Consider the following 144,179-nt stretch of genomic DNA (forward strand, 5'->3'; position numbering starts at 1 on the left):
AGAACAGTTTACACCCTTTGGAGTGCCCCTTCTGCCACACAACGATAACCGTCATCTGCCTTCATGCGTTTCCTTTCTTTAACGCTGCGAGCCCAGAACTTTCCAGTAACGAATGGCACGCGCGTTATCAGCATAGAACAGTTTACACCCTTTGGAGTGCCCCTTCTGATAACGCGCGTGCCGTTCGGCACTGGAAAGTTCCGGGCTTGCAGCGATAAAGAAAGGAAACGCATCAAGGCAGATGACGATTATTTTTGTGTGGCAGAAGGGGCAAGCCAAAGGGTGTAAACTGTTCTTAGAGTGCATTTTTCTAAGAGTGAGGGGAAAAGTAAACATGTCCGCAATAGAGATTAGTAACAGGCTGGTAATCTACTTGGTATGAGGCGATTGGAAGATTCGTCGAAGAAAAGTACACTCTAAGAAAAGTTTGCACCCTTATGGGTGCATTCACTTTTCTTAGAGTGAATGCTGCGTCACACTGATAACGCGCATGTCGTTCGTGAATGGGAAGTACCGGGCTCGCAGCGTTAAAGAAAGGAAACGCGGGCAAGACAGATGACGATTATCGTTGTTGGACAAGATAAGCCCCAAAATGTGTAGATTTTTCTAAGAGTGTATAGAGTGTAGGTACACTCTACACTGTTAGAAAAATGTACACCCTTTGGGGTTTATCTTGTCCCACAACAATAATCGTCATCCGTCTTGTCCGCGTTTCCTTTCTCTAACGCGGCGAGCCCGGTACTTCCCAGTCACGAACGGCGCCGCGTTATCAGTGTGACGCAGCATTCTCGAAAGTAGCGAGCGCCGAGTTTTCAGGATAGGAAACGCAAGCAAGGCAGATGACGATTATTGTTGTGGGACAAATCTACACCCCAAAGGGTGCAACCGTTTTAAGAGTGTAATGAAAGTTTGCACCCTTTGGAGTGTATCTCTGCCACACAACGATAATCTTCATCTGCCTTGATGCGTTTCCTTTCTTGAAAACGCCGCGCCCGCTACTTTCCTGTCGGGAATGATATAGGTCATGCTGATAACCCGCATGCCGTTCGTCACTGGAAAGTACCGGGCTGGCAGCGTTAAAGAGAGGAAACACGTCAAGGCAGATGATTATCGTTGTGGCAGATACACACCCCAAAGGGTGCACTTTTTTGGGTGTGTAGAACATTTGGCAGTACACTCTAAGAACAGTTTACACCCTTTGGAGTGCCCCTTCTGCCACACAACGATAACCGTCATCTGCCTTCATGCGTTTCCTTTCTTTAACGCTGCGAGCCCGGAACTTTCCAGTAACGAACGGCATGCGCGTTATCAGCATGGAACAGTTTACCCCCTTTGGAGTGCCCCTTCTGATAACGCGCGTGCCGTCCGTTACTGGAAAGTTCCGGGCTCGCAGCGTTAAAGAAAGGAAACGCATCAAGGCAGATGACTATTATTGTTGTGTGGCAGAAGGGGCACGCCAAAGGGTGTAAACTGTTCTTAGAGTGTAGAGTGTGCACTCTAAGAAAAGTTTACACCCTTTGGAGTGCCCCTTCTGCCACACAATAATCGTCATCTGCCTTGATGCGTTACCTTTCTTGAAAACGCGGCGCCCGCTACTTTCCTGTCGGGAATGCTATCATGCTGATAACGCGCATGCCGTTCGTTACTGGAAAGTACCGGGCTCGCATCGTTAAAGAAAGGAAACTCACCAAGGCAGATGACGATTATCGTTGTGTGGCAGAAGGGGCACTCCAAAGGGTGTAAACTTTTCTTAGAGTGTACACTCTAAAAATGTTGATGTGCAGATTTTTCTAGTGTTCAAGTTGTCAGAGTGTCTCACCGCTTAACATTTATTGGTCTGAGCGCCTGGGCTTAAGGGCTTGCTAGCAAAATGGCAAATTCATTGGCAAAAGTGTCACTAGCTAGGTGATCGTTATTCAAATTCTCCAGTCATCACCTTCCATCACAGCATTTAGATTTCGGAAGCAAGTATGATGCCACGTAACCTTTCTGTCCAGTCTCGTGAGAAAACCCCAGATTTTCAGCATCTATTCCATTCCTGAAAAGGTAAACTTGCCAGCACTTCTATAAACTTTTATTTATACAGGATTAATGGTGGGCCTTCACTGCTGGTGCCCTCTTTGAGGGAAAGGTGAGGTCATAGATTGCAGTTTAGTCCGTTGCTGACTATTTTCTGCTTTACAAAAGTCCTTGAAACATTGATTCACTTTGAACACAAATGTAACCATTTCTGTTCTTGGGTGCCGCTCTTCAGCACACTGACGGGAATGTTTGCTCAACCATTCAGGAATTTTTTTTTTTTAGGCTGTATGCAATTTTGGGGCTAAATTCAATATTTTATGCTAAATTGAGACCAATATATTTGTTATGTTTTTAATCCTTAATTTTTTTAAATCACCCTCCACATGCTTTTTTTTTTGGTACTAAGGCACCTATGCTAAAATTCCATGTAATTTTTAAATTTAAAGTTATGCAGATCCAATGCACATGTTGTTGGTACCTACTAGAAGCAGCTAATTAAATGCTATAAGCAAAACTAAAATATGCACTGAGCGTAACTGTCTTTATTGTCATCCTACATTGCAATGTGTAATCTCATACAATGGGTATGTTTGTACGTCACATAGGACACACCTTTAATGCTATGCAATTTTTATGTTTAAGAACTATAAACTGTTCACAAGCTATGCCAAAATGCAGGCAGCAGTTCATGCAAACAAACACTGCCATACATCAATGTGGTGATGTCACAAGGATTAAGGCGATGCTTTGTTTGTCGAGGGAATAATGGTGAGGAGAGGTATTCCCAGAGAAGTATGATGTCGATCTCGTGCATAATTAAAACAAGTGACATAAAAAGCAGTTAGTACTTGACTATCATTCGCCTATTTCATTCCAGCTTCTGCGGCCAAATGTAAACTGGCATGCACACATACGCTTTTGAGTAAATATACTCTCACGTACACATGCTGCATAGCGTGATGCATGTGGCAATCATCCCAAACAGCTACTGGCGTTGGCATGAGAGAAGTATGCGTGTGGTTGTGGCCCAATGGTTAGCATTAGGCTGTTGAGCAGGAATAAAGGTAGAAGTTTGGCAATTCCATCTTCGGGCACGCATTTCCTTCACTTTCTGTGGGTGAGCTATTCGGCAGGACAGTAGCAGCAACACCCAACAGCCATTGTCGACAGAGTCTAGGAGGGTTCACCTAGAAAGCTTGAACTTCTTATTTTTTTTTGCTAGATAATTAAGCCAATTCTAGAGAATTCCGTACATGTAGGCATTGATTACTGTCACTGTAAGCGACTACAGTACATCGTTGATACGCTCCTGTTTCGTACAATTTCCCAGCACTAGCGATCGCGATAGACAAAAAATAAAAGACCCAATACAATGACGCTTTTAACAGTTAATATGCTCCCGGAAAACACAATTTTTCGGCACCAACGTTCAGTACATCGCCAAACTGCGGTCATATGCTGTGTTTTCCGGCTGCCAGGTCACAAGTGAACAAGACGCAAGGCACGTACGATCGAGAGCAGTAGGTGCCCATGCACGGAAGCTTTCCCGCAGCTGGCCAGTACTCGCTGGCTCCTGTCACTTTAAAATGCTGGCACGCACTCAGTTTCCTCTTCCGGTACTAGCAAATCTCGCGGGTTGTCGCATGCACTCTATTGTGATAAGCCTTTACATCCATCTATTTCACAACGCACAAATCCAAATGCACCATTGTTCCAGCTGCTGGAGAATGCACAAAGCGAGAGTCATGTTTCGCTCTGGCGGCATCGTATACCAGCATTGCCCACAAGCTCCATTTCGTTTTAGTTTGCCGTGGCCGTGAAGAAGCTGCTGGCTCAGGCCGAATGCAGAAAGTGCAAACGTCAGCCTGTCGAAGCCACACGCGCCAGTATCTCGCGCCGCAACATTTCATGCGACACTTCACATTTTGTAGATGTCAACTATAATATAGTCTGTAAAATCTTGGATCTCAGATTGTACGTTTTCCTGGTTAGAATGTTTTCCCAAAAACGTATGAACGAGGTTCTAGTACTGCTATTCTGAAAGTACTTCCACAGATTCCTGCAAATGAACATGGCCAGGTACACTGACCAACTTAATACCACATGCAATTGCAACATATGTGCTAAAGTTATTTGAAAGCGATGTTTGGCTAGCGAAACTCAGCTAACCATGCAGGGCTTACTGGCAATCTTCACACACTTTCCGATTGCTGCAATTCTATTAATTTTGCAGGCAAGAATGATGTTCTCTTATTGTAGATGTCACTAGGTATCCCACAAACATCTGTAATGTGCAACAAGCTTTATATTCGTTCATGCAATGTTAAGAAAATGGGATTTTAATGTTATTTTTTAATGAGCACTGAAAGGCTAACAGGTACAATGCTTACATTGTTCCTTTGCAGGTAATTTCTCCCTACTGTCAATTGCGCTGCAGACTTGCATGTAAAAAAAAATACACTGTAAACTAGGCGGACTCAGGCACCAAGCAACTTTTATTTTGTTCAGTGGACAGAGTACCAAAATGCAACACTTTACTTTGTTTACTAGGCAGAGTTAACTGCCTTGCAATGCAAGAACGAAAGTGCTTGCAAGGAAGAGACTGCTTCCATGTCAATATACAGACACATAACATTCTAGGTAAAAGTGTATTAAATAAAACTTGGACAATAGTGTGCATTCACAGGAAGTATGCGTGGAAATGATTGCTCAAAACATTTGTAACACAGAGATAAGATAGGGCAGCTTAACCCTTCTTGTAACCTAAATGAGTATCGCCAGCCATATCCAGGAATGGATGTAAAGTACATAAAAACACAAAAAAAAAAAGCTGCTAAAGGCACTCCATAGTGTATAAAGTCGTAACTAGTGTCCTGTTCAGTGGCTCAAGACATAAAACAAGTGACATAAAAAGCAGTTAGTCTACTCAACTATAACAACATAGTCTGCACCACACATTGCTGAATATACAAAAGCTCCGTAACATAACGCTTGCTACAACTTAGGCTTAGTAAAATACGCACATCCTGAAAAGTTTAGATGTTGGGTATAAAGGGTTAGCGTTACACTTGTAACGTGCACACAATTCATTCCCAATTTTAATTATGTACACAACCTTTATATAATATTTATGTATATACAGATGTACATGCCAGAGAAAATTAAATACTTCTAACAAAGGAAGACTTGTAGACCTACTACAGAACACAGTAAAAATATATATATATATATATATATGTATATATATATAAAAATAACACTCGAGAGAGGCCAGCAATTAAACTCAGCAATTTTATCTGTGCATGCAAAAACATAGGTGAAACAACAAAGTGCAGAAAGAGTTCCTTGAGACGCTGACCTATCAGGAAAAACCTCTGCACAGAACATGGCAACTCAGGTTCCTGTCGCCACCTAACAGAGCACATGAACCAATGGAGGCAGGGTTACTGTGCAGCTCTTGTAAGTGAAGGAAGCAGCTTTCACCAAATGGAATAGCACTATTCAGAATCTGCAGTAGGGGCTCTGGGCAGGAACAGGAAGGATTGGTGGGAACTACTGTGCACTTCTAAAAAAAAAAAAAAAATCCTGTGAGACTGGGCACACATCCAAACCTATGACTGTGTCAATGTGCTGATGAACCACAAGAATGCCAGCACCCCCCCCACTTCAAGCCCTTACAGCACTCCCAGGAGGTCCCACATCAAACTGTGTTAAGGCACACACTACAAGAAACCCAAGGTTATGCCTTTTTGTCATTTGGCACAAGCCATAGAGAACCAGGCACAAACAAGTGCAAGAAGAGGGGAGGGGGAGCACACATGTACACTTCCTGGTGCCTGGACATGATATTGCACTGCCACAGAAAGAAAAAAAAAAGAAAAGGAAATAAAGGGGGGAGGGGACACCCAGAGTGGGGAAACGTCCCGGGACAATGGTGCTCCAAGGAAAAAAAACGAAAGATTAATGGCCTAAAGTTGGCCATTCAATCCATCCAGTGAAGGCTTGCTAGTGCTGTCCTCATCCCACGAGTGGCGGCCCAACTCAATTGTGTGGCGGCCTAGCTCAGCCGTGTGGCGGCCCAACTCGGCTGTGTAGCGGCCACGGCCTGTGCCACCTGTGTTGTAACGGTGAGGCCGGCCTCCACCCCCATATCCACCCCGGCCACCGCCACGATCTGAACCTCCATAGCGTGCGTCATCTGGCCGGCGGCCACGGCCACCACGCGAGTAGTTGCCTGAACGAGAGCCACCAGGGGAAGAGCCAGTGTAGGTGCTGCGGTGGCTATTGGTGTACACCTTGGCAGAACGGCCATCTGAGGGACGACTATAGCCGCCAGTCCCCTGCGAGAGAGACAAGCACTTTATCAAGAGGCCCAATCATCCACACCAAAATGTTCAATTTGCTTCTACATTTAACAATGGGGCATTGCATTCTGAAGCTACACCCGAGTTAACAGACCTCTCCCAGTGCATGCAAAGAGTGCCAGTAACGCTGTGAATGACAGTGGCAAACATGCAGTAGGGCCCTGGGGCACGATCGGAGATATTTTGTTCGATACGCGTTCTGTTCGGTTACTGCAGCGTCACTAAGTGGCAGTATGCAAAATTTGTGACAATGGGGTGGAGAAGGCAGCCAATCAGGAAGCGGTGACCTCCCCGGAAGTTTACTCCCGTTGTTTGTCGTCTGCTTGCAGACAGTATACTACAAAACGAAATGTTTCTCGTCTTCCAAATGAATGAAATCTTTATCTAAAAAAAATGCATTTCTTCTTCTCAAGCCCAAACACGTTTTCAAATAGTAGTACGTGCGACTACAGCAATTCATAACCATTAGTTTCTTTGCGTTGTCCCTAGGTGGTGTCGCGCACAGCGAGAGGAAAAACGAAAGAAAACGATGGGAAGAGTGGCGCACTTTTCAAGAGGTAGTGACAACATTCCAGTGGCTCGCTGGCACCGATGATGGGGTAGATTTCACTGTACAACCAACAAATTATTTGTTTCAAGAAAATAAAACGACGCCGGAATTCACTTACTGCCATTTCTTCAAACGCGTTTCGCACCGCCACCCGCTCTCCTCCTTCCTCTAGAAACACCAGCGCAACAACCTAAGTTCCCAACGGAAGCGCCATTTTCTCGAATTAAACTATGGATTGGATTCAAACGTGCCATGCCGCAGCCGCCTGTTGGACCCAATCCAATCCACCAGACGTGTCATGCGAAGCCGTATGATCACTCTAAACTTCCCAGCTCCCGTCGCGTTCGGCGCCTAGCAGACAAAATGCTCGGTGGGAGGATGATTGACAGGAGCGTGTCGTCATTTTGATGTCACCAAAAACGTGGCTGCGCCCTGCGGATGGTGACGTCGGCGCGGAGTAGGCCAATTGCACGTGCCGGTAACCGAACGAACGCGCCGAACAACCGTCTCCGATCGCACCCTTGGTTGTAAAAACGCAGCCACCGCCAGGTCTTGGCATGGTGAAGTTGCACAGCGCAGTCCTTGGTGCTGGTGTCACCCCATGGATGCGTGCACCTTTTTTTTTTTTTTTGTGAACCTCCACGATCTCCTTGCAAAATTCTTATATAAGGTGCACCCCAACTTTACTGTGAAATTTCTTGAATTTTTGGTGCGCGTTATACACGGTGTGTCTAATGTCTACACAGTGTAAACCAAAATTTGTGCACAAGTGTTCGACATGTGCAATTTTTTCGCATGATGGCACGCGTGCGGCGTGGCTTACTGCGTGGCTTACTGCGTGGGGCGGCTCGGACGTAAATCAGCCTTTACTCATTGCCGATGGCTGATAATGGCTCGTGGTGACATTTTACCTCATGAACACAGCATTTTTTTTCGCGCCTGAAGCGACATAGAAAATGTAATTTTACGGCTCTTGTGTGGCTGACACGCAGTCGTAATGCCGAGACCATGATGTCAGAGACCTTTGCAGAATGGCAGCATGCCGCAGTAGTTTCCGAAGTTTATGCTTCCTGCCAACTAGAATGCTTCACTCTTTTGTGCAGAATACAGTCACGTCTCGCTGGCAGTAAAATATATCACAAGCTCTCTAATAAAATATAATGGCTGCGCTTGCAGTCTCGAAATGACAGATGATCGGAACTGGGTGCAGTTTTGAAAGAACTACATGACACCGTATGTATTTCATTCTTTAGATGGACGTTTTTAACGGAAGTTTGCAGCTAGGTGCGGGAATGCAGCAGGAAGAAAAATGATACTGAAAATCTAGTTTTCAGACCAAAGTGCTGCTGAATTGTTACTACTGATGCCATCTTCAATGCGGCTAATTTTTGAGCATTTTTAAGGGCGAGTGTATAACGAACTACTGATATAACAACCACTTTTCACAGAACTGTTGAGTTCGTTAGGAATGTGTTCGACTGTATATGCACAAGTAAAAATGAATGAGATGTGATAATCAATGGGCACATATATCTATGTGCCATCAGTGCTGTCTGTGCCATGTGCTGAAAAAAGTTTTCAGAAGCATAACTCCAGGATCCGTTACCTGTAATAAACAAAGATGGCTACGATATCCACCCAGGTTCACGGCAGCTCTTTCGCTTGGTGCTGTGCTAAAGTTTCTGGTCTGTGGCATAGAGTCGAGGTGTTTCGTCGAAGCCGAAAGGAGTCCTTGCTGCCGATTACCTTAGTCTGATCGGTCTTCCGTATTTCAGCGATGAAACCGCGGCAATCATTGCACTGCGCATGCAAACATCCGGCCTGTCTAGCACACCGCATCAGTCTTTTTTTAAAGACAAGGGGACAAGGAGGTGAAAGAAGGGAAGTATTTGCCTATGAAAGGTGCAAGAACTTGTTCGTGGCGTTGTTCCACTGCTACAGATACGATACTTGACCATTTTTGAGCTTCATAGGCAACTCTGAACTGTGACTCATGATGCACTATATCACATAGCGTCCCACAACATATAGGCACTAGCGTCTGCCCTGCTTTCACAAGGTAAATACAGATACTGTGCACTGATATACCAACGCTAAAAACTGTTAAGTTAGCTAGTCAGTACGTCTTCGGATAAAAACTGAGCATTCGTTTGCGAGTCGGGTTGCACCCTTCTCTTTATAGTTAGCTGATCCGTGTGATAAGGTAGTCTGCGTCTGACTGGCGCTTGTTCGTGCTCGGTGAAATGTGAGAAATAAATAACCAATTGGACCGAATCGCGTTTCTTCAAATAGGTTTCCAAAATATGGTGAGGGTTTTCGTTTGAGAAAGGTCGCTTGTATTAGTGTAAATGCACGACTTGGAAACGAATTGAACCAATTATAATCAAATTTGGTTGTGTGCACAGCGTCTGAAAGCAAACTAGCAGTGCTGCGCCCAGGCTAAATGCTCCCACTATGAAACGAGCGCTGTTTGCAGTTGCTTCTAAATTTCTCGCGAGAAAATAAGGTGACAACTCACCACATTGAAAGACAAAACAGCATTTTCTGCTTAGCATGCAATCAAAATGATATGTTGCCTCGCGGCATAACATGTGTCATGATCAACTCAGACTTTCTGAGCTAGTTATCATTACTGCTACCGGTGCCCGCAGACAAGTATGTTAGTAAGAATATTCCTGCTGCTTAAGGCATTAGTAACAGTAATGCTGGGGCAGAAAACTAAACTAGCCAAACTAAACAAGGCTTAAGTGTGCACCACTAATTTATTAAAGCACGAGCCTAAACAAAGTACACTCTGCGAGATTTGAAATGCCAGCGACCATATTTAAAATATATAAAAAGAAAGCAATGGTCAATTCACTGGGAATAAAGGAGTCATCTCGAGAGAAGTGTTTTCAAACAAACCACCTCAGCGTCAGTCACCTTTTCCCCAAATGTGCAAGTTTCTTATCCATGTTGCCCTCTGCTGAGTGTCGTTTGCTACTTTCGGGAAACAACGAAATGCTGTCCTTCCACTGCGATGACACACATAATAGTACACAGCAAAATTCTTTCAATATCTGCTTCTTTTTTTTTTTAGGCTTTTGTGTGGCTGCATCACGACGATTTGAGAACTACGAGGCAATGTTACAGCGCACGCTGCAATGCGAGAACCTACAGCTGAGCCTAGATTTGCTGGTTCTCGGTGTGCCTGCTAGGTGGCGAGCATTTAGGTGGAGTTACGAATAGGCTGATGCATGAGCTACTGGCATGTTTTTAGGTACCTGGAAGAGCAAGCGCTTTGCCACAGAGAATGTGCATGTGTTACTATAATATATTTACCAGTGCCACACAAAAGGCAATCCCCTCAAATTATCATGTTTTATCATCCATCCCACGGATCCTGAAAAAAAATGTGAACTTCCTGTTGTGTTATTGTTGATGCCCTTAACGACATCAATTCAGTGCTTTGATGATACACATTAACAAGAAATATTGCCCTTCTCAAGTTGAAAGCAGCAATGGGAGGCAGCAAACATTGGGCGCAATGACAATACCATGCAATGGATTCTGTACAAAAGCACATTTTGGTTATTTGCATGATGATGGCTGATAGTTTGACAATTTTTATCTTGTATATTGATTAAGATTACTGTGTAATGGGACACAAGGTAAATTCACGTTGATGCAATGCAAATGTTTCTCCAAAGACCGGTTATTGTTGCTTTTGCACCATGAAACTGTGCAAATCTGCTGTAAACATTCGTTTTTGAAGAGCAATAAAACTTGCTGTGTCATCTACAGACGCGACATTTTTACGAAATCACCATATGCTGGCTTAAAGGAACCATCCACATGGTAAAAACAATGCATTATTGTGCCATATTTTCTAAGCACAGTTTTCAAGTGCTGTCACTTCCGAAAATTGCCATACCAGAAATCGTGGTGGCAGGAATTGAGACAAGCACCACTCTTATGCAAGGAGATCTGGCCGGCTGAACATTTTTTGCCAGCTATAGTCTGCTCCTTTAGCGTGGCAGATGGGCAGGGCGACTGGTGACCTCATGGTGCTTGCAAACGGGGGAGGTCTATAGAGAGGGCTCAAGACAAAATTTGACAAGGTGTTCTTTAGCTACAACAAAATACCAGTGCCTATGTGCCTTGCATTTTCATCCTAATTTAAATGCAAGCTGCTATTATCGCGAATAAACCTTGCAGTCTATAGCTCAATTTAACAAAAGAAGCCCCTTAACTTTCATATCAAATAATCACATAATATACCCATAATTCAAAACAATTTCTTTTCTTTTTATAGGGCAGCAAGACATTGCCATCACATTATGCTGCTGACCAGAATACTAGATGCTTTGCTTAGCAACGGCACTTGCAATACAATGTACTTTCAAAAGGCTGTGCCTGTGAACAACTTTTGTATTTGCATGTACCAACATTGACACAGCAATGCTGTCATGCAACATGCTTTCTTCAGCAACAGCAAGCACAATGTTATGACAGCTTCAAGGCAGTATGCCACAAAATTGAGGTTTTTGCCAAACACCATGCCAACCTTTCTACTTGTCAGCTACGCACCATGCCTTCATGAAAGGAAACACACAAGTGCACAAGTCTGTGCTTCATGTCGGCGCTGCCTGCAGGTGGCTGGGAAAGGCTCTAACCTACTAGAGGCATCTTCAGACAGCCGGAAGAACTATGAATTCCAAGCCATGGCCAAGATAGAGTACAAAAAAGCTCAAAATGGTACCAGTAGTTGCCTCTAGCCCAAGTAAAACTTGTCACAGCTACCCAGAAGCGGCACCGTAAGCAGCTGCTGCAGATCACAGGACATGCACTCCCATGTCTCATTTCAAAAAGGTGGTGTGTGTACGTTGTTTGTTTGCTGCATCAAATGCTAGTTTTTTAGCATCAAGACCACTGTGTTTAGTGTTATCCTGTTCCCAGCTGTCTTGAGCTCAGACTTACCCCTATGATACCAGGGAAAACATGGGGAAGGCGGGAGATGAAAATTCAAGACGATGAGCAAAAGGAGAACATAGTGAAAGCTGGATCCAACCTTTCCACAAGTGGAGTTGTCTTTTTCAAGGCGACATATGCTTTCCTCAGCACAGCATATATAGGTACGGTTCTTCTAAAGGGGAAAGAGGGATAAGGCGGGTGAGCGAGGCAACGAACGAGTGTGTTAGCGGCGAGGGTGTAGAATTAAAAAGAGAGGTGTGCTATTCAATGTCTGTGGAGGAATATGAGGTAATGTCATGTGTCAGCCGGTTGACTTGTCGCTGTAGGTTCCCTTTTTGGTGGAAAGGGCCTAGATGATGAGAGGGGAAGGAAAGGATTATGTGCTCTGTTGGAGGTCAGATGCCCAGTGCCATACCTGCCTAATCTCCCAATTTGTCTGGGAGACTCCCAAATTCTGAACAATCCTCCAGAATGTACAGATATAGCCATAAATCTCCATCAAAACTGCCCCAACCCCACCATAAAATCATGCAGCCCAGTTGTATCATCATTGCAATTATGCACTACGTAGTAATAGCTGCAGCTAGATTTAAATCCAAGCCATTTGTGTGTAGGCACTGCAGGCGAAACTCGATTCACTTGATCAAGACATGCATTGAGGAGTGTGCATGAGGCAGAGGTCTACTATGCACTGCATAGTGGACTCACGGGAATCTTTAGCTCCGGGGCAACTCTGACACCACCTATTTAAATACATGTAAAACGCAGAAATGCTTTTATGATGCAACCTCATGACCGATTTGAGTGACACTTGTTGAATTTAAGAGAGAAAGTTCAAGAAAGTAGGATGCAGAATTTTGATTCAGGCCCTGAATTTTTTCAAATTTCAAAAAATTGGCAAGGTTAAAAAAGAAAAAGAAGCACAAGGCTCACAAATCTAACTGTACCAAAAACAGATATTGCAACTCTCTAAACTGCATCCATTAGAGCATCTTAAGCGGAATAATTTGATTTAGCAATTTATATGCTGTGTGAATTCATTGTAACGTTTACGAGGGTTTTGCAAAAGTCCTACTCGCATATTAGTGGTTTATTTGAGAGAGATGCATAATACATCAATTTTGTCTATTTTAGATGTATTATTAGATGCACTTTACAGAATCATGACAGTTCTGATTTACACAGTCGTAAACTTCATATGTTTGTTCAATAAAAATGTGAAATTTTCAACAATTTTTATAATAATAATAATATTTGGGGTTTTACGTGCCAAAACCACTTTCTGATTATGAGGCACGCCGTAGTGGAGGACTCCGGAAATTTTGACCACCTGGGGTTCTTTAACGTGCACCTAAATCTAAGCACACGGGTGTTTTCGCATTTCGCCCCCACCGAAATGCGGCCGCCGTGGCCGGGATTCAATCCCGCGACCTCGTGCTCAGCAGCCCAACACCACAGCCACTGAGCAACCACGGCGGGTAACAATTTTTATAAAAAGGTTAATGGCTTAAATCAAAATTACGAGCAACGGCCACTAGATTTAAGCTTTTCTTTTAAATGCAACAAGCCTCATCAAATTTGGTGCATTGGTTGTTGAGAAAGAAAGATTTCTCCGTTCCCATTTATTTATATTGACACCGCAGAGTTAAAGCTTCCGTTAAGTCAGCTTCGCTGCCATACAGCTACGTTATGCGGTGAGGCATATTTCTTTAATTACGACGCATATAAATACCTAAAAAAATTTTTTTTATCACAATGGGCAAAACACATCAAGAATAAGCATAATCATTGAAAAGAAAAAAAAATATATTTTGCCGAAACTTTTTCAGCATAGGGGGGGAACAGCAAACGGAAAACGAAATAGGCTTCACCCCAAGCCACCTGTGGCATTGTTTGGAATTTGTACTGACAGTTCTCATCATATGTGAACCATAAGTATACATTTATATTGCTTTACATCATGTGCATGACACCACTGCACCCAGGGATCTTGCATCAGTCTGTCTCCTCTGACCATGCTTTCAAGTCCTGTGTTCCTGCTCTACATCAACAAAGGATGATGATGATGACACTTGCTGCCTGTCATTCAGTGTTGGCCAAAGACATTTAGAAAGAAACTTCATGCTCAATACTGAAACTCAGCATGAAAAAAAAAATGTTTGTCTAGTATGTTGCCTGTAGGCAACATTCGTCAATAAAGGGTTAAAAGAAGCATATTTAAGCTGACTTAGGAGAACCGGCCATAATGAAACACATATTAGACCTTTGCCTCACGGGCATTATTCACCGCACGTCTCGACCTGAAGTGAACTCAGGCCGACATTGCCCTAAACACAAAAGGCTTGGATTTCAATCTGGCTTGGGCTAGCTAATTAGCATATAATGGCAATTACAATGTGGCTGTGCTGCATGATGCGGATGCCTTGTGTGTGTTCTTTTTCACGGTGGGGTTGGGGCAGTTTTTCAAGATATTTATGGCCATGCACATACAATCGAAAGGATTGGTTGGAATTCGGGAGTCTCCTGGTCAAATCGGGAGAGTTTGTAAGCATGCATGCGACTGCCACCGCCTCTTTCGGTGACATGAATAGTCTCCTTTTTCATGTCTGAAGCCATGCTGTGCTTGCCATGCATATTGATCAGATTAAATAAAAGACGCTGTAATAATTAATTATCCATGCCAGTTTCGAGGAATTGAGACTTTATATCACAATTACAGAGTCAACAGCTACTTAAAAAGTTAGTACTACTTGGACCACACTTCAGTTTGGGAGCAAAATAAGCTGCTGCACATGAGTTTTTATATATAAGGTTATCAAGTGAAGAAGTACAGATAAAAAAAGAAGGAAGGAAGGATGGAACAGTATTGCCATATCTTATGTCTTACTCAACATAAATAAGAAGTGCTAGAATGGATGGAAATTGCAGAAGTCTGATGAATGTCATGAAAGTCATGAAACTGAACAATCACGCCACTTCTCTCCAGAGCTCTTTAAAGGGCGCCTCACCAGGTCTGGCTATTTTGAACTGACAAGCGCAGAGCATACAATGTGTGATAACGATCGTGTCTGCAAAGTATTATATCTTTACGCACAGTGGAAAGGTCTGAAAATTCAAACCAAATACCATTTTTTTTTTTCTCGCGGACACCGCACTCCAAGCTGGAGAATGACATACACGTGCTGGTGCGCCTGCATACACGTGTTTGTGCTGTGGCCTCGCTCGTGGAGACACGCGACTTCCGAGAATTATTCAAGGCAACATCTATTATTTGTGTGATCTGTTGCTTGAGTTGATGAATTGAAGTTTGGAGAAACAATAAAACACGCAAACGGAATCTCTGCGCGCTTTTTGTTTTACTTCGCACCAAAGCAAGAGAGATGTACTTCTGCTTCGTCTGCTTGTTCCCACAGTCGTGCAGTCATGCGAGAAGGTACCGAAACTATGCCATGTTCTACCGTGTTCCAGTGTGTCATCATGCTCTGCGATCCGCTTGTTCTGCCTCACTATTCGTGTAGCACTGAATTATACCGCTAGCCATGTGTCCTTGTGCAAAGTGCACAAAACCGTGTGCTGCACGAAACGAGACAATCACAACAGCTGGCGCGCAATGCCGAAGAGAGAGAGAGAGAAGGCAGGGCCCCCCCATGACATGCCTCACGCGATCTTCAAGGTCCGGTATGGGAGAACGCAGGAAAGGAATTTCGCTTGCGGAAGCTAGACGGAGCAAGTGGAGAGAGTGTCTAATTTGTCAGTGAAGCTTGCCTCTTGAAATCATGGGCTCACGGCACTGAAATATTTCCGTCTTGGCTATTAATGAGCTGATTTGAAAAATTTTTGTGGCAGAAAGCTCCCTAGAGGACATGTAACAACTTCCAGTGTATAACCAAAGTTTGCTTGGAGTGGGGCCCTTTAACATAGCTGCTCTTTATATTTATCTTTTAATGCCACCTGGTGACTATTAATAAAACAATGCACTGCAGGAAAGGCTAATTAATTTGAAAAAAGTAATAATTAAACTGGAAGATTAGCCACACAGAGCAAGGTGTGTACATAACTCTATGCTCATTAATTTAGATGCATTTGGCACCACATTGCGGAATCTCTACAGCATATATTTCCACAAGCAAGATGACAATGGTGGTAGGAAATAAGTATAGTAAAAGCAGTGCTAGCATTTAATAAATATGAAATAGAGAAGTAGACAGGTATTCATTGATATGATCAACTGAAAAGACTGATGGCATGCCTTTTGTTAATACAGTGAACTTCAAGGGACCCAAAGAAATAGTGCACTTAACTGAAAGTTCATTAAGCTAAATAGTTACTAGAATATGGAACAGCACAGGGCACAGCAGACATCGAGTCAGAAGTGTGAAATGCAATTCATGAAGTTATGTACATCAATCTATACGAAGTGTGCAACAGCTACGTTGCTGCCTATATCATTTTGAAAAAAAAAAAAAAAAATCTAATTTTCATTTGCACAAGGTGCTCTTAAAGGGACCCTGAAACGCTTTTGACGATTTTCTACAAACGTACTGAGTCGTTAGAGTAGGTCCTTCTGATCATTAATTGACACATCTAAGTGCTCCGCGTAAAGCGTGTAATTTATTATAAGGTTTTAAAAACGCACATCGCTGCCGATCGCAGCACACTGCTCGGCAGAATTTTAAGCCAACCCTACCCATATGACGGAAATCACCCGTATGAGGTCAGTGAGGCAAGCTATCCGATTGGCTGACCAGGGCGCGTGATCGATAATTTTTCCAACTTTATGGTAAACGAATGATCTTCGTAAGTTGGAATGTTAGTTTATTTGTTCTTATAAAAAGAAAGTAACATAAAGAGAATGCACAAGAACAATTTTTCAGCACACTTAAGCACTTCCGGCACACAGCAAGTGTCGTCTGCTTGTGCTACAACATACTCCATTTTGACGAAAGCTCCGCGGTCAGTGTCGGTCTCAGTCTTTTCGCGAGCACTATGATTCGACTTTGTTGCCTTGTGGACTGCAAACATAGCGACTGGCAATATGTCAAGCTCCGACATCGTGTCCCTCTGCAAGGCAGCATATGAGCAAACTGGCTGCTGTGCACCGGACTGCCGTTATCCGATCGGCGCCAGGATTTGCGCGTTTGTGGCCGTCACTTTACACTAGAAGATTACTAACGCAATAGCGTTTCACGAGTCCGGTATTAGGGCAAACGCAAGTGCAAGGGGACGGGGTCTGGCCGCTTGACCATGCCGTAACGGGATGAGCCATGACATGAGAAGAAGGGCAAATGTGAATGGTTTGCACGGTGCAACCACCTGGTGGCACAGAGCTCAACCATACACAGTAGCAGCAACGATGTGTATTCTTCTTTGCTGCTGGTGTGTATTATTCGCAGGAGTGTAATCATCAACACGTTGTTTTTATAAATGTTTAAATGTTTTACACTTGGTTAGAGCAATATTGGCGCTTTGTTTGGATGTTTAAGCGCTGCGCCAACAAGTGTCTGGACCGTGCAGACCGATCAGGCCGCTCACGTACGCCTACGCTAAAGTTCCTTCATCAGCTTGAGTTTATGCCTCCAGTCATTTGCCGAAATGACCAGCTTGCCTGTGGTTACCGGAATACCTGTGGTTAGCGGAATACCAGACACGTTCGGCGCTACGACAGAATGCTCGCAACGCACGCTGCTTCGATAGCTCTCACTTGGGGTCGACGGCCAAGCGGCTAGCGGAGAGGTCTCACGCAGGCGGGCTCCAAAACAACCGGAAGTGGACGATGTGACATCGCATCGTGATGCAGAACCAGTGAAGGCGGAGCTTAGCTCCGCTCGCTCGGCGAATGAGTTGAGGAGGAAAAGCATGGCTAGGGAGGAGGGTAACCTCTAATCGCTTGTAGCTCCATTAATACGTAAGGCTTCACTTAAATTGTGGTGCGAATTTTCTACTTAAGCTGTACCCTACGCGTCCACAAAATTTGTCCAAACTGTTTCAGGGGCCCTTTAAAGTGCAAGAAGTAACAAAGCAGTCCAAAGAGTCCATGTTTCTGTGCACTCCCTCTGGCACAGCTTGTGTTGAGACATGAAGTCTCGCAACTTTCCAAGGCATCCTACAGCCTCAGCTAGAATTACAGGATTTGAATCTGCCTCTGCCTTGCATCTTTGTCGTCGCACTCTTCTTCTTCGGGACAAACACTGGAAACAATTTCCAGATCTAATAGTTCAGCACAGGTAACCAGCTCACAGTCACACTGCACATAGTCTTCAAACGAAGTGTTGCTGTCAATATCCAGCTATTGACAGACCTCTGTCCACATCCCGGGGTCTATCACCACATTGTGCTGTTCTGCACTCTCGCTTTCACCGCACAGGGGGAAGGCAGGATTTATGCCAGCAGTTTCTAATCGCAGCCGGTGTTACTGTTACGCCGCTGTAGGGGTAATTTGGAGGCAGTGAGCACTGGCTACGCCGGCATTGCAGAGCGCAAAACTTTGCTGAACTGATTTTAAAAATGAGCCCGGGTCCACTGATCAAGTTCGCTAACTGAAATATTCACTATTCAGAAATTTGTTTAGCTGAAAGCTTTTTCATAAAATACACAGGAAAATCGCTGGTGATTTTCTAAACGTTCATTCTTCTGAAATATTCATTAAACCGACGTTTGTACACTCAGAGTTTACTGTATTTTGTATGCATGTGGAGTAATCCATGCTGCAATCAGTTCTTTTGTTTGGCCAGTGCAAGGCCACTGATAAGAGATATACCACAGAAACTGACAACAACAAAAAGATCAAGGCCACTTTGAATTTGTCTTGCTGAGTATTGTTCAACTTGTTGACTACACTGTGAGTAATGACGTGGCCATTGCTGGACAAGTGTGCTGAAATAGCGGAGGTACACTCAATCAGAAAAAGCATTCTTGAAATGCAGAAGAGAGCATGAGAAGATGCCATAGTATAGCGCCGAACTACCTGAATGCCCCACATCAATTACATGGAGTGAGAAAAAACGGAAGCGTCAATACAGGTTTTGTGCAGGAAAAAAAAAAAAAACGCTTGTAATCTACGAAATGAAAATGAAGGTATGTTTTCACAGTAAGCATTTGTAAATAGATTTCAATGGCCTGTTGTCTTCTTTGGTATGTCAACCGAAATTTGGGCCTTTTGTTCCGTCCCATGAAATAAGTATGATCTATGAACAGCGTCTCACTGTAACTGAACCAGAACGTGATTTCAGAATATGATCCTTCCTGTCCTTCAGAAGTGTCTACCACGCTCAATATACATTTCAAATTTCAAGTATACTTTCACTGTACATAATCATAAAAGCATGCAGCTGTGCAAAATGCTGTTTTTCCACGAGAAAGAAGCTGGGCTTTTCACGACTTGGCTCAATGCAGGGCCTTGTCTAATAAAAGAATAGCACCTATTCAAAGCTGCTAAGCTATCTCAGAGTAATGCTTGTTAGTCAGCCTCAGCATCTCAGCATACTAACAGGCTGCTGATGAATAGGCGCATGTCTTGAAAATTGCCAAAAATAAGTTCTTACACAGGAATTTTCCATCCATGCCTCAACACCTTAAAAATTTTGGTACATTTTCAATTCTTAAAACAACAGCCATATTGCGCTCATTAATGACAACGGAAACAGCATTTCTGCAGGCCAGTGTCCAATTTTACTGAATGAAATTTCCTTGAAGCATTTTCCTGTAACAAAAAACTTTTCCCTCCTCAATTTACAACTTTACGGCTACACTGAAATGCTTCCAGTCTTTATAAAATATGAGGGTGTTGCGAATCTTACTAGGTCACTAATACCATCCTTGGCACCAAGTTGTGACAACATAAGTTCAAAGTTGATAAGAAGCACTGTCTGTTGCTCATCTATCATACTGACAAAGATTTTCCAACAATCACTCAATGTCTACTAATTTATGTGCCTATAAGCTAAATCACGTCCCATTACACAGTGTGCAATTCCATAAATACCTTGGCATTCACATTAGTAATAATCTAACATGGAATATCTATATATGTTGTTAACAATGCTAATGGAATATTAGGATACCTCTGCCACGGCCGTTCGATAAAAAAAAGGGTGTGGCCTGCTGAGTCAGGCAGGCTGCAATGGGAGCAAACGTGACAGCCGTAGTTGTATTCTCGGCCGCTTGACTGGGCCGAACAGGGCTAGGTGCAGGGGCTGGGACGCATCGGGCGATGGCGTTCCAAGAGAGTTTCTGACCTATTTTCTATGCCGATACGAGACAAATAGTCCCGGCTAGTGGCGCCTTGGCAGTGGATGACAGCGTTTTCTACACACGCGACCGCCCAAACTTTTTTTTTAATCCAGCAGCAGTGCCTCTGCCAAATCACCTTCTGCCGTTAAATTACAGTCAACTCCCGATAATTCGAAGCCGCTTAATTGGAATTTTCGGTTAATTAGAAGTGAAGTGCTGGTCCCGTCAGTTTTGCATGTAACCCTATAGAAGAAATCGCTCGATAATTCGAAGTCCTCATCCAGTAATATTGTTTAATTGGAAGTTAATTTTCAGCCGGGATCCTCAAGGTGACAGTCATTCTTTGGTAGAATGTGCAATTTTTCAAGTGTTGCAACAGTTCCGTGCTCCGCGTTGGTGTCATCGCCACCGCAGCCGCCCGCAACGCCATCCTTCTTGGAGCGGCGCGATTATTCATTGCTACGGCTGCCGTGGCCTCCGCGATCAACTCCGGCGGGAGGCGAAGCGGCTCCCGCCGGAGGCCACGCGCGGCTCCCGCGCGTGGCCGGAGCTGATCGCGGAGGCCACGCGGGTGCCATAGGTGCACGCAGCGCTGCATACTGGCAGTGGCGAGATTGTGCGAGATTAGTCTTGCAGCGTGCGCAGCGTATGTCGAGTGCCTTTGTGCGGGAAGCTCGTAGGCTAGGTTGTTCCACGAGTGATTCGGAATTGACTGTACCTAGTCGCGCAGTTTATAGCCATGGCAAACCGTGGCTCTTATCGCACGCTCGACCTGGCAACGAAAGTCGAGGTTTTGAAGGAAGTTGAGACGGAAGGTGCCGCCAAACAAGACATAGCGCGGAAGTACGGGACCAAGCCGAACACGCTCTCTAACTACATCAAGAACAAGCGCACAATAATGGATGCATTTGAGAACGACAAGTTCAAGACTTCTCGGAAGCGAATGCGCACCGGCGCTTACCCAGAGTTGGAGAAGGCTCTGCTGGTTTGGATTAGGGAGGCCAGGAGCAACAAACTTCCTCTCAGCGGAGACATCGTTGCGATGAAAGCCCGAACGCTTGCAGCAATGTTGGGGATCGATGACTTCGTTTCGTCAGATGGATTGCTGACACGCTTTAAAGATCGCCATGACCTGGTTTTCAAGAGCGTGTGTGGTGAAAAGGCGTCCGTTAACCAGGAAACATGCGCCACGTGGAAGGACGGAAAGCTGCGTGAATATCTCGCCGAATACAGACTGGAAGACATCTTCAATGCAGATGAGACTGCACTCTTCTATCGGCTTCTACCAGAGAAGACCCTGACATTCAAGGGCGACGACTGTGCTGGGGGCAAACGCAGCAAGGACAGAGTGTCGGTGCTGATCGCGGCAAACATGACTGGCACGGAACGATGTCGGTTACTTGTGATCGGGAAAGCCGCGAAGCCGAGATATTTTAAAGGCGTGAAGACGCTGCCTGTGGACTATGAGGCGAACAAAAAAGCGTGGATGACGGCCGAAATCTTCAAGAGCTGGATAAGCAAATTGGAACGCAAGTTTGCTGCTTCGAACCACAAGGTGTTGTTCCTTGTCGATCACTGCAGTGCTCACGTGAATGTGCCAGCCTTGAGTGCAATATGCCTCGCATTTTTGCCTACAAACACAACAGCTGTTTTGCAGCCAATGGACCAAGGCATCATCAAGAATGTTAAAGTCCTGTACAGGCGGCAGCTCCTCGAGCGCATGATTTTGTGTATGGATAGCTCCACAAAGTACGAGGTGAGCCTGCTTAGTGCCATCCACATGTTGGCGCGAGCATGGGATCGTGTGAAGCAAGAAACAATCGCAAACTGCTTCAGGCCTTGCGGTTTTGTGGCAGCTTCTTCGGAGGATGCCTCTGAAATTTCAGCGGAGGAAGCGTCAACAAGCGAACTTAAGAGGAAGCTTTAGCTCGGGCCCAACTCCGACGCGGCCTATTCAAATACATGTAAAACGCAAAAACGTTTTTCTGAAATAACCCCTAGACCGATTTTCATAAAATTTGTTGCACTTGTGAGAGAAAGTCAAATTCTAGTGACTCTTGGAAGCAGAATTTTGATTTAGGTCCTGGATTTTGTTCAAAGGATTTTCAAAAATTCTGGTGTTTGAAAAAAATAGAAGAACGAAGTTTACAAATTCATAACTCTGCATCAAAAACAGATATCGCAGTTCTGTAAACGGCATCCATTAGACCGTTGAAAGCGGACAAATTTGATTTGTCATTTTATATCTTACGTGAATTTGTTACGCTGTTTACAAAGGTTATGCAAAAGCTGTATTTACATATTACTAAATTTTTTGAGATTCATGTATAGCATATCAATTTTGTCCGCTTTAGATTTACTATTATATGCAATTCACAGAATTGTATTATTGTTTTTCGTTTCTGAGTTACAGAGTTGTAAACTTGATAGTTCCTTTTTTTGAAAATTTGCGATTTTTGCCAGTTTTTAATAAAAAATTAAAAGCCTAACTCAAAAATTGGAAACCAACAGTCACTAGATTTTAAGTTTGTCTTTTAAAGGCAACAAACCTCGTCAAATTTGGTGCAGTGGTTGCCGAGAAAAACGAATTCTCGTTTTACATGTATTTAGATGGGAGCACCCGAGCTAAAGCTTCCTCTTAACGGCACTGATTTTGGTGATGCTCTCGGGGACGTCAATTTTGAAGATTACGTCGCCGTAGACAAGGCGGTCGAAACGTGCGGTACGCTGACGGATAGCGAAATTGTAGAGATTATTCGGCCCCAGGAAGCGATCCAGGAAAGCGACGATGACGTTGAAGGCGAGCCGCAACCTAAGGCTGCCGATGTAGCTGCGGGCCTTGCTCTCGCGGAGCGCTTCTTTGCCACTGAAGGTAACGCGGAAGAAGCGTTCCGCCACATCTACAGCCTGCAGAACTTGCTTTCAGCAGCGCGATTCGGCAAGAAGAAGCAAAGCAAGATGACCGACTATTTTTCTTAGAGAAAATACTCGATTTCGCCACAAATAAAGTGCTGTTTTTTGTGTTTTGTGCTTAATTGGAAGTTCGTTTAATTCGAAGTTTTTTGCGGTCCCCGTGAACTTCGTATTAACGGGAGTCGACTGTAATCGTGTACAAAACAGTGGTTTGCACAAATCCAGAATCTGCTGCATAAGTCTGAAATTCATGTCACACTAATTTAGCACACTCTCTTGAAATGATCTAGAATATGAGGCCTGTCTCAAAAGTTCATGCAGCGAGTCAGCAAAAAAGCAGGAGAAGTTGCATTGTTGCACCTCTCTCTCTTACACGAAAGGATCCAGTTGACCTCCAGTATGAGCCAGCCCGATCGCAGCATGACAAGACAAAATTTGATGAATGCACTTTTTTTGCAACTCATTTTAAGTCTTGCTGCAGAAGCTCTATGGAAAGGAAGCTCTGAAGGAAAGAACTGTGTCCATAGGGTCAAAGTGTTATCGGAAAGGCCGTAAAGACCAGTAAAGACCCCAAGGACGATGTAAGATCAGCATGTCCCTCCACCTACATGTAGTGTAAGGATGAAAATATTGATCATGTGCATCCTCTTTTGCTCAATGACTGCCGAACGACTGACAGAATGATATCGGAAGCACTTGGTATGGGAAAGTCATCCATTCACCAGATTCTGACTGAAAATTTGGAAATGAAAAGCGTGTGTGTCAAGATGGAGCCAAAGTTTTGACGAAAAGAATGTTGCATTGACTGCAACGGTCGAGATGACAGCGATGAATTCTTGCAAAGGGTCATTACCAGCGATGAAATTGGATTTACAAATACACCATCAAGCTGAAGTAGCAGAGCAAGGAGTGGAAAAAAAAGAAAAGATTAAATGAGCCAAGGCAAAAATAAAACAGTGCAGAAGAACAAAGAAAAAGAAATCAGTCATGTTGACCGAGTTTTTTGACTGCCACAGAATTGCCAACCACGAATTGACACCTGAAGGTCAAACTGTCAATACAGCCCGCTACAGGGAAGCTATGAAGCACTCAAAAAATTGCGTGTGCCACATGCGCCCAAATTCGTCGAAAGAGGTGCAGTGGATTATGCATCACAACAATGCTCCTGCTAACTGTATTGATAGTGCACAAGTTTTTGGCACGCAATTTCATCACTGTGCTGGAACACCTTCCCTACTTGCCAGATTTAGCCCCCTGGTAATCTTTTATGTTCCCCCAAGTGCAAACTGGTGCTCCGGGGGCAGCATTCAGTATGTGGACATGATGACGATTCAAAAGGAAGCAGCGTTGCCACTTCAGCGCTTAACAGAAGACTTCAAAGGTTGCTTCCATCAATGGAAGAACGGGAACCAGTGTACTGTGTCTAATGGGGAGTATTTTGAAGGTAATGATATTGATGCATCTGAAAGCTTGCGAAATACATTTTTTTAAAATGTACTGCACAATCTTTTTGGACATGCATTTATACCTTGGCCCATCTAATCTCTAATTATAAGCAAAGCTGCAAGTATCACATTAATGAAGAGGTCTCTTGAACTACCTTCCCAAGTTTCACAAAGTAAAATTTTATCAGTAAACCACCTTGACAAAGGTTTTCATCATCCCAACGACCTGTGCGATTATCTAGCGCTTGTTACATTTCACAGGTCAGCATTACAACTTGTCGAACCAATTTATTCCCGTAGTCCAGCTTACCGCACACATCCAAAGAATGGAAGTGCCTTCACAAACTATTATGACAATTCGAGATCATAACAAATTTGTTATGTTACCATTAGCTGATACCTTTTAACACTTATTTTACTTAATTAAGGGAAAATGAGACATCCACCCAATCGTAGCGACTGTTGCAAAGGAAACCCACGTGGGTTCCTTGAAAGAAAAGCCTCGCAATTGAAGAAAAATTCGTCCGGGTCCAGAACTCGAACCCGGGACCACCGCATTTCCGGGGCAGCCGCTCCACCATCTGAGCTAACAAGGCGGCTAGCAGATGGCAGGGTGTAATTTTAGTGCAATTTATTTTGCCTGTTGTATTTACTTGTACCTAACATTCTAAAATTAGGAAAAATATTGTGGATTCTTTTTAAAACTTATTCTTTGTACTGTATAACTCACCAACGCTCCCCTCTGTAATGTCTGCTGACCCTGAGAATATATTAATTAAAAAAAAAGAAATGTGTGATACACAAAAAGAAGTAAAAAGCAAAACCCAAGATACCTCGAACTTTCTTCCTCTGTACTCCTCTTCTTTCATTGTATCGTAAGAATCTGAAAAAAAGAAAAAAAAAACAGATAAAGTAAACAGCACCATGTCTCGCCAACACACCCTTTGGTTAGGGAAGCCAGTCAGGCTACGAGGAAGACATGGAAATTACTATGGTAACAAACACAAGCGCCTGTGTACATCCTGATGAGTGGGCAGTCAAGGTTAATATTTGAAATACGTAAACACATGGAATGTTTGCTAGTGTCGTTAACCATGAGTTTCCAACAAACCTTGACTCTGATTATTGCTGTTTTGTTTCTACAAATTAAGTTGGCTTCTCTCTTGAGCAGTTTTTATAATACTTCTAGGTCATGCAGGCATACATGGAACCACTTAAATGCATTGACAATGACCAACAATGACACCACCCTTCATTAACTATCGAAATAAAAAAATGTCCATAAGTGTCGGCCGAAGAAAATGAAGTACTAGTGAAATATATATATATATATATACACACACCGCAAGTGGGATCCCCACCTGCAGCATGTTGTTTTTTCATCCACTTTCATTTCCATTAATTTATCCTTTCTTTATTTCCTTTATTAAGCAGAAGTAATTTCCCCTATGTTGTCCTTGGTGTCAATGTTTGTTGGCTTCTTACGATATGACAAATAACAATCTGGCACCTTGGTTAAAACCCCCTTTCTTCTCACTTATTCAATAATGAGGGTCTCAAATCTGGCAACATTGATGCCTTCAGGTAGCATGTGTGGGTTTATTGACCAGTTGCCTTCACCCAAAAAAGATCACATTCTCGTAACGCCTGCGGCAGAAAGGACGTTCCACGTCCACCGCCAAGGTCTGTGAGTGGTGGCGCTGGCTAACACTCCCAGGGTTCTGCTAGGAAACATAAATACCCAAGACAGTGGATGTTGAATGGTGCTGCGGTAGCTCAATTGGTAGAGCATTGTACGCGATATGCGAAGGTTGTGGGATCGTTCCCCACCTGCGGCAAGTTGTTTCTTCATCCACTTTCATTTCCATTAATTTATCGTTTCTTTATTTCACTTATTAAGCACAAGTAATTTCCCCTATGTTGTCCTTGGTGTCAGTGTTTGTTGGCTTCTTATGATATGACAAATAAAAATCTGGCCCCTTGGTTAAAACTCCCTTTCTTCTCGTTTATATATATATATGTGTATATATATATATATATATATATATATATATATATATATATATATATATATATATATATATATATATGCCAACCGTTTATTCGGACCTCACGGGGACTGCGGAAATGTCCAAATAAACAGGTGTCCGAAAAAGCAGATTAAGAAAAAAAAAAAGGAATATTTTATTTCCACGCACTTAGGTTGCAGTGATCCAACGTGGCATACGGAAACATCGCGTCAAGTGTCTAATGGCGCCGACAGTGCCCGTGCAGACTGCGCTCGGGAATGCCGGCAAGCGGGTGCCGGGAGGCCTAAGATTTGTCGGCTTCCAATGTGCTCCCTACTGACACCGAAAATGTTCTGCCGAGATCTGCGCAATGGTTGCATTGCAATTCCAGACACCGTCTCATTTGACAGTTTTACAGGTCTGACACTGCTGTACAGACATGCACAGAACTCGACGACGGCAAGATCATTCGTCAGGTTTCTGCTGCATCGCTGGACGATGACTCCGAGTCGGAAGATGACTCACCATGTGCTACGTTGCCATCGCATGCGGATCGTGTACAAGTAGTGACTGTGCTTTCAGCCGCCTATAGTAACTATATGACCCTCTCCGAGGTTCAGGCTTATCTGATTCCACGTAAACGTACCAGCGTGCAACGGCGCATTCACGATTTCTTCAAGCCTACTGCCGAGCCCGAATAAGTGCGTGGAAATAAAGGATTTCTATTTTTTTCTTAATCTGCTTTTTCGGACACCTGTTTATTCGGACATTTCAGCAGTCCTCGTGAGGTCCGAATAAATGGTCGGCGACTGTAAAGGGAAATGAAAGTGGATGAAAAAACTTGCCGTTGTTGTGCCATAACACATGCCTGTCATCGAGGCGACAGGAGCTGCCATACTACATGCACCACGTGGCTACCACGAGGCAACGGGAGCTGCCATACTATGTGCACCACGTGCATATCAGCGAGGCTATGGGAGCTCCCATTTATCCACGACGAATCAAGAATTCGACACGGGAGGCGACTTCAAGAAGCGCCCAACCATCTCCGCGACGAATCAAGAATTTGACGCGAGCGACGTCATCACTCTGCCTCGCCTGGTTCCTGCCAAACTGGTTCCTGCCAACGAGGAGTCAGTCGCCGAAGGGATTTAAGAAATAACCGGCCCATTGTGAGAAGAGAGAGTCGCTTCCAGCCGCCCAGTTGGTCTGATGCGCTCTTACTTGCTACCTGTACACTATCATCCACTATCTGTAAATATTGCATAAAGTTTTTCATTTCTTCTTCGTCTGCAGAAGGAGTCAGTCTTTCGTAGTCCACCCCAAAGTCACAACACCGCGGATGGGATATGAACCCACGTCTTCGCATTACGTTTATGATGATCTTACCAATTGAGCTATTTCATTGCTGATTTCCATCCACTTTCTGGGATATTTACATTTATCTACTAGAACTAAACCTCAGAGCGTTAGTCTGCAATACCACTCATGGTTTTGGTGGTGGATGTGGAACATCTTTTCTGCCCTGGCGTCACGTCCATGTGAACTTTTTTTTGGGTGAAGGCAACTGGTCAATAAACCCACATATGCTACCTCAAGGCTGGATTTGAGACCCTCGCTATGTAATGAACGGGAAGAAAGGAAACAGAGGGGCTCTATTTTTATTAGTCATATCATAAGAAGCCAACAAACAATGACACCAAGGACAGCATAGGGGAAATTACATGTACAGTAAAAGCTCGTTAAACCATACCCGCTTAAACAGTATTTTCATTTTAAATGTAGTGAAGTCAAATCCCCTACTCGGTGGCCATTGAACATAACGTGTTTTGTATCCTCATAAGCCGTATCAGCTTACTGCATGCGCATCGGTTAAAACGTAACGTTTCCACTTTTCGTCGCGCAAACACGGCGGCGCGTCGTCTCCATCGGGCGGCCCGGCAGAACAAGACTCAGAGATCAGAACAACAAACTCCAAGCGCCCTGTACGTTCGCGTGTGAAGCCACATCAACATCAACATCATTTCTGCGCCGTGCCAGAGAGCGTTGTGGCATCGTGCAAGTGAGGCCTCGTGTCATGCCGAAGCTCGGATAAGAAAGACGCCGGATGCTCAGCATAGAAGAAAAATTTGACATTGTTCGTGCTATCGAACGTGACACGAAGAAGTTGGTGCTGGCATGCGACAGGGATCTGTTGTTGACTACGGTGTGGGGCATTTGGAATGCGAAGAAATTGCTCGGCAGCGCTGCTGCGACCGCGAAGAGATGTTGGCTACGAAGTTTGACTTTTCGCCAGCGTTGCCTCTATTATTGCCAAAGTGTCGACCAGCGACAGTGATGAGGACAACACGGAGAGCAACAGCACGGGCTATTCAGGCCCGACAGTGGCAGAAGCTGCGCGTTACGTTGGCCTCGTGAATGCAATCGTCGCGACGAGAACAGCATCCGTCAATGAAAAATGCGCCCCGGGACTTCTGCAGCCTTGCCGCGCGCGTGCACGGAGAATACGTAACGCCAACGAGGAATCTGCCATGCGGGTTTTTGCCGAGAAGAGGGGGCTCGCTGAAAAGCTGCCATGCAGCTTCAGTAAGTTTGAGGCCGGTGTCTTGCAAGGCCGCCACGGCATCAAACGAAAACACTTTTTTCGTGCGAAGTGAATAACTACTGCATGTTTTATTTCCCCTTTCATCGCACTCTCTCCGAGTTCCCGTGTTCCATTTTCGACAGGTAATTGGGCGATCTCATGCTATTTCGGTTAAACAGTACTACCTCTTAGTACATACTTTTTCCGAGCTCCGGCCAACTACGATTTAACGAGGTTCCACTGTAGTTCATAATTGAATTATCGCACATGTAATGCGAACATGTGGACTCGTATCCCACCTGCGGCCAGTTCGTTTCATCCACTGTTATTTCCATTTATTTATCATTTCTTTAATTCAATAAGAACTATAAGTAATTTCCCCCATGCTGCCCTTGGTGTCATTGTTGGCTTCTTTAAAAATTCATGATACATATATACAGGATACTTGGTATGGTTGTGACCAAGATTTGGGAGCCCCTACAAGAATTTCAAATGCAACTTACAATACTGACTCCTGTAAACTGGACTGGATGTGGCTGATGGGTGGTAACCAGAATCATGGTAGCTTGAACTGGCCACAGAAGACATTGACAGTCGCCGAGATGTGTACGGATCCCTCACGTGAACCACTGCACAAGGAAGGAGAGAGAACAGTTATAGAGCACCAATGCAAATGGACATTCATTGCCTTATGGAGTAGAAGAGAAACTCACCTTGGCCAAAATCCTTGATTTCCTAAAGAAATTAATGAAAGCGGAACGAAAATGAATATTTTCACGAACTTGACCTTATAACAATGGTATCGCACTGTTCACAGCACTGGACTGAAAATTTCACATGCTCAAGTAGTCTTTCTCGCAATAACAAAGCATGCATAACCACATTGTGACCTTTAGTCTACTTGGCACGAAAAGCTCACAATTACCTGCCAAGTTATCAACCCACAATCGCAGCAGTGCACCTTAAAGGGTCCCTTTACCAGGCCCAGTCGAAAGTTTAGATTATACATGGGAAGTTATAAGGAGCCATCCAGAGTGTTCTACTGAAAGATTTTTTTTTGAAAGAACGGTTTAGTAATGGTGGAGATAGAAGGAAACAAAATGTTGCAAGACGATGGTACAATGATGCAAGCTACCTTCCCTGCATCAGAGGCTTTCCCTCATAGGCAGTGCACAAATCGCACTACCAGTGATGGCTCCCTTGGTGTAATGGAAGGAAACCTCGAAGGCCATCATGCTGTGTACTGCAAGTGCTGGAAGCAATTGTAAGGGCCAGAAACCAGGTATGTGCAAATATCAAAATTTCGATTTTGAAGCGAATCCTAGTAATAAAAACCAAGTCTTAATCGAATATTTTTTGGATATGATTACTATTGGCTTTGCAAAAATGCAATGTTTTTCAACAAACAGAGGTAAGCAAAAAAAAAAAAACCAAATTTATTGCGCAGCAAGCAATGTACACGAAAATTATGTCTTGTGGTCAACAAAATTCTGTAGTAGAACACTTTTACTTGACAGTATCACAACTGCAGTTATTTAATGATGTCATGATGGAAGGATAGCTGGTCAATATGTTCAGAGAGTAGCGACACCCTCCTGCATGTCATAATTCCTTCAGACACTGAAAAGAGCCGCGCACTCTACACACTAATGTCTGGTATTAGCAGGTAACTCTATGCAAGCACAGACAACAGTGGGCACCATGGTTTCACCACAACACACACTGATCTTCTTTATGGCCCAAAATTCATACACATATCTTTCAACCTGTGCTTGTGGCAGCGAAAAGTTCTGCTGGTTGACGAACTTATCAAGTTTTTCTACAGTACTGATGTGGAAGGAGCATCTTCAGGAGCTTGCATTGTTGAGGACATCTCTAAGTTCCTTGGTGTCGAAATTTTACTTGCTTCTACTAAAGCCATATTTTTAACCAGTTTGCAATTGAATCATCCCAGTGGTACTCAACTACTTTAGACGAAAGGTCTAAAAACATTGCTAAGCTTGTTGCTTGGTCAAATTTGTAGTTCACAAATCGTGTTTTTAGGCACTTAGCCAAATTAGTAGCAGACACAGAGGTTTCCATCTGGCGGCTGGTGGTGTTCAGATGCATGAAGAGGCAGCACATGGTGGGCACTTAAGCTGATAATGTCGGGTAGCCATAAGCCCCAGGTCTAAATTTGGTATGCTTCACTGCATGGCAAGTATGCTTCACAGAATACATTCTGTATGCTTCTCCGCATGAGAAGGCTGTACTGCTGTGAAGCTAAATATAAAAACACCATCAACAGAATTTTTAGGCTTTCGAATATTTTGAATCATAAAAGTGTCTTTCGAATCAAATCAAATACCAACAGATTCGAATCAAATAGAAGTTTCGAATAATTGCACACCACTACCGGAAACACTTCATGGCTGTCATTTTTTAGACCCCACCTATTGCCTCGACCTGCATGTGCAAGCAACATTTCTCCTTTGCCTGCGCCCATACTGAATCAAGGGTCCAAATTGACATTAATATCATGACCACGGCTCTTTTTTTTTTTCCTTTCATTTTTTCTTGCTGCATGGCACATTTCTGGTGGCGACTTTGTGTGCTCTGCATTTCACGGGAAACGAGTTCCTTGTGTTGCTAATAGCTATTTGCACGCTACAGACGGTATGCGTGTGACATCTCTACTGGCAGGTAGAGCAGCTCCTCAGAAAGAAGGATGCATAGGCTTCCATTTGAATTTGCACCTGTTTTTGCAGCATACAATGATGCAGCACTTCGCTGAAATGATTGTTAGTGCTGGTCTACACACCGTGCTTGTCTCTTTACAATGCCCAAACCTGGTGAGGGGTCCTTTAAGAGCAGGTAAGAGCCCATACAAATTTCACAATCCATGCACAAGATTGAAACATTACCTAATTTCTGCATTCCAATGCCACTGACAGACACCTTGCTTAAGTGAACAGTTGCTTGTAAGGATGCTGCAATACTGGCTACTAACTCCAACCTTAATGTGAACCTTAATAAATTGGCACAACAAAGAAAAGCAAGTGCTGTGACTGCTGTATGATAGTCAAAAGCAAAAATTATTGCCATATATGCTCTGTTTTGCATGCAGGACATTGCTTGGTCAAATTGATTTTACATAGAGTATGAAGTTTTGTAGTCATTGTACAGTGCTGTCCCACTGTTAAGGCAACACACAAGTGTAGAGCACGTGCAGATTTTACCCTCTGGGAAGTGTTCACTGTAACAGTGGACTGCGTTGTACATACCACTCCCTCCAACCAAGCTCAACATATAATTTCACTTAAGCGCATGCAGTAGGCGACCAGGTATGACATACACTGAGCTATACAGGCTGAGATAGAAGAGTTCCTGGAATACTTTCTCACCTTTTCGATCTTCTCCTTTGTGCAGACAAACCTTGCAGTTTTACCCAGCTCTTCATCATATTTACGTTCAACTACAAAATGCTGAAAGAAAATTTTCTCATGAACAGCTTGAATGCTACAATACAGCACTACCTCAGCCAAGAAACTTGCTAGAATGTGGGAAAAGCAATGCGAGCAGATTTGTGATGCATCAGCATACTGCTCAGATGACAGGATATATGTATGAACAGCATATTCAACTGCACAATGATAACACTCAGAAAATACAAAATCAACAAGTTTATTTTCTATGCAAAAAAGTGAAGAATAAACCACACTGTTCGAGCCTGCCACAATAACTGCATGATCCAGAAATTTTGGCTAGACTGAGTGCACTGCAATGCATACACTATAATAAGTATTAAAAAAATACTACAAAACGCTGCTGGAAAAATGTAAATGAAGAGAGAGGAAAGATAGCAGCAATGATGAAAAATATGCTGGAAGTAGACACTGCAATAAAAAAGAACCACATAAATAAAAAGAGCACCACTTTTTCTTAAACAACAATTGCATGTATGCATGACCATGTGTGGCTTGGCCATTACATCTGGAAAGGTTCAAGATTCAGGAAACAGAACAAGAAGCAGTCTCCTCGTGCTCATTTAAAAGTCACTAGGTGATTTCTGAGCCATCAATGAGTACATATCTTGCAACATGAAATGAGACTGACAGCATACAAAGTATTAGGAGTAATGTTTAACCCCTGCCTGACGCCCTCTACTATCTCATGTGCACCAATAGTTGCCCAAACGAGCTGCTCAGTGCCAGCAACTGCAGGCACATGAAAAATACAGCGGTACAGCAAAAATAGTAGAATTCACCTTTGCAAGTTCTTTTATGCAACTTATAGAAGATGTATTTAACAATGTGCACGTGATTTTTTCTTTTTTAATATGGGGTTTTACGTGCCAAAACCACCTTCTGATTATGAGGCACGCCATAGTGGAGGACTCCAGAAATCTGGACCACCTGGGGTTCTTTAACATGCACCTAAATCTAAGAACACGGGTGTTTTCGCATTTCGGCCGCATCGAAATGCGGCCGCCGCGGCAGGGATTCGATCCCGCAACCTTGTGCTCAGCAGCCCAACACCATAACCACTGAGCAACCATGGCGGGTTACATAATTTTTAATAGGGGTACATCAAAGATAGCTGTTATGAATGGTAGAATATTCCAAGCATCTTACGCAAAGCAGCAGGTTTTGTGCAGTGTCCAGACGCTTGCTCACTTCAGTGTAAGTGCACCTTTTAACTGGGTTTTCACTGAATAATGAAGGCTGCTTGTCGGCAACAAAGAAACAAATATATGTTTCAACTTTTGCACCTGGCCTACTGCTTATAAATTTGTTAGATACTTTCAACGTTGAGAACGATGTTGCTGATTTGGGCTGGTTCTTGCGCTTCAGGTTTTCCTGCTCGTTTTAATACAAGTGCCAACTGCAACAATCGTAAGTGCAACAGAAATAATCTGAGCGCCAGACTATTTAATCCAAGTGCCAACATATTTAAAATCTGATCACCAGCACAGATAGGCCACATAGCAGTGAATTTAATCGAAGCGCTAACATTTATTGCAGGCAAGAAAAACAACAAGATTGTGAGTCAAAACAGCAGAAATGCCGAAACACAGTTCGTGGAATCGCGGAAAACAAGAACACTATTTTTGGTCATCGCTGCTAACTTTCATCATCATCTAGGGCCGCTCGGGCCCCACCAGATCAGCTTGTGAAGAGTTTCGTGCTGCAATGATTAGTGCAACACTTCACATTACTGAAGTGTCAACTACAGATCAGTTTGCAGAATATTTTTTCGACTTCAAATCGCAACTTTTTCTGATTAGTACATTTATCCTTGTGTTCCTTTTCTTTCTTTTTTTTTTTCAACATGAGCTAGGTGCTACTGCATGAAGAATGCAATGTTTGCGTACCCCTTCCCTGTCAACTGCCTATAACAATACCCTGCCGGCTGTTTCTTTTTTCTTCCAAGGTTGGCGTCCGAAAAAGGTGCCTGTGAGCGACAAAGCAGCGGTGACAGGACGGGCAGGATGTGTTTACCGCTGCTTCCAAATTTCCCAGAAAATCTGGAGGACGTGCAAGCTTTCACTGAGGAGCAATTCATGGCCATGAGCAACAGTCAAATGGCTGGCATCTATGGGTCGTCATGTAGGCGGTAAAGTCATCACTGACGTGGCACAAGGCGAAAAAAAAAAAAAAAAAAAAAGCGGGGGGAGGGGGGGGCTTAAAAGCCGAAGGAGAGATCAAGCAATCCATTTACGTGAGATTGTATGCTCTATGCCACATGCAATGGAATAATATTTGGCTCGCATGTTCACGGCAGCATTACGCAGATATTGGGAACATTTTATTACCGGATTCAAGAAGTGTTTAAGTGATTCTAAATATGTGCACTCATGGCCGCACTTAAAATACAATTACACAATCCTATGTAGCCATTTCACAAAAAAAACTTGTCTTGCAATCATATGGTATGCCTCTTAATAGTGTGCAACTAGTTGTGCGCAGATAAGACATATATTCCAGTGTGCATACCTTAATATCATCTCGCAACTCAGTCAAGCTCTGTTCAGAGAGAGTGGAGGCAGTTTCACTGCGTGACTTCAGCTCAGCAGCTAATTTCTGGCGTTGCTGCAGCATTGAACCTGTAAAAGGTAAGGAGATATGATCACTATAATTACCGTATAAATCAGAATATGGGTTGACCCCATCTGCAATGCAGTTAACTACAAAATATACTTTATTCAGTCAATTTGCTCATTCATCATTAGAGCCAAACATAGCAAACTGACTGGTTTGAGCTATCAGGACTCTCGCCTGGGGATAGCCACTAGTCACTTTTGACAACCTGCAGCACATCGTTGCCAGTGATGTCAAAAGCACTTATTATGCAGCCCTTCTAAAAGGCATGTGAAACATCCTTCGAGGAGTGAGTGACATGCACTGAACACCCAAGGTGCAGGCGTGGTTATCACAGAAGCTGACCGAGCCGTACTGCCAGCCATGCTCGGGCTTGGAGAAAAAACAGTCTACAGATAGCATACATTGCTGTGAATATCTCAACCCAATTTTGCAGTTTTGTGCAGCACATGGAGCTTGCAAGCAGAGCATGATGCCACCCTTTTCTCCAAGACTCTCTTTTCAACAGTTGCCTGCCCCTCACTCTTTTCAAGCTGCTACATTTCATCATATAGCAGATTCTCATAAGTAGCTGCTACTGGTCAATAACTAACATCAAGTAAGAAGTGTGATTGGATCAGTGCACTTCTTCCTACTGTTATGGTGTATATTTATTGGCGCACTTTAATAAATAGGCTGAAGTAAGCAAAAATCTGTATTTTAAATTTCGATAGGAATTACATACTTCTGGATGTACGATTATCATACCATTGCCAACTATTGTCTGCTAACGCTCGGTCGTGCAGGCCCATGTAGCAATGAAACTTTGGCCACACTGCTTATCAGTGTCACAGCTGTCAAGTCTCGCTAATATCTATTAGTTTCGAAAACTCAACTAACCTCTAACCACGCAATGCTTAAGGTCAGGCTAGACGTACGCTTGTCAGCGCATGTTGACTCCTGGCTGGTTATGGCTGGACACTTTGGTTGACATCGCTTTGTAGTGAGCTATTGACAGTGCTTCACAATGCACAAGTTGGATGTAGCTACTATCTGTCGGTCAAGCTGGTGCAGGACTAAGCTGGTCCGCAGCACATAACATGGTTAGATTGAAGGATATGAGCACAAACGTGAAGTCCAGCCCTGTCGTGCACAAAGCAAATGCTGTGCATACGCACTACAATTGCATGTAGCGGCAGTCTGCTACATAGCGTAGATACCACAGCCGCGATGACGTGCCGCGACAAGCTCACTTGCTAAGTGAACTACAGCTCGCTGAGGACAACCGCACTGGGCATGTTATGGGCACCAAACTTGGAAACAGCGCCGTCTATGTGAACATCTAAAATCAAATTTGAACTGCACATCCCAGTGACATTCAGTAGGCGGAGTGTTGTGGGCACGCCCCGCTCTGCTGTCGCCCTTGCAGTGCAAGGCATTGAAGAAGGAGCGGGAGCACTGCGAAGGGGATCACAAGCAATATTTGATAGCAAATAACTCTGCTTTTGCTGAACACGTTCAAGTACTTCTTGCTGCTAAGTACTTCTGAAATACAGTCAAACCCGTTTACAACGAACAAGATAGTTTTGTGAAAAGTGGTCGTTATATCAGTAGTTCATTATATGTGGGCTCACCCTTAAACACACTAAAAAAATAACTGCACTAAAGCTTGCGTAAGCAGTTACAATTCGGCAGCGCTTTGATCCGAAAACCAGGTTTTCAGTGTCATTTTTGTTCCCGGTATGTTCTCGTGCCCATCAGCAAATTTCCGTTAGAAACTTCCACCTAAAGTATGAAATGCAGCATCGTATAGCTGTTTAGAAACAGTGCTTGGCTCCGATAACCTGCAATTTCAAAACTACAAGCACAGCCGCCATTTTTTGTTCGAGAGCATGTGATATAGTTTACTACCGGCAGTACTTGACTGTATTTCGTAAAAGAGATCGAAGCATTCTAGTTGGCCAGAACGCAAACTTGGGAAACTGCTGCGGCATGCCGCCATTCGGCGAAGGCCGCAGACACTGTATTTGCCACATTATGACTGCGCGTTACCCACATAAGGGCTGTAAAATTATGTTACAGTTGAACCTCGCAGAAACGATATCGGAGGGGAACACAAAAAATTCACTTTTGCGGGAATTTCTTTGTTGCAAAATGAGACAGCACAGATAGGTAATGCATCACAGAAAGAAACCTTACAGTCAAAATTCCATCAGACTACTTTGGCAAGCTTGCGAGTATATAGAACCGCATTGCTGACAGTACAAAGTGCGCCGCATGCGTCGATCAGTGGCAGCAATGCTGTTAGCAGTTATTCTCGATCAATTGCTTTTGGAGACACAATCACTTTTGCAAGATTTTGCGTAACACGGCTCCGGACACAGAGCAACAGCGCTCCACGCATGCAGCAGCATTTCTCCAGTACATGCTCTCACCTATAGGCGCCGATGCTTACAGTGCCGAGCGTGATCGTACCTTGTATACTCGAAAGCAGTCAATCAAGATTACAGCCTCTTCACGCAAATCTACATCCGGCGCAGAGTCCATACGCGATGCCCATTGGGTGGCACCAAAACCACTGTTCTTGAAGCAAGGAATGCATATTCCCAGACGATTGCTCAACCAAAGCCCGATGCGTGGAACTCCATGGTGCGACCGCCATCTCAGGCACCATAAACACTACCACGTTGGTGGTATGTAGATTTACTTGTTTTTGCTGCATTTTTCTCGCCAAGGAATTACGCACTGCACTAGGTTTGCAAAAACCATCGCCACATGTCGGTAGGAACATGCTACCACTTCAAATGGGCAATCAAGAAACAAGATGGCGGCCATGACATGTTTCCAGTGCGATCGCTTCCAGCGCTTGGTTGTTTTTGTAAACAAAAATGGCAGCGCACACGCAAGGGTAATGTAATGGTATTTTACACAATTTTAGTGCAACCCAATCGCACTTGAGCACATTTTTTGGAGACTGCTAGCCTTGCACAAGTAGTTAATATATGGGGCCACGTTCCGGCAAATTTCATTGATGCAGGATTGTAGTACATCAATGTTTCATTAACGAAAGGTATGAAATTGAATGCTATGGGCATTTGCCAGGGATACGAAAATATTTCGTGTCACGAGAATTTCGTAGTCGCAGGATTTCGTTATCGCGGGTTTCGACTGTGGGTTGCTTCCTGTGGAAAAAAAAAAAAGAACATTCGATGTTCGAAAGGTACACCGTTATCAGGAATTGTAACGTGTAAATGAAGCTTCGCTGAACCATGATCTCCTGATAATGGCATAGTCACCACCGATCCTTTGCCACGTTGCATGGAGGCAGTGTGCTGACTTGAGCCGCATGAATATCAACAGGAATGCTTGAGCAACCGTTCCCATGATGGAAAGACATAGCTAGTCGTTCCAAATTGCTGAAATAGGCATTATACACGTGGTACTAAACGGACAATTGTGCAAAAATGAGAGTGCACTGTCATGGCATCCGATATCACACCGGCGCAGATACCAGCGCACAGCCCGCATCACGCTGTTTATGCTCTATGCTGCCTCCTCCTCCCTGGAGGCGTGCCTAAAAGAGCGACCTTCTTCACGCCTTCTTCGCGGCTTTCGAATCTGCGTATGGTGGTGGCTTGCTCATTACATTTCATATCATCAAAGCGGTCTGAATTGAGTCGGCGCGAACCACCGTGCGGAGAGTTCGGCAACACTCCCATGCTTTGGTGCTTCGTGTGCACCCTCATTTTACCGTGGCCGGGTTCAAAGTCAGGGGTGTCTACCAAGAAGACATTTCCGAATTCCCCGAGTTTTCCAGGTTTTCCCCGAGTGCCTTTGCAAAATTCCTTGAGTGATGCAGAACTGTTTTATGTCAAGACGGGCTGAAACCATATCGCCCGACGCTGTCACTCTCTAGTAAGCATATGAAAAAAAAAAAAAAAAAAATTAGAAAACACGACTTAATTCAGTTTGAATACTAAGGAGTAGTGTTTATGTTATTCAAAATGAGAATAGAAGGGAGGGGTTAGTAAAATGCACAGCAAATAAAATGCCTTCGAAAAAAATTCAGATGGAATCGGACATTCTATTCTCAAATACGAATAAAAAGGAGATGTATACAGAACCAAATATTTTCGAATATGAGCTATTTCTATCAAATGATAGCGAGCTCAGTGGTATGAGGCCCGAAATTTGTCACAATTGAGATTCTCTCTCAGCAGCTCGTAAGTCAACCTCAACTGACCTGACATACTCTCAGCCTGCGCAAGACGCCTCAGTGTTGCGTTTCACTGCTTTAAAGAGTTTATTTTGGTTTGGATGAGGGACACCTGCATCTCGACATCAGCCAACACTGTTTTTTTGAGCTCAAGCTCCTTCAAAACGGCGGCAGCACGCTGCCTTTCCAGTTCATTTTTCAATGCGTAGGTCCTGTCTGTTCTTGTCCTTCTTTCACCACTCGTTCGCCCCACGGACCATTTGAAGTATCTTCTTGGTCAGTTGCACAGTCCACGTCCGATTTTTCGAACTCCCTAGGGGCCGCGAAAACGTCAGAAAAATCGGCCAGTTGCAAAAAATAAATGCACGTCATTTACAGCCCTTAGAGGCTCGAACCGCCACAGGCACATTCGAGAACGCTCTGAAGGCCTGTCAGTACATATATCAGGCATATCGGTGCTCGTACCGTGACAGGAAATACCGGGTGCATGCGTGTATAATTAAAGAATACATACTGTGTCCCGTTGCAATAGCCCCTTCCCATGCTTGTTATGCTTCACTGCAGCACTTTTGCACGTTTCACCAAGTAACATTTTTGTAGAGGCGAAGCTGACTTTCGGAAACCGGCATTGTGCAACGCACCGTGTTTTCCAAGCTTTTATGTCAATCGCAAGGACCACAAAGGCGGAGTCCGTTACATTGCTGAAACCCCCCCCCCCCCCCAGCAGCGAATTCTTCCAATAAAAAACACGGCACCCAATGGCAAGAAGCTTCATAGTGAACGTCGAAGCAGCTAGGCCTAGCGTTGCCGCAGCAGTGGCTACGGCTGCCAGCGCATCTGCTTGCGAGAGCACCGGTTCGAGGCGGCAAGGTAATCAAAATGGCAGCGGTGGTGGCTTTGATTAATGCCGTTTCGTACCTGCAGTCACGGCAAAAACGTCCGGAAAATCGGAGGGCGAAGAGTTCTTGCGTGCAAAATTTCAGACGTTCTGATACATTGACTCTATGGGGTACGTGGTGGTGCCGCGAAGCCGTCCAAATTATCAGGAATCCGGAAAGTCGGTCGATGACTGTACACTGGCAACTCCGCCAGCCGACGACAGGGCGTCAAAGACAATTTATTACGATTCCTGTCTGTTACTCGAGCCAGCATTACCACGGCTTTTGACCCTTTCAATAAAATTGCAGCTAATTTTCCCTGATAAAAGCACAAATTCCCTGAGTTTTCCCTGAGTTTTTCCAGACCACTCAAAATCCCTGAGAATTCCAGATTTTCCCAGTTGGTAGACACCCTGAAAGTGCTCGTAACAGTACAGCGATATAAAAAACATTCGTTATACCTGGAAGAAGTTTAATGGTTAAGGTCGGAAAATCGCAAATGCACTTAAATGTGGTCACTATAACTGACAGATTGTTATATCTGAGATTGTTATAAGTGCATTTGACTGTAGTTTAGTCTAATCTCAACTGCATTCCTCGACTTCAATAAAGAAGCACTTCAGGCCCCCTTTAAGTACTTACGAGGCCAGTCATTCACGTGATATTGCCCCTCGTCAATAGCAACTTCAGGATTTTTGCGCTATGACCATAAACTGCAGTGTATGACGAGATCTCTCTTCAGTGCTGCCATTTTGCCCCAGCCGGTATTTTTTCTCCACAATCTTATTAAAAAGTGCTAAAAGCTTATCTGTTTTTGCAGATGCAACCTCCAGCGAAAAGACAAGCATTTCCCTACTTCATGAAGTAAAGCATTTACGTGAAACTTCAACAACCTATGCAATGAACCGACTCTGCCATTACCAGGAGCACTTATGCACGGTGCTTGCAAAGATATTCCACCATGATGTCTTCAAGTTTAGTATGAACAGCATAGCCACCATGGAATGAAGTTTTCAGCGAAAGTGGACAGTTGAACTGTGTTATTTTATGTTTTTGAAAACACTAAAACGGTGCAGCGCCACCACGCTCCCTCTTGCTTCTGCATATTCTATCAAAATGTTTTCATATAAAGCACTAAAGTCGAGCTGAGACCTTCTAACTTTGAGCCCTGAAATATTAGCAAAGCATGTTTGCAACAGCAATAACAAAGAATGTGACGGTTCTCTGCGTTCTTTTTTTTTTTGTCCAATAGTGGCCAAACAATGATAGAAATTGTGCCAAAGACCGCTTAACTGATGGGGTAATTCACTAAATTTCTTAGAAAAAGAAACTCGTCCTACATTCCTGTTTTTACGGTAGGCCCCACATCCACTACTCATCAGTAAACTGGCAGAATGCAAGCTTAATAATTTTAGACCATGCCAGCGCAGGCGCATCAGGGTATCAGCAGCAGAAAAGAAGAAAAAACACAAAATCAGAAAAAACCAATGGTGTGACTCAGCTAAACATATTATCTAGGAAACGTGCCTCCCTATTGTAAAGCATGACCGGGAACATAAAAAGCACGAGAACTTCTAGAGGCATATTATATAAAAAAGAAGGGACAAGCATGCATCAGTGACACATCGGTCATGCTTTACAATAGGGAGGCACGTTTCCTAGATAATATGTTTAGCTGAGTCATACCATTGGTTTTTTCTGATTTTGTGTTTTTTAATAATTTTAGCTTTAAATTTGGTAGCCACTACGTCTATGTGCTATATGATTTTTGACCAAATTAGTTTTCTTTTTCACGTGTGTCCAGGTGCATGAGACTTGTATAAAGCTCCATCCACGCTACAGTTGTAATCATCATAACATATTTATAGGACATTAGGATATAAATTTGAACATGTTGGTTTTGTTTATCTATGTAATAGCCACAAAAACGACGACACACATACAGACATACACACACACACACAAGGTGTGTGTGTGTTGGTTTACATATGCGTCATCTCTGCAACTATTACATAGATATAACTATAGGCCGCTGTCAAAGGCGTTTTCAAAAGTATGAACATGCACAAATTGCAGTTCATTAGAGGGGTTGCACACCAAAGTATGTTACATTATGGCAACTAGATGACAGGTACCAACGAAGCTCATATTCTATAAAGAATGTCGCCTTGCAATTGTTGATACCTGCGGCTGTCAGTCTTGTTAGGACATGTTCCTCTTTAAGAATTGCGAGGAATTCTCGACACCACCTTTTGGTATTTTGGTATCTTGGCCATTACCTCACCAGCATTGCTGCCATTTAAATCTGTTGAGGAACATACTGTCATAAACTTTAGTGTCCTTCGCCATTATGTTCCCTGCAAAGCTGTGGCCCTGTGCTGTCCTTTGTCCATGTGCGGCTCTCGTACAAGGCAATGCAACAAGAATAACCGATAGTACTTTACATGCCAGAGTTATGTTGGGGCTAGGGGTGTTGCCAATAGTGGAGGGCTACAGACTATACATTGAATGCCTCAGTTTCTTCAATATGCACCTAAGCCTAAGCACAAGTGTGTTTGCATTCAGACCCATTAAACCACAGCCACAACAGCACTGTCATAGTTGCTGAGCCACTGCAGCATTTCCTACTGTTTGCTGGCTTGTACCTTGTCTATATGTGTATTAACTGATCACCGATAATGCATACCACATTTTAGGTAAGATTTGCAAGATTTGCCTGAGCAGTGAGGGCCAGTAACTGTTTATACTCCTGTAACTTTCAATAATGTTGAGCATAACCCGAGCTAAATCAGAACACACAGGAGAGCCCATCTAGAAGTACACACAATGGGCCTTTTGTGTTGTGTATTTTCAAGGACACTGCTTCTAATACATTGCAATAAAAGTGATGCCCACTGAAATTGAGTCTCTGTGCTGGCCATTTTGCTGGGCCACATTAATATACCAGGCATGCTGCTACATTTTAACTAGATCTCATACATTGTTATCACCTCGTTAGCCCCCAACCACATAAAGATCTGCCTTTATTCCAAGGGCACATGCATCCAAAAATCAGAAGTGTGATGTTTGAGTGTTTTGAGTACTAATTACAAGCAGCAACATCCCAAAGCACACGTGGAAAGCATACAAGCAGTAAAATGCTTGTTGAATTCACTGTTTTCGGCAAGAAATTTGCGGGAAGTTTCAAACCACGATGGGACAGCAAAGAAATTTGAAAAATGTTATGTCTGTGCAAAAAAGAAAAAAATAAGACTCCAAAGTACTTACGAGCATCAGTTCTCACTTTTTCCATTTCCTCTTCTAACTGAGCTTGACGGTCATTCAAGCTGCACAACATTTGCAACAAGAAACATCAGCATTTGCTACCTAAAGGCCCTAAAAATAATTCACCTTTATAATAGAGCAAAATGTATAAGTTAAGTGTGCATTACTGGCTCTTGTGATAAACACAAGCTAAATTTGTCGTTTGGCATTTGTGTCTCACTTTGTCCTCATCTGTTTAGCGCCGTAACCTTTTTTTTTTTATGACATAACAATGTGTGTGATTTTTTTCCATGAACATAGCTTCTTAGAACATGACCACGACTAGCCTAGATGTTAGTATTATTCTAATGAGTTCTCCAGAAAAAGAAAGCCCTTAAGGGTCTGTTGAAACCAATAAAAACACACAAGATGAATGTCATCGATAAATAGGGTCTTCTTGCCACTGGCACAAATACGTGAAGGAATAAGTTGCCACATCTGACACTACTCCACTGGTGAAATTATGACAACTGCTGCATTTGGTTACGTCAGGGCACAGTAGAACATTCTTGCATCCATTTAGCACTGACTGTTATGCACAAAATAATAAGTTCACCACATAGCGAACTATATTGATACATGCATATTGCGTGTTTCTTGTGGCCGATGCACGCGGGTGCCCCGACGAAGACGACAAACGCTCTCTGGCTCTCGAGCTGTCAGCTGAACTGGCCAGCGCTGCAGTTATCCTTGGTAAATATACTTTGTAAATAGTCGCCAGTTCTTAATCCTTCTTTCGCGTAACATTTTGGTAACACAAAAGAAATGAGAGAAATGCTTACAGCTATGACAATACATACAATCAATAATCATGTTTTTAGTTTATTATTATTATTATTTATTTATTTATTTATTTATTATTTATTATCAAACCCTAGCTTCAACCAAGAAAGACCCCACTCCTTGGAATAAACCCTCTCAGTAGTTATTAGGTTTTTCCTGTCTTAATGCTAGCTTCTCAATAGTGTTGCAAAAATATCTGAGGAATCTATCCATCATTCAACACAAGTGCAATCAGCATCATTTGTACAGCATCTTCATAGCCTCTAACCATGGCAGAGTTCACAGCTTCCCAATGCAAAGCAGTAAAAAAATGTTATACGTACGATATTCTTGCCATGTGGTTTGACAAGGTATGTCTCACTTAAGTTTATTACATATTGCTGATTGATACCCCTGTCCAACAGGCAAATTTAGAGCCACTTTGAGTGAGTGCACTTTGCCGCTAGTGTCATTTGCAGAGTGTCCCATGGAAATTTTAGTGACACTCTTAAATAGAGCGCACGCGACAAAGAGTGCATTCATCAAACTCACTTCACTGCGTGAAAGTGTTTAGCCTCAAGAGCAGTGCTTCAAACATAAATACAGGAATACTCAATGTTAGGTCGACACCATGTCTGAAACCCCTTTTCTTTTTTCGAACCTAAAATGTTATAAGCATCTCCGTGCCATTTGCGATGGAAACCACCAATGAAAACTGCACATGCTTTGCCACTCTCAGCTCTTCATTTCCAAATGCACTGCATGCCGCGCAGGTGTGTAGTGGAATGCTGTCTTGTATTGACTTGTGATAACTGATCATTTTGTTATTTTGGAAATACAGTCGACTATCGTTACAATGGACCTTGATAGACAAAAAAAACTTCAATTTTATCCAAAGTCTGTAATATCTGAGACACCTCACTTCATAAACTTTAGTCGCGATGTCTAATAGATTTATTGCAAAGAGTGAGTGACGAACGTCGAAAGTAAGAAGAAAAAAAGTGCAGGTTCGCCTGAAAGGCGAAGCATTGATTGCGATAGCAAATTAAGCGAAATACCGCAGCAGTAGCGTGAAAATCTCTCACTTCAACGTGAACTAAACGTCGAAAGCATAGCGCATAAGAAGCTACGGGCACTGGACGCACTATATCCACATCGCAGATCGCTTTGAAGATGAGGCCCGTGCGGGCACACCCTTTGTTCACATCGCAGATCGCTTTCAAGATATGACACCTGCGCAGGCACGTACTTTGTCCAAATCGCAAATCATTTTCAAGATACGGCGCCCGTGTGGGCAAGCACTCGCAAGTCAGTTGTCAGCCCGTGTCGACATGGCAAAAGTGTGTTTTATACGCCCGATTTTGAAAAAAAATTGCCACTAATTTCGTCCACTGTAGCAGATAGTCCGTTGTAGCGCAGTCCTTTAAAAGCAAACTTCTTTGCATTAATAAAATGGGTAGAACAAACCAATGCTGAAATATGGTCCATTATATCCGAAAGTGTGTTGTATGCGCCAAGTTTGGTCATGCTTCCGTGCAACCGTGCTTCAGAACTTCGGATGCACCCTCCTTTTACAGTAACTGGGTTTGAAGTGTTCGTTTTAAAGTACAGCGCTTTTGAAAATGTTCATTATATCTGGACGCAGTTTCAATAGGCAGGGTCGGAAAATCGTAAATGCTGTGAAATGTGGTCATTCTAACCGACAGGTCGTTACATCTGGGATTGTTATAAGTGGGTTCGACTATAATGCCTCGAATAACAAATATACAATGTGCCAGATGATTTACCCATCGACACTGCCATCAGTTCCATATGACTTTCCTTTCCTGTATACAGTCAAACCTCAATATAATGAAGTTGTACTAGCGAAAAACTTTGTTAAATCATGAATGTTGTTAATTCTAGGTTTTAAAGTTTGAGCCGTAAAAACAGCGTGAATTCCCAAAGCATTCCTGGTGATTAGTATCTTGTCAGCAAGCACTTATAAACAAATTGCAAGAAGGTCGGGCCATAACAGTGCAGCTCTGAGCACCAGAATATGCAGTGCAGATAGTGCTGACAACAATGCATAGACATGGCTCACAGCATCCAAGATCTGCGCGAGTTGCATCGCACAGCGCCGTAAATTTTGGGCACAACGGCTGACTATGCCTAGTGCACACAGCCATCATCAGATGCCACCCACAAATGGGTGTAATGATGGCATCCACGAGACTACACAAGGTAAAGTTCATCATTTTATCGGTGTCGGGCATGCTCAGGAAAACATGAAAGGTCTCATTCGACCACGTACTTGCTGTCACAATGAGAGTGAACGCTTCACACTGTGTCTCAAAAACTTGATTATGCGACCACACACACCAGACGTGTGCAGCGCAATGCGTATCAAAGCACCAACCATCTCAGCTCGCCCTTTGCACTTGCTGCAGATTACTTCCACGATACGGCATGTGGCAGTGTAAGGAGGAGACACGCGATGGGAGATAGGGCAGATAGGCACACCTTCCCCTCTTGCTAAATTTGCCCTTTTGACAGGGATATCAGATTGAAACGTTTAGTGAAATTTGGTGCAGAATGTACTTGCAGGTGAATCTGTTCGTCACTCACTTCACTGCATCAAAATGTATACCCTCGATAGCAGTGCTTGTAAAATAAAAGGCTAAATGCGGGGTCAACCCTAATTATGAAAACTTTGTTGGGTGTGTGTTTTCAAATGTCGTAATCATCCCTGTTCATAGAACTGCCATTCTTCTGACGACAAACGGTATCTTGTTTTTCAAGTGCTAATGCTTCACCAATTTCTGCACTTCCAAATGAGCAAAATATCCCTTGGGTGTTGCATGCAATGCTATCTTGTCTTCGCTTGTGACGATTGATTGCGTTAACATTATTTTGTAGATATTGTCTAGAATAACAAGTATATAATGTGCCAGCCGATTTACTTATCGACACTGCCATCAATTTGAAATGACATTTAGATGACACATTCTTTTCCTGTATAGCAGCGAACTACTAAAGTGACAATCACTGTGCACTTGGAGAGAGTCACTAAATCTGCCTGTATTTTTTTTTTGTGGTGCAGAACTAGTCATATTCACGAAGTTTAAAGTTGTGGTACATAATTAGCACATTACACAATGTGATACATTAAGCAATGAAAGAATACTTTACAATGCTCACAGGCTGCATTCGCACAGCACGGCAACAGGTTTATTTGCTTCGCCTACAATTCCTTATGCCAGAACAAGATACAGTAAAACCTCGTTAAACCGTACCCGCTTAAACAGCAGTTTCGTTTTAAAATTAGTAAAGTCAAATCCCCGTCTCAGCGGCCATTGAACATAATGTGTTTTGTATCCGCATAAACCGTACCAGCTTATTGCGTACGCATCAGTTAAAACGTAGCGTTTCCCCTTTTCGTCGCACAAACACGGCAGTGCGTCGTCTCCATCGGGCGGCCCGGCAGAACAACAAGCCTCAGAGATCGGAACAACGGCCTCCAAGCGCCCTGTGCGTTTGCGTGTGGAGCCACATCAACATCATTTCAGCGCCGTGCCAGAGAGCGTTGTGGCGTGGTGCAAGTGAGGACTCGCGTCATGCCGAAGCTCGGATAAAAAAGACGCTGGGTGCTCAGCATAGAAGAAAAATTAGACATCGTTCTTGCTGTCGAACGTGACACGAAGAAGTCGGCGCTGGCACGCGACAGGGATCTGTTGTTGACTACAGTGTGTGGCATTTGTAATGCGAAGAAGCTGCTGTGACCGCGAAGAGATGTCGGCTACAAGGTTCGACTTTTCGCCATCGTTGCTTTTGTTGTTGCCGAAGTGCCGACTAGCGACAGTGATGAGGATGACACGGAAAGCGACAGCACGGGCGATTCAGGCCTGACAGTGGCAGAAGCTGCGCATTACGTCAGCTTCATGAGTGCAATCATCGCGATGAGAACAGCACCCGGCAATGAAAAAGGCACCCCGAGACTTCTGCAGCACTAGCACGCGCATGCACGGAGAATACATAACGCCAACGAGGAATCTGCCGTGCGAGTGTTTGCCGAGAAGAGGGGCTGGCTAAAAAGCTCGTACGCAGCTTCAGTAAGTTTGAGGCTGCCGTCGTCGTGCAAGGCCGCCACAGCATAAAATGAAAAGACTTTTGTTGCGCGAAGTGAATAAATACTGCATGTTTTTTCCCCCTTTCATTGCACTCTCTCCGTGTTCCGTTTTCGACAGGTAAGTGGGCGATCTCATGCTATTTCGTTTAAACAGTACTACCATTTAGTACATACTTTTTCCAAGCTCTGGCCAACTACGATTTAAAGAGGTTTCACTGTATGGCACTTTACCATTAACTTTTAAAAATCTGCACGGTGGCATCTGCCATAACATCATTACTTCTACATGAGTGCAGGCTTAATGAAACCAGAGTTGACATGGCCCCTGAACTTGTGGGAGGGGTAGTGAAGACATTCTTTAGAGATGACCAGGCTTGTTTTGTATAAGCACAACATTCATACCAAAATAGCAAGAACAAATTCAAGCAATGCATGGGAAAAAAAAAATAAAAAGAAAACTCACTGATTTGTGGAAATTAATCGACACCGAATTCAACTGAGTGTTTTTGAGGCTCTTCAGACTTCTGTGCTTGAACAAAGCATGCAAGAAGTATGAATTCCCACAAGCAAGCTGATAGGCATCCACTACGATTGAGGTTGAAGTGGATCAAGAAGACATTGCATAACACTCATGTAGAAATATGCAGAGGGGTATAATCAAAACTAGAAGCTTACGCTTTTTGTACTTCCAAGAAAGCAACTTTGATTGCTTTTTCAGCTTTTGTGAGTTGCTCTTCCAAAAGAACTTGCACCCTCTGAAGTGCTACTGTCTGGCGAGAAAGATCCTTTAATGATTTCTCAAGGCCTGCAATAAAGAACGTAGGCAATGGCCCTAGAGTTAGATTCCCGACCCATTCCTGAATACCCAAGAGAAGCACAAGCTCAAAAGCGTCCTACCGAGTCCATCCTGGATGGCTTGTGGCAAAAGCAAAGAAAGCAGCAATTAACCAACAATATGCAACAAAGCACACATAAAAGAAGGCATTTGTTTTTTTGAGCATGTATGTAAACAAATGGTATGGTTGTTTTGCAGTTCAAGGAAAGCAGTTTCAACTTTGTGAAAACCTGCTTTCATATGAGCAGGAAAAATCACAGGAGAAAGTCTCGACCAGGATCGGAACTACAGGAGTTTCACAAAGCAATTATTTGTCTCAGAGCTCCTACAGATTCAGATGACTTTAAAATCAGTAATTAATACAAAAAGAACCCTCAAATGAACTATGTGAACTATGTCCAGTGCACATAAAGGGCTGATTAGCAAGCAAGTGCCCACTACAAAGAGCTTTTTTTTCTTCGCAGAACTCCGACGAATGCCAAGAGGACAGCTCACGTTTTCGACATTCCAATGAGAATCATTACGATGTTGTCATGATTGACAATGTGTGATCCTGATCATTTAGCAAGGTGCCAGCTGAAGAGCTCTGTCAATGCTCTGCTGCCCTTGAAACTGCAGGAAATTTACACAGGCATTTTTGTCGCCTTTTTCAGACGCCAGACAAGAGTTCATTGCTGCAGATTGTGCAAATGGAATTGGTAAGGAAAAAGTAAAGAGCTAAATATAACCTACGCAACTCTTAGAGCTCTGTCAGGTGCCAGTGATTGCTTTTCTGCACCGACTATCATTTTTACACAATAAAACGAGCACTTTTAATATCCGTCAGGCAAGTGCATAACAAGCCTAAGCATCCAATGAATCGATGCATTCTTACACTGCTATAACTGAAAAGGCATATTGACTCACCAAGTTGACAATATGTAACAAGGAGGATCAGTACAATGCAATCCACTTTGCGCTTAGCAACGTAACACCATAGCCACTAAGCAGCCACGGTGGGTTTCAATCCAATTATAACAATGACGAAAAAGCAGTAAAATCTGTTGTAACCATATATCATTACAGCCATGCTGTTTATACACACTTTCAGTATATATGTAGCAAGCAATGCCCATCATTATTACCAATTTTACAAGTGGTAGCATCACGAGTGCATTGATTATCAGAGCTACATCACATATCTATTCATAGTTTAGAAGTACACAAACAATTTAGCAGCCCCTTGAAAGAAAATATTAATTCTTTCTAAAAACAGTTAACACTCATCAGCTCATGAACCATTTATGCAAAGCATTCACCTGTAGATGAATGTTATGTTGCAAGGTATGGAAAAGGAGGAGAGAAAGCTGGACAACTTGTTCAGCATTCATGGGAGATGAGGACAGCATGAACCGCACATCACAGAAAAAAGGAAAAGACGAGCATTGACAACTACTTGTTTCTACTGTGGTCGCACTACATAAGAAAGCATCTAAAATTCACTGAGCACTGCACACACCATCATAAAATAATGTGGGGCACCTGAGTGGCAGCTGAAATGACACACACTGCACCTAGTAGAGGAGAGCTTTAGCTGTCGAGACAGATGTACTATGTGCACATCCTGTTGTGCTTGCAGCTATGCTTATATTCTCTCTTCCGCTAAACAAGTCAGTGATATCTCAGGCTAATACAGGATGCCACTCTTCCAGCTGCCATGCCACATGTGCATTTCAGTGGTGGACAAGGGATGAGAAAAGCTGTGAAATCTTGTGACAAGTCTAAGGTATTGCTGACATATTCAAAACAAGCATGAAAAAATGCATGGCTATAGACAGAAGTATCCATATGCAATAACACGGGTCTAAACAGCAAAAGTGCTCTAACAGAAAGCGAGTATGATACAGTCGACTTCAGTTAATTCAATCTTGACATGACCAATGAAACTGATCTAAAGCAGGTCAATTAAGAATAGAGACAGAAGAAATGTCCAAATACACCGCTGAATAATTTCACAGCACTTACCCGATTCTAGTACACCTTAACTATAATAGTCACAAAAGGGCGCATAATCAAAGCACGTGCCACATATCACCCAAGTCGGCAATGCAGCACGTCGGCCCGCAGCAGCTTCGACAGAGGGGGAGAGCACATATGCCACAGACAACTGATGCGATCAACGAAGACTAGAAGCTTCGACAAAGGTTACGATCTTGAGAAAGAGAGGAGAGAGAGGGCTTGCGCCAAAGCACCCTCTTAGACCTCGACACAAGGCGAGCAGAGCGAAAGGAGGAGACGGCCCGAGCGTGCGCCAACAGGTGAGTCACCACCCTCCTCGATGTTTCAGTGGCCACGGCGGAAAATGCAAGTCTAGAAGACTCCCAAGCTTTGTTCATGCTATGGGAGCACGACTCTGTCACAAAGTTCGAGACACACCGGCAAAGGCGATAAAAACACCGTGCTGGAATCAGTGAGAGATCAGACCGCGCCGGTGAAGAGACATGACGTGTAGACCAACAATCTGCAGAAGAAGGGGATTCCTTGACAAGCTAGCCGATGAGTTCCTCGGGCATCTGCATTTCCGGAAGAAATCCCTTCTTTAGGGTGTCTACTAAGTTGACATTTCCAAATTCCCTGAGTTTTCCATGTTTTCTCTGAGCACCTTTGCAGAATTCCCTGAATGAGCCATAACTTTGTTTTATGTCAAGACAGGTTGACACCATGTTGCCCGACGCTGTCACTCTCTAGTAGGCATGTTGAAACAAAAAAATGACTTAATCCAGTTTGAATAGTGAAGAGTAATATCTCCTTACTATCTTACTTAAAAAGAAAACAGAAGGAAGGTGTTAGTAAAATGCACAGCGAAAAAAATGGTAAAACCCATTGCAAATTGAGTCGAACATTTTCAAATATGAATGAAAAGGAGATGCATACATAAGTAAATATTTTTGAATATGAGCTATTTCTATCCACTGATAGCAAGCTCATCGGTATGAGGCCTAAAATTTGTCACATCTAAGATTCTCTCTCAGCAGCTGGTAAGTCGACCTCAACTGTCCCGACACATTCTCAGCCCATACACAACATCTCAGTGTTGGGTTTCACTGCTTTAGAGAGTTTATTTGGTTTGGATGAGGGACGCCTGCATCTTCGCGTCAGCCAACATTTTGTTTTCTGAGCTCAAGCTCCTTCAAAAAGGTGGCGGCATGCTTCCTTTCCTGTTAATTTCTCAGTGCGTCGGTTCTTTTCATTCTCATCCTCCTCCTGCCAGGCGTTCATCACCCCATGGATCATTTGAAGCATCCTCTTGGTCAGTTGTACAGTCAACGTCCGAATTTTCGGACTCCCTAGGGGCCGCGAAAACATCCGAAAAATCGGGGCAGTCCGAAAAAGATGAATGCATGTCTTTGACTGCCCTTAAGGGCGAAAATTGCCACACGCACGCCCGAAAAAGCTCTTAAGGCCTGCCAGTACACTTATAAGGCATATCGGTGCTCATACTGTGAAAGAAGACAGAGGTGCACGCGTGTATACTTAAGGAATACGTACTGTATTCCGTGACAATTGCCCCTTCCCACGCTTGTTATGCTTCACCGGGTAACACTGCTGTACTGAGTCGAAGCTAACGTTCGGAGACTGGCATTATGCAACGCGCTGTGCTCTGCGAACTTCGAAGCCAATCGCGAGGACTACAAAGGTGGAGTCGGTGCCATTGCTGACAGCGGCGAATTCTTTCAATGAAAAAGACGGCATCGCACGTCAAGAAGCTTAATAGCGAACGTAAAAGCAGCTAGGCCTAACGTTGCAGCTGTGGTGGCTACGGCTGCGAGCAGATCTGCGTGCGAGAGTGCTGGTTCGAGGCGGCAAGATAATCAAAATGGCGGCGGTGGTGGCTTTGATTAATGCCATTTCAGACCTGCATTCAGGGCAATATACATTGACTACATGGAGTATGTGGTGGTGCCGCAAAGCCGTGCGAATTATCGGGCATGTCTGAAAAATCGGGCGTCTGGAAAATTGGTCGTTAACCGCTCTGGCAATACCTTGTGCCGATGACATGGCATCAATGCCGATTCGTTGCAATTCCTCTGTTACGAGAGCCCAGCATTAACACGACTTTCGTTCCCTTTCAATAAAGTTAGAGCTCATTTTCCCTGATAGAAGCACAAATTCCCCGAGTTTTCCCTGAGTATTTCCAGACTATTCAAATTCCCTGAGAATTCCCGGTTTTCGCGGTTTTCCCAGTTGGCAGACACCGTGCTTCTTAGAGATTTGCCTCAATTTATGTTGAGGATGTCTGGCTCAAGACCAGCACAGATGAATACAAGTGGACACTTGATATGCCTATTCAAGTTTAAGTGCTTGTCCTTCATTATTTTCCAGAGTTTTGCTAACACCCATCTGCATTGCACTGTGATGTGCCTAGCTGAAGTCTGCATGTGTAACCGCCTTATTTGAAGAATACATTTTGTTGAGTTTTGACAACTCTGGGCTTTGGCTCGGTCTTTGGACCACAACCGGCGTTCGCTGGTGCACCAGAAGGCCTCTTATTAATTGTCCGTGCTCTTGTGCAGTTATTTTTGGAAGCTGATAACTCGACTTTGAAATTTGGCCCGGCGTTGGCGCCTCATTCACGGGGTGTGTGACACATACACACTCAGTTTTTATGGGTTCATAGGAGAAAGCAATGTGCACCCAAATATAATGTGCACCTGATTTTATATATATAGTCTATACTCCTTGATTACGTGATGCCTCTATGACTGCTGGTATCTCTACTGAATCAAGTGCCTCTTCGTAATCTATGAAATCTATACAGAGAGGCTGATTGTACTCTGCGGATTTCTCGATTACCTGATTGATGACATGGATGTGATCCATTGTAGAGTATCCCTTCCTAAACCTGCCTGTTCCCTTGGTTGACGAAAGTCCAGTGTTGCCCTTATTCTATTGAAGATTATCTTGGTGAATATTTTATATAATACTGGGAGTAAGCTAATGGGCCTATAATTTTTCAATTCTTTAATCTCTCTCTTTTTGTGGACTAGTACAATGTTTTCATCCTTCCAGTTTTCTGGGACCCTTGCAGTCGACAGATACTTCGTATAGGGAGCCGCCAGTTTTCCAAGCATTATGACTCCTCCATCTTTGGTTAAATCGATTGTTATTTCATCTTCTCCTGTCGCTCTTTGCATACTTTTGCCATAACAGTATAACTCATGTTTAGTAGAAGGGGATGTTTCCATCATCTCTCTCTACAGTAATCCAGACAGACAATCAGAAGAACCAATTTTTATAATCAAAAGGTTCAAAAGTAAGAAAATGTTCCCGTGTCATTATCACTAGTGCACATGGGGGGGGGGGGGAGGAAGCAGAGACATTGTATGCACAGCTTTGCATTTTTACAAGGCAGTCTTTGCTTTGTTTTGAGCATGACACTTAGGATGTGTTGTCTGTGGAAGCAGGGCAGAGCAAATAAATAAATAAATAAATAAATAAATAAATCAGTAATCCACACACTTGCCAAATGTCTCATAATAATAAGATGGTCAGAAAGAGACACCAGTCATGTGGTAATAGCTACAGCAAATACTGATGCACATGCTAGATTAAGTTGCTATAATGCGAATGTCAAAAAGCAACAATAAACACACAAGTGTTAATAAACATACAGGTGGTCTGGAATGCACAAGACTTCTGTGGTGTACAATTAATGGCGCTGTCTTGCAGTGCTATGTCAGGCAAACATGTTAACACAAGGCCAGTATTCTCTAGAGGCCTTATAGACACACCTGCCACACACAGCTTTAACTGCAGTTGCACGTCCCGAGTTGGAAAAGAGTGAACTGACGTACTGTCCAACCATAGAGAAATACACACAAATGTGGACATTACATATTGCTAAGTATGTGCTTCTTTCTGCTGCTTTTCTCACAATTATAGTATGTGTGCAGTGCTCAGCAAGTTTGAACTTGGGCAAAAGCAAATACATTCAGATTCTGTCGGGAGTTAATTTGAGTAGGCTGAGGCATTACTCCCGCCTTTTCCATTTCTTTTTTCTTTGTTAATATCAGTCTGAAACATATTCAAACACCAGAAATGTAACAAATGATGTTGAATTATTGATGCACATTGTGGAACCTCAGCCTACTGCATCATGAATGCCAGTAATATTGGTTTTACTTACATGTTTTCTTAGGAAGGGTGCTATTGCTGCTGCTGGAAGGAAGAGAACTTGCTTCATTACTCTCCGCGCATTTGATATCAGGGCTACTTTTAGAGCGCCCACTGCTATGTGAATGCATTGGTCTGCTGCTGAAAAAAAACCGCGCAAAAATCCTGAAGCTGCTGTTTTCAAATATGTCTGCAATCATCAAATGCATAAACCAAAAGTGAATGCATGAATTAAGGGAAAATGAGACATCCACCTCCATTACACACACTCCATTACGTGGATGTCTCATTTTTCCTTAATTCATTACTTCTCTACACCTTGCGGGTTTTTGCAGAACGATTACGTCAAAAGTGAATGCACTGCAAATAGACCTAATGTACTCAAAGAAAAATAAAGAAGAAAACGCATTTAAGGACTTGATAGACCCAGCATGTAATTTGTCAAATAAATCTATTATACACAAGAGTTCCTGCAACTATGTGGCACACATACTGTTACAGCATTTTTCTAAACCAATGCCTTCTCAGACTCCTCAACCTAATCTGATAATTACAGGTTTCTAAAGCCGAACAAACTGCACGAAAATTCGGACCTAAAACTTATACGAACTAAGAAAACAATCTTCTGCAAACAAAAACGAGGGACACCAGCAGCAAACACACCTGTTTTTGTTTTCAAACTCTGCGAATTCCTCTGGTTTATCGTCATCTTCCTGCGAGGGCTCCTCAGGAGGTGGGTCATCACCCCAGCCATAGGACACCACGGGATACTTTTCAAGTTCACTACCATTCTGCTTGTAAGAGCTCACGGGTGCATCTGGAATAAAGGAAATGTAATAATCAGGGTTTGTATGGAACAACTGACAAAAAATTCAAGAACAAGTTAAAGATGCTGAAGGCCAAAATTCAAGGAGGGGGAAACTGAATAGTCAAATCTTCCTCTCAGCTGCAATTTCACAGCTATGCAGCTGTTGAGTTGGACAGACACTCCATACTCTTTCGGTCGTTTTTCTCATTGTAATGATGTCAATCACCTTCTGGCATGATGATTATTAATGTCCGAGTCCGGCCAAAGATATTTGTCATGTTAAAGCCAAATGGCTGAAACACCCTTTTTACCTGGCATTTCTAGAGACTAGGGCTCGAAAATGGAGTTGTGATAGCTGCGATATGAACCAACTAGCAAAACAACAAAATGGTGGCACGGTTTGGTTGCTTGATCAGACTTTGTCTAGCTCGACGACTGCAACAGCTATTTAAACAAGCCTGTTGTTGGTGGTTACAGATATGCCACATTGCAATCGTTTAGCAACACTCTCAAAAGAAGATATCTAGGATTGTTTTCCAATAAAGAGTGTCCATGGCTCAGTGCTATACGAAGCTCAGTATTTTCAGTGTTCAAGAGTTGCCCCAACAACAGTTTATTTGAGGAGTACATTTGATCTCAAGGAGTTTTTAAGAGACATCGAATATATTCTTCCAAATTAAAAGGTTTTCAAAGATTTCAAGCAGTCATACAAACCATGAGTATGCCACCATTTCATGCACTAAAAGGAAGTTAAGCACAAAATCCAGTACTAACTTGTCCATTTATGCAACAACAACCATGTATTAGAAGCACCTTCAATATCTGTTCTGTGCTGTACAGAACCTGTTACTTTTTACGAAGCTCTAAAAAAGTGCTCCAAGTTTGTAAAGCTAACAAAGTTAGCCCACTAAAGGAAGAGTGAATTTTTAAAATCTTAGGTAAACAATTGTCAAAAGTGCATTTTAAGTCTAGAACATTACTGACGAATCAAGCTCGCAGCGTTAGTGGCCATCTCATCCAAGTACAGGCTAACTAGCATACCTTGACTGGGTTGTATTACTAAAAACTAATGAACAAAGAGACCTTAGAATCAAAGCCTTGTACATCTGCAAAGAATATAGAACAATGAAAGAAATGAAAACACATGCAGACTACTTTGACAGTGCACTTGATAACAATAACACACTATTCCTATTAAGCTGTTACCTTGAACAAAGTATCATTGTCAGACAATGCAGCAAGTAATAATTCACCACTTTCTCTTTTAATATACCGAGATGAACCCTTATTATAGATCGTTGATGACCGATGGACATAAATATATGCTCCATGGAGAGCCGTTATATTTTTCTAACAATGAGCTAGAATGGAGTCTCCTGGCTACTCATGAATTCCCCTCCACCCTCTAAGTTTTTAGGTCAACAATCCATTTTCGATGAGGAATTAACTTTACTACTTTATTAACATACTACTACTTCATTAGCTTAGGATCACGGCGCAACCAAACGAGTTCTGTGAAAATTGATAAGGTGTAGCATTCATAAAAGGGAAAGATGGTATCGACCTGAATGCCATCTTCCAGAAAATATTTGTATTTTATACAACCATTGCTACACTCAACAGAAGTTTCAGTTCATTAGAGCATGCAACCTCAGCTAGCTGCCTACCTGCAGGGGATGCAGAAGTAAGCTGTCCTTCCAGTTTCTCCTTGTCCTCCTCTAGTTTCCCCAAAGCCACGTCCTTACCATCGCCTCCAGCATTTGCCTCCTGGCTTTCCCCAACAGAGCTGGCAGCTGGTTCTTTCTTGGGCTTCTTCTTCCTCTTTCTGTTCTTGTTTGCCAGCTTGCAGAGAGAGAGAGAGAGAAATTCAATGTTTCAGTAGCTAGCACATGTCTACTTCTAAGATCTACACCCTACTAGACATACTCTGTATAAACATTTATTGTGCATTATACAATTTTAGCTTAATATGCGGGATGGAGCTCAATATTGATGCAGCTGAATTGCAGATACATCCAATTTAAAAGAAATTGCACAGCATTATATGACATAATGCTGATGTGCAGTGCCACTGAAAAATCCTTGTGCATCACTGATAATCTTCTGACTGCAACAGGTCGAGAGCATTACCAATACATAAATACCATGTGCAAGTGTCAGACTAGGAGGAACAAGAATGTTTGTGAATGGAAATTTTAGGAAGTTGCACTTGCTCCACTCATGCTGACCGTGCCAGTATCTGAAATCACCATATGTCAGTTTGAATACAAATCTCGGCTCACTGAAACGCACAATACATATGGCATGCAGATGCATGCACACATGTGTGCCTGCTTAAACACACTCACAAAGAAAAAGAACAATGCTTTCAGCTTCACTTTGCTCTGCTAAAAACAAAATGACAGCTGTGGTACTGCTGCCACACACAACTTGAAAAAGATATTAGTCATAGACATTTTTTCTGTTTCCATTCAGAGCCAGTGCAATAAGCCCTGGCCAATAGCAACCCCCCCCCCACCCCCCTTCATTTCTTTCTTAGAAGAGACCAAAGAAAGGGATGAGGCTAAAGGTAACATAGTGCATTACGGAAGCAAGAAAATGGGATGTCACCACACACCACATACAAGCTCAGCTTCAATTATTTGTATGAAGATTGTTGAAACTGAAAATTTGCATGAAAACTGCTGGAAGTAAATGGCTTCCAGCTGGATTAAAATGTTCTATCATATCTCGAAAGTGTCCGTTACTGCTAAAAAATGATCTAACTGGACAGAATTTCTGGTTCGATATTCTAGCTGGAACTCGAAATTGCACTGAAATTATGGCGTTATGAAAACAGTGTTCTAAAATCGAAAGAAAATGATTTTCACGATTTTGCATACTGCCCTGTACAGTGTTAAACCTAACTATACAGTCCATACAAGACTGTCCATTCAGATGTGCAGTCCATACAGACTGTATGGACTGTTCAGTCCATACAAGACTGAATTAAGTTAGTTTTTGCACCAATACATGAACATGATGCTTGAGAAAAAATATACATATAGCAGTCGCAATGTTAAATTTGGGACAGTACAAATCTTGGCAGGGCTTTCCAAACATTACACGTTGACAGACCACACAAAATCAACTTGAATTTATTACCTTGACTTTGTTTCCTGCGCAGTTCCACTCCCGCAAAGCCTCTTCAGGTCCATCTTGCAGAAAGATTCAAGATGTTAGTGCAATTTAATGTAAAATTATAAATATCTGTTTAATCTATACACTCGATGCAATGACAGGAATAAAGAATACTTCAACTGATTTGGCCTAGACTATTTCTGTGGCCTCTAGCATTTGCTTACTCATCTAGGCATTGTGTCAAGGTATCAGCTCACCCACTGCTAAAGTAGTGGTCAAAGTGCACTGCCAAATAAATGCAGCGTAAAATGTCAAGAATGCAGAATCTGTCATGCTCTGGTGTATGATTCTGATGCGTATGTGAGCACGACAGGACCTCGTGAGAAGTGTTGTGGCCATGAAAATGATGCCATGAATAAGCTGAGCAGACTTTGTAACAAGTGTGTGCAGCTTCTGCTGCGTAACACTGATGCTCTGTTGCTATCGGGCACCGCAGTGCTGCATCATCGGGAGAGCAACATGTGGATCCAGGGCAGCAAGAAGTTTGAGTGAAGAGTAACTACTGTTATTATACAGGGGAATGCCAAAAAACAAGAAAACTAGGAAAAGCCATAGACAAAGAAACAGGAAGGGTGCTGGATTAACAATTACTTTATCTTGTAGAAATGATGTTCCCCAAGACCAAACAAAGCATGCGTGACCACACTGTAAGTTGCTTTAAGGTAATCACCTTGACTGCACATGACAATGTTTGTTTATAAACTGAGGCCCTTTGCTCACTACACTTAAGTGATTTACAGGCCTGTAGTGCATGCTGCTTGGTCTTAGGGGATGTCATTTCTACGGAATAAAGCCAGCTGTTAGTGCAGCACCCTTCCTGCTCCTTTGTGTCTTCGTTATGGTTTTTCACGGTTTCCTACCTGCATGCTGGCATTTCCCTACATAACAGCACCACTGGTGGTGCTGTTCACTAAATCACAGGTGGTGCCATTAAATGGCTACCCAGTGCCTGCAGTCTGCTGTGATAGTGAAGCCATGCCCTACTCACATAGAGGTGGAAGTGCAAGCACAACATTGTCACAAATAGAAGCTTGTAATGAAGTAGCAACTATGCATTTCCATATAATGCCCATATAGATGTAATAACTGTTAACAATGCATCTATACTGACACGTGTACTTGTCTTTATCGGGCGACACGTTTCACCACCTAACAAATGTTATCGCACAGCGCAGGACGCGCCTGCATGTATCGGAAGTTTCTGGAATGTTATCGATGCTTCCATTCGCTGTCTGTGACCGAACCTTGTGTAACAATCTGATTGCATGAGTGCACGACGCGAACAATGTAGAACTTTGTGGAAGGCACGCAGGTCCCAGCGATTACTCTGCAACATTCGACGACTGATGTACAAAGGCCGATGCGCTTGACCCGCTCATCAGATGTTCAACGATCGCCGAGTGTATTCGCCGCTATCGTTCTTTGAGTGTAGGCTGCCTTTGAGGGCACAAGTTCGCCCAATAAAACGCTAGTTTCGTTAATCAAAGTTTTGCTGCCTTCTTCACCGTCACTACCGCGTGATGATATGCTGTTGACAGTTGTGAACTCTGTACGCATTCTTAACTCTCATATGCATGTGCCTTCATGGCCATTGTTCTTCCTCACTTTAGCCTCTTCAATGACCTAAGCAATTTCTCCCATTAAAGACAAGTTAATGGTAAGAAACAGAATAAAGCAGCATGTAATGTTTGCAATAGTTAAGAAGTATGCACTTTGCTGTTAATCATTCTCAGCTTTGTACAGCTTTAAACTGACTTAAAACACAATGTTGTCATGACTTGTTATTGGTGACTCCAGTGCTCATTTCTTTCTACACACTATGGCCATCGTTGAAGCCCACTTTAGTCACCTTAGATAGTCAGTGAAGTGCGCCAACCGGTGATTGCAAAAGGCCATTTGCCAGTCAATTACTGGTCAGGTACTACACTTTATCTGACTGCTAGGTTATGGTAATTTCAGAAGCACCAACTAAATTTACCAATTCACAAAACTTTTTTATGCACAACATAATCAAAAGTCATGCTGTGCATGATACGAAGTTTTCTTGACAAGTCTACACTGGCTTTCTTTTCAACGAGATCAGCCTATGATAGCAAGTAAAAACCTATATTGATGAGATACCTACTTTCTGATATTGCAGTAATAGTAGCATTGACATCATAGTCGTAAGTCCTCAGAGCCATGCATATCTGGTCCTTGCTCATGCTAGGCACCACCTCCCTGACTTTACTGAGCTGCAAGTGAAAAGATCCAGTCTTTAAACGACATTCCCTAAATTGTAGAACAAGTGCATACAAACTGTGCATTGCTGCATAGTGCAATGTGAATCAATGAGAGGTCAGTTCATTGGGTCATGCTGCACCATTTGCAAGCAATTAGTAAAATACCAAGGCACCTTCAGCGCTAACAGTCAGGATGGGCACCAGTCACCAGTCATAGCACCAGTCAAGGCAACCATCCACACAAAACAGGCAGAATACACTGTACGGCGCAGTGGCCTACATTTCATCTAAAGCATGCATCTGCTTATATAAATTTCCTATCGTTTAAAATCAGCAGTGGACATAACTACAATTAATTGCACTTGCCTTCTCTTTGAGGTCTTCGGGACCATGTTGTTCACCATCAGCCAGAGCAACATTGTTATGCGTGTCATAAATTGAGCGCACTGCAATTGCAGAGAAAAGCAAAAAAGCAATAAAGTGAAACTTACGCAGCTGCAGTCATCAAATTCCAAGGGGATGTGCCCACACAAGCAAAAATCTAACGTTAGACGACCATTTTCAACAAACAATGCAACATTTTCAAGGAACAACAAAGGTAGAGCAATATCATAAGAAGCCAACAAACACTGACACCAAGGACAACATAGGGGAAAATTACTTGTGCTAATAAATGAAGTAATGAAACGATAAATTAATGGAACTTAAAGTGGATGAAGAAACAACTTGCCGCAGGTGGGAACCGAACCCAGAACCTTCGCATTTCGCGTGCGATGCTCTACCAATTGAGCTACCGCGGCGCTGTTTTCCCATCCACTTTCTTGGGTAGTTTATAAACAAGACCCTCCTAACCCAAGGCTATGGCAAGTTCTTAGAAAGAGTTCGACCATACTCAAGTTGTTTCACTTTTCATATAAAGAAGTAATCTACACAAGCTGTCATTAACCAAGACAAGAGGTGTCAAAACATTTTTGAAGTTTCAAGCAGCTGTGACCACGAAGATTCTACAGCCGTGCAATGCACATCAGTGCCTAATGGCCTGCACAGAGACAAATTCACCGGCACATTTCTACTTCAAGGAGTAGACATGTTTGAAACTGCACCGCATATTTCTTGAATGTAAAAGGATGATGAGTAGCAAGTATGAAGGTTTCGGAAGCACTGGGAAAATATTTTGATACTAAACTGAAGTAAATTATATGAGCAGGCATTGACACAAATTCACAGTTCAGAAACAAGATCACAATGGGATGAATGTTAATGAGGGCAAGCACCGACTTCTGTGAAACTGCATCATCGATACTAAAGTTGGCCTCGAACTGCCAAACCTGGTGTCCACAACATTATCGTAATTTCATGATGCAGACCAAGATTTGCTGACATTGTGTAGCAATAAGAATAGGTATCATAACGTTGCTCATAAAAAAATTTTTAAATGTGCCTTGCATGTTTCTTCAAGCTACACTCGTGTGTGGCAGCCAGTGTGATTGCAGGAATGAAGTAAGCCACTGTTTTATGACATGACACATCCACCTAATGGGTACCAAAACCGAAACTGGTTAGTATAAACAAGTATTACAGTCAGTAAATTACTTAGCATACTCTGATGCTTCTCAGTATCTCTTTAGAGGGTTTAGAGGCATTGGATGTTCATTTAATGCAAAAAATGACAGCCACAGAGTGTCATGTTAGTACTCCTTTAAAGGAGTACTGACATGACATTCTTGACTATTCATTTCTTGCACTGAAATGCAGGTCCAGGACCTTCAGACTCTAGGAAATATAATGGCAAACCTCAAGGCAACTTTCATAATTTAATATAATAGCCATTCTAGAGCCAGTTTGGGTTTCATTTCCAGGGCGGTTACGGTGTCATGGTGCAGAAAATGGGGAAATGGAGGGAAGGCGCGAGATGGAAATTCAAGATGAGTAAAACAAGAACAAGGTGAAAGCGGGAGCCAACGTTTCGACAAGTGGACTTGTCGATGGTCACACGCGTGCAAGACATTGAAACTTTTTGTCGCTCGATCTGGCATGTTCAGCCATCTGCTATGCGTGTTACACAGGACCTTACAACGAGTGGCAGCATGGGAGGTGACTGAGCAAACCAGAAAGACTGCCAAACCTCACAATGTCCTGCTCCCATGCAACTACCTTCTGCGTCATGACATTGCGACACAGTAACCTCCTGGGAAACGAAACCAAAACAGGCTGTAGAAAAGCTATTATGTAACATTATTAAGGGTACTCTGAGGCTTGCAAGTATTTTTTTCTAGCGTTTAGAGGTGTAGCACCTTCATTTCATGCAAAAAAAAAAAGAAAGTAACATGTTAGTCCTCCTTTAAAGGACAAGGGCAAGTGCACGTAGTCACCGATTATATACAAAGCAACAAATTGCCCAACTTAGCTTTTCTCACCCTTTCAAATACTTGGAACCTCCGAAAATAAAATCTTGAAACTTCTAAGTTCTCTACGCACCCACTTAAAATCTGCAATCAAAGCACTACCTCCATAGTCAACAATAAGTAACAAACACAAAAAGCTTCATAAGTGATCATCTTCATTGCATTTAGTTCTCCATAACTGGGCATCGAGTATGTTCAGGTGTTCCATAATTTCATTAAAAAATAACACTTGCTGATCTGCAAATTTGAAAACTAAAGGTAATCCAGCACTCATTGAAGAGAAATCTTGAATGAGTGCTAGAAAAATAATTACAACAAAAATAATTTCCGAGTAATTCTTTTCATCATTCAGGCACTGGCTCAAGCAATAGTATGTTAAGTTGATTACCAGGGTTAGCTAGTCAGCAAAGAGAAACTCAAATGTCATTGTACTTCGTGCTCGAACCTGTTCATTCTATACGACAAACCTGCACGTTTTCTTTTTATATATAAAAAAAGAAGCTACAACACATTTTATCACCATTCAAGCAACTATATTACAATGCATACGCAGCTCTTTTCATTCACGTTTATGCTTTGTCCAAAAGCGCGCAAAAATACCGCCTTACTAAATTTCATTGCGCTGTGAGAACGCCCATCTATGCAGAATCCATGCTAAGCAACTAACCAGGCAATAGAAGAAAACATTTAAACAAGAAGAAAGAAAGGCACTGAACTAGCCCTGAACTAGAAAATGACAGAAGCTCACAGGTTATTATAACTAAACAATTTTCCATATATATAATGGGGGGGGGGGGACACAAATACATGCAGGCAATGCAACGTTCCCCGCGACGACAGCTTCGGCGCCCTGCGCAACTTATTTGGAGAACACCTTCATGTCAACACCAAGCATGAAGTGTAATATGCTCTCACAGAAGTTAAAATGCGCAGTGAGTGAAGAACCAAAAGACTCGACAGCAAGTTCGCTCATGCAGTTCACAATGACTTCCCCGCTTTTAAATGTTACATAAACGGACAGGCACTAGTGGATAAGGGACGCATCACACACACAGCAGGTACGCGGCTACGTGAACTAAATAATGCAGTGAATCTTTTTCTGCGTTTTCGCGCAACAAAGCAAATCCTAATTTTCCGTTAACACCTCCTCCGTTTCTAGCCTTCAGTTAAAATTCACGCGGCATGATCTCATACACAAACGTAAGGTTGCAGCTTTCCTCGGCTTTCTTGGCAAAGGGCGGTAAGCGGTCAACACCAAACCGATGCGCACGGCTATGTTAACCAAAGCGCGGAAAGCCGAGGATAAAGTGCAGAAACAGGTTGCTTAGACATCACTAAAACAAACAGTTCTAAATGATCGGCCGCCCAAAATACGATAATCGGGGTTGCAAACGCAGAAATCGCGCTAATTATTTTTATTGGTTACATCAAAAGAGTCAGAACTGCTACACTGGTGAAAGTAGACAACTGAAAGTTCCAGAGCAGTGCCAAGCGCACTCACCTTCTGTGATTGCTTCGTGTGATTGCTTCGCACATGAGGTCAACGCCCACACTACAACGTAAACTCCACGAAACCGAAACCTTGAAGTCAAACAACGCCAGGTTTATACGCTGCAACCCCACTAATGCACAGCGCGCAGAACCGCGGCCTACCTTCGCACATATCACCAGTGTGGCAAAAAAAAAGTGCACGAAATTTCCCTCGAAAAAACGTGGATCGAAGTTACTAGAATCCCTAGGCCTAGTCTTCACAATATCGGGATCAGAGTGGAATGCATGATCGAAACAGATTTTCAATTACGGAAACGGGACAGGCAATCAACGTTTCGATAACGAGCTGCAACAGCAATCTGTGATGACGGCTTCATCGACTTACCTCCTATTTTTCTCGCCATAACATGCAGAACGTTCCGCGATCGTGAACAGCGTTCCTGACAGATAGACGGAACCGGAAGAATGCGCCTGTCGCCAGTGGCCAGCCGCCTTGCGGAGACGAAGAAAATGAAACTGAAACCGTAGCGCCACTGTCCAGCGAGGCTGAACCAACGCACTTCAAAAAAAATAAAATAAAAATAAAATAAAAATAAAAATAATAATAAATAAATAAAAATTAATAAAATAAAAAGTAAGGAAAGCTTGCACTTCTTGAAGTTCATTTTGTCCCCGAACAATAATTGTCATCTGTCTTCATGCGATTCACTTTTTTTTATGTGCACCCTTTATCTTAATCATCGTCATCTGTTTTACCATAGAGGAAGAAAAAAATATAGGAGGGGGAATACCGCAACGCGATTGAAACCAAATTTGGTGGCCCAACACGTGATCGCACGTCAAAGCGCGCGGTTAATTTTAGTGTCCCTGCTGTGCAGGCCATAGAAGGAAGGAAAAAAACTTTATTTTTCAAAAAGAAAAGTAGGCGAGCGTGGTCGGGCCCTTATTTCAGGGCTCCACTGGCGCGAGCGGCTCGCTGGGCTTGGTCCAGGTCAGGTAGAGTGACCTAATCCAGGAGAGCTACTTGGCTCTCCTTTTCCTCGTCCGCAAGCCACGCTTCCCACTGCTTATCTAACACGAGTGGATGTGCATTTATGTATGGGCTAGTAAAATGTGATAGCCTTTCCAGACAGTCCAGTGTGGTATGTTGTAGTATGGGTTTGTTAGAACACCATGGACAGACGTCCAGAAATCTAGTTGGGTTTATTTTACTGAGTTGATGCAGGTTGGGGAAGCTGTTTGAATGCGTCGCCACTCCCTACTCTGATGTCTGTTAAGGGCCTTGTGCGGATGACCGTAGATTCTGCGTTCCTCGCGTTGTTGTAGAAGAATGTCACGAGTGCTTGGAAGAAGTCCCGCGCTAGGCTCGGCCGCAGCTCGGTTGTTCAATCCTAGAGCTATACGGTCTGCCGCAACGTATACCCTACCAGCTAGCCCTCGTGAGCCGGACACCAAATAATGTCTTAGTGTTCTGTCAAGGTTCGCCCCAGAATTCTGCGTACCATTTTGGGTACCGTCCCATTGAGAAACAGGCGATCATGCCGTCTGCGAGTTGGACAGTATGACTGCCGACTCGGTTCTGTGTTCCGCGTCTGCAATGTCCATGGCAGCCGCTTCGGCCGCACACGTGGACCGAGTTACGACTGTGGCTGTTATGATACGTTGTTTTTGGGTGACTGTTAGCGTGTGAGTCTCTCTACTGGCTCTGCTAGCGTCTGAGTAGTACGCGGCCGAACCATTCCCAAAACGATTCCGCAGGGTTACCAGCTCGTGCTCGTCTTCTACCGGCATGGTATGTTGGGTGCATATTCTTTAATATCGGTGCCACCCTGATATGAGATCTCGTGTCCCTGTCTAGTAACATTGTATCCTCGTCGCAGTATAGCGATCGCGGCGAATTGCACGTCCCTGGTTCGTTGAGCAGAGCTGCTCTCTTTGAGCTATGAGGACCGCGCTCGCGTATTCCTCAAAGGAGTTGTAGATGCCTAGTTTCTCAACGTTATCGTTGTTAGCACTTTCGGGATGCTAACCGCTGCCTTGAAGGCTTTCCTTATGATTGTATTAGCTTGTTTCATCTCCTGGTTTGTTAGTACTTGGTACGGGAGTGCGTATGGCACCCTGCTAATTATAAAGGCGTGGATCAACCTGATCGTTTCTGCTTCAGTTAGCCCATCTTTACTGCTGGCTATCCTTCGTATCATACGTTCCCTGTTGTTGCTCTCAACTTTTGGATAGTGTGTGTGGTGCTTCCGTTCTGTTGTACCCACATTCCCAGAATGCGCAGTGTTTCCACCTCCCTGACGGGACCCGTCCATCCATATGTATCGTTATTGGTACAATATCGTTCTTTCTCGCGTATTTAGCCCTGATTCCGATCAGCTCGATCTTCTCAGGTGAACATTTCATCCCTGCTCCGTCAGTGAAAGCCAGTATGTTGTCTACTGCTCTTTGGAGTGTGTCCTGTTTTTCCGCATACGACCCTCTTCGCGTCCAATGGGTTATGTCGTCCGCATAAATAGCGACGCCTAAATCTGGGTTCAGCTGTAGTTTAATGGCGAGCTTACGCACACCCACATTGAAGAGGATAGGAGAATGCACTGAGCTCCACCCGCGAGGCGGCGACAGTGTCGCTGGGGCAGCCGCGCCATGTTGACGGTCGGGGAGCATCGAAAGAAATGGCAGCGGTCTTACTCGCGCGAACATCTGATCCCTATCTTTCGGCCCGCCGTTAGCCTTGTTTTCGTACCCAGTCACTGATATATAAGCAGTACGTTTCAGTATCTCGTGCGCAGTGCTGTTCCACGTCTACGAACAGGTCTACGTACAATGTTTACGTATCCGGACAGACTACGCTCCGGCGTGGCCGTGCGTCAACTGAGCTTCGGTGTCGCGGTGAACTGGGCTATGTTCGGATGCAGCAGTCACACAAGAAAGAAACTCGGTGATAGGAATATGTTGTCCCGATTGGGTTCCTCTCGACACGTGCTTATTTCTCTCAACTGCAACCTTAATGTAAAAGAGCACAGCAGCTATGTGCGAGCACGCCTCTGACAGGCCTGCCTTGCAGGGGCAGTGTGACGCCAGCACCTCGCCGTTTTATTTTGCGAGAAGCCATGCGGGGGGGGGGGGGGGGGGCGAGTGGCTTTTCATCGAATGATTGTGATTGGAAAATCTGGGAGGGCAAAAAAGAAAGACTGTTTTGGCAAGACCAGAATAATTGACGTAACATAAAAATTACGAAGGCTGTGTAAAATCAGTGTTTAGTTCTCGGGGGGGGGGGGGTCTTTTTTTTTTCATTGAAGCAAGTTTAACGCTATCCTTTGACGACGCAAGTGGACAACGTGGAGTAAATTCCGTAATGAAGGCGATCATGTTACGCGAGCACTTTGACGCGCGGCTGCAGCACCCAGCCGATCGCCAGATCATTGTGGCCTTCCATCGACTTGTAGGCTTTCGATTGCTCGCGGGTCGCGGAGCTCGTTGCATTCGCAGTGTAATCCTTGATGTCTGTGACGTCCACGCGAGGCAGTAGTCCGACATCGCGCCGAAGCTGATGATCTTTGAGTTCGAGCTGGTCGACACAGTCGAACGAGCGCCCTTCGTTTTCATAACGCGATTTTTCTGGTTCACTCAACCCGCGCACGTACGTGCTTAGGCCCATCGTTGACCTAAGACGTACTACTTAATAGCCGAGTCAGAAAGGCACATTGAAAAGGTCGTTTGACGGTTCGTGCGTATCGGTGGGCCACTTGGCGACGCAGGCCTGCTCGCGTATGCAGCGTGTACTTGCGACCGCAGTTATGGCGGCCTCCGCGGATGCCGCTAGCGCTCCTAGCTACCAGATGACGTCATGTGCATACCCCCTTATTGCGGGGTGCTTCTGTTCGGGAGGTCGAAAGTGTCGGATCTAGTCGATCCCTAACCTATGGTCGCGGTTCGGTGCGTCAGGAAGGATCTAAAGTACGCGTATATGCGGCGGCCGCAGTTTATGGGCTCCAGGCCTTCAATGATCGAGTTATGGGAGGTTGAATCAAAAGTTTTCTTGATATCGAGCGCCAGTATAAATTTGCCACTCGCGCCACGTGATGCGCACGCGCCCTTTACCGCTTCCAAGATCCACCGGCGCGAAGAGGCGCGCACAAGCAGTCAAAATCGCACTGCCGATGATAAAATGATAGGGCAACGAAGCATCCTTTGGCGGCGAAACGGACGGCGGCAGTGTGGGGTATTCTGTAAAGGCTCATACACACGAGGCCAACACGACACCGATTTCGGTCTGCCGACTGTCGGCTACAGCGTTTTCCTCCTTCGTGTTGGCGCCTCTGTCACATTACCGACGCCGACAATCTACCGACGGTCGGCGGAGAGGTCGGCGTCGGTATACTGTGACAGAGGTAACAGAGGCTCCGACACGAAGGAAAAAAAACGGTGTCGCTGACAGTGGGCACACCAAAATCGGTGTCGTGTTGGCCTGGTGTGAATGAGCCTTTAGTGTCCACCTAGTGGGCATGTCAATTTCGTCTGCTGCTGAAGTGCTGATTGGCTCGGGGCGCCTGTATCCTCCCGCAAAATCCGGCTCAGCCAATCAGAATTTCTGCAGTACTGTACTTGTACTCGAGTATCGGCTCTATGCACTCACACAAAGCTTCGCTGTATATAGATTCCAGCTCGTTGGATCTGCTCTATTTTCTTTTATCCGATGAATCCGTAAACATTTATTTCACTAATCTATTTTTATCCATTTAGCAAAAAATAATCGGCTACAGTTGGGGAAAATTAACGTTAAACATCCCTATCTTTAATTTAGTGCCGAAACGTAAAGGCGGGTCTCCCTAGCGGTGGTGCATATGTCACCATGACGTCACAAATTTCAAAGCATTTTGTTCTACTTGAGCCGTATGAGCAAAGAAAAAATTACAGAAATTTGCCATTTTTTCTCGAATTAGTTGCTGTGGAATGCAGTGCGTATTATATATGCACTCTCATTCGGAATTTGTGTGCCTCAGTCACCGTCTAATATTTAACTGAATGTCTTCTCTGCTCCTTCTTACAAATAACCAAGAGTCCGGGAGGATAGGTCGGCATACTCACGCACGAACACACAATCTCATACTCGCCCCGCACTCAGTTCACAGGCGCGATATACAAGAGCGTTAGCGAGTGACGAAGCGTGGGTATGAATGGGAGTGAGTGCCGGCGAGTTTCAATGGACGTTAGTATGTATGTGAGAGAGCGAGTGATTTGGTGCGGGTAATTGCGAATGTAGGCCACTATGAACGCGAGAGAGTGTGGAGAACATGAGTAGTAGGAGCATAGAGGAAGGTAAAATCCTTCCTGCATGAGTAGGAGCGCAAGTGAGTGCCTACGAGTGGCTGCGTATGAGAATGAGTGAGTACATAGTTTACAAAAATATTGGTGAATGAGTGTAAGTGAGTATCCGCTCATTTTGTCGACCTATGCCCGAGAGTTCGCCAGGGCTTTGAAAACAGCGCTTCCTATCAATCGACTGCGCGTGTGGTAATCTCAGAGGCCGGCATGACTATACCTTTATAGCTTGCATGCGTCGGCGAGATGGCAGCACGAATATTGCGAATATGACAGTGCCCTGGGGCTGCTCTTTTGAGGCAGGGGCTGGTGGGCTTCGCCCACGCGCGCGCTCGCGTGGCTAAAGGGTGCTGTGGCTGATGTGCTGAGTCACGCGTGTGGCAAAGAGGACGCAACTATTAAGTATGTTCCTCCGTTGTGTGGAGATTGGTAGACTGGTCGTTAAAGCTGTAACCCTGGAAGCAACGCTGGGCTTTGAGAGCCTTGATATTGGCGCCGAAAGTGCAAGTAACTCCGGTGTAGACAGAGCGGTGGTCCTCGTGGGAGGCCGCTTTTCGGGCCACTTGCTCGGATGACCAGCTCTGGCTGGTGGACCGTGCTTGCCTAGAGATGTCGGCCAGGGGGCTCCCGGACGTCTAGGGGCCCAACCACATTTAAATAGATCCAACAAAGTTTTATCCACCCATCTTTCGCATTAGTCGCGTGGACGAAAAAAACGGTCTCCAATTTCGCGCTGTGAAGGTGGTTGGACAGCGAAGCTGTGACCGATAACTAGAACGATTATTCATTGCGAGGTAGCGTGAAATTACTCACAAGCCGACATTCCCATGCACTTTCCCTAATTATCAGCCGAAGACGTTCAACAACTACCTACAAAGGGTGGTCCAGAGAGGAGAGAAATACACTTAACCGCACTTTCACCGCGCCTCATATGCATGCGCGCTTATCTTCAGGAGTCCTCACTGTACGTGGCCTTCCCATAGCGCTGTCATAACACAAATCAGTTGCTAGGTGGTTTTTTTTCTTTTACATACGGAAGTGTAGTTACTTAACTCCCAGCTTCGTATGCTAATGTTGCCGCTTCCCGGCAACTGCAGATTCATCATCAGCCTATTTTTATGTCCACTGCAAGGTGAAGGCGATCTACAATCTACAAGATCTAGAAGACGAAGGCGATCTCCTTGCGATCTACAATCACCCCTGTCCTGCGCCAACTGACTGCAACTTGCGCCTGCAAATTTTCTAATTTCATCCCCCCATCTAGTTTTCTACCGTCCTCGACTGCGCTTCCCTTCTGTTGGCACCAATTCTGTAACTCTAATGGTACACTGTTTACACATCCTACGCATTACATGGCCTGCGTAGCTCTATTTTTTTTTCTTTTAATGTCAATTAGAATATCGGTTATACCGGTTTGCTCCCTGATCCACACTGCTCTATTCCTGTCTCTTAAAGCTACGCCTGACATATTTCGTTCCATCGATCTGTGCGTGATCCTTAACTTGTCCTTGAGATTCTTTGTTAACCTCCAAGTTTCTGTCCCATGCAGATATGCTAGCACTGCTAGAATGCAATGATTGTACACTTTTCTTTTCAATAATGGTGGTAAGCTCCCAGTCACGATCTGGCAATGCCTGCCGTATGCACTTCAAGCCATTTTCATTCTTCCCTGAATTTCCTTCTCATCATCAGCGACCCCTGTGAGTAATTGACCTCGATAAACGTACTCCTTTACAGACTCTAGAGGATGACTGGCGATCCTGAACTCTCGTTCCTTTGCCAGGCTATGTGCATCGGGCGGCCGTCGTAAAGCGCGCGTCAGCGACGAGCTAGTATTACACCTTTGCACATACCCCGGAGCACCTCGTACCTATTGTACCCCAAGAGCGCTCTGTGTTCCATTATGACTGCATCTCTCTTCCCCTTTACTGTTAGTGTTTTTTTCCTGTACTTCCATACATGTGCTTCTAGTGCTGGCATGAGAAGCAGAGGACGGGACGAAGGCGAGCACGGTGCTTCCAGTGACTTCGGATTGCGGGTTTTAAGGCCTGACGTACCGGGAAACGCATTTTCGTGTGTCACCAAAGGTCACCATTTGTACGAGGCGGGCGCCATTCATGGCACCAGGTAATATATAGAGTAGATAACTAGTGCAAAATGTGATACAAATGCACCCCGCCAACAGAGCTCAACGCGGTAAACTAAGACGTGGAGCTCCAGCATTTATATTGCAGATGTTATCTTGCTGTGCACGTTAACATTGTCGCGTACTTAATCATGTAAATAGGGGAAGAGCAAAAAAAAAAAAGAAAAAAAATTCACCGGCGATGTATGAAAAATGTCTAAAAGACGTACCACTGGTATGTACCCGTGGGGCCGCGCAGTGTGCGCCCCTGGGTATATGCACCAGGGGCCAGCGTGCATCTGCCGCCCTTTAATGAACAATTTTTGACGTAAATTCTTGGATCACTGCAAGTATCACAGCGGCATCACACCGACGCGGCGACAATCACGTAAGATGATTTTTCTTTCAAATGAGGGTCGGCGTCGACGTGGTTTTTTTCGGTTGTCAAAAGCCTGTTCTTGCGAAATATGACCATCAACATCGCGTTTGTGCTCTGTATGGGCTTTGAATGGGAGATATTAAGCTAAAAGGCTTTCGCTGCTAACGAAGCAGTACACAAAGTCTGTCTTGATTTTATCGCTGAACATACGAAGACGAAGTATTTCTCAATAGACTGCAAAAATCGCCAGGGCAACTGCCGTAGTTATAAGCGATAACTAGTGGGCTTGTGCGCTTACTCTTCGGCTCCATTGCGGTACGTGTCGCCACGCAGGCATAGCGCCTTTCTCCACTTGCTTGTATATACACATTTCAGCATCACTACAGACCTGTGTAAATTTTGTATATGTTATCGTCGTGGTGGAATTGTGTCGTGATTGTGACTATGTGTTCTTATCGTCTCTTGTTCAAATAAACTATTTCTAAACACAAAGGCCCTGGACGGCTTCCGGTTTGGTTCACCGAGCGTTTCTTTTTCTTCTTTTTACAAATAACCTAGTTTGGCCGCTAAATGTAGCAAGGAAAAGAAGGCATTGGAGGTGATATCGAGTACCAGGAGGGGGTTAAAATCAAAGCCCGCTGATTTTCAACACATTTCCTCTATACAAAACGAAGATTTTACAAGTCTAGGTTTGCCCTATGTATATACGAAATATTATATGTAATTGTCTTGAGGCGAAATGCGCTTGTCTTGTATCTCAAAGCGCAGTAGACTGATAAGGCCCGTGACCGGCTGTTTCTCGGGGCCGCCCTCTCGCTGCTGTTATCGCGCGAGTGAAACGGTCTATAAATACGGTTGAATCGAACCCCTGACGCGGCAGGCACAACAGCGCGACTCTTCAAACAGCACTCATGCTTCTCTCATTCCGACGCCAACAACAGTCGAGCACCTCTGAAACGAACGGCACTAGAATCGAATGACCTTTATCATAGGCGCCGACTACGGGGGAGGGGGATGTTCCGGAGCACGAGCCTCCTCCGAAGTTTTTTGAAAGGGGCAGAGCTCCCCGCCCCCTAACCCCGGCGATGCCGATGCTTACCTCGTCCCCCTCCCAGATTGTCATTACCAAAGTTCTGTAACGCACCTCATTTGATGTTTAGGTTGCCTCTACATTTTCACTGAAAATTTCATTGCGGCTAAATGTTTACTGCATCATTGTTGGCGGGGACGTGCACGGCTTTTGATTCATACTTCCGATTTATTTCTCATTTATTTCTGCAAATCCTGACAATAGAAGGACAAGCGCATTAGAAGCTGCATTAGAAGCAGCAGCGCCGGCTACCTCATGAGTATATTTTTTCAACGTATTTTTCTTAACTTTTCACTGTGACCACAATGCACAGACACGATACTTACATATGTACACTGTACAATCTTTATTAAATTTTTTTACAAAAGAAGGAGGTAGCCAACTACCAATTATATCTAACGGCATGGACAGCTTATGCCTGGAGGATGAATGTATAGCCGTATTTTCACATCGCCGCAAATTGCCTTGCGTGCTTTTCTGACCTTGAAAAAAACCTGCAGACATCAGTGACCCCTTCGGCAAAGTCCTTTATCAACGGCACGTGAAAAGCACGTGTATGATATGCCTCAGTATTGCTTCTCTTTACACTATAGGCAACGCTAAAAACTCACGAAAAAAACTTTTTCTAATAATTTACAACATTTATCAGGGATGGAATTAAACATCGCCACTTGCATGCAGAGGTGATAAATACATCTAATTCACTCACTAACCGAAATGGCGCCAAGTAGGCTTTACTCGAAATCAGAATCAATAGCAGTCATGCGCAGCAGCGCTTTACTCGAACTCACAGCAAAAAAAAAAAAAAAAAGAAGGAAGAATGCTCCAGTTTCGCCGGAAAGGCGAAGCAGGCTTAGACATAGCGAAGTATACGACAATTACACTAAAGAAAATCCTTACCGTATAACTCATGCAGACCAAGGGCCGCACGCAAAGAAGAGCAGCACCCCAAACTTGACAGACATTTTAAAAAAATGCAACCCAAAAGCAATAGAGTTCGGTGCCCTGATTTAGATCGCGCACAACAACCAATTTTCACGCGTCGCTACGAGATGAAAACAGGAGGCGATCGCGGAGGTTTACGGCGGATTTCATTCTTACGGCGGCTTTCATTGTCGCAGTTGAAAAAATTAAATGAAATGTCCCTGCCCTATTTAAGATTCGTAAAAATCCCGACATGAAAGTGCGGCCCTTACACGTGTCTATACGTTAGTTATATCGGCCATATAAATTGTAGTGCCCATTCATTTACTAATTCAAATAATAAGCATGGCGTAATGCTCGGACCATGTGAACCTTTAAATATTGCCCTGAAAGATTACGAGCGCTCGCTTTCACAACGCTGCCATTTTGAAAAATGCCGGGCAGCGGGGATTAACGGTTCGTACAGCCGCGCGATTCACCGCGTCTTCGAAAATTAGGTTCATCAACGCCATCTTCCCATTTTTATGTCCGCTATACAGGACGACCTCGGTCAGCGATCTCGAATTACCCTGTCTGCGACTACGCGATCTGAGACACTATAGGGGTGGGAAAAGAGCCCGGGAAGGAAGACACGTCGCATGAAATTAGCAGCCATACCTGCAGGGCTTTTGTAATTGCACGCACCTATGAATACGACCAATTATGTACGGCACACGGGCTGCGTAAGCGTCAGCCACTCACAGTCATTCACAGATACGGCAAGAGCTAGTAGCTACAGCAACGCAGCTTAATATGCACTAAGCACATATATCTCCCTAACGTGTTTAACTGAATCCGCTTGTCGCATGGCTCATCCGAGAGATATCAGTTTCTTGATGGTGCGGAAGCTAGAGCGCACACAAGTGCTCCAGCTCGTGCTATGTGGGACGTAACGTATACGTGCCAGTCGTGTCAAAAAAGTGTAATGTAGTCAACAGCCTTTATAACCAAGTGCTTTGGATTCAGAAATCCTTGGTTATACAGGTCACTTCATTGTAAAGGTCACGCAGCGCACAGCTCACACGAGAATGGGGAGCGACTTATTCCATAGTTATAGAGGTCACTCTGTTCTATAGTAGAGTTTTTTGTAGAGGTGCTGAAATGTAGTTGGCGTCGGCATGAGAGAAGCATGCTTGCGGTTTGAACAGTCGCGCTGCTGTGCCTGTGGTGTCAGTGGTGTCAGTGGTTCAGTGTGTTTAGAAGTTTATTTCAACAAGAGACGATACGAACACTGAGTCACAATCACGGCACAATTCCATCAGAACGATAAATATACAAATTACGAAGCATTGCATACCCGGAACGTTTTCAAAGTAGTGTCTGAGTCCTCACTTTATAACTTATGACCACACAGACCCACGGAAACGCACAGTTACACATAAACAAATAGTCACATATATAAAATGATATTCATTATATACAGGGTACACAATGGTTATGTGCAATGATGATGTCACAGAGACACTTTACATAATTTTGAAGTGATGCTATAAGATGTGTATATACAAAAATGATCATGTATACGAGAGCACGCACACGAAGAAATCATGGGTATCTACGTACATTCTATGCATATTCAATGAATACTTTTTATGGCATGGCTACAAGAACCAGGCGGGTCAGAAATTAAGCCATACGCGTTGACCAGCCACCGACAGGAAACGGCATGACCACTGTCGAAGGAACTCTTCTTCCCCGAGGGAGAGCAACTCCTCTGACAGAAGCGGCAGTAGCTCAGAGTAGAGCCTCTCCACAGGTGGAAACAGAGCACGGCGACGATGGCCCGCGGCAACTGCCTCGCACCGGTTGCGCCGTGGACAAAAAGCCCCCTCAGCAATTAAAGTGCCGCAAAGGGGCCACGTGAGCGGCGACCAGATGTAATAAAGCGGTTAACTCCACGGTCACGGAAACCAGTATGCACGGCCCTCCAACATACTCTGGCAACGACCCATTGCAGCAGCAGATGTTTATTGGATTCTTGAAGGGGGCAATTGGGTCAAAACGAAGATGGGACTACGCTCCACCGCTCTATAGCCCGTCACGAGTTGGAAGCACTTGCCACCCTAGACGGCACATGAAGTCGCGCAGGTGGTCAGGCAGAAATGACGCTGCTGTCGCATCCCACGACACATTATAGGAACGTGCGCGGCGCGCTGGGGGAACCAGAGGAAGCAGTAAGGGCGACATAGTATCTACAACACGGTTTTCGAGAACGTCTACATCAGGACATACCTGTTCTATGTGGCGATAAAATGCCACGGCTGTAGAATAAATTGAAGGTCAATTTAACACTTGTGGTCGGCGATTTAAGTGCACGCCCGGTAACATGTTGCGAATTTTTGTGCCAAGGAAATAGCAGTCCAGTTCACGCGCAGGACACTGATCACACTCTAAAAGACGAAGCAGAAAAGGCTGAGCAAGCAGCCGGCAGCGCACAGTCACGGATAGGAACGAGAACCCACCGCGAGAGCATGGTTGCCCAAGCGCCGCGCGACAGACCAGTTCTGTACTATCCGACCAGGAGGAGCAACCAAGAAGGGACTGCAAGGACCTAGTAACCCGTAATGGTGGCTGAACAACGTGACAAACATACCACACTGGGGCTAAAAATAGAGACTGTGCTGAGTACCTTATTTCTAATAGGGATAAATCATACCCTTAAGCATCTTAAATATTTCGCCCTACATTTTGAAGAACTGAGAGCCATAGAGCATCTGATATGCCATCATAGGTGTAATCTAGGCCTAAAATACGAAGAGAATCGCTCTTCTGAAGACGGAAAAGAGGTCTTAGGCGTGTCTGTGGTGAACCAATGAACAAAACGACACTTTGAAAAATTAGCGCAGCACCTGAAATATTTCCGTACTCAGTGAAAATTCGAAGGCTACGGAATAAGCTATAGAATTCATTCCTGAGATACAATGTGATGTTATCGGTGAATGCTGCCACCTTCACAACACCGCTATACCAGGCAGTAGGAGACTGCGCACGTAAGAGTCTCTCAGTACTGAGCGCAGAAATGGCTCAATGCAATGAGTACTGGCGATAGAGGGAACCCTTGACAAGCACCACCAGTAACGGGTAATGGTTCACCGTCATGACCACCAAGAAACAATGTACTTCAGATATTTAAATAGACGCTATAGTCCTAAACAGTTCAACAAAATTTGACGAAAAGCCGAACGACGTCAGTACATTAAATGTGTAGTTATGTTCAAGGCGATCGAATGCCTTTTCTTGATCTAGTAAAACTAAGGGACAACATGCTGACCTGGTCAGCGTGTATGTCATTACTTCACGCGCAACGAACGAGAGAGCTGTATCTCTCTGCAGGAACTGAGCATGTCTGATGGTGTCCTATTAAGGAAGGCATCAGGCTTCCCAAGCGTCAGGTGAGAACAGCTGTGAAGGTTTTGTAGTCAACGTTGAGAAGCGTGATTGACCTCCATTCCTCTGGACGAACTGATGATGGATCGCGCTTAGGTATCAGCACAATACGATCGTCCTCAAAATTCGACAGGAATTCGATGTTCTCAAAGCAGTGGCATGATCATTAACAGAGACGAAAGTGGCACCAATATCTTCTCACAATGTTGGATAAAACACTATGGGTCCGTCCGACTCTGGAGCGGAGTCGGACCACGCTTCATGGAAGATAACGCTGCTTTCAGCTCGCCAGCCGACGGTGGTGCACAAAGACGTTCAGCGACCTCAGGTGGAACCTGAGGCAGCTCACTAGCCATTTCGACATTACTGTGCTGGAATGTATTTCTCTGCGGCTGAAAGCACGCTCAAGCAGGGCGCGCCGAGTCATTGTGCCTGACGCATGTATGGAACCACGTGTCGCTGACGTCACGCTGGTTCTACTTAAACGGCTGTGGAAATAAAGGCGGGGCTTGTTCCGCTTGCTGCCGGGTTGGACTACAGTCGTCTCCTGTCTTTTGTCGATCACGCACTGATAGCGGCGGGCGCCGCTACGACAATTACCATGATCCATTCGCATATTCGTACGCGCCATGTTTTCGAAATGCGATACAAAGAGCAAATAATCTGGCGTGGGAGGCGACACAGGAAGTGTTCTTGGGGCAGCAGAACCGAATGCAATCGGCTGTCTAAAAAATGGGTTTCTTGAAAAGCGCAGAACATCAGAGTGTGCACACGGATTACATCTGCATCGACAAGGAGCCTCTGACAAAAACAACGCTGCGATGAAGCGTTGGAAACGCCTCCGTAGCTCACACTGCCATTACCGCATCAGCGGAGTCAGCGGAACATTTTGGTGGAGGTGCGGGGTACCCTCGCTACAAGCCGGCCCTGCATCTTCGCAGCGGCCGTCACACCGATCCGCTGTTATGGCTACTGACGCTGCCTCCGCCATTCAGACACCAGCGGAAGTAGTGCTAACCAAGCTACGCCACCCAGTAATCTTCATCGGCACTGGCAAGGTCGATGTCGAAGACTGGCTGATGTATTAAAGCGTCGGTAAGCACAACAAGTGGAATGCCACACTTTTGCTGATCAACGTGATCTTTTATTTGCGAGTAACCGTGAAGGTATGGTTCGAGATGCATGAAGCCGACATTAGAAGCTGGGACTCCTGCAAGGAAAAGCTAAGCGATTTTTTCGGAAAACTTGTAACACGTCACATGGAGGCCAAGCAAAAGCTAGCGTCTCGTGCCCAGACATCAACCGAATCGTACGACGCGTATATTCAAGACGTTCTGGCTCTCTGCCGTAAAGCGGACGCGGACACGCTGGAGGTCGATAAGGTTGGACACATCTTGAAGGGCATTGCGGACGATGCGTTCAACCTCCTGCTTTGCAGGAACTGCTCAACGGTTGACTCCATCATTAAGGAATGTCGGAATTTTGAGCAAGCGAAGAGCAAACGCATCGTACAACGCTTCGACCAGCTTCCGAATACGGCTGCCACTTCCTCCTGCAACGACCCTCCGGCGTCACATCCACCTACAACGCCAACCTTGACACAGGTCATCCGTCGCGAACTTAAGGCTGTTGCTCCAAGTTCTCACAGCCCCCATACGCATGACAACATGACCATCTCGCTCATTCAAGCTGTTGTCCGCCAATAAATTGCAAACATAGACATCAAATCTGCCGTCCGCCCACGTCCCACCCATACCGCTCCTGTCATTGCCTCTGCTGCACCTCGACAGTCGTTCCCGGATCGATATTATCGGAACTCCTGCGAGTGGCGAACACCAGATGACAGGCCGGTCACACAGGTGACAGGTCGTATGACGGGTCGGTCACACCTTTCGCCACTGCTGTAGTAGCCGCTGCTACTCCTCGCCTCGACCATATGCTGATCACCGCTTCGACCGAGACCCTGGGCCTCTCGCCTCTCTCTGAACCATATTGTTACGCGAACGACCGTCGCGTACCATGCCGGCCTTCCCTCTCGGGGACACACCACTACCCGCGCTCGCCCTCGTCCCTGTCCTACGCGGGCCGCTTCTCGGGAAACCAAGTAATGCAGCCCCCGGAGGTGAGGCTGCATTGACGACTCGGACTGCAAAACCTCTGCTGACCGCTGCTGCTCGACCGAACCTTGTTGAAATTTTTGTTGATGATGTACACGTTGTTAGGATTGGGGGCTCAATCCCATCGCACGTAATCAGTTGTCAAGATTGGAGTCAGGCATGAATTAGAAGGTAGCTGGCATATGCCGTCGTCCAACTTATCCACGCTTAGGACGTTGATGAAGGGAAGGACTGCTTCTCATCGAGAACGGGGAATATGGGTTTATTTACAGTATCTACATCAGGACGTTGTAGTTCATCAGTCTAGCATGACTGCTTGAGAAAGTGCATTAGCCTAACATGACTGCGAGAGAAAGTACACTGAGCAGCCGCACAATTAAGAGCGGTTTATAAACACACGGTCCTCCCCCGATACCCAGGTGAGGGAAACAGCCGACCAGCCATCGTAAACAAGCCGCCTCCCTGCCCGACGGCTTACACACACACACTTCCGCACAGGTTCACGGTCCGGAGCCGACGTCAGACGGACTTCGTAGAACTCGGGGCTTGTGTCAGGAAAGGTGCCTTTTATTCTCCAAGCTGACCCCCGCAGCGCGGCCGGGTGTCCATTGTCTTGCGTCTTGGACGGTGCGTGGGAAGGAGCCTCGAACTACGTTCCCGCGAGCACTCCCACGCTCGCGGCAGAGCAGGGCGGTGACGGCGGCTCAGTAACAATAGTTGGTCCGCCGATCGCATTCAGTCACAACGGCAACGAGGCTAGAGCGTAACGGTGGCGTTCCAAGAACGGTTGCCGCCGCTGTCGCAACTGGCTGGCAAAACTTGCACCTCAGCTGGGCCGTCCTTAACACCGTTCAAGCCCTCATCGATACTGTTGCTCAGGTGTCGGTTATGCGATCAGATCTTCGTAGCCGTCGCCCTAAAGTCCTGACACCTGCCGAGTCGCCTGCCGTCCGAGTACCTAATGGCAGTACAGCAGCTGTGATGGGAATGTGCGCCGCCTGGTTACCATTGCCGGCCGTCAAGTGTTAGTCCTGTTCACTGTACTGGCCGAGTGTCCCTACGAAGTGATTCGACTTTCTGACTGCCCATTCAGCACTTATTGATTGTGCGACCGGCATCCTTCGCCTTGAACTGCCCCATTACTTTGCCAACCCCGACCGACGACCACAAGTCACGACTTCGTTCTAGTGAATTTGTTCGACTGCAACCTAATGCTGCGACTTACGTAGTCATGTCGCCTTCTCCACCACTTCGATATGGTCTTTACGAGGTGTCCCCCCTTTGCGACGTCCTCCTGGCCCGTCAAATAGCACTACCAAGCTCAATTGTAACTCTTGTCAACAATCAAGCCTGGCTTCCTCTTCTGAACTTTGGTTCGTGTCTGCAAGTGCTTCCTGAGGGTTTATCTCTCGCTGTGCTGTCTCCTTTGGAAGACTGTGGAGTGGCTGCTGTTACGCCCGAACCACGATTTGACACTGCTGCAGCTTCTGCCCTTCCTACTTCACGCAACGACAAATTTACACCAATGATAGCTACTGATTTACAACCTGCTTACGCCGACGCCCTTCGCCGCATTCTGATGTCCTATATTTGACATCTTTGATTTTGGCAATCGACCGCTAGGTCGAACCCGAGTCGTCACCCTTCAAATCCACACTGGTGATGCTCCTCGTATGCACCGGCGGCCCTGCCGTGTGTCTGCGGCTGAACGCCGGGTGATCCAAACGGAGGTGGACAAAATGCTCGCGTTCCAAAGATATTATCGAGCCTTCATGCAGTCCGTGGGCGTGATCACCGCCGTTTTGGTTAACAAGAAGGACAATACCTGGAGATTTTGTATCGATTACCGTCACCTAAATAAGATTACCAAAAAAGACGGGAAGCCGCTTCCGCGTATTGCTGACGCGCTGGACTGCTTACGCGGTGCCAGTTATTTTTCGTCGATTGATTTGCGCTCTGGCTACTGGCAAATTGCAGTGAATGAACGAAATCGCGAAAAGACCGCCTTCGTCATCCCAGATTGTCTCTACCAATTTAAAGTGATGCCTTTCGGACTATGCAATGCCGCTGCTACCTTCGAGCGCATTATTGACTCTCTTCTGCGCGGATTCAAATGGACCACATGCCTCTGCTACCTTGATGACGTCATTGTTTTTTCGCCGATGTTTGAGAGCCACCTCCACATACTCTCGGCTATCCTTGCTGTTTTTCGACGAGCTGGCCTACAACTCAATTCTGCAAAATAAAGTTCGTGCCGTTGGTGAGTTTCCACTTCCGCGTTCTTCTACCGATGTCCGAAGTTTCCTAGGGCTGTGTTCCTATTTGCGGTGATTTATCCAGAACGTTGCCGAAATTGCGCTCGTCCTCTCGCAGATCGCCTCAAAAAGGACAGCGCTTTTCGTTGGGGATCCGACCAGGCTGCAGCATCTTCAACGCTTATCAGTCGCCTTATCAGTCCACCCGTGTTGGGTCATTTTGATCCGTATGCCTACACAGAAGTTCGCACTGATATACAAGCGGACATGGCATTGGCGCTATCTTGTCCCAACGACAGCGAGACACCAATCGCGTGATCGTGTATGCTAGCCGTCTTCTTTCAGCACAAGAGCGCAACTACTGCATAACAGAACGTCAATGATTGGCCCTTGTTTGGTCCATTGCTAAGTTCCGCCCTTACCTGTTCGGAAGGCATTTCACCGCCGTGACAGATCACCGTGCCTTAAGTTAGCTATCCTCACTCAGAGACCCGACAGACCGTCTTGGCCGCTGGGCATTACGCGTGCAAGAATACACCTTTTCCGTGTCCTAAAAGTCTGTGTGGCTACATAAGAACGCCGACTGCCTCGCCCGCTATCCTGTCGACCCTCCCGATGTCACCGAAACCGACACAGATACCTTGCGTTTTGTCGATCTCCGACTTCTCACGCATTGCCGAGGAGCAGCGTCGTGTCATATTTTCGCTATCCATCATCGAACGCCTTACCTCGGAGCAACAGGACGTTTCCCTCCGTATGTTCGTTCTCCAGGACGTTACCTATATACCGACGCAATATGAATCCACATGGTTCTAAAGTGCTTCTCGTCGTTCCGCAGCATCTGGGCTTGACAATTCTCTCGCAGATACACGATGTGCCCACCGCTGGTCATTTGGGTGTCTCCCGTACGTACGAACGTCTGTGCGCAGGCGATTTTTCTGGCCTGTGCTATATCGCTCTGTTCGAAGTTATGTCGCTGCCTGCGAACTTTGCCAACGCCGCAAGAAGCCTCCAATGTTTCCCGTTGGGTCCCCTCAGCCTACAGATATCCCCAGTGAGCCATTTTACCGTGTCGGCCTGCACCTCCTAGGCCCATTTCCAACTTCATCCTTGGGCAACAAGTGGGTGGCCATTGCGACGGACTAAACCACGCGTTATGCCATAACGCGGGCCCTCCCTACGAGCTGCGCAACTGATGTGGCTGATTTTCTCCTTCATGAAAGGATCGTGCATCATGATGCCCTACGCCAGCTACTCACTGATAGAGACCGCTGTTTCCTTTCTAAGGTTGTCGACTACCTTCTTCGCTCTTGCTCCACGTCCCACAAGTTCACGACGGCTTTCCACCCACAGACAAACGGACTTACAGTGCGTCTCAACCGTACAGACACGGACATGCTCTCCATTTACGTGTCTGATCATCCCCGGGATTGCAACTGCACTTTACCCTTCGTGACGTTTGCATAGAATTCGTCGCGTGACGATATTACTGGTTATTCTCCGTTCCATCTAATATATGACCGTGACCCACTCCTGCCTCTTGACTCGCTGCTACCTTCCCATGCCACCACTACCGCATTCTATGCTCACGACGCCAATGTTCGCGCGGCCACAGCACGTCGCATTGCCCGTGACCGCCTTCTGGTGTCTGAGACTATCCAAAAGCGCAGTTACGACAGTCGTCACGGGGCGTTCATTTCAGCCCACGTGTCCTGCTTTGGCTACCCTCCCGTCGCGTCGGCCTTTGCGAAAAACTGCTACCGCGATACGTCGGGCCATACCGAGTTCTTCGCCAAGTCACCAGCCTCACATATGAAATATCACCTGTGACTTCAACGTCTTCTACCCCAGTAAGAACTCATATCGTGCACCTTTCGCGACTAAAGCCCTTAGCTCGCACACTGATTCGACACCCCATAGGAAGCATCGAGAAGATGCTTCTTCCGCAAGGGCTTAGTGTCACGTACCAGTTTGTGCCGCTGTGGACAAAATGACGTTGGGAGGTGAAGAGGAGGTTGAAGTGTCTCAACGATCGGTAGATGGTGTTACCCTGACTATTGAGCGACAACCTTGTAAATGTATATATTGTAAATACATACATTTTCTCCCCGTAACAATATAATAATGCCGACTCCACTATAGAGCGTAATGTCGCGAAAGAGAAAAAGCAATCTAGGTTGAAAGTACGTTTGAAAGCAAGAACATGTCCAATGGTGAAAAAAATTGTTTCTTGCAAACACAGAATGCCACAACTTTTAGCGCGGGTCACGCTGATAGTTTCGGCTTGTTTCATAGGACTTCAGAACCCCTGGGCGTTTAATGAAATAATATTCAGGGTGTCAGCCATATTTAATTATAAGTGTCACCGAACTGACCTGGTCGGGTCGTTCAAGTGAGCGCCCCGGGAACAAGTCCAGGGGACATGGAGTACACACGTCACTTCTTTGACCTTCTCGAAGGCGCCGAGGTTTCTTTGGCCGCTGTAACTCGGGACGGCGATCCGGAGCGCCCTCCGAGCCAGAGGCTGACGCGTGGGCACGCTTTACGTCTCGTGGGACCGCCATATCTAAGTCGAGTCCATCTTGGATTGATGAGAGTTCAACGCTACTATCAACTCCAAGGCTAAAGTTATCTTGAGATGATGATGATGTTGGTAGGGGTGGGGCTGCAGAATCGGTGTCGTCGCCGCCGAGAACTTCGGCAACCGGAGGCTTATTCAGCTGAAACGGCGCAGTGGCTTTTGCAGAAGAGCCACAAATGGGATGTGGCATTTTAAGCGACACAACTGAGGCGGAGGAAGCCGCCACATATTTCATCGGTGTATAGAGCGTAGAAATTGCAGGGCCAGGTGTTTTAGCCGTGTTTCTATCTTGGATGCGATCAGGACTGATAGTATACCAGCCGAAGTGGAGGTCTTATCGGCCGCAGCATGCGTGTCCTTCGCAGCTTGGGAGGCCAGGGAATATGGCGTGTTGCGATCGGCCACGTCATCAATAGCACGGTCTTCTTTTTCGGTCGACGCGGCTGGTGAACATAGCTTGTTGTGACGGCCTCGAGCTGCATGCTTCTTCTTTGTTATTTGCCGACGCTGGTTTATGCGGTGTCAAGGCAGTCTCTTTGTTTACGGCGTCGCGCGCAGTCGCGGCCGCGGTTGACGCCGGCGGTAAGGGGGGAAAGGCTCCAGCAGTACCTTATGAGTATGAACGCCGCACAGGGCACACGACTGTCGGGTAACTATCCACGCAACGCCGACGAAGACGGTCGCATACGTCGCCTTCGTCGCCATGGATACCACAACGACCACAGAACGCTGCGGTGCACTGTGCACGGTAGTGGTCGCTTGAGCCGCACCGACGACACACGCGTTGCAAGCCACGGTAGTCAGACATCACACGATGCCCAGAGACTCGCAGGTAATTGGGGACAGTGGTTGTGGTGCTCGTTTCCATCCGAATGAAGCGGGTGCCCGTGAGCACGCGACGTCGTCCGCTCAGAAGACCGGCGTTGACAGACAGAACCATGGTGGTAGTGCATGGACGATGACTTCGTTCGGAACGAAGGACGGCAAGAAGGGGGCAAGTTACGTTGGTCACCTGCGGGCCGACGGGAACGACAGGAGAACGCTCGCCACCGATGACAAGGTAGCGAGCATCGACGATTACAGCCATGGATAACATGCTCTTGACAGTGACTTGGAAGTTGAAGCCGCCCATGTGCTGAATACACTAGACCTCAGAGAGGCCAACTGTTGAGGCCATCGCGTCGATGACGGTCTCCACGGCACTGCATAGTGTCATGGCGCGAGAGGTAGACGCCCCTGACGCGAAAGACGCAGAGCTAGACGTCAACAGAAACTCTTCTTCTTCGTCTAGCGAGAGCTTATATTTACGTACATAAATGAACCGCGAAAGCGGGTGAAAGAACTAGGAGTACAGTTCGTCCACCACCGGAGCCAAGCAATGCACGCACACGCCTATACAAGTTATCGCTCATAACCGCCGCAGTTACTCTGGCAATCTTTGTAGTCTTGTGGCAAATAGTTCGTCATTGTTTGATTATCAAGAAAATCAGAACTATTTTCTTGAACCGCTTGGGTAGCAGCGAAAGACCTTTAGCTTAATATCTCCCATGCAAAGCTCTTACAGAGCATACACAAAAGGAAAGATAAAAGGATACGCACGTCTTCCTTCTGTTTCTTAAGCTGCTTCGCCGATAACACATGTGTCTGTAAGCTGCCCATCTCTTTCCATTGTAATTATATTTATCGTTTTAATGTTTCGTCATTCTTAATGTCTTAGAAACTAGCATAATCTCCAGTCATTGTCAATTTCACAGAGCTTAGCCGTCGCTGACGGCAAGTGTGAACACGCCGGTGAGTTGGCGATCTCCGTCGATGCACAGAAGTCATGTGCCGGACGCAACCAAAGTTGGTAGGCCGAGGAAGGAAAATGTAGCCTAAAAGGAAGATCGATGCACTGATAAGACGGTAAAATGTCGATTACAAATCTGAGTGTTCACCTTCGTAGCCCAAGCTCTGGAGCCGTTAGAGCTGCGGAGGCGAACACAGGCAATTCCCATGGGACACGAAACTTTTGCGTATGAACGGCTCCTTTATTAATGTTAGAACTACTGGACCATACCAAAGCAGCGTCGGAAATGTACAGTGCACAGCGATTAAGACGCACTAGTCGGAGCACGCGGCTGCCACCTTCTTTTTCATTCGTTCATTCTTTTTTTTTTTTTCGCCACAGGTGAGCTCAAAGTGATGACCGTGGGACTAAATGCAGACACAATGCTTCACAAACGTTCTGGCTTTCACTGTATACCTCAATGCATCAGCTCGGTGTTCCAAGCGCTTCCAGTCGGTGCAATAAGCGCCGGCAACTATGCGCTTGGAGTATCGCGCTTCACTTGCTGAGCACTGTACGTACTATTGCCTCAAACCCAGGCACGTATGAAGGATGTTTTTTTTTTGGGGGGGGGGGGGGCATTACAAGGTAACTTTTCTGTGCAAATAAGGGGGGGGGGGAACTTTACTAGTGTAAATGTGAATAATACCCACCGTTCGCCACAAAAACGCCTAATCACGCAAAAGAGAACTAAAATAAGGTACAACTCTCCTTTGCTTGACAAACAAGGAACCACATCAAATGGAGTCGCGCAGGAAAGCAGCGCAGGAAGAACACTGCCAAGAACAAGTCAACAAGCGAAAGTGTAAAATAATGATTTCTAGCAGCGTTTCTTTTTAATTAGCCCTGGAAGAGATATAGAGAAATATATATTTGCGGAACAATCATAGTCCTTTTGCATCCCTCGTTTACTGCTTACCAAGTTAAGTGCCAAAATCGACTCGTATTGCTATTTGGGAAGTTGCCTAACGATGCGTGGCTGCCAGTCCCGTACAGCCGCGCAGAGAGCAGGACGCTGCGGTTATACACCTACTCCGCCCACCACGGAATGTGAGAAACACACACACATAAGCATAGCAGAGAAGTGGCTACGTCAGGCGGTTAGACTGATAACGGTAGAAGCGTCATTCAAAACACACGGAATCCTTCTCCATTTCCGGCGGCGTTTTTGCTACTTCCTTTTAAAATAAAAATAAGGTGTTGATCCATAAATAGTTTCACAAGCAACGGTTAAATTTGTTAATTTTCGTTTTTCCTTGCTGTTTAGGTGTTGCCTCGACTCTCTCCTTTAGTAGATCGCTTAATTGCTCAACTGCTTGCGACACTTGTTTCTAGTTGACAATTTTGCATGAAAAGTGCTGTACAATTAGAGGAAAACCAGACGAGGTAACGGGTGACATACATATTGCTTATGGGTTTAACGGTTATTGCAGGGTTTGATCATGGACGCTGTTTCGTACGATTTTATTTTTCACCTTATCTAACCTATATCACGGGTATTTGGTTCCGAGGATATGCCAGCGTCGCGGCGAGCCGTCACTCTAGGAAATAATGAAGCAAAAGGAGAAGTTAAACGCAACTGGCATTAGACAGTTTTAGAATAGTGTTTGTCGACTTACGTACGGTAAACGTAATCACCTTTTCGGGATGTTACGGTGCCCGTCCTTTCAAGACTTTTAGTTTACCGTACGGGAACGCAAACATAAGGAAGACGTTATAAAACAGGGCGCCGTCTGGTGCCTCGTGCCAAACGTATCCAAGCCAAGACAATCTATTAGCGATCATCCTGTCGTTAATATGCCGACGCGTCTCGGTGCGTACGGGCCCCGGAATCGCTGAACGATCTCAGAAATTGGATGCGCTATGCGCTCATAACTGACGTTTCAGCTCAGTTCAGAGAAAGCGGAAGCTCATTTCAATATTTACTGGCGATCGACGCGAGTCACAGCGCAGCCATCACGAGAATTCACGCTGAAGCGGGAGCCACGGGTACCGCTATGTTCGACAACGCTATTTCTTTGCGTACGTAAACATTCGAACGTTAAACTCGCCAAATAACGCACGTTATCATAGCGCACGTAAACTGCAGAAACCCAATAACGTTCAGAGCATGCGCAGTGATGACAACGCTATTTATTTACGTATGTAATGCGTTTGCGTTTGGCTGCAAACGCTAAACTAAAGCTGTCTGTCTCCGGCCGCAACTAGTTCCACGAGCATACGGACCAGCTGACTATGAACTGAATCCCTTTCCTGGTCACTGTATCCGTCTAGATAAAGATTGAACTAAAGAAGCACCAGCGATGCGCGTGACTGTTGCAATAGATGGTGACAACTGAACGCATCTAGAGTTAATCGCGCTGGCACCGAATCGATGAAAAAACTGGCCTTCACACCTCAAGAGATGCCGATAGCTATATCGCCATCCAAAAGGAGTGAAAAAGGCAGCAAAATGATGGCCGCCGAATAGCTGTCAAGTCTCAACAATGAGTTGGCGGCGCTTTAGGAATGTGTATGAGGAGTGGTGGCGCGTGAGGGGGGGGGGGGGGGGTAGGCGGCCCTCGCCCGCCTCGTAGGACCGCTCAGCGGCGTTCAATTGGACATTATTGATACACAACTCATAAGTGCCTTCGTGTCCTCGGTTTGTTTTAGTGTATAAGCAGGATTTTAAAAGAGTAACAACAAAAAACTATCACTCTAAGAAAAATCCCGGGGAAAACGGGAGTAACTGGGCCGTTAGTCCTAAAAAGCGCGCTTTCGTCCCTCAAAGGACTAACTGCATGAATGTGCGTGCCGTATGCAAATTTTGGAGAGTAAGTGTTTAGTCCCTGGTCGGAAAGAGAGCAACGGGAGGACGAACGACAACAGTTACTCACCATGCACTTCGCTGTTTTCGTCCGCGTCATGGAGCGATGCGGCGAAAACGGTATTGTCTACAAATCGTGAATAGTTCGAAGTTCGTGCACTGTCTATTGAACTTACATGCATAGCACCACCTTGCCTCTTCGTGAGAAAACTGCGTGAAACTTAGAAGCTGGAATGTGGAGAGCCATGCCCTTCGTGCGCACACCATAAGTGAGCGATACACAGTAAACGCGCAAGTCTTTGATAGACAGCTAGACTTTCTTGGTCAATAGTACCTAAGTTCCTTCCGTTCCAAGGACGTTGCGAACTGAAGTGATGTGTAGCTCAAACGGGACACGCTAAGTCATAGAGAAATTGGCCTTCTCTGTCGTCTTGGGTGCCCCGTATGAGCTCGCTACAGGTATACATCGCGTAATGCCTCAGTTTAAATCACCCTAAGAATACTCGGTCTGATTTCTTTTCGCAGTCGCTTATGGTTGCAAGTGCACTCAACGTTAGACTCTCCCTGCATAGCACGCACGAAATGCCAAGTCGCTTTTATATTGCCGCACTTGCGTTGCGATGCTTAACTTCGTCTAAATATGAAGTGGTTAGAGTGCCTGACTTGAGAGCGAAAGGACGTGAGTTCGAGTCCTACTTTCGGGCACGTTTCTATTATTTTTTTTCAGCTCATAAATTCTTTTGGGGGGTAGAAATGCCTAATTTCATTAATTCCATCTTTGCGGAGCATCGGAAAGAATTACCGTTGATCCCTTGAGGAGCATCGGAAAAGGGCAACTGCTAGTCCTCGAAGGAGTAAGCGCATGGGGAGTAACAGTTCATCCCATGTCAGTTAGTCCCCAAAAGGGCTAATGGTTGTGGCAAATCAGTTAGTCCCCAAAAGTACTAACCTCCCTACCTCTTTTAGTCCTTTTTTTCTTAGAGTAGTCGTTGAGCAGGATTATAATTACTGCAAATTAGTGTAAATCAAAATGCATAATTGTCTAACGAAATTTCCCTAATCAACAAACAAAATAATTTAGCTCACGTATTGTAATATACAAATAGAAGCCCGTGATCTCACAAGATACATTTACTTAGAGCGAAATTTCAAAGGAAGACAAAAAATAAATAAATTATGGGGTTTCACGCGCCAAAACCATTTTCTGATTATGAAGCACACCGTAGTGGAGGGCTCCGGAAATTTCGACCACCTGGGGTTCTTTAACGTGCACCTAAATCTTAGTACACGGGTGTTTGCGCATTTCGCCCGCATCGAAATGCGGCCGCCGTGGCCGGGATTCGATCCCGCGACCTCGTGCTCAGCAGCCCAACACCCCAGCCACTGAGCAACCACGGCTGGTAAAGGAAGACCAGTTTTTGATATAAGCGCTGCCCAAATCGCGGTAAAAATGCACTGTATCATTAACTTTTCTCAAGCCTACCTCTTGTACTTTGTTTTTGTACGTACTATATTCCGGCTCGGGCGTGGTAACCATGTCCATGCGATACTAAGGGACAATGAGCTAAGGGTTGGAATAATAATAATAATAATAATAATAATAATAATAATAATAATAATAATAATAATAATAATAATAATAATAATAATAATAATAATAATCAAACAAAAGGTAGGTACTAAAGTGCCATTTTGTTTTGGGTGCGGTAACCATGTCCGTTGTTGCGGCTAGTGTGGCGTTTAGGGCATGGAATCCACCAAGCCCATCGACTAGCTACGACGTCAACTTGTACAAAATGAAGTAAAAAGGGTTTATTAGCTTAGGTATAAGGCTCCCGTGCGGAAGCCCACTCCATGCACGAGCAAGTTAAACATCTCAGTTGCCATCAGGACCCTCTGTCCTCCCTCTCGAAAAGTATCTGCTTTTAGTCCCCTCGTCTTCCCTAGGCGAGTCGGCTAGAGAATCTGATGACTGTCCAGCAGCAAATCGCCATCGTCGACTCCGTTGCGACACCACGCCCATGCTACCCATAACCCGCAGTAACTCCGCCTAGAAGAAATTGGTTTGGAATTTGTGACAAAAAGAAATCATCCGGCGACACCTAGCTGGTTCCTTCGTCGTTGCCGGCCCCGTTCTTCGCTCAGTCGTGTAGGTTGAGGCGCGGGCTGAGGGTCTTTCGTGGAATCCTGCAACAGCCGATTTACAATCTGTCTTTCTTCGCTCAGCCTGCAAGGTGAGGCGCGGGCTGAGGTCTTTTGGCGTAGTGGCTAGACTCGTCTCATTACCTGCGCTTATCCATTCGTTGTCGTGGTTTCGTCCCGTTCATCCTTTTCTCCGGTTTCTATGGTGGGGTGAGCGCAATCTAAGCACGATGTGCTCAGATTGACCAGCAAATGTGATCTGTCAAAATATATTTGAAATAAACTGTCATTTGATTTGATTTGAGTCGTTGTCCACGTCGCGCTGACGTCTGATTAGGTTGTGGGGTGGTTTGACACGTGGCAAACACTCATTTTACACCCTTGGTGGCGTTGAGACGTAACACCATCCGATACGAAAAGACACACAAGTAAGGGTTGGGCGCATCACATCACCATCATCAAAACAAAGGGCTTACGCGGAAAAATTGACAGTGCACGGAGCAAGTATGCATCAGTGAACTCGTACTGCCTGGGCTGGCTAACGTGCGTAAAGTGAACAAAAAGATAACGAAAGACAGTAGGGAGCAGAAGAAAGTAAGGCGCGTGATTTAACCACGCGCCGCACCTGCGCAGTGGAGGAATGCAACCGCGCTGGTCGCCGTTGCTGCCGGCTGCTTCCGCTGTCGTCTGGCCTCAATACAACGACGCGTCAGCTTTAGCGGGAAAACACGGGGTCAACGGGGGTGTGTAAGAACCAGATTGTGCATTGCAGAGGTAGACCATTACAACAGCTGCAACTCCAACAAAAATGGGATATGTGGGAAGAATTACAAATTCAAGAGAATGTTTCTCTTGAAATTGGACCCAGCGTGAGCTGACTCACGCTGGGTCCGTGCCGTGAAAGCACACCGTGCAGCCGCCGCTCACCAGCCCATCGTCTCGCCACCGCTTGCCTCGCCACCATCCAAGACTCCCTGCACTAACACTCTCCGTCGTCACGCTCCCCTATACCTCGCCTCCCAGCGGAGGACTTCAAGATCGTCTTCAGACCGGGAGGAGGGCTTGACCTAGGCACAACCACTAATGGAGCCCTGCTCCAAATCCTTTGCACTCATGCCACCATCGACTACGCCACCGCACGCACCGCCGACCGTGTACGGATAAATCCGTACAACAACTCCCTTAATGTCAGCACCCCATCTGAGCCGCGCGCTCGCCTCGACCTCCGGGTCTCGGAACTCCGCCTGGGTGCCATGTCTTATCCCCTGCGTGCCTACATGGCCGCACCCGACAACGCCCTCCGCGGCATCATACACAACGCAGTGGACTCTCAAACCCAGGACGAGATCGTCCAAGACCTCCAATCAATGAACGTGAACAGCCCCTACGCCATCGCTGACGCACGCCAGATGGGGCGCTCCCAATCCATCCTAATCACCTTCGTCGGCGCTTCTACCCTCCCCTCCACCATCGTCTTCAACTGCGGGGTCTACCGCTGCAACCCATTCCGCCCGAGAGCCGAGGCCTGCACGAACTGCTGGGCTCCTGGCCACCGAGCGGATGTCTGCACCAAGGTCAAGTCCGCCCTCTGTCATCGCTGCGGCCAGGCCCACAAGCCAGTCGAGCCCCCGACCTGCGTCCCCTGCTGCATCCTGTGCAAGGGAGCCCACGTCACGGGCTCCGGTTCGACTGGAACGGCCCGTCATCGCCCCCGGCCACCTCCAAGCACCAGCCTCCCCCACCAGCGCCACCCACAGTGCCCATCCTCAAGACCTCCCGGCCTTCCCGCCGACACTCGGTCTCCCGTGGTGCTCAGTCTGCCAGCCGCCACCGCTCCGTCTCCTTCCCGCCTCTGCCTAGGTCCGATGCGTCCACCGCCCCCGCCACCACCACCACATCACCGGTAAGCTGGAAACCGTATCCTCGCACGTCGGACCCCCAAACCGCGGCCCTCGAGGCCACTATCGCTGCCCAGCAACTCCAAATTCAGGAGCTGTCGCGCCAGCTGCAGGCCGCACTAGTGCATCTGTCCTCCCCCGCTCCTCCTCCTACTTTCCCAGCTCCCTCACCTCCACAGCCGCCGGCGCTAGCTGTGGAGCCGATGAATACGGCATCCTCGGCTGCATCATCGCGCGCCTCCTCTCCCAACCGCAGCCCCCCGCTCAAACGCCGATCACCTTCCTCCGACCCCGTCGCGCCCGAGCGTGACGTGATTCGCCAAACAACTTCCTTCTTGGAGGCGTTTGAGCAGCGCGTCATGGCCCGCTTTGCGCGACATGAGGAGCGCGTCGCCAGTATGGACACCCGTGTGGCCGCCATCGAACCACACCTTACCGCCCTAGACACCAAGGTCGCGGCCTTAGAGACCCGCCAAAGCGCGACTGAGGCCACCGTCGCACACCTGTCGCTCCCTGCCCCACTCACCCCGGCACCTACCCCAACTCTGTCGGGAGACTCCGCCATCCATCATGGCCAGACACCCCACGCGCCGTAATTTCTGGCAGAGGAACTGTCGGGGGTTCCGCAGCAAGCGGAACACCCTGCAGCTCCGCCTCCATAACATCCCTCCCAACACTCTCCCCTCCGTCCTAGCACTCCAGGAACCCCTAACTCCCGTGAAACTGCGCGACTACACCTCCTTCCATCCTTCTTCTGGGGCCCACACAAACGTTGCCACACTGGTGCAGCGCAACCTTGCTGCCGTGCAGCACCAATTGGACGTTTCGGACTGTGACCATCTCCTCCTTGAAATCCTTCCTCGCCGTCGCACTGAGACAAGCCTCTTTGTTCTCAATGTGTACAGTCCTCCCAAAGCCCCTTCAGCTCCTCTCCTCCTCGTCCTCCGCAGAGCGCGCTCCTGCGCTGGCCGCAACGCCCTGGTCGTTCTTGGCGACTTCAATGCCCCACATACCAGCTGGGGCCACCCCCAGAACACTCGCAAAGGCCACTCACTCTGGACTTTTATCCACAACGAGTGCCTTTCGGTCCTTAACGACTTCGCTTGCCCCAGCAGGATCGGATCTAGTGTTCAACGAGACACCAATCCGGACCTTACCCTCGCCAAAAATGTCGCCAATCCGACCTGGACTAATACAGGGGTCTTCCTCGGTAGCGATCACTACGTCCTCTGCGCAACTTTCCCACTCCCCTCCCTTGCTCGCGCCTCTACTCGTCTGACCCAGATAGTCGACTGGGACCGCTTTCGCTCCACTCGTCTCTCTACTTCCTCCTCTGCTTCTATCACCGATCTCTCTGCCTGGACCGAGACTCTTTTGGCGGACGTCCACACTGCCACATCCACACTCCCTACAGCACCACACTCCACTACGGCAGACAGCCGTCTGCTGCACCTTTGAGAGGCCTATCACGCTGTCCACCACCGGTGGCAGGCTCAGAAATACAATCGACGCCTGCGCCTCCGTTTGGCCCGACTCGCGTTGGACATGGAGGAGCACTGCGCCTCTCTCCTTAGACAACAGTGGGGCCAGACCTGCGACCGCATGGCAGGCAACCTGGGCCTCCGCGGCACGTGGTCGCTTCTCAGGGTGCTGCTAGACCCTACACACACTAAAGCTTCCCAGCGCAAGGATATCTCCCATCTCCTTCATTCCTCCCCACTCACCGATACTGACTTCCTGGCGGCCCTCCGGGACCACTATTTCTGCACCGACCTACCTACTCCGCTTCCCACCTACTCCGGCTCCCCAAACCCTGATCTTGAGGCGGATGTCTCCGTGGGCGAGGTTCGTGCGGCACTACTCACACTCCGCACCACCCCGGCCCAGGGGGCGGACTGCATCACTAACAAGGCACTCCGCAACCTAGATACCCCCTCCCTCGAAGCCCTTACTGATCTCCTCAATACACATTGGCAGGCTGGCACTCTCCCATCCTCCTGGACCCATGCACGTGTCTCATTCATCCCCAAACCCGGCAAACCTATTGCCCTCGAACACCTCCGCCCCATCTCTCTCACTTCCTGTCTCGGCAAGCTGTTCGAGCATGTCATTCTGGCCCGCCTCCAGACCTATCTGGATTATCATGACTTATATCCGGACTGCATGTTCGGTTTTCTTCCCCAGCTGTCCACACAGGATGTCATGCTCCAACTTTCCGATGATGTCCTACACCCCTCCCATCACAAACGCACTCGAGCTATCCTGGTGCTGGACCTTACTAAAACATTCGACAATGTACGCCACACCACCATCCTGGACGTTCTCTCCTCCCTCCATGTCGGACCCCGTGTCCATGCTTACGTCACCGCGTTCCTCGTGCACCGCACAGCCGAAATCTCATACGGCTCACTTTCTTCTCCTTCCTTCTCCCTTGGCAACAAGGGTACCGCCCAAGGCTCTGTCGTGTCCCCTCTTCTGTTCAACATCACCCTCTACCCGCAGGCACGTGCTCTACGAGCTATCCCATCTCTTTCTCATGCTTTCTACGCCGATGACATCACCCTCTGGGTGACCACCGGCAATCTTGGCGATGTTTGGATCGCACCGCTGGTACGATCTGTTGGGAACTCGGCGCTGACGCCCGTGGTTGTACCTGGGTCGCAAGCCCCAAGGGTAGCGTTGGCCTGGCGGCCTGGGGTACAACTGGAAGCATCCGAAGGTCCCGGCAAAGCAAGAGTCGACTGGTAACAACGAAACAACTTGTTTATTTTAACATCGCAAAGAGTTGGCGGTCAGGTTTGACCGAAGTAGAGAGACGGGAGAGCACTTTACTCAACAGAAGAAATCGGAGCCCTCCTCCTTGGCGTCCGGGGGCAGCTGTTTTTATACTCTCGCAGTTGAGGGCAAGAAGGAACCCCTCAAAAGACGAGCACGTGAATGTACAATGGGCTAATGGTGACGCACACTGTCGTAGCGCTGCCGTAACACCATGTCGAGCACGATCTCGTAGCACCCTGTCGAGCACGATCTCGTAGCACCCTGTTGTAGCGCTGCCGGTCGGGCACAATGACTGTAATGAGGGGATGATCCCTGCTTTGGCATCGCCTGTTTCGGGCACAATGACTGGAATGAGAGGATGATCCCTGCTTTGGCATCGCCTGTTTCGGGCACAATGACTGGAATGAGAGGATGATCCCTGCTTTGGCATCGCCTGTTTCGGGCACAATGACTGGAATGAGAGGATGATCCCTGCTTTGGCATCGCCTGTTTCGGGCACAATGACTGGAATGAGAGGGTGATCCTTTGCGGTCGCATCGCCGCAGTCGCGCCTGGAAACACCTGCCGATGAGTGTTGCGGCGACGACGATCGGGCCAAAATGTCTGCCGCCCCGCCGCAGTCGCGCCGGCAAAACCACGTGTCGCAGGCGAAACGCAACAGACCGCCCCGCCGGGGGAAGGAGATCCCGATGGACAGGGGACTGCATCCGCTGGCCGGAGGGATGTCGCTCGATGATGCTCATAACCGAAGTCGGGCGTCCCTCGACGTTTCTTGAGCGCAGCGCACAGAGAAGGCCTCGTTCTCTCGTTCAGGTTCGCACGGGACACTGCAAAGTGACTTCGGGAGAGTTCACATTTTTGTTCTCGTTCCCGGCAAGCGTTAGAACTACGCTGAAACTCAACCGCTCAGTCAGCAAGCACGGCACAACCCTCACTAAGCCCTGCCAGGCTCTTTCCCCTTTTTATACCACTGCCTAGTTCCTTACAGTAGTCTAGCATCACTCAGAACGCGTCCACAAATTGAAAACTTGCACTAGAAAGCATATCATCACTTTGAAACACTAAACAAAAGCAATATGTTAAAAAAAATCCTGCCTCAGGAAGAAAAACATCAGTAACAAACAATTTTGAGGCTGATTCCTACGTTAGGGGCTTCGACTTAAGCCATCGGCGTTACCGTTGAGACTCCCCTTTTTGTAACGCACCTCAAAGGAATATTGTTGTAAAGCGAGGCTCCAGCGCAGGAGGCGGCCATTTTTGGGAGAGATGGTCTGCAGCCATTGGAGAGGGCAGTGATCCGTCTCAATGATAAACCTCGAGCCGGCTAGATAGCATGACAATTTCTGAACGGCCCACACGAGACATGCACACTCTTTCTCGGTGGCGCTATACGCCTGCTCACGACTGGTCAGCTTACGACTAGCATACAGGACGGGGTGTTCTACTTCTCCATTTTCCCGTTGGCACAGTACAACGCCCATGCCTCGCTCACTAGCATCGCACTGAACAACGAACCCTTTTGTATAGTCTGGCGATCGTAGCACAGGCTGGCTTGTTAGGGCACTCTTTAGGGCGCTAAAAGCTCTTTCCTTTGTCTCGTCCCAGACGACTGTTTGAGGCTCTGTTTTTCTTAGAGCATCCGTCAGGGGAGCCGCGATATCAGAGTACCTAGGGATGTACCTCTGATAGTAGCCGGCGACACCCAAGAACGACCGAATATCGGTCTTGGTGCGCGGTTGCGGAAAGTCTCGCACAGCGGCCACTTTTATTTCAGAGGGGCGGCGACGACCCTGACCAATCACGTGACCGAGGTAGACAACCTCGGCCTGTGCTAACTGGCACTTAGGAGCCTTGACTGTCAAGCCCGCTTCGCGCAGGCGGGTTAGCACTGCCCGCAAGTGTGTCATATGCTCAGACCAGGATGCGGAGAATATCGCTACGTCGTCTAGATACGGTAAAGCGAATTCTTGCTGTCCCCGCAACACTTTATCCATGAGGCCTGGAAAACAGTATGGCGCGTTCTTCAAACCAAAACTCAACACTTTAGGACGGAATGTTCCCATTGGTGAAATGAACGCCGCATACCTACTAGCCTCTTCTGTAAGTGGAACCTGCCAATAACCCCTGACAAGATCTAGGGTGGAAATAAACTGAGCGCTACTAACTTTCTCAAGGCGCTCCTCGATGTTAGGGATCGGATAAATTTGATCCTTAGTGATGGAATTAAGCCTGCGGTAGTCGACGCAAGGACGAGGTTCCTTGCCCGGTACCTCAACTAAAATCAAAGGGGAGGTATAATCACTCTCACCTGCCTCAATAACACCGAGCTGTAGCATTTTCTTTACCTCAGCCTCCATAATATCGCTCTGGCGGGGTGACACCCGATACGCCTTGGATCGTACTGGCTCTGTGGAGGTAAGTTCTATATCATGAGTAAGTACAGAAGTCCTACCAGGCCTCTCAGAGAACAGACCTTGAAACTCTTGTAATAGCTGGTGTAGTTCGGTTTTCTGCTCGGGCGACAGCGGTGCTTTACTGATAAGGTCACTAATGACTTGACCGGTGTCTTCCCTGTTCGTCACTGAGCCTAGTCCTGGAAGCTCGACCGGAAGCTCTTCAGGAACGTTTACCATCATGCACACCACTGCTTCCCTTTGTCTATAAGGTTTGAGCAGATTACAGTGGTAAACTTGCTGTGCTTTCCGCTTTCCTGGCAGACTTACCACGTAGTTAACGTCCGACAGTTTCTGAACAATTCGTGCTGGGCCCTTCCACTGCACGTCTAGTTTGTTGTTTAGCGATGTGCGCAATATCATGACCTCATCGCCAACCTCAAAACGACGGGCCCTGGCTGTCCGATCATAATAAACCTTGGCCCTCTGCTGGGCCTTTGTCATTGCTTCACCTGACAACTCCTGTGCCCTTCTTAAGCGTTCGAGGAGCTTAAGCACGTACTCCACCACGACTGGGTCGTCGCCCCTACCTTCCCACGATTCTCGAAGCATGCGAAGCGGAGATCGAAGCGAGCGACCGTACACCAGTTCAGCTGGCGAAAACCCCGTAGCTGCATGCGGCGCGGTCCTTAAAGCAAACATCACCCCAGGCAGACACAGCTCCCAGTCAGTTCGATGTTCAAAACACAACGCTCTCAACACGCGCTTCATGACGGAGTGGAGCTTCTCAACGGAATTCGACTGTGGGTGGTACACTGAGCTGTGTAGCAGCTTTATCCCACACCTTTCGAGAAAAGTTGTCGTCAAAGCGCTAGTAAACACTGTGCCCTGATCTGATTGGATTTCCGCAGGGAAACCAACTCGCGCAAATATGGACAGTAGTGCATTAACTATCTCAACTGAGCTGAGTTCTCTAAGCGGCACTGCTTCAGGGAACTTTGTCGCTGGGCAGATCACAGTCAAAATGTGTCTGTACCCCGTGGCTGTTACCGGCAGAGGTCCCACTGTATCAATAACGAGCCGTCTAAAAGGCTCCGTTATGATAGGTACCAATTTCAACGGCGCCCTTGATTTGTCCCCTGGTTTGCCCACCCGCTGACAAGTGTCACATGTCCTCACGAAATGGTCTGCGTCCCGAAAACACCCTGGCCAATAGTACTCTTGCAAGAGACGGTCCTTAGTTTTCTTAACTCCTAGGTGTCCGGACCACGAACCCCCGTGTGACAAGCGCAACAGATCCTGACGATAGCATTGAGGCACGACCAGCTGATCGAACTCCACTCCTCTGCGGTCTAGATACTTCCGGTACAGGACTCCACCCCTTTCCACAAAACGCGCAGTTTTCCTGGCGATACCTTCTTTGACATTGCAGCGCACGTTTTCCAGGCTGCCATCCTTTTTTTGCTCGGCTATCAAAGCCGACCGGCTGACTTTTAGCAACCTATCAAGTCCGTCTGACGTAGGCGCGATGAGCAAATCAGTAGATAGCTCTTCTAACTTTCCCGCATCGGGATTTTCCTCTCCAGTATCTGGCGCCTTTAACGTTACAGACTCAAGTTTATTCAGTTCGGGCGTGCTCGGAATATCAGCTTGCTGCGCCTCTGACCCTTTTTCGTTGTTTGATAACGTCGGCCCCGCAACTACCGCCTTTGCAGCGAGCTCCCGAACCTTCGATCTGGTTAAGGCCTGAACACTAGCTTCACCAAACAAAAGCCCCTTCTCGCGCAGGAGGTGATCGGACCTGTTTGAAAATAGGTACGGGTACTGGGGTGGCAGCATAGATGACACTGCCGCCTCCGTCTCAAGCGCTCCGAAAGGTCCTTCAATAAGCACCTTTGCTACTGGCAGACACACGCTATGAGCTTCCACGGCTTGCTTGATCCACGCGCACTCGCCCGTGAACATATGGGGTTCTACGTAAGACGGGTGAACTACATCCATCGTAGCTGCGGAATCGCGAAGCACTCGGCACTCTTTCCCGTTCACGAGGAGGTCTCGCATGTAAGGCTCGAGAAGCTTCATGTTCTCGTCAGTGCTGCCTATTGAAAAAAACACAACTTTTGGTGTTGTTTCCGGACACTGCGCCGAAAAGTGACCCGGCTTCTGGCACGTATAACAAACGCGCGCTTGCCTCATCTCGAACCGCTTTCTGCGTTCGGCTTCGGCTGCCGCCGTCTCCTTAGGTTCGGTCGCACTGCTTCCCCTCGCATCCGCACTACGCGTGTCCCCCTTTAATCTCATGGGCGTGAATTTCGGCCTCTCAAACTTCGAGCCAAATTCACCCTTTTGACCGTCCTTAGCTCCGCGAGCCCGACGCGTCACAAACTCCTCGGCTAGCTCAGCGGCTTTAGCCACCGTACAAACGTCTGGCCTATCCAAGACCCAGTATCGCACGTTCTCCGGTAACCGACTATAAAACTGTTCTAGCCCGAAACACTGCAGAACTTTATCGTGGTCAGCAAACGCTTTCTCTTCTTTGAGCCACTCCTGCATGTTCGACATAAGCCTATACGCAAACTCTGTATATGACTCACTTCTGCCTTTCTCATTTTCCCGAAACTTCCGACGGAACGCCTCCGCAGACAGCCGGTACTTTTTTAGCAGACTCGATTTTACTTTGTCGAAATCCTCTGCTTCCTCTCTATCCAAGCGAGCGACTACGTCGGCCGCCTCGCCGGGTAACAAAGTGAGCAAGCGCTGTGGCCACGTTTCCCGAGAGAACCCCTGCTTCTCGCACGTTCGCTCAAAGTTAACCAGGAACAAACCAATGTCCTCTCCAAGCTTAAACGGCCGCATCAGGTCAGTCATTTTGAACAATACTCGTTCTCCTGCACCGTGTGCCTGACTTCCATTACGAGCGCGTTCCATCTCTACCTCGAGACGCTTCATTTCCAAAGCGTGTTCGCGCTCTTCTTTTTTCTCTTGTTGCTCTCGCTCTTTCTGTTCTTTACGTTCACGCTCTTCTTTTTCTTTCTGTTCTTTAAGTTCGCGCTCCTGTCTCTCTTTTTGCTCTTTAAGTTCGCGCTCCTGTCTTTTTTCCCCTCCTCAATAGTCTCAAGGCATTCCGACAGCTCGTCATCCTCAGCCTCTAACTCAAGAATAGCCTTTAGCAGTTCAGGTTTTCTTAGTTTGTCTGAGACATCCAGACCCAACTCTCTTGCAAGCTCCAACAATTTCGGTTTGCGCAACGACTTCAAATCCATGGCTGCTCTGAATGCTGCTTTCTCTACTGCTTACTATTGTCTTGCCGCAACTAACCCGGCAGCAACGACAACCACAATTACCAGCTCTGTTTCTGACACTAACAAAAGCCTGGCAAAGCTCAGAAGAAGAAAGTCCCGCACTCACCAAACCTCGCAGCCAAGAGTCCAGCGCAGTCGTTCCGCTGCAGGCAACCAGTCATCACACAGGGCTCGTTGCACTGCTCCCGGATCGTCGATGAGCTGCTCAGCATACAGTCAACTGCATCTCTTCGCTGCTGGCCTCCGTTGTCGCGATCTCACCGCTGGCAGACAGTTGTTTGAAGTCGTAGGCGATCTCACCGCTGCCAACCAGATGTTTGGATCGCACCGCTGGTACGATCTGTTGGGAACTCGGCGCTGACGCCCGTGGTTGTACCTGGGTCGCAAGCCCCAAGGGTAGCGTTGGCCTGGCGGCCTGGGGTACAACTGGAAGCATCCGAAGGTCCCGGCAAAGCAAGAGTCGACTGGTAACAACGAAACAACTTGTTTATTTTAACATCGCAAAGAGTTGGCGGTCAGGTTTGACCGAAGTAGAGAGACGGGAGAGCACTTTACTCAACAGAAGAAATCGGAGCCCTCCTCCTTGGCGTCCGGGGGCAGCTGTTTTTATACTCTCGCAGTTGAGGGCAAGAAGGAACCCCTCAAAAGACGAGCACGTGAATGTACAATGGGCTAATGGTGACGCACACTGTCGTAGCGCTGCCGTAGCACCATGTCGAGCACGATCTCGTAGCACCCTGTCGAGCACGATCTCGTAGCACCCTGTTGTAGCGCTGCCGGTCGGGCACAATGACTGTAATGAGGGGATGATCCCTGCTTTGGCATCGCCTGTTTCGGGCACAATGACTGGAATGAGAGGATGATCCCTGCTTTGGCATCGCCTGTTTCGGGCACAATGACTGGAATGAGAGGATGATCCCTGCTTTGGCATCGCCTGTTTCGGGCACAATGACTGGAATGAGAGGATGATCCCTGCTTTGGCATCGCCTGTTTCGGGCACAATGACTGGAATGAGAGGGTGATCCTTTGCGGTCGCATCGCCGCAGTCGCGCCTGGAAACACCTGCCGATGAGTGTTGCGGCGACGACGATCGGGCCAAAATGTCTGCCGCCCCGCCGCAGTCGCGCCGGCAAAACCACGTGTCGCAGGCGAAACGCAACAGCGACATGGAGACCACTCTACAGGCAGGTGTGGACGCGGTAGCGGCTCACGCCCGGGCTATCGGGTTGAGCTGCTCCCCGACCAAATCCGAGCTTTTGCTCCTTCAGCCTTGGCGGATGGCCCCCCTTGTCGCCTTCTCCACTCACCGTCTACCTTGACGGCACACCCATTCCTCTCGTCTCTACCCTCCGCATCCTCGGACTCTTTCTTCAGTCAAATGGCAAGCACACCGCCCTCATCACTCGACTCACAAACACTGTACACCACACTGTCCGCCTCATACGCCGCATCGCAAACCGCCACCACGGCATGCGCGAACACGACCTCCGCCGCCTGGTCCAGGCCTTTGTTCTCAGCCGGTTCATTTATTCTCTTCAGTATCTCTACCTTTCTCGTACCGAGGAAGACAAAGTCAACAGCCTCATTCGCCAGGCGTATAAGTCAGCCCTTTCCCTTCCCACATCTACGTCGACGGCTCGGTTACTGCCTATGGGCGTCCACAACTCCGTTACGGAGCTGGCGGAGGCCCATCGCACGGGCCGGGGCCTCCGTCTCTCCCGCACCCGCCTGGGTCGCGCACTTCGCTCCACCCTTAACCTTGCCGCTCTTATTCCTCTTCCCACATCACTGCCCATCCCTTCCCATGTCTACCCCCTCCTAACCATTAATCCCCTCCCTAAAGATATGCATCCAGAACACCACCCCTCCCGTAGAGCAGAGCGAGCGTCCGCGCTCTTGCGTCAGTACGAACGGCAGGCCGCCGTGGCTTACGTAGATGCTGCCCCATACCGCCGCTACCCAGCACATGCCCTTGCCGTCATTGACAATTCTCTCCGACCCACTCTTACTGCCTCAGTCTACACTTCTACCTCTGTCGAGGCCGAGGAGGCAGCTATTGCCCTTGTTATCACGCAAACCTCCGCGAAGTACATCTTCAGCGACTCCAAACCTGCGGTCTACCACTACACGGTTGGACGGGTGGCACACCCGGCCATCGGAATCTTGCGTTCCGATACCGATCCCTCTCGCCCCATCCAAATCCTCTGTGTGCCCGCTCACGCGGCCCATCCTGGTAACGAGGCGGCCAATTCCATCGCTCGAGATTCGACTGACCGAGCAAGCCTGCGCCCGCGGGGAATGGATACGCGCGACGCGCTCCTCACGTACCGCGATATCACGCTGCACTATCGCCTCTCTCGTCTCACCTTCCCCCCTCCGCACCAATCTCTTTCCCAGCGCCACCAACACTTATGGCGCCACCTTCAGGCCCATACCTATCTTACTCCCGCACGTCTTGCCCTCTTCCACCCCGGGACGCACTCGCCGGCTTGCCGCTTATGCGACGGCTCCCGCGCCGATTACGCTCACGTCCTATTCTCTTGCCCGGCACACTTGCACCCTGCCTCTTGGCGCCTAAAATCCGCAGCAGTGGGAGGCTGCTTTGTCCAGCACCGAGCCGGATATCCAACTCCGGCTGGTGAACTGGGCGGAGGACGTCGCGACTAGGCATGGCCCGGACGCCACAACCGGCAGCCTGAAGGCCGCCCACAACGCTGCTTTTTAATTTGTTTTTACTTTTGGCCTTCTCATCAATAAAAGTTTTTCACCACCACCACCACCTTCGTGGATGCATGCTCGCAAAGTGGAAATAGATACAGCGGGAAAACAAAACTGAGTCTTCCAGTGATGCGAATGAAGTGGGGCAGCGGCACAATTCAGATTCGCCAGGAGGAGCGGCTCCTCCTTTGAACCAATCTTCTCGGCGGCAGTTATACCTAGCTGGCTCTTCGTGGCGGTCTGCTTGCATGGGCTGCTTGCAGATGTCGAGCGATAGCGTTTTACACGCCTTTGGTGGAAGCTTTCGTAGAAATCTTAGGAACGCCATCATTGCTGTGATCTCACAACGAGCGCCGGAAGTTAACCAGCGCTTGATAAACGCGCAGGCCTCGGAAGACTATTTTCGCAATGACGGTGCTGGCGAACCGCTTGTGTATAATGTGTCTTAACTGATCTGCAACACAGACGCGCGCCCTCTGCAGCAATGTCAGCATTTAAAATCAATTATGGGGCTTTACGTGCCAAAGCCATGATCTGATTATGAGGCACGCCGTAGGGGGGGACTCCGGATTAATAACGACCTCCTGGGCTTCTTTAACCTGTACCTAAATCGGGTGTTGTTGCGATGTGCCCCCATCGAGATGCGGCCGCCGTGGCCTGGATTTGATCTCGCGACCGCGTGCTTAGCAGCACTAAGCAACCACGGCCGGTCGTCAGTTATTCTGTGCTCACTCTGGCGCTTCAGTGGAATACCGGCATCCGCCATATGGCTAATGCGCTGAACTCACCAAAAACAGTAAGTGTTAGGCTAAAACGAATATTTATTCCGTCTCAGTTATCTGTTATTGGATTAACTCAATTTTCAATCAACGTTTATTTTGATCACCACCATTTTACTGGTTTGACTAGCGTAAATAGAGTTTTGCATGATTTGTACATTTACGATGTTACTCGGTGACAAGAATGCAGGAGAGGCTCCTCCCAAGATAGCGTGATCGCTTCCAAGACTGACTGGCGCGAAGAAGCGCGCACGAACAGTCAAAAATCGCGCTGCCGATGAGAAAAAAAATGATAGGGCAAGGATGCATTCTTTGGGGGCGAAACTGGCGGCAGTGCGGGGTATTGTGTAAGGGCTCATTCACACGAGGCCAACACGACACCAATTTTGGTGTGCCGACTGTCGGCTGCAGAGTTTTTTACCTTCGCGTCGGCGCCTCTGTCACACTGCACCGACGCCGACAATCTGCCCACAGTCGGCAGAGCGCTCGGCATCGGTACAGTGTGGCAAAGACGCCGACCCGAAGGAAACAACCTAGACATACCACTAGCTGTCCCCCTTGTGGTATGTCAATTTCGTCTGCTGCTCAAGTGCTAATTGGCTCGGGGCGCCTGTCTCCTTCTCACGAACACTACGACCCAGCCAATCAGAATTTCTGCAACACTGTACGTGTACTCGATTGTCGACTCTATGCACTCACACAAAGCTTCGCTGTGTATAGATTCCAAATCAATTGGATCTGCTGCATTTTTTGATCCGATGAATCCGTAAACATTTATTTCCTGAATCTACTTTCATCCGTTTAGCAGGAAATAATCGGCTATTGTTGGGGGAAAATTAATGGCAAACATCCCTATGTTCATTTAGCGCAGAAACCAAAGTGTGGGTCCAGCTAGCGTTGGTGCATACGACACCGCGACGAAACAAATTTCAAAGTATTTTGTACTACTTGAGCTGCATGAGCACAGAAAAAGTTATAGAAACTGGCCATTTTCAGCAGAATGAGTTTCTGTGGAATGCAGTGCGTATTCCTTCTTTCCGATAAACAGTGACTAGACCTGCGAGTAAATGCAGTCAAAATCCATGACGTCACGGCTAGTTTCTGGAGGAAGGTGAGGGCGCCGTCGCCACCCGCGTTTCGCTTTTGCATCCAGGATGGCTTAGCAAGCCTATCTATCGTGTGTCACAGCTAGCGCTAGCCCGGCTGTTCATCGGAAAAGTTTAAATAATCATGAAGCAAGGTACAATCCCAAAAGCTACGGCGTTCGGACTACCCAACGCCGTATGTGTTGAATCTTGCACCGTCACTTCTTCAGCGTTTAATGCGAAAGTATTATTTTTGCCTCACCATTCAGAATTTGTGTGCCTCAGTCACCGTCTAATATTTTACTGAATGTCTTCTCCGCTCTTTCTTACAAATAACCGAGAGTGTGAGAGCATAGGTCGGCACACTCTACTCGCCCCGCACTCAGTTCACAGGCGCTATATAGAAGAGCGTTAGCGAGTGACGAAGCGTGAGGATGTACGTGGGTATGAACGGGAGTGATAGCCGGAGAGATTGAATGGACCACAGTATGGGAGTGAGTGAGCAAGTGACCGTAATTTCGAATTTAACCCACTATGAAAGCGAGAGAGTGTGGAGAACATGAGTAGGAGGAGCATAGAGGAAGGTAAAATCCTTCCTGCATGAGTAGGAGCGCAAGTGAGTGCCTAGGAGTGATTGCGTATGAGAATGAGTGAGCACATAGTTTACAAAAATATTGGTGAATGAGTATAAGTGAGTAACCGCTCATTTTGTCGACCTATGTTCGAAAGTTCGCAAGGGCTTTGAAAATAGCGCTTTCTATCAACGGATGGCGCGTACGGTAATCTAAGATGCGGCATGACTATACCTTTATGGTTTGCATGCGTCGGCGCTATGGCAGGACCAGTATTGCGAATGTGACAGTACTTTGGCATTGCTCTTTTGAGGCAGGGGCTTGTATACACGAAACGTTTATTCGACGGTACGCCAGCCGTTTGTGCTCAGGCGCGAGGAAGAGTGGGCGTGAGAGAGAAAAACTGGGTGCTTTTGCTCCTTCAATATATGACTCTGCCTAGGCACTACGGAGAAGGTTTCTTAGCGCGTGTTGTATGCGTTTGTCCCCTAGACATGCACGGTCGAGTTTGTTTACGCTCCGCCGCCGGCTGCCCGCGCGCTGAGGCAGTGGGCACGGACGCCCCATTTGGTGATCGTTGTGTTTGCAGGGGCAAGGATCTGACTGGTGTTGTATAAGTTGCGGTTCGCGTGCGGGTCGATTGGTACACCGGTTGTTGAAGGAAAACTCTGGAAGCAGCGCTGGGCTTTGAGAGCCTTGACATTGGAGGCGAAAGTGCAAGTAACTCCGGTGCAGACAGAGCAGTGGTCGCATTAGTCGCGTGAACGAAAAAAAATGGTCTCCAATTACACGCTTTGAATGTGGTTGGACAGCGAAGCTGTAAACGACCAGTGGAACGATTACTCATGGCGACGTAGCGTGAAATTACTCACAGGCCGACATTCACATGCACTTACCTTAATTATCAGCCGAAGACGTTCAACAACTACCTACAAAGGGTGGACCAGAGAGGAGAGAAATACATGCAGTTAACCACACTTTCGCCGCGCCTCATATGCGCGCTGATCTTCAGGAGTCCTCACTCTACATGGCCTTCCCATAGCACTGACACAACACAAATCAGTTGCTATAGGAGGGTTTTTCTTTTACATACGGAAGTGTAGTTACGTCACTCCTTGCTTCGTATGCTACAATTGCCGCTTCCCGGCAACTGCAAATTCACCATCAGCCTATTTTTATGTCCACTGCAGGACGAAGGCCTCTCCTTGTGATCTACAATTACCCCTGTCCTGCGCCAACTGATTCCCACTTGCGCCTGCAAATTTCCTAATTTCATCACCCCATCTAGTTTTCTACCGTCCTCGACTGCGCTTCCCTTCTCTTGGCACCCATTATGTAATTCTAATGGTCCACTGTTTATCCATCCTACGCATTACATGGCCTGCGAAGCTCCATTTTTTCTCTTAAATTAGCATATCCGTTATCGCCGTTTGCTCCCTGATCCACACTGCTCTATTCCTGTCTCTTAGCGCTACGCCTAACATTTTTCGTTCCATCGCTCTTTGCGTGGTCCCTAACTTGTTCTTGACCTTCTTTGGTAACCTCCAAGTTTATATCCCAGATATGTTAGCACTGGTAGAATGCAATGATTGTACACCTTTATTTTCAATGATTGTGGTAAGCTCCCACTCAGGATCTGGCAATGCCTGCCGTATGCACTTCAAGCCATTTTCATTCTTCCCTGAATTTCCTTCTCATCATCAGCGACCCCTGTGAGTAATTGACCTCGATAAACGTACTCCTTCACAGACCCTAGAGGATGAGTGGCGATCCTGAACTCTCGTTCCTTTGCCAGGCTATGTGCATCGGGCGGCCGTCGTAAAGCGCGCGTCAGCGACGAGCTAGTATTACACCTTTGCACATACCCCGGAGCACCTCGTACCTATTGTATCCCAAGAGCGCTCTGTGTTCCATTATGACTGCATTTCTCTTCCCCTTTACTGTTAGTGTTTTTTCCTGTACTTCCAAATATGTGCTTATAGTGCTGGCATGAGAAGCAGAGGACGGGACGAAGGCGATCACGGTGCTTCCAGTGACTTCGGATTGCGGGTTTTAAGGCCTGACGTACCGGGAAACGCATTTTCGTGTGGCACCAAAGGTCACCATTTGTACGAGGCTGGCGCCATTCATGGCACCAGGTAATATATAGAGTAGAAAACTAGTGCAAAATGTGATAAAAATGCACCCCACCAACAGAGCTCAACGCGGTAAACTAAGACCTGGAGCTCCAGCATTTATATTGCAGATGTTATCTTGCTGTGCACGTTAACATTGTCGCGTACTTAATCATGTAAATAGGGGAAGAGCAAAAAAAAAAAAGAAAAAAAAATTCCCCGGCGATGTATGAAAAATGTCTAAAAGACGTACCACTGGTATGTACCCGTGGGGCCGCGCAGTGTGCGCCCCTGGGTATATGCACCAGGGGCCAGCGTGCATGTGCCGCCCTTTAATGAACCTTTTTTGACGTAAATTCTTGGATCACTGCAAGTATCACAGCGGCATCACACCTCCGCGGCGACATTCACGTAACGCGATTTTTCTGCAAATGAGAGTCGTCGTCGACGTGGTGGGTTTTTTTTTTCCGCCTCTCAAAAAGCGCGTTCTTGCAAAATATGACCATAAACATCGCTTCTGTGCTCTTTATGAGCTTTCAGTGAGAGCTATTAAGCTAAAAGGCTTTCGCTGCTACCGAAGCTGTTCACGAAGGCTGTTTGCTTTTTTACGTCAGTCATACCAAGACGAAGGATTTGTCAGCAGAGAGTAAAACTTGCCAGCGTGATTGCTGTGGCTATGAGTGATAACTCGTAGGCCAGCGCGCTTGTTCTTGGGCTTCATTTGAAAACGCTTCGCTGGACGCTGCAGCTCCACATCTTTGTATATACGCTTAGCTATGTAAAGTCATCTCATTGTACGTGCCCATTGGGTACACTGTATATGTCGAACATCTTTTTGTCTACTGTGGCGATTAGTTCATGTGTAACTGCGCGTTTCCGTGGGTCTATGTGGTTATATGTTGGTGAGTGTAGACTAGAACACTTCTTTCAAAACGTGCTATGCATACAATGCTTCGTCATTTGTATTGGCGGCGAGGAGTTACGGAGTCGCCATCTATCGGAAGCGCCTCGCTGGCGCAGTATGAGGGATCACGCGGCGCGTGATCCGTCATAGGTTTTGCTATAGGTTTTGCTGTCAGCGCTCACTGAAAACACCACGCGCGAGCTCTCCCGGGCATTTCTGTAAGTACTTTCGAAACGAGAGAAGTTTTTTACTGTCTAAGTAATAATCTTGGGCAAACTGAAAGCACAGAATCGTTTACAGACGCTATCTCTTTACCGAAAACGTACAGTGAACGCCACTGCGCGGGGTCGCCGCGATGGAGTCCCCCGAACCGGCTTCTTGCGTGAAAGGTAGGTAAACGCTGAGAGCAAACTATGTGAAATATGTTCTTATAGTGTTTGTATAACTAAATGGAGCGTAATAGAATGAAGCCTCAATGCAGCGATCGCACAGATTCGCAGCGACCGACTGCACGTCTGCATGCTTGTCCGCGCAGTTTCGCTTTCGCCGCGTGCGCGTTTTCGCATGCACCGTGCCATGAGTTTTAGGCCGCAGAATATGAGCATTTGACAGTATACAAGCAACCATTGTTGCGTGGGCGCTATCAGAGCTGTTCAAAAATAAGTTCATTGTAGAGACTTCGACGCCTACGGGGACTGTGATGTGCCGTCGCGACGATTCAACCTTCTTTTTTCTTCTAAATTCTTGGATGTTTCCATATTATTTCCCGGGTTGCGTCGCACTGTATGTTTATCGGTGTTCTCAGCGTGCGATTCCCGCTGCTTCTTTTTTGTAATCCAGTGCATTAATTCATAACACGTACAAACATGACCATATGCCATGCCTTTTTTTTAATGTGCGTCTTACCGCTCCCTTTCCATTCCACTGAACTTGCCAGTATCCATAGCATCGACAAGTTCATAGACCAAACCGTCATGACATTAGTCGGGCCGCGGACTCGGGCGAGCGTCTCAGTGCGCGTTTTCCGAACATCGCAGACCCGGCGCCGTAGCAGAAATCTTCCTCGCGTCTGTGCTTGCTGCATACCCGAGTTGTCGCCGATGACTGTTTGCCGGTTTTATGTCTCGCGAGCCAAGCTTCATGCAGCTTCTTGTCCTGCGGCTACGTGTGAATAAGGCTGACACCGGGCTCCGTTGCGTACATACGTCCGGCACTGCGGCACCGAGCAGTAGCCTACCATGTTGCGCGCCTTCAAAGGCAGCCACTACCTATTGTAGTGCTTTCAAACGTTGTAAAGGAGACACTCGAAGCGGGAAAATCTCGTTACTAAATGAGGACCGCAGCATACAAGGGAATTTAAACTCTCGTTTTCAGCTCGCTTCGGCGCTCCCGAAGCAGCCGACGCGGCCGCTAAATCCACGTGATCCCTAATAGCATGTCACGCCGACGGCGGCGCAAGCATTTCCAGTGGTGGAGCTCGAGGCCAATATGTGATCGTCTTGGTAGAATTTTGCCGTGATTGTGACTCCGTGTTCGCATCGTCTCTTGTTGAAGTAAACTTCTAAACACATCGAACCACAGGCACAGCAGTGCGACTGCTAAAACCGCAAGCATGCTTCTCTTATGCCGACGACTACAGTTCAGCACCTCTACAACAAACGGCACTAGAAAGGAATGACCTATATAACGATAGAATATGTCTCTCCCTCCTGTGTGAACTGTGCGCTGCGCGACCTTTACAATAAGGTGACCTGTATAACCAAGGATTCCGTTCTAGTGGCGTTCGTAGTAGAGGTGCTGAATTGTAGTTGGCGTCGGCATGAGAGAAGCACGCATGTGGTTTGAACAGTCGCGCTGCTGTGCCGGTGGTGTCAGGGGTTCTATGTGTTTAGAAAAAGTTTATTTCAACAAGAGGCAATACGAACACAGAGTCAGAATCGTGGCACAATTCCATCAGGACGATAACACATACAAAGCACGAAGCATTGCACACCCGGCACGTTTTCAAAGTAGTGCTCGAGTCCTCGCTTTCTAACTTATAACCACGTAGACCCACGGAAACTCAGTTACACATAAACTAATTCTGACATATATAAAACGATCTTGAATAAAGGTAGTGTACATAATGGTTAAAGTCCAACCATATATATATATGTGTTTATAAAAAGATTATTTAAAGAAGAGACAATACGTACACTGAGTCACAATCACGGCATGATTCCACCAGGACGATAACATATACAAAAAACAAAGCATTGTACACACGGCACGTTTTCAAAGTAGTGTCCGGGTCCTCACTCACTAAAATATAACCACAGAGACCCATGGAAAGCCACAGTTACACATAAAGTATTTATCATATGTATAAAATGATGTTAAATACATACAGTGTACACAATGGTTATGTACAATGATGATGTGACAGAGACACGTTACATAATTTTGAATTGATGCTATAAGATGTGTATTACGCACAAATGGTCATGTATAAGAGAGCACGCACACGCAGAAATCACGGGCATCTGCATTCTATGCAAATTCAATGAACACTTTTTATGGCCTGGCTACAAGAACTAGGCTGGTCAAAAAATTAAACCATACGGGTCATTCAGCCACCGACAGGAAACGGCATGACCACTGTCGAAGGAACTCTTCTTCCCCGATGGAGAACAACTCCTCTGACAGAAGCGGCAGTAGCTCAGAGTAGAGCCTCCCCACAAGTGGAAACATAGCGCGGCGACGATGGCCTGCGGCAACTGCCTCGCACCGGTTGCGCCGTGGACAAAAAGCCCCCGCAGCAATTAAAAGTGCCGCAAAGGGGCCACGTGAGCAGCGACCAGATGTAATAAAACGGTTAAATCCAAGGCCACGGAAACCAGCACACACGGCCCTCCAAAATACTCTGGTAACGACCCATTGCAGCAGCAGATGTTTATTGAATTCTTGAAGGGGGCAATTGGGACAAAACGGAGATGGGACTACGCTCCACCGCTCTATAGCCCGCCACGAGTTGGAAGCACTTGCCACCCTAGATGGCACATGAAGTCGCGCAGGTGGTCAGGCAGAAATGACGCTGCTGTCGCATCCCACGACACATTATGGGAACGTGCGCGGCGTCCTGGGGGAACTAGAGGGAGCAGTAAGGGTGACATAGTATCTACAACACGGTTTTCGAGAACATCTACATCAGGACATAGCTGTTGTATGTGGCGATAAATTGCCACGGCTTTAGAATAAAATAAAGGTCCGTTTGACACTTGTGGTCGGCGCTTTAAATGCACGCCCGGTAACATGTAACGAATTTTTGTGCCAAGGAAATAGCAGTCGACTTCACGCGCAGGACACTGATCACACTGTAACAGGCGAAGCAGAAATCGCACAGCGAGCAGCCGGCAGCTCACAGAACGAGAACCCACCGCGAGAGCATAGTTGCCCAAGCGCCGCGCGACAGATCAGTTGTGTACTATCCGACCAGGAGGAGGAACCAAGAAGGGACTGCAAGGACCTAGTAAACCGTAATGGTGGCTGAACAACGTGACAAACATACCACACTGGGGCTAAAAATAGAGACTGTGCTGAGTACCTTATTTCTAATAGGGAAAAATCATACCCTTAAGCATCTTAAATATTTCGCCCTACATTTTGAAGAACTGAGAGCCATAGAGCGTCTGATATGCCATCATAGGTGTAATCTAGGCCTAAAATACGAAGAGAATCGCTCTTCTGAAGACAGAAAAGAGGTCTTTAGCGTGTCTGTGGTGAACCAATGAACAAAACGACACTTTCAAGAATTTAGCGCAGCACCTGAAATATATCCGTACTCAGCGAAAATTCGAAGGCTACGGGATAAGCTACCTTCATTCCTGAGATGCAATGTGATGTCATCGGCGAAGGCTGCCACTTTCACAACACCGCTGCCAGGTAGCAGGAGACTGCTCACGTAAGGGTCTCTCAGTACTGAGCGCAGAAATGGCTCAATGATGAGCACGAAGAGTACTGGGGATAGAGGGAACCCTTGACAAACACCACTAGTAACGGGAAATGGTTCACCGTCATGACCGCCAAGAAACAATGTACTTGGGATATTTAAATAGGCACTATAGTCCTAATAAGTTCAACAAAATTTGACGAAAAGCCGAACGAGGTCAGTACATGAAATGTGTAGTTATGTTCAAGGCGATCGAATGCCTTTTCTTCATCTAGCGAAACTAAGGGACCACGTGCTGACCAGGTCAGCGTGTATGTCATTATGTCACGCGTAACGAACGAGAGAGCTGTATCTCTCTGCCAGGAACTGAGTATGTCTGATGGTGTCCTATTAAGGAAGGCATCAGGCTTCCCAAGCGTCGGGTGAGAACAGCTGTGAAGGTATTGTAGTCAACGTTCAGAGGCGTGATTGGCCTCCATTCCTCTGGACTAACTGATGATGGATAGAGCTTAGGTATAAGCACATACGATCGTCGCCAAAACTCGACGGGAATTCGAAGTTCTCAAAGCAGCGGCTGATCATTAACAGAGACGAAAGTGGCACCAATATCTTTCCATAATGTTAGATAAAAGTTGTGGGGATGCGTGACTCTCACGCGTCCCCTGATATCTTGTTTTCCCGCACAGCCCCCGTCTCCTGCAGTGCGGCTTCGCCGCGTGGCCTGGCGCCCGTGGCGGTCGGAGTGGTCGAAGCGCAGTGCGAGAGACTGCGCGAGTGTTGCGCTGCTAACGCCGCCTCACGGCGGGGTTACTTGGCTGCGGGTAAGACAAGGCTAGGGTGGCTAGAATTGGGAGGTGTGAAGACCGCGGCGCCGCCGCCATTGCCTAGGGAGGCCCCGCTGCGCGTTCCTCCCACTGGGGGAAAATTTGGCGCTTCCGTCGGGGGCGCGGCTTGGGTGGCTAGCGCGGGGTCGCCGTGAGCTTGTCAGTCTCGTACAGTGATGCCACGGCTGCTGATTTATCAGTAGATCTACTGATTTTTAAATTTTTCTGCTGATTCAGTGATAAAGCGCTTGAATCTGCTGATTTTCTTGCTTTTCTACTGAAACGAAAGCGAAATATGCAACTTTTTCAGTACAGGGGACGGATGGATGGTTATAGAGTTTACAGAGGTTATATTAATGTGATGCCACCTAGCGAGAGAAAAAGAAAAACGTGGTTGGCAGCCGAGGTTAACATACACTCCAGCGTTTCTAGACTCTCAAACGTGGCGCTACCTCTGTCTTTGAGCAAAGTGGGGAAAAGGCATAGAGTTTCTATGCTCTATGGGAAACGGTGAGGCGATGAATTTGTGAAAGTGGGTGGGCTACCGAACTCCACAACTATGAAACCACCATCATCATCATCATCATCATGACCAAGCTATTTTTATGTGCACTGCAGCACGGAGGCCTCTATGGAGGCCTCTCCCAGCGATCTCCAATTATTCCTGTCTGGAAGATACTATACTCTAAAGCTTTCAGGTACTACCATCTGACGCCTTTGAATAGGCCATCGGAGGGCTTCGCTGTTTTTAAATTCGTGCTTGACAATAGCTCTCTGGATCCCCGGGTTTTTCAAAAGTATCGCTAAGAAACTCGGGGTCAATTTTTGTACTATTTCCTGGAAGCTACAATACTTCAACAGAGTACTAATATAAGCACTGAATTCGTGGGCTCATAAACTGAGTGCAAAAATTGAAATTAAAAATCTACTGATTTCTACTGATTTTTCGCGAAAAAAATCTACTACTATTTTTTAATGTGTCGTGGCAACACTGGTCTCGTAGGCCACGGTGCAGCGCAAAGTAACTCTCGTGGTCGGTGTAGTGCAGCTGTGTTTTTCTCGCGTTTCCTAAGTTTTTCTTCAAAGTAGGTGGTGTGAGCTGCTGTCGCTATCCCTTGACACCCTGTGAACCTGTTACAACGATATGGAAGGTCGACAGCAGTGCCTTGACATTGAAACTTGCACCCAAGTTGACATATTCACACATATATTCTAGTGGATTTGAAAAGATGCTGGTAAATCTGGCCTTCAATATTTTCAACAGTGCAGTTGTGCACGCCATGGACTTACACAAACAAAAAATTGAGCAACAGTACTCAAATCTGGAGCCAACAACGGTGTTCATTGACGTGATGGCTCAAGCAATTGAAGCCATGACATCACGGTTTCCAGCTGAAGCTTTGAGGTATGCCCACAGCCACTGTGCTCATTTTCGTGTGCCGGTGGTAAATGCTTTTCGTGTTTCAGACGTAGCAGTGCTCAAGAAACTGCACTTAACAGCATGCTAGCATTTCTGGATCAGTGGGAGGCCCATGCAAAAGGGCTCGGCTTCTTAAGCAAGGGCACATCAGAAGGTCTGCGTGTGACCATACGTTCCACTAAAGACTTCTTGACGTATCTAACTGAGAAGGTTGGGTTCAGGTTCTTGATGACTTCCCGCCTCAGTCATGAATGCTTGCAGCGTTCATTCGGTATTGTGAGACAGTCCAATGGAGCCAATGATCACCCCACTCCTGCGCAGTTCATCATTATAATGAAGTATGCAAGCTTATGCATTTCAGTCTGGGGGTGCATGGGGGGGGGGGGCTTCTGTATCAATCAGTCTATCTATACAACCTCATTCAGACACTCGAGGATCGACAGGTTCACTCGTGCATTTAGCAATACGCGAGTGCACGCAAAAGTTGTCAAGAATTTCTTGCTTCTAGCAGCCGATGTGCCACAGATTGGCTGCAGGAAGCATTCCGCTGATCTAACAGGATCAGTGTCTAGGTTTTATTGTATAACACGTATTCACTTTCTCCTCAAAGGCTTAAATCAGTGTGTCATCCACAACAAAGCCAAGAAGGTTAAGCCCTGTGTTTTGTAAAAATGTGATGTTATGCAATAACTATGTTATTTCCAATAAACATGTATTAACTCACAAGCGCTTTGTACTTTCTAGAATTTCTTCACCACAATGCTGATATATTGCATGAACTTCCTCCATTTAAAGTAATGTTACAATCCCAGGTATGTGACTTATGTGCGGGCGACACATTCAAGGTTATTCCAATGCGCTGGCCTTGCGCGGCGATTCCTATGAGCTATACTTTCGGCAAGAATAAGCGCGCTAATCTCGGCAAGAGGTGGTCGCAAAAACCGTTGCTGTGTCGGCTGCGTAGTCGGTGCTCGCTGTTTCCATGTGGAATGAGAGCAGCGAAACATTAAATTCTCTCTGCATCTACAATGTAGAGAAAGAAGTCTGGTCAGATTCTAACGCATTCAAACGCTAAAACTAAGCGCTACCAAATCATTTTCCCGCCCGGAGGTATCCAGACGCCGCGACAAACTACGGCGCCCTAAACGGCGCCCCGGCCGGCAGCGCCGTCACGCGGCAGGAACGCGTTTTGGGGCCAGCTACCGGAGGCCGGTCTTCACACCTCCCCATTCTAGCCACCCTAACAAGGCGCTCCCTCTTTGGGTTGGGGACGGACAGCAGCGCGGACGTGCCGCGCGTGCGCCGATCCATGCTTCTGCGAGACCGCCTCGCGTGGCCTCTCACGAACGAGCCACTGTTCGCGTGACCATACGCGCGAACGACCAGGCGTTGGGACCCAGCATGGGGCGAACATATTCGCTCGCTATCCGGTCGCGGTGAGTCGGACTTCTAGATTTGTCGCGCGCCCATCGGCATGTTTTGTGGATAGCAACTCGGCTAGCAGGCATTGATCTATGAAAGGTGCAATAAATGCCCTCGTGATTGTTTGCACTACTGTGTTGTCGTTCCTTTGTCCCAAGAGCACGGGAGGAGAACCCCACAAAGTCTACGGGTCCATCCGACTCTGGAGCCGGACCACACTTCATGGAAGATAATGCTGCTTTCAGCTCGTCAGCTGACGGTCATGCACATAGACGTTCAGTGACCTCAGGTGGAACCTGAGGCAGCTCACTAAGCATTTCGACATTACCATGATCTATTCGCATATTCGTACGCGCCACGTTTTCCAAGTGCAATAAAAAGAGAAAATAATCAGGCGTGGAAGGCGACATAATAGGAAGTACCCTTGTGTCCGCAGAACCGAATGCAATCGGCTGTCTAAAAAGCAGTTTCTTGAAAAGCGCAGAACTTCAGGGTGTCCACACGGATTACGTCTGCATCGACAAGGAGCCTCTGACAAAGACGACGCTGCGATGAAGCGTTGGCAACGCCTCCGTAGCTCACACTGCCATTACCGCATCAGCGGAGTTAGTTGATTGACCCTAAGGGCAATACGGACCTTCGTGGCAGTATCCGCCAAATCGTCTGACATGCGTCGTCCGAGTGCACGACCTTCAATTGAGCAATGCAGACGCCACTGCACCTTGAGCGCGTCCCATGACTCTGGGTCAGATCTAGAAAGAGAGGCCCGCAAGACTCTTGCAAACAAGAGCGCGAGTGCGCGTCGTGAGAACGCGAAAGTCGAGGCGCCAAGGTTTTGCTGATGACGAAGGAGGGAAGCAAACTTCAAGCAAAGCTGGCCTTGATTGGAAATATAAACAGGAGATGAAGGTAAATTTATCACATCAGATTGGGAGCCATACTGAGCTAAATTGCTTGGCACTTAGCCTAACCAACGTAACCTAACCTGCTTCACGACGCACCGCATCGCCATGTCCAGACAAATGAAGAACCATGAAAAAGTCGATATGTATCCAGCAACGAAAAGTGCTGGACGAGGCGACACAACTCCCGTACATTCCCATCAGAGCGACCCCAGCCCGGACCTTGCACATGTACTCGCGGGCCTAAAACGCAATTAAAATCCCCAACAAGCACCACGTGATGACCGTCCAGGATATAGACGTCCAGGTCACGAAAAAATAATGGGACTTAGTGGGTTGCGCAGGTCGATAGATGCACAAAATACGTAACCTAAATGGAGATAGCACGCAATCAAATGTCAATATCCGCTCTGTCCCATCATAAAAAAACATGATCTCGCCGTAAAACTCTATTGCATATTGTCACGTATGAGTTTGTGCCGCTGTGGACAAAAGGACGTTGGGAGGTGAAGAGGAGGTTGAGGTGCCTCGACGATCGGTAGATGTGTTACCCTCACTGCTGAGCTAGAACCTTGTAACTGTATATGTTGAAAAAATATATATATATTCTCCGCGTAACGTTTTGATGGAGGTGCGGGGTACTCTCGCTACAAGCCGGCCCTGGATCTTCGCAGCGGGCGTCACATCAATTCTGCTGTTATTGCTACTGACGCTGCCTCTGCCGCTGTCGCTGCGTGCGCCACTCAGACACCAGCGGAAGTAGTGCTAACCCAACAACGTCACCCGGGAATCTTCATCGGCACTGGCAAGGTCGACGTCCAAGACTGGCTGACGTCGTATGACCACGTCGGTAAGCACAACAAGTGGGATGCCACATTTTTGCTGGCCAACGTGATATTTCATTTGGGAATAACCGCGAAGGTATGGTTCGAGACGCATGAAGCCGACATCGGAAGCTGGGACTCCTGCAAGGAAAAGCTACGCGATCATTTTGGAAGACCTGTGGGATGTCAAATGGAGGCCCAGCAAGAGCTAGCGTCTCGTGCCCGGACATCAACCGAATCGTAGATCGTGTATATTCAAGACGTTCTGGCTCTCTGCCGTAAAGCGGACGCGGACATGCTGGAGGCCGATAAGGTTGGACATTTCTTGAAGGGCATCGCGGACGATGCGTTCAGCCTCCTGCTTTGCAGGAACTGCTCAACGGTTGACTCCATCATTAATGAATGCCGGAATTTTGAGCAAGCGAAGAGCAAACGCATCGTAGAACGCTTCGACCGACTTCCGAATACAGCTGCCACTTCCTCCTGCAACGACCCTCCGGCGTCACATCCACCTACAACGCCAGGCTTGACACAAGTCACCCGTCGCGTACTTGAGGCTATAGGCTGTTTCACAGGGCGCGATTGGGGCGAAAAAAATTGTTCTGCCGCGCACGTCGCAAATCAATTTTCGCTGACAGCTTTCACATGCGTTTGCGGCAGCGCTATTTCCGTCGCAGCGATGCGCAAGGGTGCCTCCTGCTCACGAAGTATACATGTCTGCATCGTTAAACAAAAACAACATGGAAACTAGTCAAATATTGGAATTTTTCTAATAATCGATATCAGAATATGTACACCATTTTCTAACGTTTAAAAGCGTTGAGACTTTACGGCTACTCGCAGATATGTACGGTGAGTGAGGCGCTGCATAACACCGCAAGTATGAGCGTGCGGCTTGTGCGGCTTCGGTGGGTTGGTTTCGGTGGGCATAAGGCATGGATCACCATGCCTTATGCCTCTAGTTTCGTTGTTACTACGGAAGCCACGTCCTTTTTTCCTGGATGAGTCTTTCCTTTTGCAGAAGAACAAGCTACTATGAAATGTGCATGTATAAGCAGCTGGCGCAATTTGTGGCGATTAAGAGGTTGATGAGGGTGGTGATCAAGTGAGTACGTAAATTATGTTGAAGGCGGCGTCCTTCTCCCGACCAGGATAGCGTGCAGCTTCTCCTTTTAAACGAATTGAGTAAGCGGCAGAAAAAAAATTATGAAGCTCCTCAGGCGCAAACGCTGGTGGGTACGCCCTATTAAAACATAACTAAAACTGGCTCTCTACATTGCTCCATAGAGCTACCAACGCGCGCTAAAACAGGAAAGCGCCTATTTTGACGGCGCTTCGTTTCGTCGCACATTGCCCCTCCCACATCACGCCGATCGCTGCGACTCAGCGACGGCGTGATCAACTTGTTGGAATCCAGTCGCGAAGAGCCCACGACGTCGAGGCGGTCGCTGCGCGACGGAATTCACTGTGTCACTGACCGAAAATTGTGCCATGTGAAACAGCCTTATGGTTCCAAGTTCTCACTGCCTCCATACGCATGACAACATGACCATTTCGCTCATTCAAGCTGTTGTCCGCCAAGAAATTGCAAATATGGGCATCTAGTCTGCCGTCCGCCCACATGCCACCCCTACCGTTCCTGTCATTGCCTCTGCTGCACCTCGACAGTCGTCCCCGAATCGATATCGGAACCCCTCTGAGTGGCGAACACCGGATGACAGGCCAATTTGCTTTGCTTGCTCCCGGGTCGGTCACATCTCCCGCCACTGCTGTAGTAGCCGCTGGTACTCCTCGACTCGACCATATGCTGATCGTCGCTTCGACCGAGACAATCAGCCTCTGTCGCCCCTCCCTGAACCATATCATGCCGGCCTTCCCTCTCGGGGGCACACCACTAGCCGCGCTCGTCCTACGCGGGCCGCTTCTCGGGAAACTAAGAAATGCAGCCCCCGGAGGTGTGTCTGAATTGACGACTCGTACGGCAAAACCTCTGCTGACCGCTACTGCTCGACCGAACCTTGTTGAAATTTTTGTTGGTGATATGTACCCGTTCAAGCCCTCATCGATACTGGCGCTCAGGTGTCAGTTATGCGATCAGATCTTCGCAGCCGTCTCCGTAAAGTCCTGACACCTGCCGAGTCGCCTGCCGTCGCTGTAGCTAATGGCAGTACAACAGCCGTGATGGGAATGCGCGCCGCTCGTGCTATACCATTACCGGCCATCAAGTGTTAGTCCTGTTCACTGTACTGGCCGAGTGTCCCAGTGATTCGACTTTCTGACTGCCCATTCAGCACTTATTGACTGTGCGACCGCCACCCTTCGCCTTGAACTGCCCCATTACTTTGCCAACCCCGACCGACGACCACAAGTCCCGACTTCATCCTACTGAATTTGTTCGACTGAAACCTGACGGTGCGACTTACGTCCTCATGTCGCCTTCTCCACCACTTCGAAATGGTCCTTACCTGGTGTCCCCCCTTTGCGACGTCCTCCTGGCCCGTCAAATAGCACTACCAAGCTCAATTGTAACTCTTGTCAACAATCAAGCGTGGCTTCCTCTTCTGAACATTGGTTCGTGCCTGCAAGTGCTTCATCAGGGTGTATCTCTCGCTGTGCTGTCCCCTTTGGAAGACTGTGGAGTAGCTGCTTTTACGCCCGAACCACGATTAGACACTGCTGCAGTTTCTGCCCCTCCTACTTCACGCAACGACAAGTTTACACCAATGATAGCTACTGATTTACAACCTGCTTACGCCGACGCCCTTCGCCGCATTCTGATGTCCTATATTTGACATCTTTGATTTTGGCACTAAATACACTATACTAATGGGCGCCTTTAATGACAAGGTAGGCAAGAAGCAGGCTGGAGACAAGGCAGTGGGGGAATATGGCATAGACACTAGGAATAGCAAGGAAGAGTTATTAGTAGAGTTTGCGGACCAGAATAATATGAGGATAATGAATACCTTCTTCCGCAAGCGGGATAGCCGAAAGTGGGCCTGGAGGAGCCCGAACGGCGAGGCTAGAAATGAAATAGACTTCATACTCTGCGCTAACCCTGGCATCATACAAGATGCGGACGTGCTCGGCAAGTTGCGCTGCAGTGACCACAGGATGGTAAGAACTCAAATTAGCCTAGACCTGAGGAGGGAACGGAAGAAACTGGTACATAAGAAACCGGTTAATGAGTTAGCGGTAAGAGGGAAAATAGAGGAATTCCAGATCAAGCTACAGAACAGGTATTCGGCTTTAACTCCGGAACAGGACCTTAGTGTTGAAGCAATGAACGACAATCTTATGGGCATCATTAAGAAGTGTGCAATGGAAGTCGGTGGTAACTCCGTTAGGCAGGATACCAGCAAACTATCGCAGGAGACGAAAGATCTGATCAAGAAACGCCAATGTATGAGAGCATCTAACCCTACAGCTAGAATAGAACTGACAGAACTTTCGAAGTTAATCAACAAGCGTAAGACAGCTGACATAAGGAAGTATAATATGGATAGAATTGAACATGCTCTCACGAACGGAGGAAGCCTAAAAACAGTGATGAAGAAACTAGGAATTGGCAAGAATCAGATGTATGCGTTAAGAGATAAAGCCGGCAATATCATTACTAATATGGATGAGATAGTTCAAGTGGCTGAGGAGTTCTATAGAAATTTATACAGTACCAGTGGCACCCACGACGATAATGGAAGAGAAAATAGTCTAGAGGAATTCGAAATCCCAAAGGTAACGCCGGAAGAAGTAAAGAAAGCCTTGGGAGATATGCAAAGGGGGAAGGCAGCTGGGGAGGCTCAGGTAACATCAGATTTGTTGAAGGATGGTGGACAGACTGTTCTAGAGAAACTGGCCACCCTGTATACGCAATGCCTCATGACCTCGAGCGTACCGGAATCTTGGAAGAACGCTAACATAATCCTAATTCATAAGAAAGGGGACGCCAAAGACTTCAAAAAATATAGACCGATCAGCTTACTGTCAGTTGCCTACAAACTATTTACTAAGGTAATCGCAAATAGAATCAGGAACACCTTAGACTTCTGTCAAGCAAATGACCAGGCAGGATTCCGTAAAGGCTACTCAACAACAGACCATATTCACACTATCAATCAGGTGATAGAGAAATGTGTGGAATATAACCAACCCTTATATACAGCTTTCATTGACTACGAGAAAGCATTTGATTCTGTCGAAACCTCAGCAGTCATGGAGGCATTACGGAATCAGGGTGTAGACGAGCCGTATGTAAAAATACTGAAAGATATCTATAGCGGCTCCACAGCCACCGTAGTCCTCCATAAAGCAAGCAACAAAATCCCAATAAAGAAAGGCGTCAGGCAGGGAGATACGATATCTCCAATGCTATTCACAGCGTGTTTACAGGAGGTATTCAGAGACCTGGATTGGGAAGAATTGGGGATAAAAGTTAATGGAGAATACCTTAGTAACTTGCGATTCGCTGATGATATTGCCTTGCTTAGTAACTCAGGGGACCAATTGCAATGCATGCTCACTGACCTGGAGAGGCAAAGCAGAAGAGTGGATCTAAAAATTAATATGCAGAAAACTAAAGTTATGCTTAACAGTCTCGGAAGAGAACAGCAATTTACAGTAGGCAGCGAGACACTGGAAGTCGTAAGGCAATACATCGACTTAGGGCAGGGAGTGACGGCGGATCCGGATCATGAGACAGAAATAATCAGAAGAATAAGAATGGGCTGGGGTGCGTTTGGCAGGCATTCTCAGATCGTGAACAGCAGGTTGCCATTATCCCTCAAGAGAAAAGTGTATAACAGCTTTGTCTTACCAGTACTCACGTACCGGGCAGAAACCTGGAGGCTTACGAAAAGGGTTCTACTTAAATTGAGCACGACGCAACGAGCTATGGAAAGAAGAATGATCGGTGTAACGTTAAGGGATAAGAAAAGAGCAGATATGGGTGAGGGAACAAACGCGAGTTAGTGACATCTTAGTTGAAATCAAGAAAAAGAAATGGGGGGGGGGGGGGCATGGGCAGAACATGCAATGAGGAGGGAAGATAATCGATGGTCATTAAGGGTTACGGACTGGATTCCAAGGGAAGGGAAGCGTAGCAGGGGGCGGCAGAAAGTTTGCAGGGACAACATGGCCACAAGAAGTACATGACCGGGGTTGTTGGAGAAGTATGGGAGAGGCCTTTGCCCTGCAGTGGGCGTAACCAGGCTGATGATGATGATGATGATGATGATTTTGGCAATCGCCTGCTAGGTCGAACCCGAGTCGTCATCCTTCAAATCCACACTGGTGATGCTCCTCGTATGCACCGGAGGCCCTGCCGCGTGTCTGCGGCTGAACGCCGGGTGATCCAAACGGAGGTGGACAAAATGCTCGCGTTGCAAAGATATTATCGAGCCTTCCTGCAGTCAGTGGGCGTGATCACCGTCGTTTTGGTTAAAAAGAAGGACAATACCTGGAGATATTGTATCGATTACCGTCACCTAAATAAGATTACCAAAAAGGACGTGCAGCCGCTTCCGCGTATTGCTGACGCGCTGGACTGCTTACGCGGTGCCAGTTATTTTTCGTCGATTGATTTGCGCTCTGGCTACTGGCAAATTGCAGTGAATGAAGGAAATCGCGAAAAGACCGCCTTCGTCACCCTAGATGGTCTCTAACAATGTAAAGTGATGCCTTTCGGACTGTGCAATGCCGCTGCTACCTTCGAGCGCATGACTGACTCTCTTCAGCGCGAATTCAAATGGACCACATGCCTCTGATACCTTGATTACGTCACTGTTTTTTCACCGACGCTAGGAGATCCTTGCTGTTTTTCGACGAGCTGGCCTACAACTCAATTCTGTAAAATGCCATTTCGGCCACCGCCAAATACGAGTACTTGGTCATTTGGCTGGCGCTGCTGGCGTCCAGCCTCATGCTAATAAAGTTCGTGCCGTTGGTGAGTTTCCACTTCCGCGTTCTACTACCGATGTCCGAAGTTTCCTAGGGCTGTGTTCCTATATTCGGCGATTTATCCAGAACTTTGCCGAAATTACTCGTCCTCTCACACATCTCCACAAGAAGGACACGGCTTTTCGTTGGGGACCCGACCAGGATGCAGCATCTTCAACTATTATCAGTTGCCTTATCAAAGTCCACCCGTGTTGGGTCATTTTGATCCGCATGCCTACACAGAAGTTCGCACTGATGCCAGCGGCCATGTCATTGGCGCTATATTGTCCCAACGACAGCGGGACACCAATCGCGTGATCGCGTATGCTAGCCGTCTTCTTTCAGCACCAGAGCGCAACTACTGCATAACAGAACTTGAATGCTTGGCCCTTGTTTCGTCCATTGCCAAGTTCCGCCATTACCTGTTCGGTCGGCATTTCACCGTCGTAACAGATCACCATGCCTTATGTTGGCTATCCTCACTCAGAGACCCGACAGGCCGTCTTGACCGCTGGGCTTTATGCGTGCAAGAATACACCTCTTCCGTGTCCTACAAATCTGTGCGGCTACATAAGGACGCCGACTGCCTCTCCCGCTATCCTGCCGACCCTCCCGAAGGCACTGAAGCCAATACAGATACCTGCGTTTTGTCGATCTCCGACTTCTCACGCATCGAAGACGAGCAGCGTTGTGACCGATATTCGCGATCTATCATCGAACGCTTTACCTCGGAGCAACAGGACGTTTGCCTCCATATGTTTGTTCTCCAGGACACGACCTATATACCGACGCAATATGAATCCACGTGGTTCTTAACTGCTTCTCGTCATTCCCCTGCATCTGCGCTTGACAGTTCTCTCGTAGTTACACGATGTGCCCACCGCTGGTCATTTGGGTGTCTTCCGTACGTACGACCGCGTGCGCAGGCGATTTTTCTGGCCTGTCCTATATCGCTCTGTTCGAAGTTACGTCGCTGCCTGCGAACTTTGCCAACGCCGCAAGAAGCCTCCATTGTCTCCCGTTGGGCACCTTCAGCCTACATATATCCCCAGTGAGCCATTTTACCGCATCGGCCTGGACCTCCTAGGCCCATTTACAACTTCATCCTCGGGCAACAAGTGGGTGCCCGTTGCGACGGACTATAGCACGCATTATGCCATAACGTGGGCCCTCCCTACGAGCTGCGCAACTGAGGTGGCTGATTTTCTCCTTCATGAAAGGATCGTGCATCATGGTGCCCTACGCCAGCTACTCACTGATAGGGACCGCTGTTTCCTTTCTAAGGTTGTCGACTACCTTCTTCGCTCGTGCTCCACGTCCCACAAGTTCACGACGGCTTTCCACCCACAGACAAACGGACTTACCGTGCGTCTCAACCGTACAGACACGGACATGCTCTCCATATACGTGTCTGATCATCCCCGGGATTGCGACTGCACTTTACCTTTCATGAGGTTTGCATACAATTCATCGCCTCACGATCATCATCATCATCATCATCAGCCTGGTTACGCCCACTGCAGGGCAAAGGCCTCTCCCATACTTCTCCAACAACCCCGGTCATGCACTAATTGTGGCCATGCCGTCCCTGCAAACTTCTTAATCTCATCCGCCCACCTAACTTTCTGCCGCCCCCTGCTACGCTTCCCTTCCCTTGGGATCCAGTCCGTAACCCTTAATGACCATCGGTTATCTTCCCTCCTCATTACATGTCCTGCCCATGCCCATTTCTTTTTCTTGATTTCAACTAAGATGTCATTAACTCGCGTTTGTTCCCTCACCCAATCTGCTCTTTTCTTATCCCTTAACGTTACACCTATCATTCTTCTTTCCATAGCTCGTTGTGTCGTCCTCAATTTGAGTAGAACCCTTTTAGTAAGCCTCCAAGTTTCTGCCCCGTAGGTGAGTACTGGTAAGACACAGCTATTATATACTTTTCTCTTGAGGGATAATGGCAACCTGCTGTTGATGATTTGGGAATGCCTGCCAAACGCACCCCAGCCCATTCTTATTCTTCTGATTATTTCCGTCTCATGATCCGGATCCGCCGTCACTACCTGCCCTAAGTAGATGTATTCCCTTACGACTTCCAGTGCCTCGCTGCCTATTGTAAATTGCTGTTCTCTCCCGAGACTGTTAAGCATTACTTTAGTTTTCTGCAGATTAATTTTTAGACCCACTCTTCTGCTTTGCCTCTCCAGGTCAGTGAGCATGCATTGCAATTGGTCCCCTGAGTTACTAAGCAAGGCAATATCATCAGCGAATCGCAAGTTACTAAGGTATTCTCCATTAACTTTTATCCCCAATTCTTCCCAATCCAGGTCTCTGAATACCTCCTGTAAACACGCTGTGAATAGCATTGGAGATATCGTATCTCCCTGCCTGACGCCTTTCTTTATTGGGATTTTGTTGCTTGCTTTATGGAGGACTACGGTGGCTGTGGAGCCGCTGTAGATATCTTCCAGTATTTTTGCATATGGCTCATCTACACCCTGATTCCGTAATGCCTCCATGACTGCTGAGGTTTCGACTGAATCAAACGCTTTCTCGTAATCAATGAAAGCTATATATAAGGGTTGGTTATATTCTGCACATTTCTCTATCACTTGATTGATAGTGTGAATATGGTCTATTGTTGAGTAGCCTTTACGGAATCCTGCCTGGTCCTTTGGTTGACAGAAGTCTAAGGTGTTCCTGATTCTATTTGCAATTACCTTAGTAAATACTTTGTAGGCAACGGACAGTAAGCTGATCGGTCTATAATTTTTCAAGTCTTTGGCGTCCCCTTTCTTATGGATTAGGATTATGTTAGCGTTCTTCCAAGATTCCGGTACGCTCGAGGTCATGAGGCATTGCGTATACAGGGTGGCCAGTTTCTCTAGAACAATCTGTCCACCATCCTTCAACAAATCTGCTGTTACCTGATCCTCCCGAGCTGCCTTCCCCCTTTGCATATCTCCTAAGGCTTTCTTTACTTCTTCCGGCGTTACCTTCCGGATTTTTTTTTATTCAGATACCCTAAAGGCCCTTATGGGCATTACATAGGGGGGGGGGGGTTAACAACAGGATAAGTCAAACACAATTAGGGGGGGGGGAGGCAATATAGAACACCGTGGTAAGGATCACCGAATACAACAAGAAAATATAAAAAGAAAAAAAGGAAAGAGAATTGCATACATGATGAAAACAACAACAACAACACTCCGTACAAAGCATGTAGATACACTTACAATGCGTCAAAGGCATAAAATTCTGCTTTTACCCAACATGCGTAAAACTGCGCTTCAAATTACTAACAAATGAGTCATGATCACGTATAGAAGCAATTTTTTTTTGCCAGCTTATTCCAGTGATGAATAGCTAGAAAGAGCGGTGATTGTCGCAGGAGATTCGTACGTGCAAACATGGGACGCACTTTGAAGGGATGGTCGAGGCGGGGAAAAATTTTTTGTGGGGGTTTGATATGGGATATCAAACCCCCATTCCTCTAGACTATTTTCTCTTCCATTATCGTCGTGGATGCCACTGGTACTGTATAAATCTCTATAGAACTCCTCAGCCACTTGAACTATCTCATCCATATTAGTAATGATATTGCCGGCTTTGTCCCTTAGCGCATACATCTCATTCTTGCCAATTCCTAGTTTCTTCTTCACTGTTTTTAGGCTTCCTCCGTTCCTGAGAGCATGTTCAATTCTATCCATATTATACTTCCTTATGTCAGCTGTCTTACGCTTGTTGATTAACTTCGAAAGTTCTGCAAGTTCTATTCTAGCTGTAGGGTTAGATGCTTTCATACATTGGCGTTTCTTGATCAGATCTTTCGTCTCCTGCGATAGTTTGCTGGCATCCTGCGTAACGGAGTTACCACCGACTTCCATTGCACACTCCTTAATGATGCCCACAAGATTGTCGCTTATTGCTTCAACACTAAGGTCCTCTTCCTGAGTTAAAGCTGAATACCTGTTCTGTAGCTTGATCTGGAATTCCTCTATTTTCCCTCTTACCGCTAACTCATTGATCGGCTTCTTATGTACCAGTTTCTTCCGTTCCCTCCTCAGGTCTAGGCTAATTCGAGTTCTTACCATCCTGTGGTCACTGCAGCGCACCTTGCCGAGCACGTCCACATCTTGTATGATGCCAGGGTTAGCGCAGAGTATGAAGTCTATTTCATTTCTGGTCTCGCCGTTCGGGCTCCTCCACGTCCACTTTCGGCTATCCCGCTTGCGGAAGAAGGTATTCATTATCCTCATATTATTCTGTTCCGCAAACTCTACTAATAACTCTCCCCTGCTATTCCTAGTGCCTATGCCATATTCACCCACTGCCTTGTCTCCAGCCTGCTTCTTGCCTACCTTGGCATTAAAGTCGCCCATTAGTATAGTGTATTTAGTTTTCACTCTGCCCATCGCCGATTCCACGTCTTCATAGAAGCTTTCGACTTCCTGGTCATCATGACTGGATGTAGGGGCGTAGACCTGTACAATCTTCATTTTGTACCACGTCATATCGCGTCACGATATTACTGGTTATTCTCCGTTCCATCTAATATATGACCGTGACCCACTCCTGCCTCTTGACGCGCTGCTCCCTTCCGATGCCACCACTACCACGTTCTATGCTCACGACGCCAATGTTCGCGCGGCCACAACACGTCGCATTGCCCGTGACCGCCTTCTGCCGTCTCAGACTATCCAAAAGCACCGTTACGACAGTCGTCGTCGAGGCGTTCATTTCAGCCCTGGGTCACTTGTTCCGCTTTGGTTACCCTCCCGTCGCGTCGGCCTTTGCGAAAAACTGCTGCAGCGATACGTCGGGCCATACCGAGTTCTTCGAGAAGTCACCAGCCTCACATATGAAATATCACCTGTGACTTCGACGTCTTCTACCCCAGTAAGAACTCATATCGTGCACCTTTCGCGACTAAAGCCCTTAGCTCGCACACTGATTCGACACCCTATAGGAAGCATCGAGACGATGCTTCTTCCGCAAGGGCTTAGTGTCACGTACGAGTTTGTGCCGCTGTGGACAAAAGGACTTTGGGAGGGGAAGAGGAGGTGGAAGTGTCTCGACGATCGGTAGATGGTGTTAGCTTGACTACTGAGCTACAACCTTACAACCCGTAACAATATAATAATGCCGACTCCACTAGAGCGTGATGTCGCGAAAGAGAAAAAAACTATCTACGTTGAAAGTGCGTTTGAAAGCAAGAACATGTGCAATGGGGAAAAATATTGTTTCTTGGAAACACAGTATGTCACAACTATTAGCGCGGGCCACTGTAATGGTTGGGGTCGGGCATGAAGTAGATGGTAGCTGGCCCATGTCGTCGTCCAACTTATCCACGCTGAGGACGTTGTTGTAGGGAGAGACTTGTTCTCATCGAGAACGAGGAATATAGGGTTTATTTACAGTATTTGCATGAGAACGTCACAGTTCATCAGTCTAACATGACTGAAAGAAGAATGCACCCTGAGGAGCCGCCAACGGCTCCTTAAATACAGTCTGTCCTCCCTTGATCCTTAGGTGAGGGAAAACTGCCGTTCCACCTTCGACCAAGGGGATCGTCCAAAGTCCTCGTCGTCGACCCGCTTTTGAGGGGGAGGGTTTACACACTCACTTACGCATAGGTTTCACTAAACACACCAAGGTGAGTGGGTTTGTTGCAGGCAGGGGTCTTGACCCGAGCAAGGCGCCTCTTGATCCAAGAACTGACCACGTAGTCAGGGCCGTCGCGTCTGTCCATTGACCGACGACTTCTGGCGCCCGTGAGACCGCAGTTGCAAAATATCTCTTTCCAGGAATTCCCCCGCTCCAGGCAACCCATGGCGGCCACGGCGAATCCACTAACAATACTTGATCCGCCGACCGCGTTTAGTCATAAGCGGCGCCGAGTGGTGTTGATGCGGCACATTGTCGTCCCTTCAAAACGAGTCGCCGCAGCAGGTGTGGAAGGGTTTGAAGGTCGCTTCTGCGAAGCTCGCCACCCCCGCAGCTGCGGCTGGCTAAAAAAATTTTGTAGGTCGGTAGCATTGCAGGACCTTCTTTACACCACGCTGGTAATTTCGGCTTGTCTCATAGGATTTCAGAACCCCTGTGCGTTTAATTAAATAATATTCACGGTGTCAGCCATATTTAATTAGAAGTGTCACCGAGCTGACCTTGTCGGGTTGTTCAAGTCAATGCGCCGAAAACTAGTCCAGGGGACATGCATTACACACGTCACTTCAACCCTCTCGAAGGCGCCGAGGTTTTTTTGGCCGCTGTAACTCGGCGCGGCGATCCGGAGAGCCCTCCGAGCTAGAGGCTGACGCGTGGGCACGCTTTACGTCTCGTGGGACCGCCATATCTAAGTCGAGTCCATCTAGGCTTGGTGAGAGTCCAACGCTACTATGAACTCCAAGGCTAAAGTTATCTTGAGATGATGATGATGTTGGTAGAAGTGGGGCTGCGGGATCGATGTCGTCGCCGCCGAGAACTTCGGCAGCCGGAGGCACATTCAGATGCAACAGCACAGCGGCTTTTGCAGAAGAGCCACAAATGGGATGTGGCATTGTAAGCGACACAACTGAGGCGGATGAAGCCGCCGCATATTTCATTGGTGTACAGAGCGTAGAAATCACAGGGCCAGGTGTTTTAGCCGTGTTTCTATCTTTGATGCGATCAGGGCTGATAGTTGGAGCCGAAGTGGAGGCGTTATCGGGCACAGCATGCGTGTCCTTCGCAGCTTGGGAGGCCAGCGAACATGGCGCGTTGCGATCGGCCACGTCATCAATAGCACGGTTTTCTTCGGTTGACGAGGCCGGCGAACATAGCGTGTTGTGACTGCTCGAGCTGCATGCTTCCTTTTTAGAGCGCAGCTCTTTGGCGTCCGTTCCTGGGTTTCGCGTCGTCGTCGGCGTCGTCGTCGGCCTCGTAACCAGCTCCGCCCCCCTTTCATCCCCCCAGCGCTAGCAGCGACCGACTGATACCGCTGGATGCCGCTGACGCCGCTAGAGAGTCAAGATAACGTGACTGCATATAACACCGTCGCCGCCATGCAGAAAGAGGAGGAAAGGGTCCCCCCCCCCCCCTGTTCTTGTGTGGCGGATAGCTGGGGTTGACTCACTATCGCCGTCAGCGGCATCAGTCAGTCGCTGCTATCTCTTCCCTCCTCCCTTTACCGTGTTGTCCGCTTGCTGCGCGCGCTTCTGCCCCCATCGTTTGCCGCTGGGTGTACACGCCGCCCCCCTCCGCTTCCGCTTACTGCTGGTTGCTCTCGACGGCGGCGATGAGCCTCCGCTTCGGCGGCGCGAACTGCAGGGTCTTCTCGGCGGCGGCGATGAGCTTCTGCTTCAGCCTCGCTTACTGCTGGTTGCTCTCGACGGCGGCGATGAGCCTCCGCTTCGGCGGCGCGAACGGCAGGGTCTTCTCGGCGGCGGCGCTTAGCCTCTGCTTCCCCCACGGCTGTGACAACCTCGCGAGGCACTTGTATAGATCTCGTCTTTGAGAATCAAGCATTGGTGTACCAAGTCGAACATATATCAGTCTATTTCTCCGACCACAAAGCTTCCTTCATGACTGTCAAGAACTATTAGTGGAGTCTTTGTTAAAGGAATACGTGTGAAAAATTAAAATAAAATTATGTGATAGCGCATACATGTGTTGCTCGATTTCTTTGCCTCAATCTATCCAAAAGGTGAAACAGCTTATTTGCTGCGCTCAAATTTCGCATTAGGAAGTAACGTAATCGTCGGTAATTTTTTTTAGAGCGCAGCTCTTTGGCGTCCGTTCCTGGGTTTCGCGTCGTCGTCGGCCTCGTAACCAGCTCCGCCCCCCTTTCATCCCCCCAGCGCTAGCAGCGACCGACTGATACCGCTGGATGCCGCTGACGCCGCTAGAGAGTCAAGATAACGTGACTGCATAGAACACCGTCGCCGCCATGCAGAAAGAGGAGGAAAGGGTCCCCCCCCCTGTATCGGCGTCAGCGGCATCAGTTAGTCGCTGCTATCTCTTCCCTCCTCCCTTTATCGTGTTGTCCGCTTGCTGCGCGCGCTTCTGCCCCCATCGTTTGCCGCTGGGTGTACACGCCGCCCCCCTCCCCCCTCTTCCTGCGAGTCTCCGGTTGTCAAAGCGCCGGCTCGAACTTAATTCCTTTCTTCGCTCCTCCTCCAATGCAACCCCTGTGCGGTGGCAATCAGAGAGCCAGATCGGTGGCGGCGGATCTGTATATGTGCACCGCCCGAGCCGAAATTGCCGCTGCCGTTCGCCCTGTGCGGTGGCAATCAGAGAGCCAGATCGGTGGCGGCGGATCTGTATATGTGCACCGCCCGAGCCGAAATTGCCGCTGCCGTTCGCCACTGCGAAATTATCTGCCAGTTCTTTCTGAGCCATGAGCGAGACGACCGATGGAAGTCCTCCGTCTGCTGCTGCTGCTGCTGCTGCTGCTAAACGAGCTGCCAGAGCAGAGGCCCAGCGCCGTCGCCGTCAGAATCCAGAGGTGCGTGCCGCCGAAGCAGAAGCTTACCGTCGCCGCCGTCGAGATGATCCAGGAGTACGGGAAATATAAAAATAAAATTCTGTGATAGTGCATACATGTGTTGCTCGATTTCTTTGCCTCAATCTATCGAAAAGGTGAAACAGCTTATTTGCTGCGCTCAAATTTCGCATTAGGAAGTAACGTAATCGTCGGTAATTTTTTTAAAATAAATTTCAGTGGCAGCTTTCCTTCCCAATAATACCGAATGCGTATTGACGTTGCAGTGCGACTTTTCGTCTCAGAGAACTACCGGAACAAATTTAGCACAGAACCTAGAACATAAAACACACATGATATTTACAATGATTTCCCCTAAAGTGCCAATGTGCCGATCGCATCTCGGGCGCGCGAAGGTTAGGCGGAATGGTCGGCTGGCGGGCCGTGCCGTGGCCGACGTCATGTCACGTGACGCGCAGGCCTAAAAATGGCTTGACGGAGGTGTTGCTATTACACCGGTTGTAATAGCAACACCTGCTCCTCGCAGCGCACTTATCACTCCCTACACATCTCATATTAGATAAAAGAGGCATCTCATAGAAAATATAAATATATTTAATGTCCGGTGCTACCAGACGTCTGCGACAGTGTCGCCTTGTGTTCAGTGGCCCAGCGCAAAGTAATTTTTCCTCCTCCGGCGGCCCTGGTCTTGCCGCCGCTGTCGGAAGCCTGGTTCATCGGCGAAATCATAGCAGGCACCTCGTTTCTCTTCGTCAGCTCCAAAGGTTGCCCTGAGCGAGGATGGAATGGGAAGGGGGGGGGGGGTGCAGCCGCGGAGTTGTTTTTTCTGAACGCGGCGGCCCTGGGTGGGCGGCTGCGCTTGTCAGGAAAGGTGGCAAGTGCGCGTGGCTTGTAGGCGTCTTGTTCTTTCGCGGAATCCTCGGATTCTTATCCCTGGGCCGGTACCTCGGGTGACGCCCACGGCGGCGACAGTGACCTGCTTACTGCTTCCGGGCCCGGATCCTGGTCTGCCCTGCGGTAGTGGGGCCGGCGTCCATGGTGGTGCGGGAGCCCTCCGAGGGAAAGCTTGCTGATGATTTTCTCGACGGCTGTGGGAGCGCGAGGACCTTTGATGCCCCTGGAATGGTTTGGGCTGACCAAACGGTAGCGGTGTAATGGGTGGCTCGCCGGAAGTAGCCATGTGCCAGCTGGCAGCTGCAGCAGCGGCGGCTCCCTTGGTCACGGCAGGTATGTACCGGTCGAACGTGCCTCCATTCCACTCACATTGCAATACCTTGTCCATTCTTGCCTGCGCGTTGGGCCCACCGCGTGCTCCCGATGCCTCGAACGATCCTCTTCCCAGGAATGGCGCGAAGTAGAGTGAACCCAGACGGCGGTACCGCGGAGGCCACAGCGTACGCCTGCGGGTGGGCCGCGTGGCCCAGAGCGGCGGGATTCGTCCCGGGGCCATCACTCGGCGTCGTTTGAGTGGTCCGCTATACCTCATCCAGGCACCGGGGTAGTGGCGGGGTGACACTCGGCGCGAACGGCTGGGTTGTGTGGGCACAGCACCGTCTCCGGGTCGCGGTCGGTGTCTGAAATGGAACCTGGAGCTCAGCGTCGGCCACCCCGTTTCGAACGGCTGGCTAGAGCGTGGGGATGCCACGAGGTCCCGTGACCGATCCCCACGAGAGCGTTCTTCTTCTTCTTTCGTCGCCACCCGCGATGTCGCTTCGGACTCTCGTCTAGAGCAGCTCACGGAAGCAGTTCGCGCACTATGAAGTCGCACAGTTTTTTTTTTGTCATTTGCCGACGCTGGTTGATGCGTTAAAACGGACGTTTGGGCGAGTTGATAAGCCATTTTAAACAGAACAGCGCGTACTTGGACAGGGACAAGGAGTGTCGTGTCTCCCTCCTTTTCCCTGTCAAAATACGCGCCGTTCTGTTTAAAATGGTTGATGCAGTGTCAAGGCAGTCTCTTTGGTTACGGCGTCACGCGCAGTCGCGGCCGCAGTTGACGCCGGCGGTTAGGGGGGGGGGGGAGGCTCCAGCAGTAGCGTCTGAGTATGAACGCCGCACAGAGCACACGACTGTAGGGTGACCATCCCCACAACGCCGAAGAAGATGGTCGCACCCGTCGCCTTCGTCGCCATGGATACCACAACGACCAAAGAACGCTGCGGTGCACTGTGCACGGTAGTGGTCGCTTAGCCGCACCGACGACACATGCGTTGCAAGCCACGGTAGTCAGACGTCACACGATGATCAGAGACTCGCAGGTAATTGGGGACAGGGGTTGTGGTGCTCATTTCCATCCGAATGAAGCGGGTGCCCGTGAGCGCGCCACGTCGTCCGCTCATAAGACCGGCGTCGCCAGACAGAACCTTGCCGTACGATGATAGTGATTGGACGAGGACTTCGATCGGAACGAAGGACGGCAAAGAGGCAGGTTACGTTGGTGGCCTGCGGGCCGACGGGAACGACAGGACAACGCTCGCCACCGATGACAAAGCAGCCAGCATCGACGATTAGAGCCATGAAAGATATATGCTCTTGACGTTCACTTGAAAGTTGAAGCCTCCCGATTCCTGAACGCACTAGACCTCAGAGAGGCCAACTATTGAGGCCGTCTTGTCGATGACGGTCTCCACGGCACTGTATAGTGTCATGGCGTGAGAGGTGGACGCCCCTGAGGGGAATGACGCACAGACGTCAACAGAAACTCTTCGTCTTCGTCAAGCGAGAGCTTATATTTATGTACATAAATGAACCACGAAAGCGGGTGAACCGCAATTCTGAAAGAACTAGGAGTACAGTTCGTCCACCACCGGAGCCAAGCAATGCACGCACACGCCTATACAACTTATCGCTCATAACCACCGCAGTTACTCTGGCAACCTTTGTAGTCTTGTGGCAAATAGTTCTTCATTGTTTGATTATCAAGAAAATCAGAACTATTTTCTTGAACCGCTTCGGTAGCAGCGAAAGACCTTTAGCTTAATATCTCCCATGCAAAGCTCTTACAGAGCATACACAAAAGGAAAGATAAAAGGATACGCACGTCTTCCTTCTGTTTCTTAAGCTGCTTCGCCGATAACACATGTGTCATTAAGCTCCCCTTCTCTGTCCATCGTAACTATATTTAGCGTTCGAATGCTTCGTCATTCTTAATGTCTTAGAAACTAGCATAATCTCCAGTCATTGTCCATTTCACAACAGCTTTGCCGTCGTTGGCGGTAAATGTGAACACGCCGGTGAGTTGGCGATCTCCGTCGATACACAGAAGTCATGTGCCGTACGCAACCAAAGTTGTTAATCGCGAGGAAGGAAAATATAGCTAAAGGGAAGACCAATTGGTGCACTGATTAGACGGTAAAATGGCAAGTATAAATCTGAGTGTTCGCCTTCGTAGCCCAAGCTCTCGAGCCGTTACAGCCGCGGAGGCGAACACAGGCAATTCCCATGGGACACGAATCTCTTGCGTATGAACGGCTCCTTTATTAATGTTAGAACTACTGGACCGTACCATAGCAGCGTCGGAAGTCTACAGTGCGCAGCCATTGAAACGCAATACTCGGAGCACGCCGCTGCCACCCTCTTTTTCATTCTTTCTTTTTTTTGCGCCGCAGGTGAGTTGAAGGTGATCACCGTGCAACTAAATCAAGTCACAATGCATCACAAACGTTCTCGCTTTCATTGTATACCACGATGCATCAGCTCGGTGTTCCCAGCGCTTACAGTCGGTGCAAAAAGCGCCGGCCACCATGCGCTTCGAGTATCGCGCTTCACTTGCTGAGCACTCTATACGTACTATTGCCTCAAACCACAGGTATCCAGTGTCTCGGCCGTTCCAGCTAGTGAGGCCGCGATGAAAAACAATTGAAGTGAATGGCCTAGGCAGCTTCAGTCACGTTTCAGTAGAGAGAGAGAGATACAAATGAGAGAAAGGCCGGGAGGTTAACCAGACTTAAAACCTCCGGTTTGCTACCCTGCACTAGGGGAAGGGAAAGGGGAAGTAAAGACGGGAAGGAGAGCGTGACAAAAATAAAAGCATGAGAAAAAAATGTGAAAAGGGATGAAAAGGGGACATTATAGTCTTTCTAATAGGCCACTGTCACGCAGAAAAGTCAACAAAGCCTTGACCGACTTTTGCTGCGACGACAGTTCACGTCGGCATTCCAAAACTGACTGTTCTGAAAGTGGCCTGTCGTCAAGCCGTGCCAACGCGGTCGCTAGTGACAGCCGGTGCGCGCTGTATTGAGGACAGTGGCAAAGCACGTGTTCGATGGTCTCCTCGCCGCCGCAGTGTCTGCAAGCCGCGCTGTCGTCCATACCGACTCGGAAGGCGAAGGATCTTGTGTAGGCGACACCAAGCCACAGTCGGCAAAGTACTGCTGTTTCGAGTCGAGAGAGTCCAGATGGGGGTCGAAGTCGAAGGGACGGATCCAGTCGGTGCAGACGTGTATGCTTTAAGCTTGGTGTGTTCCATAAAGTTTTGATGGCTTCATTTGCAAGTACACGAATTTTCGTTGCAGCGTCTGTTCTTGAGAATGGAATGGAGTCTTACAAGCCCTCCTCATGTGCAGATCGTGCTGCTGCGTCGGCAAGTTCATTGCCCATTATGCCACAGTGGCTTGGAATCCACTGCAACGTGATGTCGTGTCCTTTCTCGACGAGGTGGTGAAGCAGCAGTCTGATTTCTAGAACTAGTTGTTCGTGAGGTCCTCGGCGTAAGGCGGAAACCAAACAATGAAGAGCAGCCTTGGAGTCAGTGAACACGCTCCATTTCTTGGGTAGTAGTTCAGAAATTACACGAAGTGCACAACAAATAGCAGCAAGCTCCGCGGCAGTCGATGCAGTCTGGTGAGAGAGTCGAATCTTTATGGTGGAAGGTTTTGCAGGAAAGATCACCGATCCTGCAGACCCATTCACCGTGGTTGAAGCGTCAGTATATAGATGATGATGCTCGTTATACGTCTCGTACAGCAAGAGCCACGTTTCAGTAACTGTTCATGCACCAAATAGTGCAGCATGTTTGATCAGATTTGATTTCACGTGGTATTTCGGCAACCCAAACGGAAAAAGACGACGGAACATGTTAAATCAACGTAGCTGGCGGCAGCGCCTCCTGAGCCCAGCCTAGCCGTCACACGCCATTGCATTCATGGCGCCGCTTCATGAAGGCGCACTGGTCCAAACGCATCTCGCGCCCGGTGCCTACCGTAATATTTGCTGGGAAACTCTTGCGGCGAACGCTATGCGCGAAAGCGAGCTTTCTGGTTCTTTTCTTTTCGTTCTCCCGCACGGTCAGGCTCTGCAGCGGCGGTGGATGCGTGCGTCATCTGCTGGTGCTTCAAGTAACTCTGCGGCGCACGCGTAGCGCGCTTCCCGAGCTTTTGCCAACGATCACGACAGACACAATTTGAGGTAGACAGCTATACAGCTTCGCTGTAAAAGCGCCTCGAGTACTGTGGACATATTTTAGGACGATCACTTTCGGTGACGCTATCGCTTTCGCGTGACGTATGCTCAACCAGCTGATCAGCTTATCCGGTTTTGCTCAAACAGCCAATCAGCACGCCCCTGATGGCGAGGCGATAGTATCGCCGAAAGTGATCGTCCTTGAATACGTGCCCCGGAGAGCGGCAACTCTGGCACGACACTCTAGCGGCTGGTGTTTGCAGTGATCCGCTCGCCCAAGCACTCCGTCGTCTTGGTCTCCCACGCGACTACAGAAACTTCAGCGTGTGAACTTGAAACTTCAGTGCAGTGTAATCGTTTGTTCCAGCGTTTTTTTTTCTTCATTTCTGTTTTTTTTTATGCGAAAGCGTTAAATGGCCCATTGAGCGAAAAATCCTGCGGCGTCTTTAGCAGCGAAAGTTCCCGTTGGTTGCGACACCATACACGTCACGATCACGCGCTCGTGACGCTGGTTCGTGCATGCTGTCTCGTGCATCGACGGAGCAGAGCGGGCTAAAGGGAACACCTGCTTCCGCGGTATTTCGAGAGGGCAGAGGGCATCGCCGCGACGCCACGTCACGTCGCCCTCGCTCTCGGCAGTCTGTGTTGTCCGCGCGTTCCTTGGCCGCGAAAGCTCTCGCCCGCTAGATAACTGCACCTCGGTAAGGCCAAATCAAAGCGCGCCAAGCGTGTCAACGCGCTCGCTTGCCCGCGAGGGGTTCACCACTCGAAGGACTGCTCAGCTGCGCTCAAGTGGACATTATTGATTCACAACTCTTAATCGCTTAGGTATCCTCGGTTTGATTTAGTGTTAGCAGAATTTTAAACAGTAACAAAACAGAACTACTTGTTGAGCAGGATTACTTAGTGTAAATCAAAATGCACAACTGTCTAACAAAATTTTCCTAATCAACAAACGAATTAATGTAGCTCACGTATTGTAATTTACAAATTGAAACTCTGATTTCACAAGGTACATTTACTTAAAGCGAAGCTTCGGAAGAGTGCCCCTTTCGAGATAAGCGCTGCCCAAATTGCGGTAAAAATGCACTGTTTTACTCACTTTTTCAAGCCTACCTCTTGTACTTTGTTTTTGTAGGTAGTAGAGCGTCATTTGGGCTCGGGCGTGGTAACAATGCCCATGCGATACTAAGGGACACCCAGCTAGGTGTTGGGCGCAACAAAATCATCATCATCATCATCATCATCACCATCATCATAAGAAGCAGCAGCAGCATCAGCAGCATCATAAAACAAAACAAACGGTAGGTACTAGAGCGTCATCTTGGTTGGGGTGTGGTAACTATGTCCATTGTTGCGGCTAGGGTGGCGTTCAGGGCATGGAATCCATCAAGACCATCGACTACGGCGTCAAGTTGTAGAAAATGAAGGAAAAAGTTTTATTAGCTTAGTCACACGGCTCCAGTGCGGAAGGCCACTCCATGCAGGAGCAAGTTAAACGTCTTAGTTCACATCAGGACCCTCTGTCCTCACTCTCGAAAACTGTCTGCATTTAATCCCCTCGTCTTCCCTAAGCGAGTCGGCTAGGGAATCTGAAGACTGTCCAGCAAAAAATCACCATCATGGACTCCGTTGCGAAACCACGCCCATGCTATCCATAACCCGCCGTAACTCCGCCTCGAAGAAATTTGTTTGGAATTTGTGGCAAAAAGAAATCATCCGGCGACACCGGATGGTTCGTTCGTCGTTGCCCACCCCGTTCCCCGCTGAGTCGTGTAGTTTGAGGCGCGGGCTGAGGGCCTTTCGCGGAATCCTGCAAACGCCGGTTTGCACGCTGTCTTTCTTCTTCGCTCAGCCTGCAAGTTGACGCGCGGGCTGAGGTCCTTTGGTGTGGTGCCTTGACTCGTCTAATTACCTGCGCCATTCGTTCACCATTCGTTGTCGTGGTTTCCTGCCGTTCATCCTTTTCTCTGGTTTCGAGGTAATGGTGGGGTGAGCGCTTTTAGTCGTTGTCCACGTCGCGCTGACGTCTGGTTTAGAGGTGGGGTGGTTTGACACGTGGCAAGCACTCATTTAACACCCTGGTGGCGTTGAGACTTGACACCATGCGATACTAAGGGACACTCAGCTAAGGATTGGGCGCACCACATCATCATCATCATCATAATAATAATAATAATCATCAAAACAACGGGCTTACGCGGAAAAATTAACAGTGGGCATGGAGCGAGTATGCTAGATATGCACCAATGGACTCGTACACTCTTAGAAATGTTTGCACCCTATGTGACCTATCTTATCCCTCAACAATAATCTATCTAGCACGCCTTTTCTTTAAAGCTGTGCTCTTGGTACTTCAGATCCCGAAGGGCATACGCGTTATCAACGTCAACATATATAGCAATAGCCTTGACAGGAAACTAGCGAGCGCAGAGTTCTTAAGAACGGAAACGCAAGCAAGGCAGATGATGATTACTGTTGTGGGAGAAGCCCCAAACGTTGCAAACTTTTTTAAGACTAGATTTCCTTACTCCATGACTCGTACATAGCGTACAACAGCATGGTCCATGGCATGGTTTGACGGACTGAAAATTCCTGTATGCATTGCTTTTTCGAAAAGCTTATCTATAGGCTTTTAGTCGGTCGAAGTTGTTAGTACATGGTCTGTGACCTGTCGTTTGAAGGATGCAAGCAGATCTCCAAGGAAGTATTCACTTTCCAGGAGAGGTTCGAAGGATTCCTACTAGACGCCTGATAGCTCTCTCTTCGAGGTGGGTGCCCGGAACCTTCAACCCACACATTTCATGAACATGTGCACATATTGAACTTCAAAGGTGCGCCGTGCGACGTCGTTGGGTCAACGATTCCCACGATCTAGCACAAAACGTCTGGAATATAGGTGCGTGCGATGGCGCGTGATTTCTTGTATAAAACCGCGGCAGCAGGCGCTCGACTAACCGTATCTAATAGAAACAAACGGAATCGACCGGAGTGATATAAAACAACGCTCTCAGTCGGGGTAAGTTTAAAAAGTTATAATTTTCAGTTCGAGTTCAAGTAAAAACATTCCAGAATGGTTGACTCAAGTTATTTCACTTTAAAACGCTCGAATCAAACGGCATAATATGGGCAAATTCGAAGTAGCCTTTCTGGTAAGCAGTGCAAGCTATCCGTCTGTAGAGTGGCACAGATAGTTTCGAGAAGGTTTAGTGGGCCGTGAAAAAAAAAAATTGACTCACCATCCCGGCCCTGCGAAAGTGGATGTCCAGCCAAGCTGTTGAAAACCACCACCGTAACTGCTGAGAGGGATATGCAAAGCTTTATTGCTCAAATCCTCCTTAGGCGCACTATTCAGCCACAGGGCAACCTTGACGCGCGAGCTGTATGCGTACTCTCGATCAAGGGGGAGGGTACCTGGGCTGGCTAACGTGCGTAAAGTGAACAAAAAGGTAACGAACGACAGTAGGGCGCAGCAGAAAGGAAGACACGTGGTTTGACGCGCGCCGCGCGTGCGCAGTGGGGGAGTGCAACCGCGCTGGCCGCAGTTGCTGCCGCCTGCGTCCGCTGTCGTCTGGCCTCAATGAAACGGCACGGCAGTTTTAGCGGGAAAACACGGGGGTGTGTAAGAACCAGATAGTGCGTTGCAGAGGTAGACCATTACAACAGCGGCAACTCCAACAAAAATAAGAAAAGTGGGAAGTATTACAAATTCAAGAGAATGTTTCCGGACGCGGAGTTTGGCCATATTTGCTCACTCTGCGACTGACAGCTTCGCTGGGTGATGCGCCGCCATTTGAATGGTTCGGCCCCAAATTTTTTTCTTTAGAGCTCAGCTCTTAGGCGCCCGTTCCTGCGTTGAGCGTCGTCGTCGCTTCCATAGCGGAAACGCCATCGTGCCACTGCGCGTGTTCGCCGTCGTCGTCTTCTTCCATAGCTACCTCGTTGGCACAGAAATTTCGCAGAAATTTAACGAAGAAATTTCGCGAGGGGGAGGAGTGGGGAGGCGGGGGCACCTGCCC

The 144,179-nt window shown here is 47.1% G+C and overlaps 1 protein-coding gene across 4 annotated transcripts; it reads right to left on the bottom strand.

Annotated features, from left to right (window-relative positions):
• Positions 1–4,499: 4,499 nt before the first annotated feature.
• LOC142567078 (spermatogenesis-associated serine-rich protein 2-like) lies at positions 4,500–65,987 on the bottom strand. 4 transcript variants are annotated; one of them, XM_075677817.1, is made up of 15 exons: positions 65,875–65,987; positions 61,960–62,039; positions 61,497–61,605; positions 59,336–59,388; positions 57,859–58,033; positions 56,047–56,200; positions 55,397–55,425; positions 49,071–49,200; positions 43,490–43,548; positions 35,045–35,154; positions 32,453–32,533; positions 29,783–29,804; positions 29,573–29,698; positions 25,310–25,359; positions 4,500–6,362 (listed from the first exon to the last, which is right to left on the bottom strand). In XM_075677817.1, the coding sequence occupies exons 1-15, from the start codon at positions 65,891–65,893 to the stop codon at positions 5,991–5,993; spliced, it is 1,569 nt and encodes a 522-aa protein (XP_075533932.1). In that variant the 5' UTR covers positions 65,894–65,987; the 3' UTR covers positions 4,500–5,990. The 4 variants fall into 4 exon arrangements, with proteins under 4 accessions (XP_075533932.1, XP_075533931.1, XP_075533930.1 ...); XM_075677816.1 differs by having other exon boundaries at positions 55,397–55,428; XM_075677815.1 differs by having other exon boundaries at positions 55,397–55,521.
• Positions 65,988–144,179: the final 78,192 nt, after the last annotated feature.

This window comes from Dermacentor variabilis, chromosome 1 (assembly GCF_050947875.1).
Source record: "Dermacentor variabilis isolate Ectoservices chromosome 1, ASM5094787v1, whole genome shotgun sequence".
In the NCBI taxonomy this organism is placed as follows: domain Eukaryota; kingdom Metazoa; phylum Arthropoda; class Arachnida; order Ixodida; family Ixodidae; genus Dermacentor; species Dermacentor variabilis.

Coding starts and splice junctions, on each gene's coding strand:
- LOC142567078 (XM_075677814.1), bottom strand. Junction 49,201..55,396: donor CACCCTTCCTAAGAAAACAT/GTAAGTAAAACC, acceptor TCTTTATTGCAG/GCCTTGAGAAATCATTAAAG. Junction 25,360..29,572: donor AGTTTACAGGAGTCAGTATT/GTAAGTTGCATT, acceptor TCTTTTTTTCAG/ATTCTTACGATACAATGAAA.